The 144179-nt window shown below is 43.6% G+C and overlaps 1 protein-coding gene across 1 annotated transcript; it reads left to right on the top strand.

The window, feature by feature from the left end:
• Nucleotides 1-40123: 40123 nt before the first annotated feature.
• On the top strand, nt 40124-122400 carry KLF3 (Kruppel like factor 3). Its single transcript, XM_040335135.1, has 6 exons — nt 40124-40223; nt 95885-95972; nt 110844-111342; nt 114789-114936; nt 117469-117629; nt 121426-122400. Exons 2-6 carry the CDS (start codon nt 95916-95918, stop codon nt 121605-121607), a joined length of 1047 nt encoding a protein of 348 aa, XP_040191069.1. The 5' UTR covers nt 40124-40223; nt 95885-95915; the 3' UTR covers nt 121608-122400.
• Nucleotides 122401-144179: the final 21779 nt, after the last annotated feature.

Below are 144179 nucleotides of genomic sequence, written 5' to 3'. Positions count from 1 at the left end.
AACACACCGAAAAGGGATAACAACCTTTTATAACCTACTTGGCTCCAAGACCACATTTACTAGCTGCACCGCATTAACCAACTGGGAGAGAGATCTGGGGCGAGAATTCACCCTGACTCAATGGGAAAGGGCTGGCCATTCCACCTATAAGGCTACATCTTGCTCCACTCTGTGGGAATTAGCATTTAAGATAACTTACCGTTGGTACCTAACCCCAGATAAGATCTCCAAATTTGACACCTCACTTACCGACGCCTGCTGGAGGAACTGTGGCCAGAAAGGTGACCTGTTCCATACGCTTTGGGGATGCCCAAAACTTACTCAGTACTGGACTTCAGTGTTTCAACTCCTTCACGACGTCACAAAGGTGACTATAGACAAACAACCGTCCTTGGCACTACTATCTCTCACTATTGACCGCTTCCCTAACCCTGCGAGAACGATTATTGTTCACGTTCTCCTAGCCGCACGTCTTAGTATCACTAGAAAATGGAAGGACCCTGACCCTCCTACCCTCCGGGACGTAGTACACACCACACATACCCACTTTATCTATGAATCCACCCTGACACTACGCCATAGCAACAAGACACAACTCCTCAGGAAATGGCAACTATGGACTGAATGGATAGACTCACCAGAACTGACAGATACACTCTCCTCTTCTCTCTGACTTTCTTTAGAGGCTCACGGAATAGCACTAGGTGATACCCTCGCCCTATAGGGGCTTAGCTAGGGATCGGAGACGGCAGAGGGAGGGGAGATGGAGTTCCCTACCTGGGCACAGCATAGTACCCGCAAGGGGTGCTCAGGGGGAGGGAGCCCTCTCCCATACCCTGAGAAACATCAGTAATAGGCTATTACCCTCCGATCCGTCTCTACTAGTCTGTTTAGATATGTGTTAATACATGTTAATATGTTTTACTATGATGTTGATCAGATTGCCAACTTCAGGGCTAAGGCCCTCCATATGTCATGCTGTATGCTTCAGTATATCTCTGTAAAGTAAAAGAAATATGAAGATATGTACTTGCGATAATACCTATGTATGCCTTATCACTTCTTAATAAAAACCTATTGAGTAAAAAAAAAAAAATATATACATCATTTTCCTTGACGAGTTCCTTGTTAGGCTTGTCGAGAATCTTGACAAGCTTTCTTTGCGTACACACTGTCAAGACAAAATCTCGTTGTTCTCAAACGCGGTGACGTACAACACGTACAACGGCACTATAAAGGGGAAGTTTGATTCCACTGGCGCCACCCTTGGGGCTGCTTTTGCTAATCTCATGTTACTGCGTGTTAAGTAAAAGTTTGGTAAGAGATGATTCACGCTTTTCAGTCTGTTACAGCGTGAAAAATGTGTTATCTCCATTACAAACGCTACTTTTACCGAAGGCACGCTCCCATCTCATACATTATTCTGAGCATGTGCGGGTTTCTAAGCATACACACGAACGTGTTTCTCGTCGTAAACCAGCCCGACGGGAAACACGACGAGGAAATTGAAACTCCCGACGAGGAAAAAGAGAACTTGTTCTCTTTTTTTCTCGTTGAGTTCCACAACAGTTTTCTTGACAAAAAACGTACACACAACCGTTTTCCTCTGCAAAAAAGCTCTGCCACCAAGTTTCTTGATGGAAACGGTCGTGTGTACGAGGCCTCACTTCCAAAAAGTGCATACCCAAACAAATAGCATACATAGATAAAACGCTTTGCATTTTGTATGAATATTTTAGGTCTTTTTCCTATGCGTTATGCAATATTTGCTGTGGATAAGCTATCCTTTGATATCAAATGATGTCGGAGACTGGGAGTGCCCACTGTGGCTGCTAAATTGGTAAGAGAGGGCAGAAGTTGATGACAGGGGTTGGAATATTCAGCCTCTCCTATCTACAGATTTATTCAGTGTCATATTTATTTCCCTGGAAATGGGTGGAGTGGTGTTTCTGCAGCCTGCGGGGTCACACATAAACCAGCATGTTATAAGCAGCAGATAGATTGAGAGTATACCCTGAATTCTCCCATTGTCCATATTTTATAAGAAAAAAACTAAATAAAATAAATAATAAATATAAATATTTATAATAAAATAACTAAAGTCTGAACTTGCCCATACCGATCAATCCAGAACTCACAAAGTAATGCAATTCTCTATTAAATAATATATCAATAAATGTATATTTTTTAATGCAAGAAATGTAATTACTTGAATGTGCCAGCCGCTTGCAACTCCGGTGGATGGAGGAGTCTATTAAATTTCTGGGCCCAGATTCACATAGGAGAGCGCATCTTTGTGCGGGCGTAACGTATCCTATTTACGTTACGCCTCCGCAACTTTGACAGGCAAGTGCAGTATTCTCAAAGCAAAGTTGCGGCGGCGTAGCGTAAATAGGCTGGCGTAAGCTCGCCTAATTCAAATGTGGAAGATGTGGGCGTGTATTATGTAAATGTATTGTGACCCCACGTAAATGACGCTTTCTCCGAACGGCGCATGCGCCATCCGTGAAAGTATCCCAGTGCGCATGCTCCAAATTAACCCGCAAAAAGCCAATACATCGACGTGAACGTAAATGACGCCCAGCCCTATTCGCAAACGACTTACGCAAACGACGTAAAATGTGAAAAATTGGACGCTGTTCCGACGTCCATACCTAACACTGGTACGCCTCATCTACGCCTCATAGAGCATGGGTAACTTTACGCCGGAAAAAGCCTAACGTAAACGGCGTATCTGTACTGCGTCGGCCGGGCGTACGTTCGTAAATAGGCGTATCTAGCTGATTTACATATTTATAGGCGTAAATCTGCGTAGACACCCCTAGCGGCCAGCGTAAATATGAAGTTAAGATACGACGGCGTAGGAGACTTACGCTGGTCGTATCTTAGAGAAATGTTGGCGTATCTGATTTTTTTAATCAGGCGCCATGATACGACGCCTCAGACTCAGAGATACGACGGCGTATCTGGAGATACGCCGTCGTATCTCCTACGTGAATCTGGGCCCTGTTGTTCAGTCAATATATGGTTAGCTTAAATGTAAATGAACTAAAGAAAAGAAAAATCAGACCTCCTGCACTGCCAGACAGGGCTATGCTGTGGGTCAATTCTGTGTAAATCCCAGGAATGGATAGACAAAATTACAAATACTTTGGCGTATGTATTTTGTATGTGTAGTTAGTTGTTTACCTGGAGTGCAGCTTTAAAGATGAACTCCAGAAAAAACGAGGCTTCTCCCTTGCAGTGGGGCTGAACCTGCACTGCAAGGAGTACCTACTTGTTTAAAAAAAAAGATTTTCATACCGCTCTTCCGCGCTTCTGCACACAGCGCCTTCCCCTCCCTGCTCCCAGAAATCAAAAGTACTCACGTCTTGCATTGGATGTGATGTCAGGGGGCAGTCCACCCCCAGAGAATGGAGGAGTGCCATCTGCCAGGGAAGAGTAAGTTGGAGTAACCACTTTAAGACCGGACCTATTTTTTTTTAACCTGTTGTTTACAAGTTAAAATCATTTTTTTTTTTTGCTAGACAATTACTTAGACATTATGGGCCAGATTCACAGAAGAAGTACGCCGGCGTATCTACTGATACACCGGCGTACTTTCAAATTTGCCGCGTCGCATCTTTAGTTTGAATCCTCAAACCAAGATACGACGGCTTCTGGCTTCGATCCGACAGGCGTGCGGCTTCGTACGCCTTCTGATCGTAGGTGCAATACTCCGGCGCCCGCTGGGTGGAGTTTGCGTCGTTTTCCGCGTCGGGTATGCAAATTAGCTTTTTCCGGCGATCCACGAAGGTACGTGCGGCCGTCGCATTCTCTTACATCGTCGCTAGTCGGCTTTTCCCGGCGTATAGTTAAAGCTGCTATTATGTGGCGTATAGATAGACTTGCCATGTCAAAGTATGGCCGTCGTTCCCGCGTCGAATTAAAAAAATTTTTTTTGCGTAAATCGTCCGTGAATAGGAAAGGACGTAACTCACGTCGAAGTTCAAAACATGACGTCGGTGCGACGTCATTTCGCGCAAAGCACGACGGAAAATTTCAAAACTGAGCATGCGCAGTACGTTCGGCGCGGGAACGCGCCTAATTTAAATGATCCACGCCCCCTACCCGGATCATTTGAATTAGGCGGGCTTGCGCCGGAGGGATTTACGCTACGCTGCCGCAACTTTACAGGCAAGTGCTTTGTGAATCAAGCCGCCGCAGATCTACCTGAATCTGGCCCTATATTTTTTTTTTTCGAACACCCTATAGAATAAAATGGCAGTCATTGCAATACTTTTTGTCACACCGTATTTGCGCAGATATCATATTTACACTAAAATGCAATAAAAAAAAACAATACAAAAATGTTGTTGAAAAAAATGTAAATAAAAAAAATTCTCTTTAAGAGCTATAAGCTATAATGAGGCACTGATAGAAGTCACAAAACTGATATATACTGCTGATGAGAAAAGGTATTTATTTAGAAGTTTATATTTACTAAAATAATTGCATTCCCATGTTCTGTGTACTGTGGCAGATATAGTGAATGTAGAATCTAGAACTAAACAAGCAGGCATCTCTGAAAAAGACAGGTAAGCTGTGGTCACTACAGAACGTACATTATAACACGCAGTATTATATTTCGATCATTAAACCCTCAAAAATATATATTCTCTCAAAATATGGATCAGGTAATAAATAATTACGTGCTCAGAAAAAAAGTCCCACACTTTAGAATAAAGCTTATCAGCAGTATGTAGGGCACTACTAAGGTGTGGCTGTACAGAACAATAAAGATTTCGCAGGTTGTCACTGATCATTATAACTATCCTCCTTTATACTAAAGTTCATTGAGGTGGCTCTAATTAACCATAAAGTTGAACTACACCCTCCTATCCTTTAAAGCCAAGGAAGCTGCCATCTTATCCTTTGCTTGATCAGCAATTGCCACGGTGCTCCACATTTGATCAGTTATGACATCACCCATTTGATGGCTTGACAGTTCGGACGAGAGCACAAACAGCTGTGAGGCCTCGTACACACGACCGAGAATCTCGTCGTAAATGAAACGTCGTTTTCCTCGACGAGTTTCTTGTCAGGCTTGTCGAGAATCTTGTCAAGCTTTCTAAGCATACACACTGTCAAGACAAAATCTCGTTGTTCTCAAACGCAGTGACGTACAACATGTACGACGACACTATAAAGGGGAAATTCGATTCCACTGGCGCCACCCTTGGGGCTGCTTTTACTAATCTCATGTTATTGAGTGTTAAGTAAAAGTTTGGTGAGAGACGATTCGTGCTTTTCAGTCTGTTACAGCGTGACGAATGTGCTATATCCATTATAAACGATACTTTTACCGAAGGTGCGCTCCTGTCTCATACTTTATTATGAGCATGCGCGGGTTTCTAAGCATACACACAAACGTGTTTCTCGTCGTAAACCAGCCCGACAAGAAACATGACGAGGAAATTGAGTCTCCCTACGAGAAAAAAGAGAGCATGTTCTCTTTTTTTCTCGTCGGCATCCACAACAGTTTTCTCGACGAAAAACATACACACGTTTTTCTCGTCAAAAATGCTCTGCCAGCAATTTTCTTGATGGATTTTGCCGAGGAAAACGGTCGTTTGTACGAGGCTTCACAGTTATCATTCATGACGTGTATCATTTATGAATGTAACAGTGTTGGGAAAAAGTGATGGGTTTGTAGGCAAGTTTAGTCTGCTTTCTTCACTGCAAGTTCCTTTGCGGCACTGTAGTTGGAGAGGAAGTCAGGAGGAACAGGGTTCCCTGTATGGTTTCCTGGGTCACTAGTTCTTGTGGAGAGTAGTGTGGTGGAATTCGCACATATGTGAACCATCAATGCGATCCTAGAATGATTTACATTGATGTCTATGGAGATTAAATTCACAATGCAACGCTGTAAACTCGCACAAGACCCTTTTTTCATCACATCACACTCGTAGAGGAATCACAACCCATGTATGTGAACGACCGTCATTGAAAACAATGACTTTATGGATGACATGCGAATTTAGAATGTTTTTGACGCATCACATTCGTTATGAACTCGCATCAGTGTGAACCGGGCCTTAATGCACTGTGCAGCAGCCCACCTACACTTGGCGTAGTCGGCAGGATATGTCCCTTGCAGTGGGTGTAGAAAGAGGTTTGGGCTCCAACATGGCTCTGCTAGGATCGGCCTTAGCTTTAACACTCAAGTTCAATGGCTCTAACATTCCCTTGGCAGAGTGCAAGGAGAGATTGGAGAATGTTGTGTGCCTGGTGCCGGAGGTGGCTATTATTTCAATACAAGTTCTTTCATTGCACGGGACTCCAGGCCATTTCATGTGGCCCTCGCACCTCCAGCCCTACTCCAGACCATTACCTTCTACTTTTAAGCAATGCATCCAGCGTCTTCCCAGCGGCAGCATAAGGAAAGGGGGGTGCACTGTGATGTAAGGGAGGGTGGGGGACCCAACTTCTGATGGTGGCGTGGCTCTTGACATCTAATGTAAGGGGAGGGGATGCGCTGGACATCTAATCTTACAAATTCAACTGGCCCTTTTAAGGGCAATCATAATGCTGATGTTTCCCACGATAAAATTGAGTTTGACAACCCTGCCATAGAGGTACCTGCACAAAGATGTGTAGCCTATCTCAGGGGCAAGTAGGGTGGCTACATCCACAAACACAAGGAAGGCATGGAGAACAAACATAGCCACCCTAGACCAGGAAGCCTGAGAACAGTAGAACAAAAACTTGCAATTGAGAAATGAAACAAAGGTAAAGAGAGGTAGAAGGTACATGGGAAAGCAGGCTACTATAATAACACAGACACCATTGAGTTGGAAAAAGTTTTGGCCACAGCACGTTTATTGGTGTAAATAAATTATCCACGAATAACAACATCATATTGATGATCATTTATTAATCATTAGACTTTATAACTTTATTAACTGCAAAATACAACTTTGCACAGTCATAAAGGACTCGAGCACCAATATCATAAATCATAACTATAAATCCCCCCTTTCAATAAAAAAGGGTGAAGAACCACAAAAACATGCCTTGCGACAAGGGAAAGGGGGTGGGGAGCTTGTTGCGCTGTCACAGACCCACTGGCAATTACCTCACAGAGGGGCTCCTTTATATAATGAGTCCCGCTTTCCAGAACGTTACACAGCATCATGTGACCTTCCAGAATATTCACAAGGGTCTCCTTACTGCCTAAATCATGATTTTCCCGCCTAAGTCCTTTTTTAAATATTTAAAGGGGTAGCCTCTTTTAAACCTTGAGAAATTTTTTGTTTTCGTTTTTTTTTTTTTAACAATGCAGGGAGGGGCGACCGCATGCCCATGCTGTCATGCCCAAATGCTTGTGTCCTCTATCTCATTCTACTTATGATTTGATATATTGCGTTTTTTTGTAAAAAAAAAATACTTTTTCTCATAACAGTTACATTCAAGACATGCTAACTGTCATAGTTGCTTGTGCTCTCAACTGAACTGTCAAACCATCAAATAGCCGTTGTCATAACTGATCACATGTGCAGCACCATGGCAACTGCAGATCAAACTGAGATTAAGATGGCAGCTTCATCAGCTGTAAATAATAGGAGGGTGTAGTTTGGCTATAAAGGGTTGAGTTTTAGTCATTACATATTGTGACAGTAGGAGCTACTGTCACGGTAAAATGGACAGTTTGCTGGACATAGGATATGCCAGGGCTGGACTGGGACAGAAATTTGGCCCTGGACTTCATCCAGACTGGCCCACTTTGACAGGTCTCTCCCACGGCGGCCGGACAACTCCCGCACCCCCCTGGCCACCCAAGCCCCCTCTCCACTTCACTAGCCACTAGCCGTTTTACTTTATTAGAGTAGAATGGCTGGTACTCTTATAGGCGGTACCAGTGGGGAAGCTAGACATTATTTCACCCGGGGCAAAGAATACGTTTGGTGCCCCCCCTTATGGGACAGGATTAGGCAGAAGTGAGAAACTGTCAGGCCATAGCTGTTGAGTCAGCTGTCTGTCCCCTCCCCCATGCTCCTCTGTCGTCCCCCCTGCTCCTCTGGTCCTCACCCTGCTCCTTTGTTCCCCCCAGGTGAGCGCTGTGGGCAGGGAGAGGAGGTGAGCACTGCGGGAAGGGAGAGACAGAGGAGCAGTGGGGGGCGGCGGTCCACTGTCACTGAAGCCGGCCCACTGAGCCATCGGCCCACCGGGAAACTCCCTGTAGTCCCAATGGCCAGTCCATCCCTGGGATATGCACATTTGCGAGGTGCAAGACTACAGAGCGTAGATGTGGATTGGAGAAGACTGCTTTTGCAGCTTTCTTCAGGTTTTGGTATTTTGACATGGGGCTCTGTAGTTTGGAGATTCCACAATGTCTGGGGTGGGACGGGATCTCCAACCCTGTATGCAGATTTTGTGGATGATCAGTAGGGTGTGTGCTCAGGTGAGCACAGCCCTTTATAATGAGAGTGTGGGAAGACCTCATGGCTCCCAGTTGGAGACAGCTCCACACTAAGAGACAGGAGGTCTCCAGAAGTCAGAGAGGCTGTAGGAGGCAGCCAGAACGTTGGTGTAACGGTCACCACCGTTTACGACCTTCCATCAACCCATGACAGCTTATCTGACACTCCAACAATCCAACAGACATCAGACATCCCATTTCCCAGAATAACGAGACTTGCTCTGTTACTGGTTTAAAATGTATGAACACTTTTAATGATTAGCTCTCAAGTTTATATACAGTTCAAGCATGAAAGGAACAATCAAACTCTCCACCCACACATCACACACTGGGGGGGGGGGGCTTCAATACACCTTCAGATGGCTAATTACTAAACATTCCAGATATGTTGGCGCTGGTCTATAATTAACATGACCTAATCACTACACCTGAGAAGTCGCATTCCTTTATTAATAGAATTCAAACAAAACACCATCACACAATGATTTCCCCTCAATCCACATCATTAGACAGACAGTCTGTCTCCGACAGAAAGGTATTCACACCTGATCATCAATAGGCTTTAAACAGTGTTATCACACAATGAAAGGTCTTTCAGAAGCAGACTCAATTAGCATGTCAACAGTCTACACAGAGAAATTAGTCACTATTGACCGGTTGGGTCAACATTAACCAACAACTTGCAATATCTCAAGATCCTGCAATATGAGCTATCAGTAATGTCCCCTGTCCTGTAATTTAGGATATAATTTCTCAGTCACCCTATGGCTCTATTGGACATAAGGTGACCCTAGACATAAGACTCCTTGGTGACGCTGGTACAGGAGTACCCCTCATCCTTCCAAAGTCTCTGTTTGTCACGGGTCATTCCGTTACATCTGGTGACTGCACGAGGCAGCCAGAACGTTGGTGACTGCAAGAGGCAGCCAGAACATTGGTGACTGCAAGAGGCAGCCAGAACATTGGTGACTGCAAGAGGCAGAGCTGTAGATGCTAAAGGGAAGCTGTCTACTTTGACGAGTTTGCTGGTCTGGGTGACCAGGATAAAGTGCAGAAGTACTGCTACAGATACTGCTACTGAGAGCCAGGTGGGCTAGCATTTTCTGTTCTATGTATTTGATGAAGAAGAACCCTCTGCATGGGAAACCTTTGTTTGGACTTTTATTTTGTTTCCTTTTAATAAAAATGGGCTACCATGCCCTTAAATATAGTTCCTGACTGGTTTGAATCGCTGGAAAAACGCATCTACCACGAGTGCATGAACACCCATCATGCAATATTTATTCTCTTCCTAAATGCCCATTTTGACGGTCGTTTACTTATAAAAGGGTATGGCACAGGGAGATATGAAACGGCAAATGCTCTCTTTGACAAAAGAGTTCCAATAATATAAGGATGAGATGCATTAGAAATGGTGAGCTTCAGTTCAGCTCCATATATATATAAAAAGACCCTGTTTGCAAAAAAAAAAAAAAAAAAAAAACTGCTATAGGTAAAAAATGCAGTCATCTAGAGCAGTGGTCATCAACCTTGTCCTGCAGGGCCCACTAACAGGCCAGGTTTGCAAGATAACTGAAATACATCACAGCTGATATCATTTGCTCCTCAGTGATTGCAGTATTCTAGTCTGCATCTCCCCAAGGTAATACATAAAACCTGGCCTGTTAGTGGGCCCTGCAGGACAGGGTTGATGACCACTGATCTAGAGCAGCGGTCATCAACCCTGTCCTCAGGGCCCACTAACAGGCCAGGTTTTATGTATTACCTTGGGGAGATGCAGACTAGAATACTGCAATCACTGAGCAGCAAATGATATCACCTGTGATGTATTTCAGTTATCTTGCAAACCTGGCCTGTTAGTGGGCCCTGAGGACAGGGTTGATGACCACTGATCTAGAGGGTGCACTTACATACCTCCAGCAGCCTCCAAAAACCTGGCCCATATTCCCAGACAAAAACAGGGGATCCGGGCATCAGGAAATATTTTTGTTCAGCCCGCAGGCTTAATTAAAAAAAAAAAAAAAAAACGAACCTTGTTTACACAGGCTAAGCCTCTGGCCTGTACTCCAAGCAATGGATTTTACAAGTAAGTAAAAACTATTATGGAAGCAGTTTGTGGCTTTATAATACACATGTAGGCAGGAATACCAATTTTCACCATTCATGGGGCAGTGGTGGAGCTTCCTGAATCTCTTTACTGTGCAGGACTACCACCTATTATATCATATTTCTTTATGCTGGGGAGTCTAGGTCTACTGCAACTACTAGGGGCTTCCACAGAGGTGCAGTACATGGGCACTGCCATGTACAGTATAAAGAATAACACCATGCTGCAAAAGACAGAAGGACGAACACATTTCTGGATTTTGTAACACATACACTAACCAGCCACTTTATTAGGTGTATCTGTTCAATTGGCTGGTAACACACATTGCTAATCAGCCAATTACATGGTAGCAACTCAATGCATTAAGGTATCTACATGTGTTGAAGACAACTTGCTGAAGTTCAAACCGAGCATCAGAATGGAGAAAGTTTGAAGAAGCACTGAGGTCACGCGTCACCTCCTGGGTTCAGGCACTCTGTCTTGTTAGCTGTTTTGGAATAAATACGTTGGAACTGTCCTTTGGTGTGCAGGCGTTTTTTTCTTCTCATTAGAATGGGAAAGAAAGGGGATTAAAGTGACTTTGAACATGGCATGGTTGTTGGTCCTGGGATCTTCAGGCATAACCATCTCTAGGGTTTACAGAGATTGGTCAGACCAAGAGAAAATATGCAGCGAGGGGCAGTTGTGTGGACGAAAATGCCTTATTCAGGTCAGAGGAGAATGGCAGACTGGTTTGAGATGATAGAAAGGCAACAGTAACTCAAATAACCACTCGTTACAACCAAGGTTGAGTGAAATACCATCTCTGAACACACAAAAGATCGAACCTTGAAGCAGATGGGCTACAGCAGCAAACAATCACACCAGGTGCCACTTCTGTCAGCTAAGAACAGGAAACTGAGGCTACAACTTACACAGGCTCACCACAATTGAAAAATAGAAGATTGTAAAAATATTGCTTGGTCTGATGAGTCTCGATTTCAGCTGCGACATTCAGATGGTAGGGTCAGAATTTGAAGTAAACAACATGAAAGCATGGATCCATCCTTCCTTGTATCAATGGTTCAGGCTGGTGGTGGTGGTGTATTGGTGTGTGGGATATTTTCTTGGTACACTTTGGGCCCCTTAGTACCAACTGAGCATTGTTTAAACACCATGGCCTACATGAGTATTGTTGCTGACCATGTCCATCTTCCATGTCTTCTGTTGGCTTCTTCCAAAAGTATAATGCACCATATCACAAAGCTCAAATCATCTCACCACTGGTTTCTTGAACATGACAATGAGGTCACTGTACTCCAATGGCCTCCACAGTCACCAGATCTCAATCCAATACCGCACTTTTGGGATGTGGTGGAACAGGAAATTCGCCTCATGGATGTGCAGCATATGTTTTTGGCGATATTGTTGTGTTAGGGAGTCTAGCATCAAATTAATTTACTGTAAACCATGCAACACTTTCAGAGATATAACAAACTCATAAATATACAGTGTACTATACATAACATAATAGTACAACAAAAATAAAAGTTCCTAGTGCAAAATGTTCCCATTCAAAATTATCAAAGTGACTGCTGCTACACAAATTAACAAAATTGCAAATGTTTCATCTCAGTTCTATTTAAAGTGCTCAGCACTGCACTCCGCAGAAATAACAGTCCATTGCATTGCCGATTTGTCCCTCTTTTGAGTGATCCTCTTCAAATTGTGCCACCCAATGTACCATCTGTGAATCCAACTCCAACCTCACATAAAACTCCAAACTAGATATTCTTACCCTACAATATGGGTAAAATTGTGCTTGATTCTTTATTCTCTATTTACACAAGGGGTTTCTACTACATCTCAACTGTTCCTCTATAGACCTCTCATAATATGCAGACAAAAGCAAAAAAAAAAAAAAAAAAGGGTGCCATGGTATAAAGTTCTTTTTTATTTAAAAAAAAAGTTTACAAACAATTGCACACTCAAATAAATACATGCTGCCCCCCCAAGCACCAATGTGTAGCATGTAGTATTTATGTGGCTGCTGGCTCCACCCTTTAGCTCATTGCAAATGCATTCCGTGTGCGGGATGACGTTGTTGTCCTTAGCTATATCCTGACGTGTTTCGCCACTTGACGTCTTCAGGGATTAATACTTCTCAGGGATGTTACTGATGAGTGCCACAGATACAAGTAGTTCTTATTGTGACACGTTTATAATGTGTCTGTATGGCAGCAACAAATTCAATAAGAAATACGACCATTTAGGAGTTAGGGAAACTGTCAGTAATTTGGGTCGGTTCTGGAGCATCTATTAGCCAAATTCCCTTTCCAGGTACATGAATCTGTTGCATTCACCAATATTTGTTCCATAGAGGTATGACACTCTTTCAAAGTGTAGCTTTGCCACTCTTTATGAATTCCAGGGTGAGTGCATTGAATACCAGGTTCAAAGACTCAACACCTTTATACAGGAGGTATGTATTATCTTGTAGCATTCCATGTTGCTCTAATTAAAGATTGGGTGTGGGACACTTATACATGATTTTGCACCAGCCCCATATAAATATATGTGTGTACGTGTGTGTTTGTGTGTTTTTAAATCACTATATACAGAGGAAAACACAGGGCAATGTCAGGAAAAAAGGAAGAAAAAGAGAAAATTCCTCACCCTCTAAACCTGTAGCTGAATCACAACTCTCTGGGCCTGGACGATAAACAATAATGGTTAATATTGGGTAACACTCTCCTCCCAATCCTCTGTTCACACATACATTCAGCATTTATCATTCACTGCCCACACATCAAACCATGGTGTTATTTTTTACAGCACTAATCATGCTCAACACCACTTTTATCACCTCTGCATCATATTTGATTCTACTACCGTATTTTCCGGCGTATAAACCGACTTTTTGGATGCAAAAAAATGCATCCAAAGTCGGGGGTCGTCTTATACGCCGGGTACGGTCTCCGTGCAGCTGCGATCGTTCATAATTTCAAAGCCGCGCCGTCTTCTCAGCTTGTCCTGTGATTGGCGGGAACACAAAACTTCCCAGCAGCGCCTCTGTTCTGTGTGCCGCCTATCACGGATGCCTTCTCCTCCTCGGACGAGATGAGAAGGCATCCGTGATTGGCGGAACACAGAACAGAGGCGCTACTGGGAAAATTTGTGTTACGCCAATCACAGGACACGCTGAGAAGACGGAGCGGCTTTGAAATCATGGACGCTCGCAGCAGACGGAGACTGTCACCGACCTGCAAAACGTGAGTGATGGCACAGTGGGGGGGGGAAAGTGGGGGCAAGTGATGGCACTGTGTGGGCAAGTGATGGCACTGTGTGGGCAAGTGATGGCACTGTGGGGGCAAGTAATGTGATGGCACTGTGGGGGCAAGTAATGTGATGGCACTGTGGGGGCATGTAATGTGATGGCACTGTGGGGGCATGTAATGTGATGGCACTGTGGGGGCATGTAATGTGATGGCACTGTGGGGGCAAGTAATGGCACAGTGGGGGCATGTAATGGCACAGTGGGGGCATGTAATGGCACAGTGGGGCATGTAATGGCACAGTGGGGCATGTAATGGCATAGTGGGGCATGTAATGGCATAGTGAGGCTTGAAAAAAGCCTGTTTCTGTCAGCAGTTGTTTCTGTCAGCGGTTGTTCTGGCTACCCCTCAGCTTCCAGAAAGACTAGTAGGAAGGGGGTAGTCTTATATGGCGAGTATATCCCAAAACCAAAATTTTTCCTGGAAAATTAGGGGGTCGTCTTATACGCCGAGTCGTCTTATACGCCGGAAAATACGGTATATTTTTTCATTCTTGCATTTATCTATTGGCTAGTTTTTATACGGGACGCCAATATGTTTGCCTTCAATATCTCTTTATAACACTTCTTTGGCTATTTTACTTAATTTGCTGCTGGTCCTCTTTCTCATCCCATATGCCCAAATACCCACATTTTACTATCTCAGCATTACTTTTCTGCTGATAATACTTTTGTTTTCATACATGATACATTTTTGGGTGCTCTTTGCAGGCATCGGCTCCCCTGCCCCCTGGGAGGGCATGGTTTTGTGTGATTCCTTGCAAGCCCCTTCGGGCGGATCCTCCCCCCTCGGTTGCTAGTACAGCACTTTCGAGGCCCCTCTCTGGACTCTTTACGGCTTGCCCTATTTGTTGGTCATTACAAACATTCACTAATTTCTCTAATGGTAAATATTGCTTTTTCTTGGTATATTAATGCTGTACACAATGATATGCTTAATTCTAAATATATATTATATGTATCTTTTAGAATTTATCCCCCTGAAGAGACCATACACAGGTCGAAACGCGTCGGGAACACACACCGTGTGAAAATGTTGTGCATTACTGTTCATATCTATATATTCATTGTGTAATTTATTGACCAACTTAAAGCGGTTCTCCCACGCAAAAACTTTTTTTTTTTAAAGGGCTATTTAAATTGCTAATGCCAGTTATTCTTTAAACTCACTGTTTTTTTTTTTTCGCGCCCGCTCCGCTGCCATTCGGTGCGAAATATGTAGTTATATTCCCCGCATAAGCCCACAAGCAGGCACTTCCTGGTTCGTGTGGATGCTGATGTCCCAGCATAATAATCTGTAGCTTGCATAAGAAATCCCGCGATATTTGATATCACGGCTGCAAAGTGAAGACAGGGAGCTATGCAGAGAAGCTCCCAGAGTACACTGCTTCAAACGGGAAGTGTCGGAATGCCCGTATTATTCCCGCAACGTTACAGACCGGAAGCCTCATCAATATTACAGGTACTGTACAGATTTAGAAAATGAAAACATCGGTTTTTAGCGTTTTTGATCGAGAAAATGTAATAGAGGCAATGTTGTAATTAGGGTGGAGAACTGCTTTAATTATGTTTTTATAACATCAATTTTATTAAAACTTTGACCATATCTATTAACCGTTTATTCCATTATGTCTATGACTACTACTGATCGTATTTTACTCTTGATTTTGGAATATTTTCGCTGCCCAAAGCCCCATGGGGAAATGTTCCTTTTCTTCCATATATATATATGTGTGTGTGTTTGTGTGTTTTTAAATCACTATATACAGAGGAAAACACAGGGCAATGTCAGGAAAAAAGGAAGAAAAAGAGAAAATTCCTCACCCTCTAATCCTGTAGCTGAATCACAACTCTCTGGGCCTGGACGATAAACAATAATGGTTGATATTGGGTAACACTCTCCTCCCAATCCTCTGGGAGCTCTTATAATTTTGCTGAAGCGAAACAAGGCATATCATAGCTTTGAACCTCGTGCATGATTTGTTCCCAGGGTGATCGGCAGTTCACGGGGGTTAAATGAGTCTCTGGCCGGGCTCTCAGATAGAAAAGTATGTAATTCCTCAACCACACTCTTTCTGATCTTATGACATAAAATGAGAGTTTTCTTACCAAATGTGTCAGCAGAGATATATCCCATATGCTGGAGCCAATCTCACAGGAATATAAATCAAGGGAGTAACTGCTACAAGCCGTATCAGGAATGGAAGGCATTGTTCATCCAGAATATGAACTAATGCAATTTGGTCAGGCACCATAACTAATGTCAGCGGGACCAAACTTGCGTTTTGGGAGTCTGAAGGCACAGAGAATCGAGCGTCCCCAATCACTCCAACACCATCAAGATGTTGCAGGGTAAACAGAAGGTGCTGGCTACAAAACAAAAGAGCAAAACATAATAACTCTGAAAAAATGTTATAATCTCATTAAACATATTTAGCAAACACACACATGATAAAAAAAAAGTATTAAAGCGGAGGTCCACCCGAAAAAAAAAAAAACATAAAATGAAACAGATATATTACAAAGGATATCACATATCACATGAAATTACAACCTACTCTTTGGGGGGTTATGAGAAATGGTCCTCCCCAAACAGGATATTGCGCTAAACCTGTAGGCAGTGCCGGCCCAAGACATTGTGCTGCCTGCTACCAGGATTGAAATGCTGCCCCCCCCCCCCACAAAAAAAAATCAAGCCCACCAAAATGCCCCCACATTCATTATTTGATATCATGATAACTAAAGTGGACCTGTCATCGCTCTATACATGTAAAGTAGTATAAAGAGGACCTGTCATCGCTCTATACATGTAAAGGAGTATAAAGAGGACCTGTCATCACTCTATACATGTATGTAGGAGTATAAAGAGGACCTGTCATCGCTCTATAGATGTATGCAGGAGTATAAAGAGGACCTGTCATCGCTCTATACATGTATGTAGGAGTGTAAAAGGACCTGTCACGGCTCAATACATGTATGTAGGAATATAAAGAGGACCTGTCATGGCTCTATACATATATGTAGGAGTATAAAGAGGACCTGTCATAACTCTATACATGTATGTTGGAGTATAAAGAGGACCTGTCATCGCTCTATACATGTATGTAGGAGTATAAAGAGGACCTGTCATCGCTCTATAGATGTATGCAGGAGTATAAAGAGGACCTGTCATCGCTCTATACATGTATTGAGCAGTATAAATTGGACCTGTCATCACTCTATACATATATATAGGAGTATAAAGAGGACCTGTCATCGCTCTATACATGTATGTAGCAGTATAAATTGGACCTGTCATAACTCTATACATGTACAGTGGGGATCGAAAGTTTGGGCACCCCAGGTAAAGATTTGTATTAATGTGCATAACGAAGCCAAGGAAAGATGGAAAGATCTCCAAAAGGCATCAAATTACAGATTAGACATTCTTATAATATGTAAAAAAAATTGATTTTATTTCCATCATTTACACTTTCAAAATTACAGAAAACAAAAAAATGGCGCCTGCGAGGATCTCAAGTTAGGACTGCAGATAATACTGGGGTGCCGTGAAGTGGTCCTGCAGCTTATGCATGTATCTGCAAATGTGTGCAAACTAAACCCCTGTTTTTAATGCATACGGTTAGACTGGATAATTTGGTTGTTTGGAGGCTGGTCGGTAAGTTGAGCTGGGGATGCGTCTTCCTTCCATGTGCTCCTTGCTGTAAAGGCCAGTTATAGGTGTAGGCAGTGGCCTTTGTTTGTCCTGTTGGAATACTGGTGAGGGGACGCACTGGACATGTTTGCTGCCATTGTGCTATATACTGGGTGTCCAGAGCACCCTGTGCCTTTAAGGAGGGGTGGACTCCCTCCAGGCTCACTTCCCTTTACCTATCCATTATAATACATGTGCTTCTACAATGGAGGATCTCAACATTTACAGTAAGAACTACAGATAACACTGGGGTGCAGTGAAGTGGCTCTGCAGCCTACGCATGTATTTGCAAATGTGTGCAAACCAAAGCCCTGTTTTTAATGCATACGGTTAGACAGTAATTCGGTTGGTTGCAGGTTGGTTGGTAAATTGAGCTGGGAATTTTCTTTGTTTGACATACTGCATGTCAGTTGTAAAAAGTGGATCCAGGCTGCGCATGTGCAATTTTTCCAAATGGACTTTGCTACAACATACATCTGCAGGTATCTATTAATAACTGAAAGCAGGAGAGGTAAGGTGCTATGGTGGAGGTGGATGGCTGGTCTAGGGTGATGATGGAGAGATGGCACTTCAGGCAGTGCTTTTGAGGAGAAGAAGCAACTCTGGTGAAATCAATTTGTCTTCTTTTCTTTCTTCTACATCTATTAATAACTAAATATACCTGGGTATAGGTGACAATTCCACCAGGACTCCTATCAGGCCCTACTGATAATAACTGTTTGTACATTGAATTTTGTCAACTGTTATTAATCTCTACTTGTGTAAAGCTTGTATTATTTCTATACTGGTGTGCTATATATGTTTATACATATATGATTTTATATGATTATAGTTAATGTTACATGCTGGTTGCAGTAGTTTTCATCCCAATTACTTTGTTTAGATTACTGGGTAATTTCCCAGGAAGGGAATCTCCCTATGTCCTTTGTGGAGGCACTGCCAACTTTATTATAAACAGCACAAACAAATGGCCACAGCCCACATCTGTAACTTCTCTTTACAGCAAGGAAGGACAATGTATGTCTTCAGGTTCCCAGCCCCCATGGAACCTTGACTGCCCCCCCCCCCCAGATGGGGGCACAGACCAACAGAGTAACAGCCTACATCTTGGCAGTGCTTCCTAGCAGCTCCCGCAGGGAATTTTAGTGAGCCCTTTAGTTAAACAAGTAGTAGTGAGTCTTTTTTGTGTAGTTCTCTGGAAAATCTAGCCAATCAATTGCTCAGATCCACCACACATCTACATTGTAACAATTTACACCTGGCTGACTCAGTAAACTTGCAGACATGAGCACAGACAGGAGAAACAGCACAACTTGAGACAGATAGCTGTAGAACATAACCCTTGTAGGCACCATAATTTGTTGTCCTTGTACGCACAGCCTATAGTAGCGTAAATCTTCACATTCCTGTGTCAGAGATTTCTGTTTGTGTTTAAACATGAGGCATGCAGCATGGCACTGCATAGGTTAATGCATGACTGCAGTCTGTAGAGTGAGACCTGACACTTCCTGTGAAGAAACTACTAATCCCACAATTCCCTGGTCTTTCGTTCTAGTGTTCTACAGGTGAGAGCCAAACAGTAATAAGATCTGAAACAGACACAAACAGGCAGAGCAATCAACAGAGAGCTCACATTTCAGTCTTTCATTACATTAGCACTCTTACATTTGTGATGCAACACAGAGGAAATGGCAAGGCATGGATTTGATGCTGTATGACCCAGAACAAAAAGTCACCTGTTCCTTTGCCAACTAGGGAGGTGCTAAGTGTTAATTTATGGACATAGGAGAATCAATCAGTAATGACACTACAAACTGCAGTCCATCTTTACCAGGTAAGTCAAGAAACAACACAGGGAAAATTACTACACTACTGCTATAATCTTCCAGGGTTGTGAGGGTTAATAGAACTGAAGATCTGTTACAGGCTCCCAAGAGTCCTTGACTATGCCCACCCTTTTGGCCCAACTCCTCCATTTATAGAAGCTACAGCTTATTTGAATAATAATGTGATCCATAAATGTACGGGACAGACCAATTAAACATCCAACTGTCCTCCATTCATAGAACACGTTCATTTATTGAAGCTGTAGTATGGCTTCTACAAATCGAAGAGCTGGACAGAGGGGTTCTCAGTTCTATAATCAGAGGATTGAAGATTTCTTTTGAACTAGAAGTCAGAAGCACGAGGGACACACGATACTGATGGTAAGTAATGCCCCATTTTGTTTACTTTGTAGGCAAACTTAGGCTTTAAAACAACAAAAACATTTGAAAGTGTAGATTGGCTTTTATGGATCCTAGAAAATCACAGGTTTTTCCAATGTCAGCCTATTTTATTTCCTTCAAAGGTTTTGGATAGAGTGTGGAAGGTTAATGCCACGTACACACGATTGGTTTGTCTGATGAAAATGAACCGATCGTGTGTGTGCCCCATCGTTTTTTTTCCCATCGGTGAAAAAACTTAAAACCTGTTTTAAAATTATCTGATGGTTAAAAAACGATAGAAAAAAAAACCGATCGTCTGTGGGCAAGTCCATCGGTTAAAAATCCACGCATGCTCAGAATCAAGTCGACGCATGCTTGGAAGCATTGAACTTCATTTTTCTCAGCACGTCGTAGTGTTTGCACCGTGTTCTGACACAAAAGGATTTTTAACTGATGGTGTGTAGGCAAGACTGATGAAAGTCAGCTTCATCGGATATCTGATGAAAAAATCCATCGGTCCGTTTTCATCGGATGAACCGATCGTGTGTACGTGGCATTAGAGTCTTATTGTGGCCCAGGGGACACATATAGCCTTTTGGCACTTGGTGTGTGGCCCTCAGTGCCCCTGCAGACTCTAATATGTTTTTCCCTAATGCCCGTTTATAGCAATGATGTTTATGGTCGTGGCCCTCTGACCCAGAGAGATGTGGATCACATAAACACGCAACAAGACTTACAACATAAATAGACCTGAAGTGTGCCTTGGTGGTCTGGTCAGTATGCCAAGAAAAGGGGGCATACCCAAGGTAAGTAATGGGTAGTTAATTGAATAAGGATATGCTGAGAAGTGCCCTGAAATAGGGAAGGGCGGCAGGGTGTTGAATGCGATTAAATGCGCAGGCTCACGAACATGAGGTTAGCTGGGAAGAGTCGGTCCAGTGACGTGTAGTACCGCACACTGAACCGACAAAGAGCATGGGTGAGTGGGCTGCTTAAATACCCTCCGGGCTCCTCCCATAAACTCAGGCCACCATATTGGCTTTCTTATTTATCACTCTCATGTGTTAGTTCTTCAATCTATGACTGTCTCCTGAAGCATGTTCCCAGTCTTCAACAACACCTATAGCATGTTCACAGTCTCTGAAGGTCTTCTGCAGCAATGTTTACTGTCTCTGACCATCAAATTAAGCCTTCAGTCTCTGACTATCTCATCTACCATGTCTGCAGTCTCTGACCATCTCTTCTGTTATGGTTACAGTCTATAACCATCTTTTTGATCATGTCCATAGTAACTGACCCTCGGTTGTATTATGTCCACAGTCTCTGACCAACTCTTGTATCATCTTCTAGATTAGTAGGGCCCTCTGATTCCTCCTGTATTGAATTGTTTCTAACTGTACTGTCTGCCCTCATGTTGTAAAGTGCTGTTCAAACTGTTGGCGCTATATAAATCCTCTATTATAATAATAATAATAATAATAATAATAATAATGTTTGCAATCTCAGACCATCTCCTGTATTATATCCACATTCTCTTATCATCTCTTGAATCATGTCTGTATTCTCAGACCATCTCCTGTATTACAGTTGTGCTCATAAGTTTACATATCCTGGCAGAAATTACGATTTCTTGGCCATTTTTCAGACAATATAAATGATAACACAAAAACTTTTCTTTCACTGATGGTTAATGTTTGTCTGAAGCCATTTATTATCAATAAACTGTGTTTACTCTTTTTAAATCATAATGGTAACAGAAACTACCCAAATGACCCTGATCAAAAGTTTACATATCCCAGTTCTTAATATTGTGTATTGCCCCCTTTAACATCAATGACAGCTTGAAGTATTTTGTGGTATTTGTGGATAAGGCTCTTTATCTTCTCAGATGGTAAAACTGCCCATTCCTCTTGGCAAAAAGCCTCCAGTTCCTGTAAATTCTTGGGCTGTCTTGCATGAACTGCATGTTTGAGATCTCCTCAGAGTGGCTCAATGATATTGAGGTCAGGAGACTGAGCTGGCCACTCCAGAACCTTCACTTTATTATGCTGTAGCCAATGACAGGTCGACTTGGCCTTGTGTTTTGGATCATTGTCATGTTAGAATGTCCAAGTACATCCCATATGCAGCTTCCTGGCTGATGAAGGTAAATGTTCCTCCAGTATTTTTTGATAACATGCTGCATTCATCTTGCCATGAATTTTGACCAAATTTCCTGTGCCTTTGTAGCTCACACATCCCCAAAACATCAGCAATCCACCTCCATGTTTCACAGTAGGAATGGTGTACTTTTCATCATAGGCCTTGTTGACTCATCTCCAAATGTAGCGTTTATGGTTGTGGTCAAAAAGCTACATTTTGGTCTCATAACTCCAAATTAATTTGTGCCAGACGGTTTGAGCCTTGTCTCTGTGCTGTTTGGCGTATTGTAAGCGGGATACTTTGTAATGGCTTTCTTCTGGCGACTCGACCATGCAGCCCATCTTACTTCAATATCCTACTTATTGTGCATATTGAAACAGCCACACCACATGTTTTCAGAGAGTCCTGTATTTCACCTGAAGTTATTTGTGGGTTTTTCTTTGCATCCCAAACAATTTTCCTGGCAGTTGTGGCTGAAATTTTAGTTGGTCTACCTGACCATGGTTTGGTTTCAACATCCACTTCTTGATTAGAGTTTGAACACTGCTGTTTGGCATTCTCAATTCTTTGGATATCTTTTTATATCCCTTTCTTGTTTTATACAGTTTAACTACCTTTTCCCGCAGATCCTTTGACAATTATTTTGCTTTCCCCATGACTCAGACTCCAGAAACGTCAGTGCAGCACTGGAAGAAAGATACAAGGGTCTGTCAGGAGTCCAGAAACTCATTGACCTATTATACACACACACTAATTACAAGCAAACAGATCACAGGTGAGGATGGTTACCTTTAACCACTTCATTACTGGGCACTTAAACCCCTTCGTGCCCAGACCAATTTTCAGCTTTCAGCGCTGACGCATTTTGAATGACAATTGCGCGGTCATACAACAATGTACCCAAATTATATTTTTATAATTTTTTTTCCCACAAATAGAGCTTTCTTTTGGCGGTATTTGATCATCTCTGCGATTTTTAATTTTTTGCGCTATAAACAAAAAAAGACAGAACATTTAGAAAAAAAACACAATATTTTTTACTTTTTGTTATAATAATATCCCAATTAAAAAAAAAAAAAATTTCCTCGGTTTATGCCGATACGTATTCTTCTACATATTTTTTTTTTTTTTTAAATCGCAATAAGCAAATATTGATTGGTTTGCGCAAAAGTTATAGCGCCTACAAAATAGGGGATAGATTTATGATTTTATTTTTTTAATTTTTTACTAGTAAAACATTTTTTTGTCAGGCCTGCGATATTGCGGCGGACGTATCGGACACTTTTGACACAATTTTGGGACCATTCACATTTATACAGCGATCAGTGCTATAAAAATGCAGTAATTACTGTATAAATGTGACTGGCAGGGAAGGGGTTAACACTAGGGGGTGAGGAAGGGGTTAAATGTATTCCCTGGGTGTGTTCTAACTGTGTGGGGGGAGAGGCTGACTGGGGGAGGTGACCAATTCTGTGTCCCTATGTACAAGGGACACAGCATCGGTCTCCTCTCTCCCTGACAGGACGTGGAGCTCTGTGTTTACACACAGAGCTCAACGTCCCTGCTGGCACCGCCGATCGCGGGTACCTGGCGGACATCGCGGCTGCCAGGCACGCGCATCGGCTTCCCAGTGATGCGCCGGGCACAGTGTTTCCCCGATGCGCGCCCCCAGCGGCGCGCGCACGGGGAATGTAAACAACAGGACGTCCAGGGAGGTCCACCCGGCACTTGAGAGCCGCGCTGTGGATGTCTTTCGTCTATAGCGCGGCCCTCTAGTGGTTAATAGCCATTCAAGCCCCTTTGTGTCAACTTGTGTGCATGTTATTAGGCCAAAATCACCAGGGTATGTAAACTTTTGATCAGGGTCATTTGGGTAGTTTCTGTTGCCATTGTGATTTAAAAAGAGTAAACACGGTTGATTGATAATAAATGGCTTCAGCCAAACAATAACCATGAGTGAAAAAAAAACGTTTCTGTTATCCTTCCTATACTCTGAAACATGGCCAAGAAATCATAAATTCTGCCAGGGTATGTAAAACTTATGAGCACAACTGTATGTCTACAGTCTCTGACAATCATTTGTTTAATGCCTGTAGCCTTTGACCATATCCTGTGGTGTGTCTGCTGTCTCTGAAATGGAGTTTTATGTACAGCCCTTTGGTGATGTTGAGGGCTGCACTTGACTACCACTGTTTTTTTACTGGACTATGAAAAAGTTTAGAAGCACTTTGGCCAACCTGGGAGGGTGGAGCCATGAGCAGTGGCCAGATGAGTGTTTTAATTACATATGTTTGTGAGTAGATATTTATTGTGCTTTACTTTCCATAAAATTTGTGTTGGATAATGCACTAGGCCAGTGCCCCTCTGTTTTTATCTATCTTACTGTGAGGCCTCGTACACACGACCGAGGAACTCGACGGGCGAAACACATCGTTTTCCTCGTCGAGTTCCTTGTTAGGCTTGTCGAGGAACTCGACAAGCTTGCTTTGCGTACACACTGTCAAGCCAAAATCTCCTCGTTCTCAAACGCGGTGACATACAACACATACAACAGCAGGGGAAGTTCGATTCCACTGGCTAAACTCTTGGGGCTGCTTTTGCTAATTTCATGTGTTTGCGTGTTAAATAAAAGTTTGGTAAGAGACCATTTGCACTTCTCAGTCTGTTACAGCTTTAAAAATGTGTTATCTCCATTACAAATGCTACTTTTACTCCCGTCTCGTACTTTAATCTGAGCAAGCGCGGGTTTCTTAGCATACAGACATCCGAGTTTTTCGTCGAAAACCAGCCCGTCGAGGAACTCGACGAGCCAATTTGGACTCCCGTCGAGGAAATAGAGAACTTGCTCTCTTTTTGGCTCGTCTAGGGTCTCGAAAGTTTCCTCGACGAAAATGTACACATGACCGGTTTCCTCGGCAAAAAAATATCTCCCAGCAAGGTTCTTGCTGGTTTTTGCAGAGAAACTCGTCGTGTGTACGAGGCCTAACAGTGATTCTGAGAACAACCCCAGTCCTAGAGAGCAGCAAGACTTCAAGGGGATTATTCATTTCTGCAACTTTTCCTGTTGGGCTATCACATTTATGCGCAGGGGATTATCATTGTAGAATTGTACTGCTGTGGGATTTACCTTCTCTTCTTGTAGAGGTATTCTCTCCATCCGTGACAGAGGCAGCATTTACCATCTGATTATCATAAAGAGCTGCGTTGGTTTGTGTATTTTATATCTGCCTGGGGTGGGCCTTCAGTTACCCTGTAATCAAAATTCCATCATGTAACCCCCAGAAAATGTTGAGCAACAGTAAGAAAGTGAGCAAAGAACATAAGATCATATCTATATCCTTCACTGACTTTGCTGACACGGAGGATCCATTTACTTTACAGCGGCAATAAAATAGTTACTCGATAAATTTGCCATTCCTTTTTTAGCTCAGCCTGGAACTCCGCTGATCTGTGTTGTCTTCATGAAACTGCATCTTCCCTCTTCATGTGAGACTCCAAGCAAGAAATTCATCTTTTGGTGATGACATCACCTGGCAATCCACACTGTGACCAGACGCATCCTCCCAACTTTCTATTTTTTACCATGTTCTCTCCTATGTTTTCCAACCCCACCCACACCCACTCGCCCTATTTCTATGAATCTCTGTTACTATTTTAAAATTAATGGCTTCAATCCTATAATTCATTCAATGTGCGTTGGAAATAATGTAATAAATATTTTGCTATCAGAACAAAGCACAAACAAATATATGGAAGACACTACTTTATAATAAAAAAAATCATTTGACTTATCTCCTCTTGTAACAAATCTTTCCACTGTGTCCTCATTTTATACCATTTTACTGGAACAAGACTTGGCAGACATTACAGCCCATCTTTGAAATATATAGCGGTACATAGTGGTAAAACAATACAGCCGAGTCCTTTGGGTTGGATTTCAAAAAGCATTCAGACACTAAAGCATTGCAGTGGAATGACACAATACTGTGCACTAGAAGTGCACTTGCGGATGCACTTGCAGTGCACAGACTATTTACCTTTAGTAAATCAACCCCTATATTTGTCTTTAGTAAATCAACCCCATAATGTTATGTAGCGCCTGTGTACTTCCAAGTACCGGTGCTGTTAAAAGTTAAGGGATAATCAGAGTGTAGTTGACTCTGATTGCAATTCTACAGAGGGTCTCTGTTTCAGCTGGGCTGTGGGTCCATTCTGTTGTTGCTGGGGTGCTATACCACCCCGGGGAGACAGGTGGCACCAGTGGAGTTCAGGCTGGGGTGCCTCTTGCTAGCAGCCAATCGGGAGGGAGTTTCTCTCGTGGGGCTTGCTGGGGGAGGGTACTTCTGAAGCAGACGCCATTGAGGCGGGGTTCTTTCCCGGAGTGGCGCCCACCTTTAGGGTGACCACACATCACGGCCCCTAGCGAGATGGCCTACCAGGCCGGGGTGCGCGTGCCACACCGTGTTACTGGTTCCGGGACCATGTTGGCCCGGAACATTTAAAGCTGTGGCGGGGCCCCAGTATTCGACTGCTTCCCCAATTCTGAGAAGATCCCAAGCAAGATAGCTGTTCGTGGGGAGTCTGCCTGAGGGGAGCCAGGAGAGGCTGGCGACCCAACAGGGCCTCGACAATCCATCGGGGATCAAGGTAACCGGACACTGAAAGGTTGGAGGTTAGCCACCTGTCAGTCGGTGACCTAACTGAAAACTACCTGAGGGAGATTCAGGCGCAAATTCTACCAAGGAGGATTGTCTCCATGATCTAAGTTCTAGGGAGGGTCTGTGGCAGAGATCCTTTCCCTTAAAGTTCCGAGTGATATTCTGGCTGCCAGGTCGGTGTGAGAGGCCTGTCCAAGTACACTATACCCACTCCGGCTGGAGTGGCGACGAAAGCAAAGTGTCATTGGAAACAGGACTGTTTCCATATTGTGAAGCTTGAATCTGCTATTTCTTCTCCTCATCCATCTTTACTATCTACCTCAAGTTTTACTGTTTACAGTGTTGGGTAAAATAAAAGCACAAGAAAAGACACCTGCTGTGTGGACATTCCATTGCTTTGGCTCTCATCAACTACCCTAGACGGCGGAATCACAGAGGTAACATGCCACCCAATCTATAACCAGCGGCTCCTTCGGGGGTGAGCGCTACAGTTATTTATTTTTTTTTCACTTTTATCAATTGTTGCTTTTTAGCCCTCGTTCACATTGGAGCAACTTGTCATGCGATTTGACAGAACACATCACATGACAAGTCTCACCCTATTGCCAACTTTAAATCGGTGCGTCACAGACTTTGCAGCGCTGCATCGATTGGAAAGAGTAGTTCACTACTTTTGGGGATTTTGGGTGCGACTTGCATAGACATCTGTGCATGAAGCTGCAAAGACGTACTCCAAGTTGCACCTGAAGTAGCACTGACATGCGGCTTTGAAATTGTGCGATTTCAGATGAAGTCACGCAATTTCAAAGGAGCAGTCAATGTGAACGTGGGCTAAGCCACCGTTTGTATGTTTAATAAAATACTATATACAAATTGGGATGTGGACACTGTTTTCTTACTGAAGTGTCCTATACGGTATGTAATAATATCACCCATAATCTTGAAATGTTAATTGTCTCTAAGCATTACCCTGCCTTTTGTGCTAAATTCTTCCTGAGAAGTACCAGTGCACTTCCTGGCACCTCTGTTCTGTAGCTTCATAGCTGTATATCTAAATTATTATATCATCTAAGGCCCTGCTGCCTCTGATTGCTAGTCTAAGGAGATTTACGTGATGTTTGGTGATATCACTACTGTGCTATCCACCGTTCTCCTTCCTGGAGAAGAAGCTGTACCTGAAAACCTGCAGTGGAAGGATTCCTCTGCTTTTGCTTCATACGTGTTATGGATCTCTGACCTTTCCTGGTGCTTCTTGAATATTTCCTCCACCATTCATCAGCTCACCCATTATCAGGGGGGCAGCTCTGACATGAAGAAGAAACGCCTCAACCATGATGGGCACCTCCACGTGAGGACACAAAGCAGAACACAGCATGGTCAATCAGCAATGGGAAAATGATCATCTGCAAGGAGACCACAAGCAATCATGCTGACTCAGGGCAAAGGACAACTTCCACAATAAAGGTCCTCTTAAGCGCCATAATATCACTTTTATCCATAATCACTGGTCATCACTAGGTCACCTTCTACTTTAATTAATCTCTCCCCTTTTACATTGTTGTTAGTCATTTCATAAACATGTTCTTCATGTCTTATTAGAATGTAGTATATGATAGTGCGTGCACTTTAAATCATGAAGATGGGCACCATAATAATGTTTTTACAGAAGCCAGTTCTAAACATAGAATTATTAAAAATTTAACTACGCAAATCATGTCTTTACTTGAATTTTTTCCCCGCTCTGCAATGGAAAATTATTATCTTTGATATCATCTTTGTTAAATTTGTTTGTTTGTTTGATCTCCTACCTACACTGACCACCAATGCAAGTAGACACTACATCGCATGTATGTTAGGGGACACCACATTTCTTTTTATTGTTTTTTTGTTTAATTTTTATTAAATTTATTATTATTTTTGTTCGTTATTAATATTATTATTCATTTAATTTCAAGAATACTAAAATTGTATTGTATGAAGCGATAGAGTGCCCAGGGTGTCCAATAGGCTAGGTAGGCCATAATATTTATTGATATATTTACGTTCTACAATTTACTGATCACACAAATGTTCTGTGAACTGTGGGTATAATTATTTTTAACAGGGGTTCCCTAAAAAAATGCAAGGGTTCCTTCCGGGTAAAAAGGTTGAGGAATGTTGAGGTTGGTTAATGTTTTCTTATTTTTTCATTTTAGTTTGAATTTGTAATTTTAATAAGTTTTAAACAAGTTATTGCAGCTTACCAATCTTTAGATGTGGTAGGTAAATTTGTTTTCTTCTTTTAGGCTTATGTTATCTTGTCAGTACATGTACACAGGGTTGTTTACAGTTGTTTCTGGGCAGTTCAGTTTAGAAGCATTTTTTTGGAAAGCAATAAAATGCGTTCAGGACCGATGTTCCAAGGCATTTGAAATGCCAAACGCCTGTAACAGCTTGTAAACGTGTGTAAACGCAGTAACTTGCATTTAGCCACGTTTCGTTGTAAAATTTTTACTATTTAAAAAAAAAAAGCTTCTAAATGCAAACGCGGCACAGCGGAAGTTTTATAGATAGATAGATCGATAGATAGACAGACAGACAGACAGACAGGTAGATAGATAGATAGATAGATAGATAGATAGATAGATAGATAGATAGATAGATAGACTATTTTTTTATATTGTACCATCTAATTTGTTATATTTAGATAGATAGATAGATAGATAGATAGATAGATAGATAGATAGATAGATAGATAGATAGATAGATAGATAGATAGATAGATAGACGGACGGACGGACGGACGGACGGACGGACAGACAATTTTTTTATATTGTTCCATCTGATTTGTTATATTTAGATAGATAGATAGATAGATAGATAGATAGATAGATAGATAGATAGATAGACAATTTTTTTATATTGTTCCATCTGATTTGTTAAATTTAGATAGATAGATAGATAGATAGATAGATAGATAGATAGATAGATAGATAGATAGATAGATAGATAGATAGACAGACAATTTGTTTCTATTGTTCCATCTGATTTGTTATATTTAGATAGATAGATAGATAGATAGATAGATAGATAGATAGATAGATAGATAGATAGATAGATAGACAGACAGACAGATAGATAGATAGATAGATAGATAGATAGATAGATAGATAGATAGATAGATAGATAGATAGATAGATAGACAGACTATTTTTTTTATATTGTTCCATCTAATCTGTTATATTTAGATAGATAGATATATAGATAGATAGATAGATAGATAGATAGACAGACAGATAGATAGATAGATAGATAGATAGATAGATAGATAGACAGACTATTTTTTATATTGTTCCATCTAATTTGTTATATTTCATAATAAATTAGTGGAAAAATTATTTAGCAAGGCCACCAAGGTCGCGTTGTTTCGTACTATTTATTGTATCGTGTGTGCTGCAAAAATACCCTGAGCCTTATCTGTGTTTAGTAAGAAAACACGCCTGATACCTGTGCTTTAATAATCATTAACTAAACAAGAAAATGACACAATCACTCTGAGGTATGATGCAAACAGTACTGAAAGTAACGACCAGGCCTCTTTTACCCACAGAGCTAATAGTCATTTCATTTGATTGGGAGTACAACTAAACGGACAATTCTCCAGAACTATTACATTGGAATGATGAAATATTCAGTGTATGGCAGAGCACGTTGCATTATGAATACCCAGGGAACATGTATAACCGGACGGACGGGGACGATGGACAGTAGTAATTAAGGGGTTAAGAGGCCAGTGATATGAGTGTGTTAGAGATGTATTTGAAGACTCGCAATGCTGGGTTTCAGAGCACCTCCCTTCCTTCCCCTTCAGCCCTGGGTGTTGCTGCGTGTTGTTTTTGTTGCATTTTTGAAGGTGGAGTACTTTATAGCAGCTGTGCCAGATGCACACCTCTCCCTCCCTCCCAGAAACCCCAAAACAAGAATGTGGTCCCTCCCAGGCCTCCTCTCTCCTGTGGTTAGCTTGTATCTGTGCCCATCTGTGTGCTCAGGACGTAGGAGAACCGCTCTACAGACTGGAGAGCACAAATAACTTCTTCATGCCCAAATTCAATGATGGGAAGTCTGCTTACTACTGGAGTACTGACTTCATTCATGGCAATCCCAATGTGACAGACACATAGATGGAAAAATAGATAGATAGATAGATAGATAGATAGATAGATAGATAGATAGATAGATAGATAGATAGATAGATAGATAGATAGATAGATAATTTTAATTTTTGTGGTAACACATTTTAATAGTATAGGATAATATAGGAAAATACAGTTCAATGTTTGATTCTTCACTTCTTTATTAAAGCTGCAGTCACACTTGAGCGTAGCGGAAATGCAGGCAGAAACGCAAATTATTTTTTTCCTAGAGGCAGCACCGTGTTTTTTTTCACAAAAATGAAAAACGTGCTTGGCTCAATGGCAAAAAAATTGTACTTGAGCTACTTTGGCGCATTTTTCTTCCTGCAGAAGGCAGCCTAACCAAGTGAAGCGGGAGAAACGACCCAAAAACGTGTTAAAAACAGCACAATGCAGCACGTCGCTGAGGTGGGAGTACATCCTCAGTGTGTAATCCATCTGTTATTTACTGTACACTGAGCTGCTCAAAAGAATTAGGAATTGCAAAGCTTTATGCACAAGGACACATTTAGGACATTACATCTGTGCGGGTGCACTAATTTATGCTAATATCGGCGCATAGCTGTGTACAGCCGGGTAGCACCAGGACATCCCGGGCATTAGAAAATACACTGCGTATTTACAGGTATGGGCATATGCCCCCATGTACATGTAGCCTAATGTCTGAAGGACCGTTTTCATCGGTTAACCGATGAAGCTGACTGATGGTCAGTCGTGCCTACACACCATCGGTTAAAAAACGATCGTGTCAGAACGCGGTGACGTAAAACACAACGACGTGCTGAAAAAAAAACGAACTTCAATGCTTCCAAGCATGCGTCGACTTGATTCCGAGCATGCCTGGATTTTTAACCAATGGTCAAGCCTACTAACGATCGTTTTTTTCCTATCGGTTAGGTATCCATCAGTTAAATTTAAAACAAGATTGCTTTTTTTTAACCTATGAATAAATAACCGATGGGGCCCACACACGATTGGTTTGGTCCGATGAAAACGGTCCATCAGACCGTTCTCATCAGTTTGACCGATCGTGTGTACGCGGCATAAGGCAGATGCGACAGAGCGTGCAATATTTTTTGCGCATTCTCATTCGCAGCATTCAGGGCAACCGATTAATTATAATAGGCTTTGCTATGTGTGGGAAACACGCAAAATAAGTCTAAAATGTGTGCGTGTCAGCAAAATGCGTGGGGTTTGCTACTAAGAATAAAGGGCACATCAGCAAAGACGCAACAGGTGTTTGTGCGTTGTGGGAAAGCACAAGCTTTTGCACGCATTTCCACAATGCACAGGTGTGAATGAAGCCTGAGACTCTATTGACTCCTTTGCAGGTGTAGCAGTGTGCACATTTTTGAATTCTTTGGTGCATTGTGTTTATGTGTGAAAATTGCACAAAAGAAGTACAAGCACCTTTTTGTAAATTGCACAACACTTTGGGGGTTATTTACGAAAAGGCAAAATCCACTTTGCACTACAAATACAAACTACAAGTGCAAAGTGCACTTGAAATTGCACTGAAAGTGCACTTGGAAGTGCAGTCGCTGTAGATCCAAGGGGGACATGCAAGGAAAATAAAAAAATGCATTTTAGCTCACACATGATTGGATGATAAAATCAGCAGAGCTTCCCCTCATTTCAGATGCACCCTTCAGACAGCAACTGCATTTCCAAATGCACTTTCAGTGTAATTTCAAGTCTACTTTGCACTCGTAGTGCAAAGTGGATTTGCCTTTCGTAAATAACCCCCTTTATGTGTGAAGGAGGATTGTTCTCTTGCACATGATTAGTAGTGAATATAGCTTTACCCTATGTGTTAAGTTCAGGCATTCAGCCAGCTGCACTTTAGGCACGGCCGCTACTGTGCGCTGTAAAACAACAACGGTGTCAATATGCCAATCATGATGACACTGTTTTGTGTTCACAGAACTTTACTGGAGTCCTATTCACTGCAGCAGTATTGCAAAATATTGGTTTGCATCTCAACTCACCATGCTGGAAAAAATAAGAACTGCATACACTACAGCAACGCTGTGGAAATAAGGCATTTTGCCTTGTCTATGTGTTGGGGCTGCGCTGGAAATAGCTGCCAACACAGATCTTCTGTAAACTGAACTTTGCTAACTAAATTAACCCACCATTACCCACACACATATATACTGATACCCCTCCACCACCACCCACACATTCACAGTGATAATTCCACCACCCACATACATACTGATAAGCACCACCACACATACACTATATTGTCAAAAGTATTGGGACACCTGCCTTTACATGCACATGAACTTTAGTAGCATCCCAGTCTGTGGACAAGAAGGTCTGACTCGCAGTCTCCACTCCGATTCATCCCAAAGGTGTTCTATGTTGTTAAGGTCTGGACTGTGTGCAGGCCAGTCAAGTTCCTCCACCCCAAACTCGCTCATCCATGTCTTTATGGACCTTGCTGTGTGCACTGGTACAAATCATTTGGTGGGGGATTATGGTGTGGGGTTGTTTTTCAGGGGTTGGACTTGACCCCCTTAGTTCCAGTCAGGGCTGGACTGGGACAAAAATTTGGCCCTGGACTTCATCCAGACTGGCCCACATTGACAGGTCTCTCCCACAGAGGCTGGACAACTCCCACCCCCCCCCCCTCCCGGCCACCCAAGCCCCCTCTCCCCCTCTCCCCCTTCACTAGTAACTAGCCGTTTTACTTTATTAGAGTAGAACGGCTGGTACTGGTACTCTTATAGGCAGTACCAGTTGGGAAGCTAGACATTATTTCTCCCGGGGCAAAGAATCAGTTTGGTGCCCCCCCCTTATGGGACAAGATTAGGCAGAAGTAAGAAACTCCCAGGCCGCTGTCACTGAAGCCAGCCCACTGAGCCATCGGCCCACCGGGAAACTCCCTGTAGTGCCAATGGCCAGTCCATCCCTGGTTCCAGTGAAGGGAACTCTTAATATGTTAGCATACCAGGACATTTTGGACAATTTCATGCTCCCAACTTTGTGGGAAAAGTTTGGGAATGGCCCCTTCCTTTTCCAAATGACTGTACATCCCCATGACTAAGCTCCGAGGGGGCAGAGTAAATTGTGTTGGGGGTGTGGCCTGGCAGGAGCCCAAGCTGAGGTTGTCTCTCTCATATCACTATAGGATGCCATGGATGTGCGGCACCAGGGATCTTATCTCTCTTCCAGTGACTACAGGAGCTGGGATGAGCTCCATCCCTTACTGGCACTCCTGCAGTGGTTGTAGCATTACCCACACTATTCTCCATAGTGATCGAGACTAAACAAACCATGGGTCACATATATAGTGGAGGAGCCTGTATGCGCTATAAATGAAAAAAGATCGAACATTTAAATTAAAAATTATTTTTTCTTCGTTTTGTTTATAAAATTTAGCATTTTTTCTTTATACATTTTGGTCAAAAGTTATACTGCTACATATCTTTGGTAAAAAATAACCCAAATCAGTGTATATTATTCTACAAGCTATGGTGGTAATCATTAAAAAATGATCACACTGATGTACCGATGATGGCCTATCTCATTTCTTGAGGCACTAACAAGCCAGGAAAATACAAATACCCCTTAATGACCCCTTTTTGTAAAGTAGATCTTACAAGGTATTTAGTAAGAGGCATGGTCAGTATTTTAAAGTTGTAATTTTTTCCCACAATTCTTTGCAAAATTTCAATTTTTTTCCACAAAATTGTCATATTAACAGGTTTTTTTTTCTCAGGCCTCGTACACACGACCAAGGAACTCGACGGACGAAACACATCGTTTTGCTCGTCGAGTTCCTTGTTAGGCTGTCGAGTAACTCGGCGAGCCAATTTGCTCCATTCCCGTAGAGGAAAAAGAGAACATGCTCTCTTTTTGGCTCGATGAGTTCCTCGACAGTTTCCTCGGCGAAAAATGTACACACGACCGGTTTCCTCTGCAAAAAAAAAAAAACCCAGCAAGTTTCTTGCTGGTTTTTGCCGAGAAACTCGGTCGTGTGTACGAGGCCTCACATGGCATGTATATGCTTACAACTACACCCCAAAACACATTCTGATACATTCTGATACAAAACACATTCTACACCCCAAAACACATTCTGAGTATGGCGATACCACATATGTGAGACTTTTACACAACCTGGCCACATACAAGTAGCACCTCCAGGTGTTCTAGGAGCATAAATTACACATCTCATTTCCTGACAACCTATTACACTTTTGAAGACCCTGAAGCACCAGGCCAATGATAACGCCCACAAAATGACCCCATTTTGGAAAACAAACACCCCCAACGTTTATTCTATGAGTCTTTTGAACATGTCATTTTTTTCACAAGTTTATGGAAAATGTGAAAATAAAATGAAAACACATTTTTTTAACACAGAGTTGGCCATTTATAAGATATTTCTAACACATAGCATGTACATAGCAAAAATGACACCCCAAAATACATTCTGCTACTCCTCCTGAGTATGGTGATACCACATGTGTGAGACTTTTACACAGCATGGCCCAACATTCAAGGAGCACCGTTAGGTGCTCTAGGGACATACAATTACAAATTTAATTTCCTGACTACCTACTACAACTTTGTGAGGCATGGATGTGGCATGGATGGGCATGGATAAGGCATGGATGAGCACTGATGTGGCACGGATTAGGCATTAATGTGGCAGGGATGAGGCAGAGGTGAGGCATGGATGAGGCACAGATGGGCATAAATGAGGCACAGATAGGCATGAATGAGGCATGGATGAGGCACAGAATGGCGCATGGATGAGGTACTGATGGGCATGACGAAGGCACAGGTGACCCCATTGTGGAAAGCAAACACCCCAACGTATATTCTATAAGGCATTATGAAAATGTAATTTTTTTTCCATAAGTTTTTGGAAAATGTGAAAAGAAAATTAAAACACATTTTTTTTTACACAAATTGGCCCATTTATAAGATTTTTCTAACACATATCATGTATATACAAATTGCACCCCAAAGTGCATCCTGCTACTCCTCCTGAGTGTGGCCATACCACATGTGTGAGACTTTTTTGTCCCAACATTCAGGGAGTACCGTCAGGTGCTCTAGGGACATAAAATGACAAATTATGTTTCCTGACTACCTATTACAGTTTTGTGAGGCACTGTAGGACACTAATAAGCACTGTTGTGGCACGAATGAGCACAGAGGAGGCATGAATATGGCCAGATGAGGACCAGATGAGGCATGGATGATGCACGGATGAGCACTGATGTGGCACAGCTGAGGCATTAATGCCGCACGGATGAGGCTTAGATGTGGCATTGAAGAGGCATGGATGAGGCACAGATGGGCATTAATGAGGCACAGATGGGCAGGAATGAGGAACAGATGGGCATGAATGAGGCATAAATGAGGCCGACCGTGCTGCAGTCTTCATTCGGCTATGACCCGGTTGGCAAGTGGATAATGGCATCCCAGTCTTAGCCCATAGGGTTCAATATTAGGTTGGCCCACCTTTTGCAGCTATACCAGCTTCGACTGTTCTGGGAAGGGTGCCCACAATGTTTAGGAGTGTGTCTTTGGGAATGTTTGACCATTCTTCCAGAATAGGGATGAGCCGAACACCCCTCGGTTCGGTTCGCACCAGAACATGCGAACAGGCACAAAATTTGTTCGAACACGCGAACACCATTAACCTCCCTGGCGGTATGATTAATTCAGACTTTAGGTGCTGCAAGTGGTACCATTATTTTGCATGGAAATTTGGCGTATTATATTGCAGGCCTGTAATTCTTAGAAATAACTCACTTAAATCTGTCCAAACAAGAGTCTAGTAGACATCCCGGGCATAAAAAAATTTGAAACACAAAATCATACACACTGATCCCACCACCACCCACATTTATACTGATCCCACCACCACCCACATATATACTGATCCCACCAACACCCACACACACATATATACTGATACCACACACACCGAACCCACCACCATCACCACACACACTGATCCCACCACCACCCACATTTATACTGATACCACCACTACCCTCATATATACTGATCCCACCACCACCCACATATATACTGATGCCACCACCACCCACATATATACTGATACCACCACCGCACACACTGATACCACCACCACCCACATATAGATGATACCACCACACACACTGAACCCACCACCACCACACACACTGATCCCACCACCACTCACATTTATACTGATACTACCACCACCCACATATATACTTATACCACCACCACAACAAACACTAAGCCCACCACCACCGCACACACTGATCCCACCACCACCCACATATATACTGATCCCACCACCACCACACACACTGATCCCACCAACACCCACATATATACTGATCCCACCACCACCCACATATATACTGATCCCACCAACACCCACACACACTGATCCCACCACCACCCACATATATACTGATACCACCACCGCACACACTGATCCCACCACCACCCACATATATACTGATACCACCACACACACTGAACCCACCACCACCACCACACACACACTGATCCCACCCACATTTATACTGATACTACCACCACCCACATATATACTTATACCACCACCACAACACACACTAAGCCCACCACCACCACCACCACCACACACATTGATCCCACCACCACCCACATATATACTGATCCCACCACCACACACACACTGATCCCACCACCATCCACATGTATACTGACACCACCACCACCCACACACACTGATCCCACCACCATCCACATATATACTAATACCACCACCACCCACACACACTGATTTCACCATCACACACACTGAACCCACCACCACCACACACACTGATCCCACCACCATCCACATGTATACTGAAACCACCACCACACACACTGATCCCACCACCATCCACATATATACTAATACCACCACCACCCACACACACTGATTTCACCATCACACACACTGAACCCACCACCACCCACACACACTGATCCCACCACCATCCACATATATACTGATACCACCACCACCCACATATATACTGATCCCACCACCACACACATAAACACAGACACACACCTTGCTCCAACACTGATGATGGTCACAGCTCTTGTCACGTCCTATATTGTAAAAAAAAAATAAAAAAAATAACAAAGCACTCAATGCCAAAAGTAAAACTCAAAATAAAACTTTGACCTAAAATAAAAGACTCTGCACTTCAAATGCCAGGATATTACACATAGAACATGGTATACATTATTGAGTGTGCTGCCCCAAAGCAGCTGGTGGTGGCACAACCAAGTGACCGTGGGGATGTGATCTATCTATCTTTTCTGAGGGTCCGGTAAGCACTTATAGTGGGTTGGTGAAGGATCACAAGGAGTTGCACTAAGGATTGCTGGCACTTGTTGTCCACCTTTATAGAACTTTTTGTACTTTACAGGTATGAAGTGGACTATTTCACATGGACTTATTCGTATGTGCATAAGTTTATATAGTATTAACACATTGTACACTGGTGTTGTATTTGAGGACAATACTTTTTAAAGAAACAGCGCACTCATTTATGTATACCATGTCCCCTATTAGTGCTGCTCACTTCTACTGTTTCCTAATAAAATTACTGCTTCCAGGAGGGAGGTAAAAAGTAGAGCATTGCGTACTGGTATTGGGGGATGTTGCTGGGATCTGTAGTCCCCCCTGGTTGCACAGTATGTAGAGCAGTGTGTACTGGTATTGGGGGATGTTGCTGGGATCTGTAGTCCCCACTGGTTGCACAGTATGTAGAGCAGTGTGTACTGGTATTGGGGGATGTTGCTGGGATCTGTAGTCCCCCCTGGTTGCACAGTATGTAGAGCAGTGTGTACTGGTATTGGGGGATGTTGCTGGGATTTGTAGTCCCCCCTGGTTGCACAGTATGTAGAGCAGTGTGTACTGGTATTGGGGATGTTGCTGGGATCTGTAGTCCCCACTGGTTGCACAGTATGTAGAGCAGTGTGTACTGGTATTGGGGGATGTTGCTGGGATCTGTAGTCCCCCCTGGTTGCACAGTATGTAGGGCAGTGTGTACTGGTATTGGGGGATGTTGCTGGGATCTGTAGTCCCCCTGGTTGTACAGCATGTAGAGCAGTGTGTACTGGTATTGGGGGATGTTGCTGGGATCTATAGCCCCCCCTAGTTGTACAGTGTGTAGAGCAGTGTGTACTGGTATTGGGGGTGTTGCTGGGATCTATAGCCCCCCTAGTTGTACAGTGTGTAGAGCAGTGTGTACTGGTATTGGGGGATGTTGCTGGGATCTGTAGTCCCCCCTGGTTGCACAGTATGTAGGGCAGTGTGTACTGGTATTGGGGGATGTTGCTGGGATCTGTAGTCCCCCCTGGTTGCACAGTATGTAGAGCATTGCGTACTGGTATTGGGGGATGTTGCTGGGATCTGTAGCCCCCCCCCCCCTCCGGTTGTACAGTGTGTAGAGCAGTGTGTACTGGTATTGTCGGATGTTGCTGGGATCTGTAGCCCCCCCCTGGTTGTATAGTATGTAGAGCAGTGTGTACTGGTATTGGGGGATGTTGCTGGGATCTGTAGCCCCCCCTGGTTGTACAGTGTGTAGAGCAGTGTGTACTGGTATTGGGGGGTTTGCTGGGATCTGTAGTCCCCCCTGGTTGTACAGTGTGTAGAGCAGTGTGTACTGGTATTGTCGGATGTTGCTGGGATCTGTAGCCCCCCCCTGGTTGTATAGTATGTAGAGCAGTGTGTACTGGTATTGGGGGATGTTGCTGGGATCTGTAGCCCCCCCCCCCCCTGGTTGTACAGTGTGTACTGGTATTGGGGGATGTTGCTGGGATCTGTAGCCCCCCCTGGTTGTACAGTGTGTAGGGCAGTGTGTACTGGTATTGGGGGGTTTGCTGGGATCTGTAGTCCCCCCTGGTTGTACAGTGTGTAGGGCAGTGTGTACTGGTATTGGGGGGTTTGCTGGGATCTGTAGTCCCCCCCTGGCTGTACAGTGTGTAGAGCAGTGTGTACTGGTATTGGGGGGTTTGCTGGGATTTGTAGTCCCCCTGGTTGTACAGTGTGTAGATAAGTGTGTACTGGAATTGGGGAGGGGGGTTGTTGGGATTTTTAGTCCCCCTGGTTGTACAGTATGTAGAGCAGTGTGTACTGGATGTTGCTGGGATCTGTAGTCCCCTCCCCGGTTGTGGAGTGCAGTGTATACTGGAGAGGACAGATCGTCGGAGGAGGGGGAGGGGATTGGCCGGCGGCGTTGTGTAAATATATATTTATAAAGTGTCAATGTTGACTGGTCCCAGCCTCCACCCAGATCCATCCTCCACCCAATGGGCGTGCCCGGCCCTGCCCCACCCTACCGGCTGAGTGCCGCTGCTCAGACCTCCCATCCTGTCCTTGCAATGAGCCCCGACCGTCTCCGCAATCACACCGCTCCGGGATCAGCGCGTTCTCACCCAGGAGGAGTTTACAACAGTAAGTCCCGTACCTACCGTACTCCCGTACCTACCCCCCGTTCCCCGCTCTGCTGGACTCTCAGAGGATCTCTCTGCTATGGATGGAGTTATATTGGCACCGATCCGGTCCCGGGACTGAGCTCTCTACACCCGGCACAGAGTACTGAGGAGAACACACCGGACCCCACTGACACCTACCATCACTTACCTACCTCTACTACTACCATCACTTACCTACCTCTACTACTACCATCACTTACCTACCTCTACTACTACCATCACTTACCTCTACTACTACCATCACTTACCTACCTCTACTATTACCATCACTTACTTTCCTCTACTACTACTATTATTATTTTACTTACCTCTACTACTACCATCACTTACCTACCTCTACTACTACCATCACTTACCTACCTCTACTACTACTACCATCACTTTCCTACCTCTACTATTACCATCACTTTCCTACCTCTACTATTACCATCACTTACTTTCCTCTACTACTACTATTATTATTATTATTTTACTTACCTCTACTACTATCATCACTTACCTCTACTACTACCATCACTTACCCATCTCTACTACTACTACCATCACTTACCTATCTCTACTACTACTATTATTATTTACGTACCTCTACTACTATCATCACTTACCTCTACTACTACTACCATCACTTTCCTATCTCTAATATTACCATCACTTACCTCTACTACTACCATAACGTACCTACCTCTACTACTACTATTATCATTTACTTACCTCTACTACTATCATCACTTACCTCTACTACTATCACTTACCTACCTCAACCATCACCCACCTACCACTACCTACTTCTACCATCATCACCCACCTCTACTATCACCTACCTAACTCTTCTACCTGCCTTTACTGCCATCTACCTTCATCACCTACCTCTGCCAGTGGTCCTGATTACTTTGTACAATGTTTTCTAAACCCTCCACACATAGGGTGATGATACTTTGTATCGGGATGTCCTGTGTGATCAGCTTCACCACCATCTTTATATCATTCCTAACCCCATACCACATCATTACTATATACTGTATTATTATATCATGCACCAAACCATCAATGTATATATATATATATTATATCACACATCACTTCACTAGAATTGGATGTTATTGGACGGAGTAGCAGAACAGATGTGGACACCATGGTGGGGTCTTCCCAGGGCTGCTTTATATTCCATTTACATTTCTTCATCACCTTTCTATCCTGACATCCAGGACCGCCGAGAGGGGGAGGGGAGGGGGGGGCATGTATGAAAAGTTCCTCTATCCCTGACCATGTGATGTCATTATATATTTTTTTCTTCTCTATTACTTACCGTCCTCTGACCTCACTTCTGAGATGTCACTTCTGCAAAAATAATATTATCATAGTTTTGTTTATTATTTTTGTTATTATTATTTGTGTTATTTTGTTATGTCATTTTTATTTGTGTTTTTAAGCTAATTAAAACAAATATATATTTATTATTATTACTACTACTACTACAGATAATATATCTTTCAAAAATGAGAATTACAATGATGCATTATATAAATAAATAGTAGTAGTAGTAGTAGTAGTAGTAGTAGTAGTAATAATAATAATAATAATAATAATAATAATAATAATAATAATAATAATATCATCTCTATAATGCATTATTGCTATTCTCCTTTGTGAATATATTATTATTCTTATTATCTGTAGTAGTAGTAATAATAATAATAATAATAATAATAATATCATCTCTATAATGCATTATTGCTATTCTCCTTTGTGAATATATTATTATTTTTATTATCTGTAGTAGTAATAATAATAATAATAATAATAATAATAATAATAATAATATCATCTCTATAATGCATTATTGCTATTCTCCTTTGCGAAAAAAATATATATTATTATTCTTATTATGTGTAGTAGTAGTAATAATATTACAATATATTATTTTTTCACAATTGAAACGAACAATAATGCATTACAGTGCATACATACATAATAATATATTTTATATTATGTGTACAATGCATTATTCTCATTTGTGGGGAAAATATAATATTGTAGTAATAATAATAGTATCATTTAGAAAGTGTTAGTGTGTCAGAGTGTAAGGACTATCCTGGTGACAGTGTGGAATGTTCCCATGTACAGGCTGATATGGGGACACTCCGGTGAGTACAGTTGTGTAGGACCTTTAATTCTGGGGAGAGGAGATTATTTCTATCCTATGTATAGGTAGTGACACCTCCGGGACTCCTGGATAGTGGAGGATACGGTGGTGTGTGGCAGTCCACGGTGACCAATAACAATTGGATTTCTGGCTGTTGGGGGTGAAGACAGCTGATTTCTGATTGGTTGCTGTGAGTTACGGCATGTTTCTTCTGAGTCAGTACCTGTCATCTTCAGTGTGGATCTCTTTGCACACACCGGTCTGGTTGGGCACCCATGATGAACTCATAGAAGGGACACTTTGTCCTCAGTGTTTCAGTTCTCACCAATGTGCTGGGATATGGGATAATGATAGAAAGTGGAGTCAGTAATATTTCTGTGCAGAACATTGCAGTGTATGGAGTTGGATGACATACAAATCCCAGTGTGATCGTTTGTATCCATCCTTCACACCACCTCTACATCACACAGCAGTCAGTGTGTATTATACAGAATGTTTAGGTTTGTCCTCATATTACATCGTTTGGTAAATCTAAAGCCCCACATAGTACAATCTCTGTACATTCTCCTTTTAGGTTTACCAAAACGATGCAATATTATATGTATAACAGTTTTTGATGTAAGATTTTGTGGTTCTGTAGAGCTCACACCTTTATAAGTCACAGCATACTAGGGAGATTCAATGGACCAATCAGAATTGATCTTCTACTGCTTGGACTGCTCCATACTGTTTTAGTTGGGCTGTGATGGGTTACATGACTTGTACATTAGTGTTGCTGTTTTCCCTTATTTATTAATCATTGCCCTGGTTCTGCTGATCACTTTACCGTTGTGGGACTGTTGTCATGACTAAAATAAGCAGACTTTGTCCTCAGCCTGCCCTTCACTCTGCCATGAGCGGGCAGCGGTGGGAGCAAATGTGGCCATGGCACTGCTACAAGGAGCACAGAGCCTGCAATGTACAGACCACACTGATCGCAGTGATTGGAGTGTGGTCCCAGTGATTGGAGCGTGGTCCCAGTGATTGGAGCGTGGTCCCAGTGATTGGAGCGTAGTCCCAGTGATTGGAGTGTGGTCCCAGTGATTGGAGCGTGGTCCCAGTGATTGGAGTGTGGTCCCAGTGATTGGAGTGTGGTCCCAGTGATTGGAGTGTGGTCCCAGTGATTGGAGCGTGGTCCCAGTGATTGGAGTGTGGTCCCAGTGATTGGAGCGTAGTCCCAGTGATTGGAGTGTGGTCCCAGTGATTGGAGCGTGGTCCCAGTTATTGGAGCGTAGTCCCAGTGATTGGAGTGTAGTCCCAGTGATTGGAGCGTGGTCCCAGTGATTGGAGCGTAGTCCCAGTGATTGGAGCGTGGTCCCAGTGATTGGAGCATGGTCCCAGTGATTTGAGCGTCGTCCCAGTGATTGGAGTGTGGTCCCAGTGATTTGAGCGTGGTCCCAGTGATTGGAGCGTGGTCCCAGTGATTGGAGCGTGGTCCCAGTGATTGGAGTGTGGTCCCAGTCCTTTTTATTGTCCTTTTTATTGCCCCTAGAACAGAAGCAGTAAATCATTTACCTTTCACACATACAGGAGATGGGAGTACAAGCATCTGGGGTATTGAAAGCTGATCTCTGGATTAGTACATACCATTGCTCACTGAGCTCTGGGTTAGTACATACCACGGAGCTCTGGGTTAGTGTGTGCCACTGAGCTCTGGGTTAGTACATACCACTGATCTCTGAGTTAGTACATACCACTGATCTCTGGGTTAGGGTGTACCACTGATCTCTGGGTTAGTGCGTACCACTGATCTCTGGGTTAGTACATACCACTGATCTCTGGGTTAGTACATACCACTGATCTCTGGGTTAGTACATACCACTGAGCGCTGGGTTAGTACATACCACTGAGCTCTGGGTTAGTACATACCACGGAGCTCTGGGTTAGTGCATACCACAGAGCTCTGGGTTAGTGCATACCACAGAGCTCTGGGTTAGTACATACCACAGAGCTCTGGGTTAGTACATACCACTGATCTCTGGGTTAGTACATACCACTGAGCTCTGGGTTAGTGCGTACCACTGATCTCTGGGTTAGTACATACCACGGAGCTCTGGGTTAGTGCATACCACGGAGCTCTGGGTTAGTACATACCACAGAGCTCTGGGTTAGTACATACCACGGAGCTCTAGGTTAGTACATACCACGGAGCTCTGGGTTAGTACATACCACGGAGCTCTGGGTTAGTACATACCACGGAGCTCTGGGTTAGTGCGTACCACTGCTTACTAATCTCTGGAATAGTACATACCACTGAGCTCTGGGTTAGTACTTACCACTGCTTACTAATCTCTGGAATAGTACATGCCACTGCTCATCGCTCTGTACTACTATTTAAAGCCCAGGACTTTTTAAAGGGTGGTTCCATCCTCAGCTATGATCAAGAAAATGCCCTACCGTGGACTGGAAGGGGTTAAACAAACTTTCTTTCTTCCTCTTGTGAGTTGCAGCGAGACGATTTTGGATTGTTGTCTCGCGGTGTTGCTCTGAAAGTTGAGAAAATGCTTCCTGCCTGGCTAGCTGTGGCTTTCCAAATATAGTGAATTTAGAACGGATTGCAAGGCCTTCAAGAAAAAATGTTGTGCCAGGATTAGCATGGCAGCCAGGTACTAGCAGAGATCAGCAATGGCAGCTTCTGTATTTGTCTCAGGATAGGTTTATCATCAGGATCAGAAGCAATGGAGGAATCTCAGCACCTGGCTGCACTTTCTGGCACTTGCACCTATTTATCCCGGTTTACCATTGCTCACCGGTGTTCAGTCCTCTTTATTCATCTTGGACTGGACGTTACATGTGAGATCAGTCACTGAGGCCTCCATAGTGATGTGCTTTACACTGGCAGTTGATTGTTCAGGCTGAACTCTGTATATGCTTTTGTTGTGTGGAATGTCCTGTATCCTTTCATATGTATGTGCGTCCATTCTTCCTAGCATGCAAAGAAGGTGGCTTTGTGAAATAAGCAATTAGGCTGATTCTGTATTTACCATTTCCACTGCTCTACTCCATCCTGATTAGATAAGCTGGCTGTAAAACGCATCAATTACCGTCGAATCAGCTAAAATTCCTTCTGTGGGTGGCCCCCGTCGGTACCACCTGACTCGACAAAAGTCAATTTTTAAATACATTTTTGTTGAAGGGGCCGGTTGGAAAATCGTCACCCAATCAAGATGCAGGCAATGTTCAGGTATTCTGACAGCTGCAGGGTGCAGTGGCTCTCAGAATACAATATTGTAGTGCCACACCACTGCCCAGATTTTTCTTTATTCCAAAAAAAATAAAAAGTTAGGGGGGAACTAAAAATATGGATTGTCCCCTTGAATTTGATTGGAATAAAGTCATATCTGGACATTTTACCAGTAGTATGGCGCTTCAGTCTGCAAAAATGGATCAAGTGAATGAGGCTCTACCACAACAGTCCTGCCATTCCAATTGTGGTGCAGACTTTTTAAAGAGGCAGAGAGACGGCGATATATATCGCCTCCCAGCTGCCTATCAACCACCCTCTGAAAGGAGATTCACCACGGGTCACTTTTCACAGGGGGCAGCAGGGGCTGTAAACGAGCCCTTAGCCCTGGTTCACACCGAATCCGACTTTGAAATTGCCCGACTTCACTTGGAATCTCATGATGTAAGTGTGACTTCAGGTGCGACTTTACTGAAACCTGTGCGACTTTATGCACAGATGTCTATCCAAGTCGCACCTGAAATTGCCAAAAGTGGTGCAGGAACTACTTTTTTCAAATCGGTGCTGCACCGCAAACTCACCGTCTCAATCATTTGAACAGTTCAATTGCCAGCCATTGCAATTTGGACATGGAAAGTCGCACCGGTGTGAATGGGGGCTTGGGGCTCTTTCAGATGGGCGACAAAAACAGATTGCTGAGCTGTATTTTTTACTGCCTTCCAGCTGCCCACCTGAATTGTAACAATTCAGCCAGACAGGGCTGTACACATACCGCGGCCGCAATGCTATGTGTCTCAGCTGTGGCATGGCCTGTCAAACTCACCCATTGAGTTCAATGGGGGCGCACCAAAAGTGTGAGCGAATGCTCAGCTTATGTTGCATCGCGATCCTGCGTAAATTTGCCTTTGGATAATTAAAAAATTAAAAGTGGGGGGAAAAAACAGACGTTCAGACAGTAGTGCCTCCTGAATGCCTGTCAGCCGCTGCTGTACTGCCCTCTAAAAAGAGATCCACCGAGGATCACTTTTCAGAAGGTGGTAAGCTTATCACTAGGAATGCACCGACCTATCGCCGAAAATAGTGTTATCGGCGTGTTTTTTAAGGGATATAATAAATTCATTTAAATTCATGATATTAATTAAAAAGTCAAACACAATATAATTTTTTTGTTTTGTGTTGTGTTTTTTTGTTTTGTGTTGTTTTTTTTTGTGTTGTGTTGTGTTTTTTTGTGTTTGTGTTTTTTTTTTGTTTTGTGTTTGTTTGCTTTGTTTTTGGCTTGTTTGTTTTTTCCTCCCGAATTGCAATTTTGGTTGTTGACAAAAAAATGAAATGGTTTGAGGTTTTAATTGAGGCGGTTGTAGCATGTTTTGCTACATTTAGTGTATCGGTATTATTATGATGACTTTTATAATTTTGCGACAATTAGGCAATCCAGGTTAATAGGACTGGGCGCCCATAATTGGTTTTAATAAAGAAATGAATGGTTCCCGGTGTGATGGGGACCTTAGTCACACCATCCAGGACTGGCAGCTTTCATGTATTTGTAAACAGGGCTGTTCCTGCTTCTAAAGCTGTTGTTATTATTCACACCCATAGAGCAAACACCTCCACCCGCCCGGGCTGTAGAATGCGAGTGCAGCTGCTCATGAATATGGCTCAGTGAGGGCTGTGTGTGCTCTGGGCTGCTCAGCCAGGAGACTTGTTTCCTTTTCTTTGTTTCAAGGCTGGAGTTTGCGTCATACATTCCAAATGGCATATGTGTGCTCTTTCCTGTTTCAGGCTGTTCCAGATCACGGGTCCGACCAAACCCCTGTCACTGCCCCAGCTACTCCCATACCCCACCCAGGGAGGTGACACCTCTGATCACCCAGGCTTAACCCTTCGTCCCTGACAATCAGAGGTGTGACACACCACGGTGCATAGCATAGACAAGTACCAAGAACTGTAAAACATCAGATGACGACATGTTTACAAGATTCCATTAACATATCTAAAGCTGAAACCTTTTATTTTTTATTTTATTTTTTGTGGTGTGGGGTTAGAACCTCTGTAGGTGGCCTATTGCTGCCCATTAAGGAGATTATTCACTATCTCTATATGTCCTGGGGACTTCTGTCACTGAGGCTGAAAGTAAAGGAGAATCCAAACTATTTGAGTTGTCACCAGGACAGGAATAGAAGGAAAATTGTTGCATGTGGTCACCTCTTCTAGTAACAGGCTCATTCAGACGGGCAATTTAGAGGTGACAGCTGAATTCAGATGTAGCTAATCTTCACACCTGGACACAGCCGCAATCTAGTGTTGTGTTTTTTGGTCTGACGGGTAGCCGTAATCTGATAGAAGAACACCGGCATATTCACTAAGCCTTGTGGCTTCACAGCCTGTGTCCTACCGCGCAAGGCGCGAGTCACACTGCACTTTCTGAATGGTCCCACTGTCTTCTGAGACCTGTGTGAGAGGGGGGGGGGGGTGGAGGAGGGGCCGGAAGTCTGAGTCTGTAATGAGTGTAGGGAAATTAATTGGCAATAAAAAAACAAAATTAATCTTAAAGCGGAGGTCCATCCCAATTTTTTATTTTTTTTTAAAGGCCAGCAGCTAAAAATACTGCAAAAATACTTTTAATAAATGGACACTTACCTGTCCAGCGCGTTCGCAATGTTGGCAGCCGAGGGCAAGCAATCGCTTGTCTCTCAGCTGCCCCCGCCGCCATCCTTGGTTAGGGAATCAGGAAGTGAAGCGTTGTGGCTTCACTTGCCGGTTCCCTACTGCGCAAGCCGCGCGGTGCGCCCTCACTGGTCCTTCGCTGTCTCCTGAGACCAGTGTGTTTCCCAGGAGACAGCGGGGGGTGACGAGAAGGGGCGTGAGTCTATTCATGGAAGTGGGTGCAAATACCTGTATTATACAGGTATCTGCACCCCCCTCCCCCTGAAAGGTGCCAAATGTGACACCGGAGGGGGGGTTCCGAAAAGTGGAGGTTCACTTTTTGTGTGGACCTCCCGCTTTGGACAGCTGCATTCATATATATCTGAATACAAAACATATACTGTAGATATTAATTAATAGTGGTGCGCTGGCCCTTTAAATAAACAAAACCATGACTCATATGAATTGATATATAATCACACCAATAAAAGTAAATGAAGGCAATGAATCGTCCACTAGACGACAAATCAATACTTAAATGTCCATGATGTAATATAAAGTATGTGTGTCAAAAGAATTGTGCAGCAGTGCCATCCGAACGTGATGACCTCCGTGTTCCACCACCTGTGTGTACACCAACGCATTCGCAAATATATCTGACCTAATTAAGGCTCCATTCACATCTCGGGGTGTTTCTGTCCACGTTTCCGCAAACGTGAGAAAAACGCACCCAAATGTGGGTATCAGTCAGGAATCTTGGCGTCAAAAACGTGCATTGCAAAACGCACTTGGCTAAGTGCCAAAATCTGAGCCTTTTTGGCGCATTTTTTGAGTGGATGCTACAAAAAACATGCAAAAAAAGCGCCATGGAAGCATCACTCTTGTGTGAGCGGACCCTAAAGCCTCGTACACACGACCGAGAAACTCGACGGGCAAAACACATTGTTTTGCTCGTCGAGTTCCTTGTTAGGCTGTCGAGGATCTCGGCGAGCCAAATTTCCCCATTCCCGTCGAGGGAAAAGAAGACATGCACTCTTTTTGGCTCGACGAGATCCTCGACAGTTTCCTTGTCGAAAAGTGTACACACGACCGGTTTCCTCGGCAAAAAAAAAAAAACAGCAAGTTTCTTGCTGGTTTTTGCCGAGAAACTCGGTCGTGTGTACGAGGCTTAAGAGATCTACAGCTCTCCCGTAAGATGTCAAATGGGATCAACTCAGGGCACAGCCTGTTCAATCACTGAATCCGTGTCAGTCTTGGTCAGTATATAAAAAGGAACCAAGCACAAGGAGGAAAAAAAGGAACTACACAACGAGGGACCTATTCACACTATCAAGTTGCGGTTAGGCACAGCAATGCATGGTACGTGTGTTGGTTCAATGCGGTGCCATTTATTCTGAATAGCACCGGAATTGACAGCACAGCACAACACGCTAATGTGCATGAACCGTTTTTAGTTTGTTGGCAGCCTTTTCATTTAATTGGGCTGCACTAATGCAATGTACATTAACACGTGCATGTTGATATGCTTTATGCCGTGCGTTAACGCACTGCACTGGTGTGAATAGGCCTTGATACTAACCTGACAGAGGTTGCGACCTTGTCACGGGGTTTGTCCCCACTTCAGGGATCCCTTATCACTGCCAGGACATCGGGGGAAGAATTTCCCTATAGGGGCACAGAACGCAAATAAAAACCGTCACGATTTATCCTTTCCTCATTCCAAAACCAAGTAAACAAAAGTTTTGACTGTAGTGGGTTTGTGACATTCTTTTGTGCTGATCGCATTTTTTGACATTGCTGTCTGCAGAGAGCGGTGCGAGGTGGCAAATCGTTTCATCAGATATTTGCCATTTCTAACTGTCATCAACCATTTCTGTACCTGGATCATTGAGATTGGTATTTGTGTCATTGAATGGTGAATTTTGGCTGACCCAGTCACCCAGTTCGACAAAAATGGAAAATGATTGTATCGTAATTCCAGTAAGGGCTCATTCCCATGTGTGCTTAAAGCGGAGTTCCATCCAAAAGGGGAACTTCCACTTTAAGCACTCCTCGCCCCCTTACATGCCACATTTGGCATGTAATTTTTTGGGGGGGAGTGGGGGCTTCGGTAGGAGTGGAACTTCCTGTCCCACTTCCACCTTCTGCCCAGGGACCGCCAATGTGACTTCTCCTCTCGCCTTAGGAGGCCCCTCGGTCTAGGCGATCTGGGACACGTGACAGGTCCCAGGAGATCACCTGTCCACTCCTAGTCGCAGCGTGTAACGCGCATTCAGTGCGTACCTGGTCGTGAAGCCGATAGCTGTCACAGCTGGGTGCCCACAGTCTGAATGGAGGCGCCAGTGGAGAGGGGGGGGAGAAGACTGGGTCGCATTTGACGGTAGTACTGCTGGCTAAAGACGACCTGCTATTTAATTTTTGCCGCAGCATGTGTACAGTCCTGAGCAACTGCATGCTCTTGCTCAGGTGGGCAGTTGAAGAGGTAAAACCATAGCTTAAGCACCTGATTTTACTGCCCCCTGGCCACTCGAGTCAATGAGCCCTAATTGCATCCAATCAGATGCAGTAACTGTTCTGGCACTTGGGCAGCCGCGAGTGATGCTTCTGTGTGAACACAATTGCCGTCCTTAACGATTTTTCAATGCATGCTGTTTAACGTCAATAGGGGAATCAATGTATTGAAGGAGAGAGTTGATGGAGCCAGAAAACATCAAGCTGTGGATGGCTGGCTTTAGACTTTGAAGAAAAAAGCAGACGCCTGGAAAAAGCGTCCTCTGCCAGTGTAAACAGGGACTCAACTAGGGAACTTCGTTTCCAGTAAAAAAATCTCTAAACCTGGGACTATCCCTGAAAATAATGTGTAGAATCTGCATTTAGCAAGTCGAAATTTGTCACAAATCGTCTCCTGTAGCTGTCGTTTTATTTTCTTACATGCAAATGTTACTCCAGACAAATGTATTTTTTTTTTTTTTTTTTTTATCTTTTTAGAATTGCCTTTAGGCCCGGTTCACACTGATGCGAGTTCATAATGAATGTGATGCGTCAAAAACATTCTAAATTCGCATGTCATCCATGAAGTCATTGTTTTCAATGACACTCGTTCACATACATGCGTTGCGATTCCTCTACGAATGTGATGCGATAAAAAAAAGGGTCTTGTGCAAGTTTACAGCATTGCATTGCGAATTTAGTCTCCATAGACATCAATGTAAATCGTTCTGGAATCACATTGATGGTTCACATATGTGCGAATTCCACCACAATACTCTTCACAAAAAACAGGAAATACACAGGACGCCTTTTTTTTACATTATGATTCATTTGGCTAGAACATCAATCGCAGAATGTCCAACACCTGAAATTCGCTGTAAAATCGCAGTAAATTTGCGGTAACATCGCAGTAAATTCGTACCTCACACAGGACAAAAAACGGCACAATATCGCAGCACAGCAGTGTGAACCGAGCCTTACTAAATCGTTGCATTCATGCAAATCTTGTTTATTATTTTTTTTGGTCCTGCCCCTGGCTTCAAGTAACTATTTCCTAAAAAGGGCTGACAACACTGCAGTAATATTGGTAAAATTCTAACGGCGTTGTCAGCTTCTCCCTGCATCATCCCCCCCCCCCCAGCATTAAAATTGGTCCTGGTTGTGTCAATGCTTTCTATGAGGTATGACATTGCTGGGACATGAGAGGAAGTGACATGCAGGCACATATGAGTATATACTACCAGCCACCGCTGCATTAAATAAAAATAAAAAAATGGAAGGATATATAGTTTTACAAATACATTGTTGCAAGCTGTGGGCCTGATTTACTAAAATGATGTAAATTGTTCATTTCAAACCTCCAGTCACGTGCAGGGAATTAGAGAAATAGCGCAAGGCCGGATGTTAAAAATAAACACCTTTCATGTCCTGTCTCTATACTTCCCTCCAATTCACCTCACTGACTTTACACTTTAGTAAAGCAGCCAAATGTCCAAATTTTGATACTTTTGAATAATGGCAACACGCTTTCCCAAAACATTTTGGAGAACTTTCTATACCGCAATCATACAGTCACACTTCCACCACCGCCAAACTGTGAGCTTTTGGATTGTGTGAGGAAACCTGAGCAGCGCGGGTAAACCAATGTAAAAACAGGCGGCCATCCGATCGGTCTACAGGCCTGCTTGATATGTGTGTACCGAGCCCAGTAATCAGTGTGGAATTCACAATTTCTGTGTTGGTTTAGGCAACAAAATATGATTATGTGTGGGAAATTGTCCACCTCCTCAATGAAAAGGTTATTAGGTGTCATTGAATAGTGTCATTAACATAAATATCATGGTGTATTTATAAAGGTTATTAAACTCTGGGACGCCTCCTTTACACCTCAGGCAAAAACACTTCAAGCAGAGTACCAGTTTTACCCCACATGATATGAAAAATGCAGTTTACTAAGGCTTCAGCATCTTTGGTCATTGTTTTGCATTTGTACATGTGTTTTTCTGCACTTTCGTAGGTGTCTGAGGCTTGAGAACTTTTTTATTTTTAGCCAATAGAAAGCCAGATACTAGTGGGGGAAAAAATGCATGTGTGTGTTTTCTCACGTGTTTGCATGTTTTTCAGGAGCTACATTGTTTTCTAATTAAATGGGGGGAGGGCCTGCTGTGGTGTGCTGTGGTACCTTATGGATTATAGATACAGCTCTCTACAATGACTTTACATGGCTGATGTATTTTTTCGAGCTATAAGCATCCATCGACACTCCATGCAGGTGTGAACTGGCATAACTGAAAACCATGGGATTTTGGATGTTAAGCATTTTGGCGCTTCAGGCGTTGGGGCGAATGGGGCCTATGCCTGGCAGGCTGAACGAGAGAGATCCATAGATATCTAAGCTATATAGCATGAATGGACGAATCTCCTACTGTCGGCTATTGGATTCTGACCGCTGTCCCCAGCAACTGTCAGAATACCTGAACAGTGACTGCATCTGACTACGGTCACTGTTCACCCAACTGTTTTCCAATTTGCTCCTTTTATTGTCAAGCCGGGTGATGTCAGCAGAGCCAAACATGGCTTGAGACTCGAGGCCTGCATGTCCAGTTTTAAGCTAGCCATACAGAGAAAAGCAACCCATCCCCTATCCATGCTATGCAGCTATTGTATTCAGCAGCCCTGATACTCAAGGTTGCCTGAATATATTTACACTTCTGAACAGTAATTTTTAAATCAACTTGTGTTGCAGAGTGGTACTTGCAGGGCAACCCACAGCTCGCATTTTAGCTAATTTAGCATGAATCAGCAGAAATACCATTGGTCTATGGCCAGCGTTGCCTAAAATGCAGGTTTCTTCCAGCTGGACATCATAAATCTTTTATTGCCTTCCCTGGTGGTCCCTACTTATGTACAGAACAGTGCTCACTGGGTGACGCACTGCCAGGGAATGTGACATTGACAGCCTGGGCTCACAGGAAGAGGGCTGGATGATGCCTCCATCATTCAGCTCTCAAGAGGTGATGTGCGGTCAGAGGGAATAACCAATGAGCACTTCAGGTGACTCCTGTAGGTGTCAGATTCTCAGTGGAGTTTGGGTAACATAGTCTAGTGATTCTTTAAAACAAATTCAAGTATGGCACAACCAAAAATTCAGTGACCACTACCTCTAGCTGGAATGTCTGCTCACTTCCAAGAATTGACCCCACTACAGAGTCATCCACATCTGTTGTTATATCACTAAGAATGCCATGGGGGAAAAACTCCTAGCGTTCCTGGGCTACACCGACCTCCTCCTCAACTCTCCGAATGTAGACCCCCCTACAGAGTCGCACATGCCTGATGACCTCTCTCTTGGGACACCCCGGGAACATAAGTCCTCCTCCTAGTATCTCTGGGAAGCACAGACCTCCCCCTGTGATCTCAATCAGTCATGTGTGGCCATATAATGACAAAGGCAAACCATATTGCTCTCTGCTATCGGCATTTATTAAAACTTAACATAGGGATTAGAAATACTCACATAAATATGTAACAAACAAGCATATCATCAACTTTGATGTGAACGGAAAAAAACTCTCAAATGGCGGCACCTCGCACCTATTCTAGTGATAAGAGCAGAGTATAGAAGCAGGATAGATTTTTATTGACTTATTTTTCATGTACATTTTTGCGCTTTAACTGTAGTGTGCTGCAGGACCTGGTAAAACCTGGTTGTGCAGTATGGCTGGGGTGCCCATATCCCCAAATTGGCTGAACAGAATTAACCAACTGTAAATCAGATAAACTTTGTATTTAGCTCTTTGCCTAGAGGGCTCCTGTGATTATTGCTTATTAAAATGTAAAGGCTAACAGATTGAATTCATATTTCCCATCTGAGAACCTAGCTCTGTGTCAATCTAAATCTAATCCCAGGAAGTATGGTTTATAGCTGGCTTTCCCTGCCCTTGATTGATTACAAATCTCCCTTCATCCTCCAGCATGCCAAGTCATTTTACTTAAATCAATAACAGGATTATCACCTGCTGTACTAAATAAACTTCAAGCACATTGTTGTGTTTTTTATACCGTAGAGCTGACAACGTTGATTCTGGTTCCATATCACATCCTCTGGAATATTAAACAATGCATGGGTTCCTGTGTGTGTCTGTTAAAGCCTTCTACCCTAGCATTTACTTCATGACAATATGAAGCCCCGTACACACGACCAGTTTCCTCGGCAGAATTCAGCTTCCGACCGAGTTTCTGGCTGAATTCTGCCGAGAAACCCGGCCGTGTGTACAATTTCGCCGAGGAAGCCGACGAGGAAATAGAGAACATGTTCTCTATTTCCTCGTTGTTCTATGGGAGCTCTCGGCCCGCCGAGCTCCTCGGCGGCTTCAGGGCTGAACTGGCCGAGGAACTCGATGTGTTTGGCACGTCGAGTTCCTCGGCCGTGTGTACGGGGCCTAAGAGATAAATCTATTTTAAAAATATTAATGGTATGGTATATGGAATACTAGAGTACCTGTGGTAGGTAACGTTCCCATGAGTTCACCAATCATTTTGTAATCAGTGATGATATATTAAAACAGTCATTGGACTGACGGTTCATTCATTCAGCCATCAGTATTTTTGTAGAAAACCTTACAATCTATTGGTGCCCAATAAAAATAAATAAAAAATCATGTGTATATGTTTAAATTAGAGTCCACAATCGAAGAATGAGAACTGTTTGGGGGGTGCATATGGTATAAGCAAAACTTTTTTTGAAGGTCGTCTGACCTATACCTAGCATTAGGTCCCATGACCCTTCAATCTACACCTCCTCCCTGGGTCAGCTGATAGCCTCCCATGGCTTCCAATACCATCTCTACGATGCTGACGCCAAAATCTATTTCCCTACCTCTCAGCTCACTCCTGCAGTCTCCCCGCGTATCACTAATAGATACAGTATATCAGTCTGGATGTCACACCACTTCCTCAAACTCAATCTATCCAAAACCGAACATATAAGGCCTCGTACACACGATAGGTTAAACAGAGGACAACGGTCTGATGGACCGTTTTTATCGGTCAAAACTGATCGTGTGTGGGCCCCATAGGTTATTTAACCATCGGTTAAAAAAAGCCAACTTGTTTTAAATTCAACTGATGGATTCCTAACCGATGGGAAAAAAATGATCGTTAGTAGGCACAACCATCGGTTAAAAATCCACGCATGCTCAGAATCAAGTCGACGCATGCTTGGAAGCATTGAACGGATCAGTCCATCCGTTCTCATTGGATAGACTGATCGTGTGTACGCGGCATAAGTCTTCCTCCCCCTGATTTCTCTGTCAAAATCGTTGGCACAACTGTAAGCCCATCCCCACATGCCAAGGTCCTCGGTGTAGTCCTGGACTCTGAACTTTCCTTTAAGCACCAAGTCCAATCACTGTCCAAATCTTGCCGCCTTAACCTCCAAAACATTTCCAAAATACGCCCCTTTCTAACCAATGACACAACAAAGCTCTTAATTTACTCCCTGGTCATCTCTCGACTACTGAAACTCTCTTCTCACTGGCTTACCTCCTACATAGTCTATCCCCCCCTTTAATCTATCAGACTCGTCCACCTTACCAATCGCTCTCTGTCTGCTATTCCTCTCTGTCAATCCCTCCACTGGCTTACACTCACCCAACAAACTGAATTCAAAATACTAACTACTTACAAAGCCATCCACAACTTAGCCCCCAGCTACATCATTAGCATAGTCTCAAAATTCCAACCTAATTGTTCTTTTCCTTCCTCTCAAGACCTCCTGCTCTCTAGTTTCCTCATCATCTCCTCCCATGCTCGCCTCCAGGACTTTTCCAGAGCCATTCCAATCCTATGGAACTCCTTACCCCTACTCTATTAGCTTTCAGACGATTCCTGAAAACTCTCCTCACGCTGACAGCAGGAATAAAACTGTGCGAGATCAGCTGAACTAGCACAATTTAAAGCGGGGGTTCACCCTTAGAGGGCACTTTTCCCCCTTAGATTCCTGCTCGTTTTGTCTAGGGGAATCGGCTATTTATTTTAAAATATGTGCAGTACTTACCCGTTTACGAGATGCATCCTCTCCGTCGCTTCCGGGTATGGGCTTCGGGAATGGGCGTTCCTTCTTGATTGACAGTCTTCCGAGAGGCTTCCGACGGTCGCATCCATCGCGTCACGATTTTCCGAAAGAAGCCGAACGTCGGTGCGCAGGCGCAGTATAGAGCCGCACCGACGTTCGGCTTCTTTCGGCTACGAGTGACGCGATGGATGCGACCGTCGGAAGCCTCTCGGAAGGCTGTCAATCAAGAAGGAACGCCCGCTCCCGAAGACCCATACCCGGAAGCGACGGAAGAAGATGCAGCTCGAAAACGGGTAAGTACTGCTCATATTTTAATACAAATAGCCGATTCCCCTAGACCGAACGAGCAGGAAGCTAAGGGGAGATTTTTTTTTTTTTTCAAATGGGTGAACTCCCGCTTTAATTCCCGCATGTCAGTCCTGACTTTGGGGTCGATTTCAGAGACATCTGTGCGGGTTGCTGCACAGATGACTATACAAATCACACCCTGAAGTCGCCAAAAGTAGTACAATAACTACTTTTGGGAAACGGTGCGACCCTGCAAATGCGGACAGTGCAATTGCCGGCGATTTGGCATGTGATTTAAATTGTGAAATGGCATGCCAAATCGCTCCAATGTGAACCTAGGCTCAAGGTCTCATTCGTACAAATTCGTACACCTATGTAAAGAGCTGTCTTTACCCACGATGGATGCACAGGTGGTCCGATCAGCCCCATGCAGACAGCCAGTTCAGATCAATAACAGGAAGCAAGCTTCACGGATCTCCAAGCACATCCCTGAGTGTACATGGTTCCAATGCACGGATCAGTCTCCCTAAAAATCAAATTAAATCATTACTCCTCTTAAGAGTCATCAGCCCTGGTACAAGCAGTGTGCTGGGTGTTGAAGGATTTATGCACATAACAAAATCTCTTAATTCGTGGATGTTAAGCCTGTTACAGTAAGTGGTCGCTGTACTAGCTATGCAATGTTAGTACAGCGATCTCCCTGCTGACAGGGGGTCTACACCTGCCCAGTCATTGGCTGCAAGCGCTGATCATTTCAGTACAGGAGAGAAGCCTGTAGAACGTTGCTTATTGTAGACTACAGCTTTAATATTTACTTTTTAATGAAGTTCTTTTTAAACATCTAGTGTGTGTGTGTATATATGGTATATAAGGGTAAAATAGGTTATTACTGCTCCTTTGCTGTTCACTGTTAGGCTTCTCAAGTGGGCAGTCCAAGATTCCAGTATACACCATAATAGGGCCCCACAGTCCGTAGAAGCATTGTGTCTCCGTTATCTCTCGGAGTACGGATGTCTCAAATGAGGTTTCTTGTTTCTAGAGGTTTAACTATTTTTAATAATGCATGTGACTCTTGGTGTTTCTCTCCAAACCGGTCTTCAAGTCCTAAGTTGACTTTTGCCCCAGGGGTGAAAGTGTTAAAAGCCTTTGTCTCTTCCATGATGTGACCCTGCAGCAGCATGGTGGGACAGGAAAGGTAACTGTGTAAGCGAGCAGGAAGGGAAAAATCCTGCCCGGATTCCTCAGGAAATGTCTCATTCTCCCTGCTGTTAAGGCTCCACGTTTGTTTTCCTAACCAGGGTGAGGCTCCTAGAGAGCTGCCCCTTCACCTCGCCGGGAGTTGGCGGCCATGAAGTGGAGTGGCCATGAGGAAGTACTCTGGGAAAAGAGGAACAATCTAGATTTAAGAAAGCTGACTTTTGCAGTACGGTGCTCTATTTTTTCTCTCTCTCAAGTGTTTTAACACTTGTTGCAGACGTGGCAAACTTGGTTTCTGCCAGTAATTTTTTGACTAATGTTCGATTTAAAGTGTATTTAAGGCTAAAAACAAAAATCTAGTATGCAATGTGGCTTTGAATTCTCATCTTTTCTAGCATAGTTGACAATGCAAGTGGATCAACTTCCTTCATTGCGCTGACACAAAATCCTTATGGCGTCCAATACTGAGTGATCTGTGATGGAACTACAGTTGGAAGGTCTGGATGTTTTATGTATTCAGGATGATAAGTGGTGACATCTCTGGTAATTCCACCATTTGCACAGTTCTTATTTGTCTGCACTGGAGCAGCGCTGAACATGAAAGAGGGTGTTCCAAAATCAATGTCCTTGGAAATATTGCTAATGCCACCTTGTATAACATCGCCATTATTGGGCACAAAGAAACACAGGAACTGTAGTCCTCACAAGGCATGCATATGTCCTATGCAGTGTGCCGGAAATTGGAGAAACCAACAAGGGATGATGGGCAGCTACGTCTACTTGAAAAGTCATGTATTACAAGAAGGCATTTTTTGGTTAATAATTGGCAAAATGTTTGGAGAGGTAATATGGTGCTGATTTTATACCAGTTAAGACTTTAGATCTCCTTTGGCTATACTCGAAGGCATAAGTTTGTAGACCCTCAGAAGATTGACACTGTTTTAGTCGACATGCACATCTGCTATTTTATCCATGTTGGGCAATCTATTCTTGAGGCTGAAGCCCCATACACACTATCAGTTTTCCTGCAGGTTTTCTCTTCAGGTTTACCAAAACCATCTAATATGAGGTCAAACCTCAAGAGTTTCAATTTGTATGCAATCAGGCAGGCCCTTGCACTACATGGTTTTGTTAAACCTGAAGAGAAAACCTGCAGGAAAACTGATAGTGTGTATGGGGCTTTACAGTGACATCATCATTATAGCAGCACCAAGATCTGTGAACAGTAGGGAACTGGCTGAAATCTGCCTACCTGTTGGACAACTGTGGTATAGATTTTTGGTCTTCTTAAGTGATTGTTGAAAAGTAGTGCGAAAATGTGTTGTACAAAAATATGTATGCGTATATATGTGTGTGGGCCAGCCTAGGGCTCTTGTATCTCTACATTATGGTAGGACTACGGCGCTACTGAGAACCTTAAATAACAAGCAGGAAATGGTCAGAGAAAGGGCAGAATAGTTAAACAGTTGGATGGTGGTTACTCCCCTAAACAGATTCTGAGTACCTAATATGCATATAAAAACAAACAAGAGAGGATGCCTCCATCTAAATGTAAATCGGTTTTAATTTAGATGGAGGCACCCTCTTCTTTGTTTTTATCTCCTACCTATACAGCCTTATTTGTCCCCATGTTTCTTTTTTGTAAATAGCAGGACACATGAGTAAGGCCCGGCCATGCATGGGTTGAATTGTAAGAATTTTCGTTCGATTTACGCACCATTAGTGTGCGGGAGCAACGGACAATTTTTATGCGGCCATCAAATTTGAGTGATCGAGCACGTTGGAAATTTTTTGAAGAAGAAACAATTTTCTAAACAATGATGGGAGAATTATTTGAGAAATATAATCGAAGAAGAAAATTCCTGGAAAGAAAAGAAGATTCCCAGCCACCAAAATTATTTTCTGTAGCAGGTGAAATTGAAGGCTTAGTTTTGTCGAAGTGCAAACATTGATTTTGAAATATCAGATCACAAAACTCACAAAATTTCTGATTTTTTTGAAAGAAAATTTGTTATGGATTCAACCCATATATGACCTGTATAAGACTATCTTCCACCCCTTGAGCTTGCAAGGTTTGTGCTTCAGTGAAGGAGGAGGCACTGCCTACACCACCTATCTCTAAGGAGGACAGTAGTGATCATGACACATTTTCTAACTTGCCCAATTGATACCCCCTGGTGTATGCTAGCTTGCTCCTAAAGATATTAGGTTGTCACTCAAACAACTGTAATCTCGTACCTGTGAACAATTTAAAGGACAGCTTCAGATTTTGGGTCCTCCATGGACCTCCCATAGTGGATTTCTTTTGGGTAAATTGAGCCAACTGTTGATTGTTGCTGTGCCACTGTATTAAACAAAAAATCTCCTTATTCTTTTTATCCACATATCAAGTTTTATGTTTGTGTCTTCAGGCCCTGGTGAAGAGAGTGGAATATAGCCCCTGAAGCACATAGGCTTTTTCCAAACAAACTATAAATTAAAACCAATCTTTTGGACTTGAATATTAGACACATCAATTCTAGATTTACATATCCCTGTCGGTAAATAACTGCATCCCAAATGGGACCATAGGTGCTGGTGGGCCTTGACATTAGAGGAATGTGTGGAGATTTGCAGGATTCAGGTACTCTGGGGACTCAGAAATTACATTTAAAGACCTCAGTTTATTGATGTAGCCACTTTAGAACTTTTCAAGACCTGACAGCTGAGGAAACTCATGATGTTGTGTATGCTAGACTGGAGACGTAACGTTTACATTGGTGAAATAATCATACCTAAGGCCAGTACAATGGCTGAGATTTATCAGGCTGACAGGAAATCTCCTGAAATCCCTCGTCCCTACGCCAAGGTTGCGAGTAAGCTTACTTCACACCATGTGCTTTGTTTGCACAACATGTGGAATTAAGGCTTTAGGGAAAAAATAAAGAGCAGAATTGGGAAAATAGAATGTGAATTGACAGGAAGAGAGGCATTCCAGCTGAATGGAGAAACAATGCACTGTATACACAACGTTTATATGTAGCTTTATTGTCCACGCTGCAGGCTCTGAGCTCTCAACTTTCTGTCTTTTGGAAGGATGGTCCCTCTTCTGGAACCAATTCTTTGTCCCTCTTTCTTCCACAAACATTTTTGGTCTATATACCTTTTTCTAAATCTACATCAAAGTGATGTATTTTAACTATGCTTTTTATCTAACCTCTACACTAGTGGTCTTGAAACGTTCCAAACAAAGAGCCAGTTTAATGTCCTTCAGACTTTAGAGGGGCCAGACTGTGGCTTGTGGGAGTAGAAACTGTCCTGGCATCAGTAAACCATGCCCCATCTTTGGGATTAGGGGAAGGAAGAGTGCCCAGTCGTTGGTGTCAGTGGGAGAAATAGTGCTCCATTGTTGATGTCAGTAGCATAAATTATGCCCCCTCTGTGTCAATATGGATCAAGGCCTGGATAAAGGCAGGCAAAGGGCCACAGTTTGGAGACCACTTCTCTACACTATTGTTCATGCATTACAGTATGTTAACCCCCCCAATAAATTGGTTTCTGAGAAGTTTCCCATGACCTTAAATGTCAAAGATTGCGCTTGAGACCAGCCTTTCTCAACCTGAGTTCCTTCAGAGGATGCTGGGGTTCTTGAGCTTTGCTTGATTGACCTCCTATCTGATACTGTCTGTATAGTTCCATGGTGAACCCCACTTAGCTGAGCCAGCTGTGGGGCATCAATGATCTTTTTTTTAGCTATCTGTTAGGGTGGCATTGGTGAACAACACTGTAAGGGGAGCAGTATTTCCACTAACCATCATTTTTTTTTGTTCAAAGGTTCCTCCAGAGATAGCTTGAACAATGAGCAATTTCTGCCATTAAGCCAGCCATAGACTGAGCAATTTTCTTTCCTGTAACTAGGAAAGAAAATCGCTTGATTCCCCCATCAACACAGTCATTGTTGATGGGGGAATCCATCCCACAAAGCCATTGTGTTGTGGCAGGGGAAGCCATGCCAGCCGGAAGAACACAGTAATTACTGGTAGCAGCTACTAGCATGTACAATCTGATAAGCTCATACCTCCCAACTTTTTGAGAACGAGGGACATCTATTCGCAAAATTATGTAGGCATAGGACACAGGCAGGGAATTATATATTAAAAAAAGATTAGTTAAACCCACAAGTGCTTTTTTTAACCACTACTATTACTTTATCCTGGCTCTTGAAATTTACAAATGCAGCCATTCAGAAATTGGATGAAAGGTTTAGTACTGGGAAACCTTTTTTGATAAGTAGTGCATTTTATATACAATATATAGATCAGACCAAACTGAGGGACAAATGAGGAGGAAAGAGGGACAGAGGGACTTCCAAATCAGGGACAGTTGGCATTTATGCTGGCTGGTTGTACCCAAGTTTATTGATCAGCCTTCCCATACATGGTTGGAATCTCATCTGATCCCTGTTGAATCGGATTAAGATTCAAATTGTCTAATGCCGCGTGCACACGATCCGAAATTCCGACAAGAAAAGTTTGATGTGATCTTTTGGTCGGAAATTCCAACCATGTGTAGGCTCCATCAAATTTTTTCTGTCGGAATTTCCGCTAAGAAAATTTTGAGAGCTTTTGGAGGAAATTCCGATCATCTGTATGCAATTCCGACGCACCAAAAACCACACATGCTCTGAATCAATTCGATGCATGCTTGGAATCATTGAACTTAATCTTTCTCGGCTCGTTGTAGTGTTGTACGTCACTGCGTTCTTGACGGTCGGAATTTGTGCAACACAAATTTGACCCGACATTCAGTCGGAAAAAAATCTACGATTTTCTTGTTGGATTTTCCGATCATGTGTACGCGGCATAAGGCTGGATTCACACCTATGCATTTTTAGTTTCCCTTTTGCATTTAAGAGATTTGCACTACAGAACGTGTTTCATAGAAAACCAAGTGAAATGGAATCCAACCTGGGCCCGGCTTAATTAACCACTGTCAACTATTTTTTTAAAGTCATCTTTAAGAGGTTTACAGTGACCACACATGTAAAGAGTATTCTCCCCAGTTAACTAATGTGCTGTGAGGTGTAAATACAATCATTATTAAGCAGAGGCTTCCTGAAACTGAGTTATTTCAAGGGTTCCTCCTTGTTGACAAGGCTAAGGAAGGTTGCTCCAGGGTAAAAAAGTTGGGAAAACTGGACTTTGCCGTGCAGTGATTGCACAACTGTCATGTACAGACACACTGGGGTCAGAGATATTGCAGCTGCATAGTAATATTTACATTAAATGTAATGCATACAATATACATTAAGACTACATTCTGATATCCGAGAACAAATATTTCTAAAACAACATGATCTGATACTCTTTTGCAACATCAGTCATTTCCTTTATTTTAATGGATTTATTCTACCATTAGGTAGGATTAACTAATCACGTGTAGTTTAGCTCTTTAACGCTTTTTCCCAATGGAAGGATTGTGCAATACTTTTGAGGGGAGGGGGTTGTTGAACATTAACCAGCGATACAGAGGCTTCAGGTCATGTTGACTAACATTGGAAGTGAGTAAGAAATCCTTCAGCAGCCTCACTGTCTCTGAACATCTGGGAAGATTAGCATGGAGATTTTTTCTCTTCTCTACAAAATAGCACAAAGAAGAAAAAAAAATTCTTCATGGAAATGTGTACACAGCATGTGTTCACATTGGAATACTGTCCCCCTTGAGTCATTAGCGGATGAAGGCCTGCCTAGTACAGCACTGGCAAAATAGACAGACATTATATGCCCGCACCTCCTCTGCTTCACAAAGTGTGCTTCAAGTGTTTAACCAGTTTAGTCAGTTAACTTACAGACCAAAAGGGAGCAAGTAAGAAAGATTTATTGTTTTGTTTTACATCTAAACTGCATGTAAATTTGCTCTGTGCAAAGGGGCAGAATCGAATGTTCTCAGACTACATTTACTGCAGATTGAATGTTTAAATGGGGAAAATATAACATTATGGCCAATAGATGGAGTTGAGGAGCATTCATATTTATTTTCATAGTCTGTGCCATCTAGTGGCCATAATGCAGTATTTCCCTCATTCACACATTCAATCTTTGGGAGGGAATATAGCCTAAGAACATTTGCACAAACAAAGATGCATGTATTTTAGATGGATGAACAGCTATACAATTTTTTTTAATTTTTTTTTAAGTATAGGTCAGCTTCAAGACTATGGGGCAGATCCACAAAGAAGTTACACTGGCGTATCTATTGATACGCCGCGTAACTTCTAGTTTGCTCTGGCATATCTTTGTTCTGTATCCACAAAACAAGATACGCCTGAAGCTGTGCTAGATCCGACTGGCGTACGTCTTAGTACGCCGTCGGATCTAAGGTGCATATTTACGCTGGCCGCTAGGTGGCGTTTCCGTCGATTTCCGCGTCGAGTATGCAAATTAGCTAGATACGGCGATCCACGAACGTACGTGCGGCCGGCGCATTTTTTTTACGTCGTTTCCGTAAGGCTTTTTTCGGCATATAGTTACCCCTGCTATATGAGGCGTATCCTATGTTAAAGCGGGGGTTCACCCTTAGAGGGCACTTTTCCCCCTTAGATTCCTGCTCGTTATTACTAGGGGAATCGGCTATTTATTTTAAAATATGTGCAGTACTTACCCGTTTACGAGACGCATCCTCTCCGTCGCTTCCGGGTATGGGCTTCGGGAATGGGCGTTCCTTCTTGATTGACAGGTTTCCGAGAGGCTTCCGACGGTCGCATCCATCGCGTCACGATTTTCCGAAAGAAGCCGAACGTCGGTGCGCAGGCGCAGTATAGAGCCGCACCGACGTTCGGCTTCTTTCGGCTACGAGTGACGCGATGGATGCGACCGTCGGAAGCCTCTCGGAAGAATGTCAATCAAGAAGGAACGCCCGCTCCCGAAGACCCATACCCGGAAGCGACAGAAGAAGATGCAGCTCGAAAACGGGTAAGTACTGCACATATTTTAATATAAATAGCCGATTCCCCTAGACCGAACGAGCAGGAAGCTAAGGGGAGATTTTTTTTTTTTTTTTAAATGGGTGAACTCCCGCTTTAAGTATGGCCGTCCTTCCCGCGTCGAATTTTGAATTTTTTACGTCGTTTGCGTAAGTCGTTTGCGAATAGGGCTTTGCGTCGTAAGCATTGGCTTGTTGCGGGTTAATTTCGAGCATGCGCACTGGGATACCCCTACGGACGGCGCATGCGTCGTTGGAAAAAAAACGTCATTTACGTCGGGTCATGAAGTATTTACATAAAACCCGCCCCCATCACATCCATTTGAATTGTGCGCCCTTACGCCACCAAAGTTACACTACGCCGCCGTAACTTACGGCGCAAATTCTTTCAGGATAAGGAAAATACACTGTAAGTTACGGCGGCGTAGTGTATCAGAGATACGCTACGCCAGACGCAACAATACGCCAGGCTACGTGGATCTGCCCCTATGTTTTTAAGTCCATTTAAGATGCATAATAGGACATGTTTTGGTCAGTTTGAAGAGGTTGAGCACCATGAATGGTGAGAACCGCTGGGCTAGTTTCTAAAATAAAAAATAGAGAAGAATTGTTTCCTATTAAGACCAATGGGATTCCATAAAAATATATTTTCTGAAAACTGACTGGTGAGCAGCTAATGTTTGTTTCTCCCATATGGCCTTATTCCCATAGGTGTACTGTTCTGGACGCCCATATGCAATGGGCCATGTTTACCTGCAGGGGCGTTACAGGTGTTCAATGCAAGCAGCTTGTTCAAATAAATGAAAGCTGGGCAGCTGCATGGATCTCCATGTGCATCCCTGAGTGTACATCTGTGCAAGACTGATGCATGTATCACAATGCAGTCTGTCTGCGTTCTGATCTATGTATCCATTATTTGGGATTGGTTTAGACCTGAATCTATCCGCAATGGAAATTGAGAAGAAAGAGATTACAGCACAAAAACTGCAATGACAGCAAAGCTTCAACTGGGAAACAAACAAGTCAGCATTTTCTCCAGAAAGGCGGTGTATTCTTATCCTGTCCGTACAGTTTTGTTAATGATTATTAAAAAAGGATAGACAATAGACAGATTTGACATGACCCTTGAAATTTCTATGAAGAGGCTTTGTTTTTTACTGGTAAAGAGCAGCCTGGGGTTGTCTTCACATCTTTTCCCTTATGCTTGTGGAGAACCCTGGACAGGGCTGTATGTATCATTTCCCTTGTACCTGGGGAGAACCCTGGATCCTAGGCCTGGCATGTATCATTTCACTTGTACCTGGCGAAAACCCTGGACCCTAGGCCTGGGATGTATGTATCATTTCCCTTGTACTTGGGGGGAACCCTGGATCCTAGGCCTGGGATGTATGTATCATTTCCCTTGTACTTGGGGAGAACCCTGAATCTTAGGCCTGGCATGTATCATTTCACTTGTACCTGGCGAAAACCCTGGATCCTAGGCCTGGGATGTATGTATCATTTCCCTTGTACTTGGGGGGAACCCTGGATCCTAGGCCTGGGATGTATAATTTCCCTTGTACCTGGGGAGAACCCTGGATCCTAGGCCTGGGATGTATCATTTCCCTTGTACCTGGGGAGAACCCTGGATCCTAGGCCTGGGATGTATGTATCATTTCACTTGTACCTGGGGAAAACCCTGGACCCTAGGCCTGTGATATATGTATTATTTCCCTTGTACCTGGGGAGAACCCTGGATCCTAGGCCTGTGATATATGTATTATTTCCCTTGTACCTGGGGAGAACCCTGGATCATAGGCCTGGGTTGTATGTATCATTTCCCTTGTACTTGGGGGGAACCCTGGATCCTAGGCCTGGGATGTATGTATCATTTCCCTTGTACTTGGGGGGAACTCTGGATCCTAGGCCTGGGATGTATGTATCATTTCACTTGTACTTGGGGGGAACCCTGGATCCTAGGCCTGGGATGTATGTATCATTTTACTTGTACCTGGGGAGAACCCTGGATCCTAGGCCTGTGATATATGTATAATTTCCCTTGTACTTGGGGGGAACCCTGGATCCTAGGCCTGGGATGTATGTATCATTTCACTTGTACCTGGGGAGAACCCTGGATCCTAGGCCTGGGATGTATGTATCATTCACTTGTACCTTGGGGGAACCCTGGATCCTAGGCCTGGGGTGTATGTATCATTCACTTGTACCTTGGGGAAACCCTGGATCCTAGGCCTGGGATGTATGTATCATTCACTTGTACCTGGTGAGAACCCTGGATCCTAGGCCTGGGGTGTATGTATCATTCACTTGTACCTTGGGGAAACCCTGGATCCTAGACCTGGGTTGTATGTATCATTTCCCTTGTACTTGGGGGGAACCCTGGATCCTAGGCCTATTAATCCTCAATGGCAACTCCCTCAATGATAATGCAGTTGCCATTGAGGGAGTAATGCCTCGCTCATCCAGCCAGCATAGGAAGCAGCGCATGCAAGCAGGTGAGTATTGTGTGGCCCAGCCGTATTCTCAATGATGGTAAATACTGTTGTTATTTGTATCCTTATGAATATAATTTAATGAACGACAGCTGTCGTCCCTACTGTCATCCTATGCATACCAGCTGGGTGCTGAAGCCAGACAGGCCCGGATTTACTCCCTTTGCCGCCCCAAGGCCGGGTCCTTCCACCCACCGAGCCTCCCAGCAGGCAGCTTCCTGTCTCTCTCACCCGCCCGCCGAGCCGCCTCCGCTCGCACAGTCAGTGCGACTGTGCGAGCGCCGAGCGGATGGGCAGCTCACTCACCACCCCAACCGCACAGTCACTTGTACGTCGAGCCACCCGCCAGCTCAACCACTATGCCGCCCCTGCACCCACTGCCACCCCGAAGCCTTGCCTCGGTGGCCTTGTCAGGAATCCGGCCCTGAAGCCAGAGTCCGAGTTTTTCAAAGAAGCAACCACATACTAAGGACGTCTTACTCCAAATGAATTTTTTCCACTGATGGCACACTCCAAAGCCTCCCCCTGGAGGCCACACCACTAACATGCTTCATCTCTCCTGTAGCCTCTTTGCACTTGATGGTGACAATAGTGGACCATACCTTCTTAATGTGTGTTGAAACAGCACTTTTTTGGAGGCCCAGGTGACAAGTTGACAAAGCTGGAGCGCAAATGAGAACAGTGTCATAACATTTTAATTGCGTGCATATGGACCTCCATGGCAGAGTCACCAGCTGGTATTCTATTTACAACTGCAGGTTTTCAGGAACTGAAAATTACTTTCAAAATGACATTACCATGCTAAAGCTTATGTGACATTTTTCTGATTGGATGTACATTTACTGCATTGCATATAGATTGCTCACATATCAACCAGAATAAAATGACAGTCCGTTTTTATATAGGCAAAGGAAATGTGGACTGCGTACACAAGCCCACTTTACTGTGCACTGCATTAAGATGGTCTGTTCTTTAGAATTGACATGTCAGAACAGACTGGAATTGTTTCTTCTTTTTTGCTGATGCAGTGCTCCTGACCGCAGCACATTCAACGCAAGTGGTATTGCAATGCACTGACGGTTGTAGCATGCCTAGCTGCAAAGTATAGGTGCACAGAGGCCCATCCACATGCCTTTTTGTTGCAAATCGAGTGACCAAAAGCTCTGACCTTTGCCCTATTCAGATTATTTCTTTTAATCCAGTCACTGCTCTCCATGTCTCCAGGGCCCTTCATTTCTTGCAGGACACGTACTTTGATGTGCTCAGGAGCATTTTCCAGCACTATCCCTGCAGACAAGAGAGCCTCTTGTATAGTTTGCCTTGGAGGAGGGACCTTGTCTGCATACTTTCTGCACTGGGATCTGATATCGACTTTGTTCCCCTAATGAGCCTACCCTGTTTCACTTGTCCAAAACGGTAATGCAGAAGCTTGAGACAGGAAACCAGACAGCAGTCTGCTGTGATAAGAGATGGTATTGTCTCAGGGAGGGAACCGGGTTATTTTCTCTTACCAGCCCTGCCTTTTCCCTGACAGCATTTAGAAGCAAAAGCAAAAAGACTTAACTTGCGTTAACCAGTTTGGCATAGGATGGCTTCCATGTTTGTGCTCAGCATGACGCCCTGACCGTGCATCCGGCATAGCAGAAATGTAAGCACATTTCCATTTTTCCCATCAAATTTGAGAAACTTCCACTATGTTTGTGTTCCCCTTCACCGCTTCAATACAGGGCATTTTCACCCCCTTCCTGCCCAGACCAATTTTTAGTTTTCAGCGCTGTCACAATTTGAATGACAATTGCGCAGTCATGTAACACTGTACCCAAATGAAATCTTTATGTTTTTTTTCCCCCACAAATAGAGCTTTCGTTTGGTGGTATTTGATCATCTCTGCGTTTTTTTTTTTTTTGCGCTATAAACAAAAGAAGAGCGACAATTTTGAAAAAACACAATATTTTTTACTTTTTGATTTAATAAATATCACAATTTAAAATATATATATATGTTTTCCTCAGTTTAGGCCGATAAGTATTCTTCTACATATTTTTGGTAAAAAAAAAAATCGCAATAAGCGTTTATTGGTTTATTGATTTTATATTGGTTTATTTGTTTGCGCAAAAGTTTATATAGGCAGGTTCACAAAGACTTACGACGGCGTATCAGTAGATACGCCTTCGTAAGTCCGAATCCGCGCCGGCGTATCTTTAAGCGTATGCTCAAATTGAGATACGCTTCTCTGTTGCTAAGATACGACCGGCGTAAGTCTCCTAAGCCGTCGTATCTTAGCTGCATATTTACGCTGGCCGCTAGGGGCGTGTACGTCTATTTACGCAGAGAATATGTAAATGAGCAAGATACGCCTATTCACAAACGTACGTACGCCCGTCGCAGTAAGCTACGCCGTTTACGTAAGGTGTTTTGCAGGCGTAAAGATAAACCACCAAAAAGATGGTGCAGCCAATGTTAAGTATGGACGTTGGAACAGCCGTCGAATTTCACCTCGTTTACGTCGTTTGCGTAAGCCGATTCAGAATGGAGCTGGGCGTATGTTACGTTCACGTCGAAAGCATTGACTATTTGCGACGTCATTTTGAGCATGCGCACCGTCCATGGACAGCGCATGCGCCGCTCGTTAGGTGCGTTATTTACGTGGGGTCACGATTCATTACCATACAACACGCCCACTACAGCCTACTTTGAATTACGCGCGCTTACACTACGCCGCCGTAACTTAGGACGCAATTTCTTTGTGAATACTGTACTTGCCTCTCTAACTTACGGCGGCGTATTGTATATGAGATGCGCTACGCCCGCCTAAAGTTAGGCACATCTACCTGAATCTGGCTAATAGCGTCTACAAAATAGGGGATAGAATTATGGCATTTTTTTTTTTTACTAGTAATGGCGGCGATCTGCGATTTTTATTGTGACATTGCGACGGACACATCAACACTTTTGATACCTGTTTGGGACCATTCACATTTATACAGTGATTAGTGCTATAACACTTCACTGATTACTGTGTAAATATGACTGGCAGGGAAGGGGTTAACACTAGGGGGCGCTGAAGGGGTTAATATGTTCCCTAGTGAGTGATACTAACTGTAGGTGGAGGGGACTCACGAGGGGAGGAGACCGATGTGTGTTCCTCTTTACTGGGAACACACCATCGGTCTCACCGCTGACAGGACATGGATCTGTGTGTTTACACACACATATCTACCGGTATGTTCCTGCCGTAATTGTGGGCAATCGTGTGTCCCCAAGGGACATCGCTGCCGCCGGGCACACGCATCAGGGCCAGAGCGATGCGGCGTGCACGCGTCCCCCTAGCCGCCCGGGAAGCCCAGGACGTCATGTGACGTTCACCCGGAGGGAGGGTTCCCGCCAACGTCATTTAACAATGACTCGGTAGGGAAAGGGTTAAAGCATCCAAAATAAAAATGTAAACATTTTTTTTACAGCAGTTGTAAAGCTATTTTTTTATTTTTTTATTTGTTAAATAATAAATATATTCTACTTACACGCTCTTTGCAATGTTATTGCACACAGCGACACAATCCTCCTTCTTGGGTCCCCTGCCTCTTCTCTGAGTGGCAATATAGTAAGCTGTGTGCTGTTAGGGCACTCGTGTGGGCTCACTCCCCAACCAGGCTGTGTGTGTCTATAGACAGATAAGTACAATGTACCACCCAAGCCTTGGGAGCTTTTAACTTTCTTAGAGCAGACAGTGTCCATATGTAGCTTTCAACCAATAATGAAAGTGGAACTTCAGTAATTTTTTCATCTTTCCATCTATTAAATCTTCTGCCCTTGTTGTTTTAACTTTGGATAGTAAAACATTTTTTTTCTGCCAGTAAATGCCTTAAATAGCCCACTTCCTCTTTCTTGTCTGGTAAAAAGCCTAGGCTTATGACATCCTGCACAGCTCTCTCTCACTCTTGTGGGGGTTTGCCAGGAAGGGAGGGGGTGAGTCATAAGAGGGCCAATGAGAGCTGCAGAGCCGTAGGTGTGTGTCTGTGTAAATCCAGGAAGTGAACAAGCAGCAGCTTTAGCTGCCCACAGTTAAAATGGATGCAGCCAGACTCAGTGGAGGGAGATTTCTGCAGTATATTTGACAAGTACTGAATCACAGTATATAGAAAATAATATGCAAAGTGGTTGGAGGGAAGCTTCAGAATGGCAAAGATGTTTTTATTACAACTTATGTGAGCAGACTGCAGTTCCTCTTGAAGATTTGTTAGCACAGCATGGACAGGTTCATTTTATTCTAAACATAACTCAACAGCCACCTCCTTTTAAAAAGTGATGCTAAATAATGTTTTTGTTAAAGTGATTGTAAGCCCCTACATATGCCCATTGAAGTGACTGACCTCAGGTGATACACAGAGATAAAACAAATCAATACATCAATTGTACCTGTTTATCTACAGCCATCTTTCCCTTACATCCATGGGCGTCCGCTCCATAGGGCAAGGGGGGTCGCTTGACCCCCCCTGGGATCGTGTAAGAGTGTCACTGCAATGATTATTTTAGTCTGCAGTCTGTCAGTGTATTAACTCCGCTCCCGCGGCCCGCCCCTGTTTGCCGACACCAGGCTCCAGCCTGGCCAATATGATCATCGTGTGATCGTGCTGCCGAGCTGCTAACCTTAATTTACACCCCCGCCCGGCGCCCGTCCTGGCGGCGTGATGTCACTCACGGCGGGCGGGGATTATCATTCAGGGCTGACTGGGACGGCACTGATGAGAGGAGTGTAGAGAGGATGAGCCAGCGCCGCCGACGAGGAACAAACCAGGCAAGCACCAACAACATCTATTTTCATCACAAAATGTCCTAAATGTCCTGCACAGTTGCACTGGTCATAGTAATAACACATGTATTAATGTCATGCACTGTGCAGGACATTAATACATGAGTTACCATGACCAGTGCAGGACATTTACCCCCCCCCACCCCCCACCATGCTGCATATAAAAAAAAAAAAATCACATTCACAGTTCATAATCTTCAGACTGCATTCCGTATGGCATTATTAACTGTGATGACTTTCTGTGATTTTTTTTTTTTACTATGCAGCAGGGGGGGGGGGGGGTAAATGTCCTGCACTGGTCATGGAAAGTCATGTATTAATGCCCTGCACAGTGCATGGTGCTGTGTAATGTAAAGGGGTCCAGTGATGCAGTGTTCCATGTAATGTAAAGGGTTTCCGTGTAATGTAAAGGGTTCCAGAGGTGCAGGGTGCTGTGTAATGTAAAGGGTTCCATGTAATGTAAAGGGTTCCAGAGGTGGAGGGTGCTGTGTAATGTAAAGGGTTTCAGTGATGCAGGGTGCTGTGTAATGTAAAGGGGTCCAGAGCTGTGGGGTGCTGTGTAATGTAAAGGGGTCCAGAGGTGCAGGGTGCTGTGTAATGTAAAGGGGTCCAGAGGTGCAGGGTGCTGTGTAATGTAAAGGGGTCCAGTGATGCAGTGTGCTGTGTAATGTAAAGGGGGCCAGTGATGCAGTGTGCTGTGTAATGTAAAGGGGTCCAGTGATGCAGTGTGCTGTGTAATGTAAAGGGGTCCAGTGATGCAGGGTGCCGTGTAATGTAAAGGGTTCCGTGTAATGTAAAGGGTTCCAGTGATGCAGGGTGCTGTGTAATGTAAAGGGGTCCAGTGTGCTGTGTAATGTAAAGGGGTCCAGAGGTGCAGGGTGCTGTGTAATGTAAAGGGGTCAAGTGGTGCAGGGTGCTGTGTAATGTAAAGGGGTCCAGTGATGCAGGGTGCCGTGTAATGTAAAGAGTTCCGTGTAATGTAAAGGGTTCCAGTGATGCAGGGTGCTGTGTAATGTAAAGGGGTCCAGTGATGCAGTGTGCTGTGTAATGTAAAGGGGTCCAGTGATGCAGTGTGCTGTGTAATGTAAAGGGGTCCAGTGATGCAGGGTGCCGTGTAATGTATAGGGTTCCGTGTAATGTAAAGGGTTCCAGTGATGCAGGGTGCTGTGTAATGTAAAGGGGTCCCGAGCTGTGGGGTGCTGTGTAATGTAAAGGGGTCCAGAGGTGCAGGGTAATGTAAAGGGGTCCAGTGATGCAGGGTGCTGTGTAATGTAAAGGGGTCCAGAGCTGTGGGGTGCTGTGTAATGTAAAGGGGTCCAGTGATGCAGGGTGCTGTGTAATGTAAAGGGATCCAGAGGTGCAGTGCTATGTAATGTAAAGGGGCCCAGAGGTGCAGGGTGCTGTGTAATGTGAAGGGGTCCAGAGGTGCAGGGTGCTGTGTAATGTAAAGGGATCCAGAGGTGCAGTGCTATGTAATGTAAAGGGTCCAGAGGTGCAGGGTGCTGTGTAATGTGAAGGGGTCCAGAGGTGCAGGGTGCTGTGTAATGTAAAGGGTTCCAGTGATGCAGGGTGCTGTGTAATGTAAAGGGGTCCCGAGCTGTGGGGTGCTGTGTAATGTAAAGGGGTCCAGAGGTGCAGGGTGCTGTGTAATGTAAAGGGGTGCAGGGTGCTGTGTAATGTAAAGGGATCCAGTGGTGCAGGGTGCTGTGTAATGTAAAGGGATCCAGTGATGCAGGGTGCTGTGTAATGTAAAGGGATCCAGTGATGCAGGGTGCTGTGTAATGTAAAGGGATCCAGTGATGTAGGGTGCTGTGTAATTTAAAGGGGTCCAGAGCTGTGGGGTGCTGTGTAATGTAAAGGTGTCCAGTGGTGCAGTTGTGGAGAGGGGATACACAGTAGTGACAAAGAGAAATTGAAAGATGCAGGGGGCCCAGTGGGGCGTTTTTACATTTTAACGTGGGGGGGCACTTTTAACCTCCGCTAGCGGTCGAAGAAAGGGTTAAATGTGACTGTGTGTCACCGCTGCCGAAGCGCCCCCCCCTGAAAAAATTTCAGCGGACGCCCATGCTTACATCCATTTTAAAGTGCAGAATTTACACAGCATCTCAGCTCTGAAATGCAGGGGGTGGGGAGCCGAAGTTACATCAGTGGGCAGAGCTCTGAGAGCTGATTGGAGGAAATTGACACACCCCATTTACACAGCAAACGGGAACAGAACTGAGGCTGTCAATCGGCTGGAGATCCCTCCCTGTTGGAGCTGCACAGTTAATCGTTAAAAAATCATGATCTCAATTCAACCCCTCTGACGATCTCCATTGCAGAGTTTGCCGATTTTTTTCATATAACAAGTGGAGAGACTTATCTGCTCACTCAGCTGTCAAAAGAAAATATCCGGGCAGGCTGTCAAGTTTTTTACAGGAACATTGTAACTAATGCTTCCCTCTTAGATCAAAGGGATAAACTTCTGTGTGTGTGTGTGTGTGTGTGTGTGTGTGTGTGTGTGTGTGTGTGTGTGTGTGTGTGTGTAAAGAAAAAATCCCAAGTTTGTAACAACATGAAACATTGTAACTAACTTCCTTCTTAGAGCAAACTTCTGTGTATAAATACAGGAAGATTAACCACTTAAAGTCCAAATCTTTTTCTGACACCCTCTTCCTGGTGCCTCCTTAGCAAGCTGGGTGCTGAGGAAGGATGGCACCCAAGCAAGTTCACTGCCCAGTGCCAAAGCTAACACAATAAGACCACCTGCCAAACCACACATGCACGTCCTATGTATGGTGAGAAAATACACACAGAATAAGACGTGGGCCAAGAGTGTGCACATCAGGGTGGCTCCTGGGAAAGGCTGGAAGCGGAAGTTATGGACACCAAACTTTACAAAGCCAATTTTCCTGCAAATAATGGTTGTAAATAAATGAAGAAGGAAGGAAGCAAAAAAAATATATGAGGTATGTTAGCGCATTTCTTTATAAGGTTTAGTAAAAATAAATTGTCCTAACTCGTACATAGCACAGGTCTAACTGCTGAAAGCCTCATTTTTATTGATTTCTGTAGCACCATCACTTCCTATGGCGCAGTACAAAGTAAGATGAAAACAAAGGTCAGCAATATAAATTCTCAAAAGGTAGCCAAGTTACAAATTGAACCGCAGGAATGTACTGCATGCTGGAAAACTCTCGCCTAATGAATATGCGTTGGCCATTCATTACAATAATCTCTTCATGTATAGGTAATCAGTTCTTCAGCCTTTTGTTTTATCAGATGAAACCTGTTGTTGGTAATGGCAGGAATTTTGGATGCTCTCAGTAGTCCTAGGACAACACGGGTGCAAGTCTTTATTGCACAGAAGGTTGTATTTTATATACAGTATATTACAAGAGAAACTCTGAAGATGAAAAGGGATTTTTTTTTCTCTGAACCACAAATTTAGTACTGAAATGACAGTGACCTCCCACCCTATATGTGAAACAGGTTCTGTGATCGCTCACATCATGTAATACAAGCAACACTTCTAATCATACTGATATGGGACTTAGAGATATTTTAGATACAGTTGGTGCATCTAAATTTGCTGCTTAACGTCCCTGGTGGTATAGGGCCAGATTCAGATACATTTACGTTGCTCCACGGCAGCGTAACGTATCCCATTTACGTTACACCGCCGCAGGTTTACAGCGTAAGTGCCTGATTCACAAAGCTCTTACCTGTAAACTTGCGGCGGTGTAACGTAAATCCGCTCGGCGCAAGCCCGCCTAATTCAAATGGGGCGGGCACCATTTAAATTAGTCGCGTTCCCGCGCCAACGTACTGCGCATGCTCCGTCGGGAAAATTACCCGACGTGCATTGCGCTAAATGACGTCGCACGGACGTCATTTGTTTAGACGTTAACGTAAATGGCGTCCAGCGCCATTCACGGACGACTTACGCAAACGACGTGATTTTTTAAATTTCGACGCGGGAACGACGGCCATACTTAACATGGCTTAGAACACCTAGGGCTCAGCCCTAATTTTACGCGGCGTATCTCGACGGAAACAACGTAAAGTTAGATCGGCGGGCAGCGCGGACGTTCGGGAATCGCCGTAACTAGTCATTTGCATATTCTACGCCGACCGCAATGGCCTCGCCATCTAGCGGCCGGCCTAGAATTGCATCCTTAAGATCCAACAGTGTAAGTCAATTACACCTGTCGGATCTTAGGGCTATCTATGCGTAACTGATTCTATGAATCAGCCGCATAGTTAGGACGGGTGGATCACAGAGATACGACGGCGTATCAGGAGATACGCCGTCGTATCTCTTTTGTGAATCTGGCCCCTAATTCTTTCCGATTTTTGATGCTGAAGGCGGTACCATTATTTTGCATGGAAATTTGGCGCTTTATATTGTAGGCCTGCAATTCTTAGGAATAACTTAAATCTGTCCGAACAAGAGTCTAGTAGACATCCCGGTATGATAAAGTTTGAAACACAAAATCATAAATTATAATATAATAAATAACTATAAATAATTATAACAAATAATAATGTAATTATAATAAAAATTATTCAATAATGTAATCAAATCAAAAACACTGAAAATTGTCGCTGTCATTACTTTTATTGTTTGATGACGAATTTCCCCACAAATTTGCTATCGCTCAATTCTGCAAGTGATTATAATTTATTATCGCTGTTTTCTAGCTGGTCTAAAACCACTTTTGACATAAAGGGACACTCTTTGGTTGCTATGGACAATCTACAGTTTGCAGGCAGAAAGAACAGTATTTATAATATAAAACTGCATGCAGGACACTGGGCAGACCACTAGGGACAAAGGGGATGTGTAATTATTTGATACAGTACTGTAATTCAAAAAATGAATTGATACAGTACTCTGTATCTATACTGTGTTTTTCATTTTTTGAATTTGGCGCCGAACTCTGCCCCCGTGCGTCGCGCTGCTCGCAGGGAACGGAGCTTGGCACTCGGTTGTCCCCAGTGTGAATCGAGCGAGATGACAGGTTGCACACACAGCAGGGAGACGTTGCAAGATCCAGGGACAAGGTAAGTAACTTCCCCTGTATCCTGGAATGCGATCGCGAGTCTGGCTCGGGGTTACCGCTTTTGTTATGTACAATTCACCCCGAGCCAGGCTCGGGAATACTGCCAGGGAGGTTAACTAGCAATTCGATAAGCCTATTTCATGATGTGCACCGGACAGAGCCCCAAAGCAGCCAATCAGATTACGTTACATCAGTAAATGTTGGTGTAAATAAGTTATTCCGAGTTACTGTGCTCTTCTCATCAACTTTTCACTGCACTTCCAGATTCCTTGTGCGTACACTGTATCCTATGTCTACCTGATGGGAAGCAATTTAATAATATAGTGTTATTTTTTCATATATATTCTAGTTGGCTGCTAGGGACATTCTCTTTTGTTGTTCTCGGGAACCTTTTTGTCTGACAAGGCTACTAACCTCAACTGGAAATGGCCATCTTCCAATTCCCAGGCTGCATACTAGATCTGGAGCAGATCAATCACTTGCTGAAGATTGACACGTGCTTGACCGTGGCAGAGCAAGTATTTGTTGCTGGAGTCTGAGCTTGCAGTGCATATTTTGTCCAATCTCTGACAAATTTGAAGGGTGGTGATGGATTCCCTTAAGGCTTCATGTACACAGGACGTTGTTTAACCTCTCCTGAACGATTTAACTTGACTTTTTTCGTGGGACCTCCGCTTTAACTAAACACCGAAGTGCTCATATCATAAGGCTGCATTCACACTTCAGCTTTTTGAAAGTGCTAATGAAAGTGCAAATCGTGGCGAGTGTGTCCCGTGCAATAAATTGCACTGCAATCGTGGCAGCACACATCTCAGGAAGCATTTCGCCTAAGCGTAGCTCCTGAACTTTTGTTTTTTTGGCGACACAGTTCCTGAAATGCAATTTATCGCACGACAATCAAGGCAGACCCGCACCAAGATTTGAGGTGTCATTCAAATGAGTCCCGGGATTTGCCATTCACATATCGGCACTTTCAAATCGTGGACAGATTTGCGGCAAATCTGCCCGCGTTTCGAACCGCTGCAATGTGAATGCAGCCTAACTGCTGCCTCAAAGTATATGAGACTTTATGTTATGAATAGTGTAATTTTCATAGTTGAAAAATGCCTGTTTAATAAGGCACTACAAAGGGTGTTGAACTACAGTTGTGGTTGAACTGTTGTGGTTGAACTGGATGGACTTTTTTCAACCTGACTAACTATGTAACTATAAAACAACCAATTAGTTTTAACCTTTCATTGGCATGGATCCAATAATGAGGAAGTTTCTTGTTTGGTGAGTTGGTTGGTTATTATGGGTTACTTTTCATATTCCTCGTCTTTTGAAATAAACACTGAAGTGCTCATATCATAACTACTGCCTTAAAAAAAAAAAACCCATGCAATTAATTTTTTTAGGCAATTAAAGTTTAACACGAGCTTGGTTACAAACCTACGCAACTCTTAAAATAATAAGTAAGGAAGTGCTTGCAAGGCATTGAACTTATAGCTGCATAGGATAAGCATCAGGATTTGAAAACACTGCAGAGGCGTATGGTGGGAGGTGTAATGTCTATTGGATTTTTTTTCTCCCATATCTCAAATCCAGAAGCAAAACCATTTTTTATTTAAAATGGTTATGTAAAGCTGTATTTTACTTAGGCATTCATTTCAGTGCAGTAAACTTAGATTGTACTTTGGAATGTACACTTTGCTTAGTGGTGATTATAGATAAACCATATTGTCAAAAGTATCGGGACACCTGCCTTTACACGCATATACATTTTAATGGCATCCCAGTCTTATTCCGTAGGGTTCAATATTGAGTGGGCACACCCTTTGAAGCTGTAACAGCTTCAAATCTTCTGGGAAGGCTGTCCACAAGGTTTAGGAGTGTCTATGGGAATGTTTTACCATTCTTCCAGAATCGCATTTGTGAGGTCAGGCACCAATGTTGGACTCGAAGGACTGGCTCGCAGTCTCCACTCTAATTATTTCCACAGGTGTTCTATCGGGTTGAGATCTGTGCAGGTCAGTCAAGTTCCTCCAACCCTGAACTTGCTCGTTCATGTCTTTGTAGGCCTTGCTTTGTGCACTGGTCCAAATCAGAGAGATTATGGTGTGTTGTGGTTTTTCAGGGGTTGGGCTTGGCCCTTCAGTTCCAGTGAAGGGAACTCTTAAAGCGTCAGCAAACCAAGATATTTTATACAATTTCATGCTCCCAACTTTGCGGGAGGAGTTTGGGGATGGCCCCTTCCTGGTCCAACATGACTGCGCACCATTGCACAAAGCAAGGTCCATAAAGACATGGATGAGTGAGTTTGGGGTGGTCCTGACCTTAACACGATAGAACACATTTGGGATGAATTAGACACACTCCTAAACCTTGTGGACAGCCTTTCTAGAGGAGTTTAAGCTGTTATAGTTGCAAAAGGTAGGCTAACTCAATACTGAACCCTAGGGACTAAAGCCTCGTACACACGACCGAGGAAGTCGACGGGCGAAACACATCGTTTTCCTCGTCGAGTTCCTTGTTAGGCTGTCGAGGAACTCGACAAGCCAATTTTCTCCATTCCCGTCAAGGAAATAGAGAACATGCTCTCTTTTTGGCTCGTCGAGTTTCTTGACAGTTTCCTCGATGAAAATGTACACATGACCGGTTTCCTCGCAAAAAAATATCTCCCAGCAAGTTTTTGCAGAGAAACTCGGTCGTGTGTACGAGGCCCCAGACTGGGATGCCAATAAAGTTCATGTGCGTTTAAAGGCAGGCGTTACCATTATTTTGACAATAAAGTGCATACTGTTTATACATTTTAGCCTAAATATTTCCAGTAGTAAATATGGTAGTATACATACTTTATATAAAGAGTCTTGTAGATGTAAAAAATACAGGCCGAACTATGCAATTTTCAATCATTAAGAGGATGACCTCTTAGCCAACCTGAAATGAGTGCAGTTATGTACATTGCAATCGCTCTTTTTGAACGGGATTGTAAATTGTCCAGAACTGCAGACCAGCTGGTGGGTTGAACCAGCAAGTCTTGATAGCCACTTATCTGTGGCAACAATACATTTCCACCATGGACTTGTGTTAGTTCCTTGGTTAAGGGCTTTAGCTATTGATGACTGTGAGGCACCAACATCCATTATTTGCCTTTGGAAAGTAGCCATGTACTAAATTCTTTAACCCAAAGCAACCAAGCAGAACTTTTTTTGTTGCCCTCAAAATACTGTTTTGGCTTTAGTATATGTAGACACATGGGCAACCAGACACAGTAATACTCCAAGACCAGGCTGCCCCAGGAACAGGTAAATGAAATGAAGTAGTGGCGGTTGCACGCCCAACTGAGTTGTATTTAATGCTGAGTTCTGCCACAAAAATGTACCATTATTTGTCCAAATGTAAACCCATATCTTGTGTGTCGTCTTTTCTGGTGCTCCTCTTTTTACTTTTTTACTCTAGCTGTTGGCCCATGAGTGCCATATAGTATGTACAGTCCATTGTGCAGGTTCCTTGCTTCCATTTTAGTGGATGTTACCCTTTTTTGTATTGTATAATATTTTCAAAACTGAAAAGATATATCATTGGTTCTGAATGAAAGATAGTTACCACAAAGATAAAATCTTTGCTAGCTTTTGTAAATCAGCATGACCTTGCTTACTCAGCCATTGTTGAAATGCACCTTGAGGTCACCAGCTGCTGAAGGCACATACCTAATTCACAAGTGTTGATAGCTGCTAATGTACAGTGATGCTATTATAACAATCTTTCCTCTACAAAGTATGTATCTTAAAGCATATGTCATAGTGAAATGGGGGGGGGGAAAAAAGTTTTAGCAAATTTCTGGAATACATGCCTGTTTCCCCATGTTTTATCCCTTTATACACACTTCAAGTACAGAAAAATAACCGTTGATGTGCTAGACATATAGTAGGTTCCTGACTTTGACGTGGCGCAAACCTAAATTGACAGGCACAAGGTGTCAGCCCTGTCTACTTTATTTCTGATGGATTACAAAAACAGACTTCTAAACTCCTCCCCCTCATCTACATAACCCCTCCTTGTGTACAGACATGGAGCACAGGAAGTTCTCAGATTGCAAGATTTCTGGCAAAATGAATGGGTACTTTGTTGCACTTTTTGAACAGCACTTAAGCAAGGGTGATCATCAGCATGACCAGTGGTTTTCGTTTATCCTTCTTTAATTCATCTACAAGACTGCCTAAGCTGCAAGAGCCGGCACCATGCTTGCCAGCATACACTGCTACATAAGTGGTAGGTTGCACAGACCCATCCATAAGCAATGTGAACAGCATCAGTTTGAATGCAAGCAATTATATAAGGATGTCATTTTACTGGATGACAATGGCATTAAATCCAGAACCCTTGCTTCTTGGTGCCGTTTCATTTTACTCAGATCGATTTATGATCCTTCAAAGATTAGGATTCTTGTTTTTGAACTTTTCCCCCATTTCTGCTGACAAGTGTTAGGTTCACTTGCAATTCCAGTCATCATTGTGCATTTGAGGCCAATTATGCCTAGGTATTGCCCTAAATTTACCCCACAACCTCCCTTTCCCCTCTTCGTCATGACCCAATTTTTTTCCTTTATTACTCTTACTATTGTCATCACCTGGCTTTTAAAATTATTGCAGGAGTAGCTGCTGGGAGCTCAGTTTCTGACAACATAGACATGCCCCCAGAGCTACATATACCAAGAGCCCTTTTCCTAAATAGTGTTTGGGCAGGCTTCAGGAGTCAAGGTTACAATCTTTTTTTTTTTATAGAAAAGAAATGTATTCATGTGGAGTGGGAGAGAGAAGGATGGCAGGTAGTTCAGCTAGCAAGGCTGCCAACACTGGTTTTGATTTTATTGCAGCAAAAGAACTGTGTTAGCACAAACATGGAGATGGTGCACACTGGATTTTTGACAGATCAATGGCTATGTTTCCATACTTGCCCTGTTTTTGGAAGTTGTAAAACCTAGGGAAATGTGTATGTACTACAGAGATGTATTGATTTAATTTATTTTGTCTATAATTTTTAAAGGAGTCCTTTTTAGTTTTCAGGTTTGTTCGCATTTGATGTGAACAGGAATGCAGTGCGATTCCTATTCAAAATCACACTTTCGATTCCCCACACCACAAAGTGTGAACCAGGGCTAACCCTGAATATTTGAAATAAGTAGATTTGAGTATGGGAAGTGTTCTTTTATTAAGTGATTCAGTGATCATTATGTGCATGTGGTGTTTGCTTTAGCTGGTAGCACCTGCAGGAAAGACGTTATAAAAATAAGTTAGTGGGAAGTTGCTAATTTGAGGAGATACTTTGTACGTTCTTCACTAAAAATATCCAAGATTTTTTTTTTTTTAGCAAAGTTTGCACTGCAGTAACAAAAAAGATACACAAACATTTTGATTTTCACACCGTTTTTTAGTTAGAAAAATTCATTCCTTTAAATTCTGTGGAACTCTCAGGCCCCGTACACACGACCGAGGAACTCGACGTGCCAAACACATCGAGTTCCTCGTCGAGTTCAGTGTGGAAGCCGCCGAGGAACTTGGCGGGCCGACGTTTGCCATTGAACAACGAGGAAATAGAGAACATGTTCTCTATTTCCTCGCCGAGGTCCTCGTCGGCTTCCTTGGCCGAAAGTGTACACACGGCCGGGTTTCTCGGCAGAATTCAGCTCTGAACCGAGTTTCTGGCTGAATTCTGCCGAGAAACTCGGTCGTGTGTACGGGGCCTCAAAGTGGTTGTAAACCCAGGCAGAAAATAAAAATAAAAAACTAAGACCTGCAAGACAAAGGCATAATGAGCATAGCATGCTAGCTCATTATGTAATCCTGGGATCAAAGCCCCGCTGCGGTGCCCATACACAGCACCGCCGGCAACATCGCTCCCGGAGTTACTTCCGGGTATCGCATCTACGACGCTGTGATTGGCCAAAGCCGCAATGACGTCACCTGTAACGGCACACTCACTGAAGCAACGGTATGTACGTGCCATCGCTTCGAGCCGATGACTTTGGCACATGCAGATACTGGTAGCTTACAGGTAAGCCTTATTATATTATAAGCCTTATTATATAAAGTGGATTGTAAAGCCACGTACACACAATCAGTTTTCTCATCGTCATTAGGTGTGTAGGCTCTCCAGCAGTTTTCCCGACGAGAAAACCGCAGAGAATCACGACGAGAAAATTAAGAACATGCTCTAAATTTTTCTCGTCTGGGATCGCGTATTTTTGCTCGCAGTTTTCCCATAGGGAAACACTGCTAGGGAGCCTACACACGGACGGTTTTCTCGACCAAGAGAAAACCTGTTGGGAAAACCATTCATGTGTACACGGGGAAAAGGGACCAAGCCGGGCCTCGGTTTTCCCGTTGTGTTTCTCAGCGGTGTTTTCACCGCCGAGAAACTCATTTGTGTGTACAGGGCATAAGGGTTTACAACCACTTTAACACCAGTCAGTTGGGTTTCAGTTGCATTTTTGGCTGCTTTAATGCTGCTCTGTTGCAAAAACTTGGTAATAACGCATATCGCCCACTTTGAAAAACTGATGAGTGTGAACAGACCCTAAAATGCACCAAACACACACCAAAAAAGCAGCAAACATAACTTTACAAAAAACTTTACAAAAAATGCAATTAATTGGTGTAGAGAGTTCCATAGGAATTAAAGGTATGCATTTTTCGTCCACATTTTGTAACAAAAAAAAAATGATCAAAAACTGATCAGTGTGAAAGGTCCCTATGTTAAAAATTAACTTTCAGAACTACAAAAAACAGAGCAAAGTTCACTTTCGGCCCCTCTCCCCTCTCAAAATTTCACTTCTTTATGACCACTGTGAACAAACCACAAATAATTACATGTTGTTTCAAAAGCAAACCTAGAAATCAAGGTTTTCATTCTTGAAATAAAGCATAAAAGCTACATTTAGGTATTCAGGTCAATCCCTGTATCACTGTCAGTCTGTAAGGGTACCCCTCAGTGGAGGCCCGTCCATTGGGAGCACATGAGCAAAAGATGCTGTAGCCTTTAATCAATTGGATTTTTTCAGTGATTAATGCCATTTACTATGCCCCAACTCTCCTTTTGTACTGTACATTGGTTTTGATTCTATTAACGTCTAATATTCTTCACTGGTTAAAGAGTAGAACACCAAATTCAGAAACAGAAGTCCTAGTGTACTATATGTGCCCTCGCTGACACCAATGGCAGTTGATTGCTTGATAAGGCTACAGAACATTTCTATGTCCCTGCCCATTATCGAGCAGTATCTGCTATCTAGCTGTTCTTTATGGTGTTGCTAACAGTGAGTCAGCTATGTCCCTCCCCCCGTGTCCATTATACATTGGATAAAGTGAAACTCCAAACAAAACTTTCTTAGTTTCAGAGAACATTGGAAAGAGTTACGCAGGATATACACCCCCGAAATTCAGCATGTTCAGCAGAAACTGGACAAATATTGGTACATATGGACTGCTTTCTGTTTAACAGAAGCCAATCTAATGACCGGCTTCTGTTGAGTGGTCCTGCTGAAAAACCAGCATTTGATCAGCGCTTGCAGCCAATGACTGCAGTGCTGATCTGTGTATTCTGACCGGGGAGGCAATTGTCCCCACTTGTGGGCTCTGTTAGTTTATTTTTGTTCACCCTGCTGGTTGAACAGAAAAGAAAATATGCATGTACTGTATACCCAGCTTTGTAAACTCAGCTGCTGTCTGTGTTATCTCTAAGGAGGTTCGGAGTTATATTTACATAATTAGCTAGTGCCTGTGGAGATATTAAAATTGTGTTTTAAAAGTTCAGTTCTCCTCCTTTAAATCACTTTGCAGAAAATACAAGTAGCGGAATTCTGATGTTGTCAGCCATAAAGGGTGAATTATATTACTATATCCCTCAAGTTCACGGCTACGTTGTAAAGTGTAATTCCAGACTTTTCGCCCTTCTGGCAAATGCCATACTGTTATGCTGGGCAATTTATCACATGCCCTGTTCTTTTATGCTTCTGTACGCTCCTCCAGATGGATCCATGGTTGTTGGTTTACTAGGCTGTTCACATTGCAAGGGATTTTCTGTTTAGCTTAGTGAACGTGGTGAAACTCTGCTGATTTCCATCATCCAATAGTGTGCAAGCAAACATCTTCTTTTTTTTTTTGTGTGTTTCTCACATGTAATTAGGTATTTTGCAAAGTGAACTTTGACCTCATTTATTAAAGCGGTAGTTCACCCTCCTTCACCCCATTATTCCATTACTTCCGGCATCGTAGCGCGAGCTACGGTATGCCGGTCTTAAATTTTTAAACCCCGTACTCACTGTGCTATTGTTGATTGAAGAATCCGACTCCCGCGGGGAATGGGCGTGCCTATGGAGAGGGAGGATGATTGACGGCCGGCTCTGGCACGTCACGCTCCCCGAAGACAGCCGGAGTAGGTCTCGGCTATTCACAGCGCCTGCGCACAGGCTATGCGCAGGCGCCGTGAATAGCCAAGCCTATTTCGGCTATTTCCGGAGAAGCGTGACGTGCCAGGGCCGGCCGTCAATCACCTTCTCTCACCATAGGAACGCCCATTCCCCGGATTCTTCAATCAACGATAGCACAGTGAGTACGGGGATAAAAAATGTAAGACCGGCATACCGTAGCTCGCGCTACGATGCCGAATTTAATTGTCTAATAAAAAAAAACTTTTTTTTTTTTTTTAACAGGGCGAACCCCCGCTTTAAGCTACGGGAAAATTCCCATTTGAAATGAAAATTCCCTTGCAACGTAAGCGGCCCATTTGCCTTTGGTAAATCAATACCAATGAATTGAGGAACAAATAGTCGGGTACTTCCAGTTATGTGGAATCTGTGTTAGCATTCCACAGACATCTATGAAAAGAACTTCATAAAGAGAAGCAAAGTTCGGACATTCGCAAATGAGTAGAATGAACATTTCCCATACATGAACATGTCCCACAATTCACAATGGCATTATAAGACAAAATAAGTAGTACTCTATGTACAGTACAGTGTGTTTTCATGTGTCTATTTTTAAATAAAAAAAATGGCTCCATTCACATCTGTGCATGTACGGGCACGTTTAGGTGTGTACCGTTCTGGGAACCCCATTAATTTTTGTGATCTGCCTTCTGCATGAATGACAATCACACAAAAGAAGCGTGGACACATTTTTCTGTAATCACATCACACTACAACACATGTCAACAAGTTAATATTTGTTGCAGTGTAGTTTAGCTCAGGGCTCGACAAATCCCAGGCGCCAGGTCGCCAGAACCAGTGGGAATTGCTTCCTGGCGCCTGGGCTATACTGCAGCAGCGGTCTTGATTCTCCTCATGTGTCATCGTCACCACCCGTGGGTATGCAGACTAAGGCTGGTGGGTAATTAAGACCCTGGGTTTGCGGCCTGCTGGAGTGGGATACTCGCTCCTTTTTTGGGAGCCGGCATTGTCTTCTGGTGGGTGGGGCTGTGATAAGCATGGCTGAGGGCTTCCCTTGCTTGCTCTCACTGCCACCCGCCCACCTCCAACATCTCCTTCCCAGTTTAACAGCTTGGTTTGCGGGCTTGATCTGTCGCCCTTTCCTTACTGCCAGTGAGTGGGCGGGGAGTGCATATCAGTGCCACCTCATCAGTGCAGCTTATCAGTGCCACCCATCAGTGCCAGATCATCAGTGCAACCTCATCAGCGCACATCAGTGAAGGTGAAATTACTTATTTGAAAAACAAACAAAATCAACTTTTTTTTCCCATTTGGCATTAGTCGTGAGCAATTACTATTGCCCGATGCTCCGGAGATGCAGTTCTGGGCAGCTAATTTAGAAAACTGCTTCCTAACTTTTATTTAGCTGGCTCCTAGATTCAGAGCAAATTTGTCAATCTCTGGTTTATTACACGTGCATTTCTGGTGCATTTGGGGTGCCATTATCTTTTGTGCATTGCAGTAACATGTACGATATCGGACACGTTCTTGCGTTGCATAAGTGTGGATGGGGCCTAACTAATCTAATCTAAAATAACGAAACCAATGACAAACAGAATCAAGAAAGGCCAGTGATAAGTAAACACTTATATATATTTATTCTTAATACAAATATATATATGTGTGTGTGTATGTATGTGTGCGTGTATACATATACAATATATTGAAATAGCTGTATTTGTGGGAACATGTACACATTTAAATGGATAAATCCGAGTTTTTGGATGCCGTCCTTTAATGGGATGTTTTGGAGTAGCCTTCCTTACTGGCTACTTTTCCTACATAGTTTCAGTCAGCCTTAAACCCTCCAGCACCCGTGGTGCCTGCAGTGCTTTTGTAATGATTTACAGGCCTGCCTTAGTCAGAGGTGGTTAAAGCCCAATATGTCTACAACACATCAGAGGAAGTGCTGGGGAAAAGGTCAGAACCGGGACTGTGTGGCCCCCCTCGTCTTCCCTTCTCATTGTTGATCTCCAAGGTCCGCACTCCACAGCAGACAATTCCACACAGCCCCCACACGGCAACATCTGGCAATCCCCTGCACAGACTTTCTTTTTTTTTTTTTCTTTTTTTTAAGCCAGAGGAAGAGAGCGAATTACAGAAAATGAAGGATTTTTCGGATATCCTATGCAGAGATGTCTGATTACCAACACAGATGTGTTATGAGATTTTATGAACATGTCTGTAGAGGTTCATGTTCAGGATTCTGCAAGGGGGTGCTTATCCCTTTACATGAGCAGACAGCTGTACAGTATGTGGAATTAAACACAACAGCTATTCCATCCACAGTGAAATTTCAACCAATATACATGGAGTATTATATAGTATAATATACTAGTATTCGGAGAGAAAATAGAGGGTTTGCAGTACCAACAGACAGTTTAAAGGGCCACTAAATGTATATTCCATGCTGTATAAATTTACTTATGGGTGGCTTTAAAGTGTATGGTAATCCCTGCAATTGACTTATTTTCTCCCTTTTGGCGTGTTAAATATATAAATGAAAGTGTTTTGGCATAACTTAAAAATTTGCTGTTGGTCATTGTGTGTCTTGTGCTATTTTATCTCAAAGAGTTTGATTAGCTGTACTGGTTATTATCTTAGGGCTGCAGAATAATTTGTGCCTATGTTGTAGAAAATAGAATAAGGAGTGATTTTAGTGGTTCTAGCAAAAGACAATGGGCAGGGCTGACACCACTCCTCCAAACAGATGTGTGTTGTCAGCCCACAAGAGGTCTTAGGAGCTGGGTGAATTCCTGGCAGATAAACAGGTATTTTTCTTTCTTCCAGGGCCTTTGGAGGGATAAAACAGAGAGAAATGTGCATGTATTTTTATTTCTATTTTCCCGCTGGGATTCCCGGCAGTTTTCCTGTTGGGAAAACTGCGAGGAAGCTTACACACCGCCAGTTTTTCCTGGCCAAAAGCTCTCCCCGCAGTTTTTCTGGCAGGAAAACCGGTCGTGTGTACGAGGCTTAAAGGAACACTAAAGGTTCGTTTTTTTATTAGATCAATTGATTGCTGTAAGCTAGAGCATTTAAATATCACTTACCTCGTTTTTCCTTTTGACCTCCAAAATACAGTAATCCAGGTTTGAAAATGCCATTTCCTGTCACTCCTCTTCTTGCTTTCCACCAGCATCTGAGCCGTTTTGCATGGTGGAAAGCAGAATGTGCTCACCCCCTCCCTATGACTACAGCCCTGCGTGAAGATGCTCTCTTATCCCTCAAAGGCATGGAGGCTAAGCCTAATGGGAACTGTAGTTCCCATTAGGCCGTGATGTAGCAAGAATGAATGCGCAACGCAAACCAGGAAGTCAGTGAGAATAACGATTCAGGAGTGCTGGAGGTGAATAAAACAGCTTGATTTCAACAGGTATCAAACTAGTTATAATGCAAAACATTACTTTTTACTTTATCAGCTACTGTCAGACTTTAATTTAAGAGGAAAATATGTTTGTCTTTACAACACCTTAAGGCTGATTTCAGATGGGTGACTCTACCGCTGGGAGTTACCCCAAATTGTCAACGGCAGGATTGTTAAAAGGATTCCTGTTTGTCCTTATGGAATCAATCTCTCTGTAGCTAAGGCAGCAAGATGTCTCTCTTTATCGCAAGCATTTGAGATTCAGCAAATCTTGCTGCGTCTGACCTAAAGAGTAAGTGATTCCATAGGGACAGCCAGGCAGCCTCTTTGGTGATCCTGTCCCTGGCGATTTATCTCCAACGGCAGAATCGCCCCTCTGACATATGGCTTAGTTCCCAAATACGTAGAGGCTGTCCCTCCAAAAGGGAAGCCTTATCCCATCTAGTGGAACTCAAAGAGTTAATCCTATAAAGTGACCTTGTGTGTGCCCGTGACTGATAAGACTGCAAAATTATTAACACAGAGTTATTGGAAACCCTGAAACATGAATGATTAATAGTGTAGCTTATTAAAATGCAAAATTTACAAAACAACTAGGTTACAGTATTGAGTATTGTCCAAGATCTGTATCTGCTTCTCTCTCGCCTAACACGGGTCAACGCAGCTACAGCTAAGACACTTTTCATGCTTGATCGGGAAATTACCGGCAACCCCGGAAAAATAATTTGTTCAAATATAGAGCCAAAGTATTGTGCTCACCATGATAGGGCATCAAAACAGCCATGTATTAAAAAACACACACTGATGTCATATGACCTTTCACCATCACACTTATCAACAGTAACAAGAACATAGAAAGCATAGCCCTGCCTGTCTGCACCGTAGAAATAGACTGTGTGAAAAGATTTACGGAGGTCTATAAGGAAACTTACAGTAGCAGTGCAATGATATGGACCACTTGATTCTAGGAATGCAGCAGCTATGGAGAGTTTTATGCAAATCTGAGCAAAGGTCATACAGACTACCCAAGAATATTATGATCATTGCCGTGTCAGCAGTCCTTCCTTGTTTATTTTATCTCCTGTCTTTTTACGGCTGTGGTGGCTCCTGTTTCCTTATAAATGTTTATAACTTGTTTAGTCCCAAAAAGAGAGCTGTCTGATGTTTAGTATGGGAATTAAAACGCGTAGCTGGCTTTTCTAGACACATTTCGTTTGTGAAGACCCACTGAACATGACTACCAGGTCCAGCCAAAACATAACCCGTGATATTTCATCTGTAGCTTGTGTAATGTTGCTGTATATTAGGTTAGTCATTCTCAATGACTCTATATTATTATTATTATTATACAGGATTTATATAGCGCCAACAGTTTGCTCAGCCCTGCTTGTTAGAGCTTTCTACCTTATGGTTCCTCCAGAGGTTGGAGGAATACAGCATATTCATCTCTCATTTGATGGTACCTTCATATTTTGTCAGGACCAACACAACTTGGCCAAGCCAAAGACATACCTCCGTGTTTTTTATTTTTTTATGCTATTCTTATATCAAAAATGAAGAGGTTACTAAAGTTACGAAAACTCTAATACAGCAGAATATAACTTCAGAAGTGATGTAATGTATTCTGTAATTTTTGAGGTTGCTACAGCTTATTCATCTCCCATTTGATGATACCTTCATATTTTTCCAGGACCAACACCACTTGGTCAAGCCAAAGACATACCTCCATGTTTTTGTTTTTTTTCATGCTATTCTTATATAAAAAGTTACTAAAGTTACGAAAACTCTCATACAACAGAATACAACTTCAGTAGTGATGTAATGTATTCTGTTGTTTTTGAGCATGTGTCGTCTTCTGGTATCGTACAAGAAACAATTTTGTTCAGGTAATTTTGCATGAACTGTCGTGATTGGCTCTTAAAAGCTGTGTGCGAACGATCAGATTACCGTACAATCGATTCGAAAGTGGTATTTTTTGTCTAATTTTCTTTACGCGTGTACTAAGCAATAGGGTTGAATTCTTTCTATTGACCATCAATCTAAGAGGCATGTTTGTCATTGAGCCCCCAATGAATTGAGAAACCTCACATTTGATGGTTCCTGCATAGTTCCAGGACCAACACCACTTGGCCAAGCGAGCGCCATGACACTAATGATCTTTTTTAGTAAGGGTGGCATTCTTGCTTTCTGTCCACCAATGTAAAAGGCTTTTCGTCATGGACCCCACCCAATGTAAGGGTTTCCTGAGATCTGAAAATTATTTCAGGGGTAAAATGGTTGAGAAAGGCTCTTATAGGTCATGACACATTGGCCTGCAAAGGATACAGGTTATCTGTAGTGTCTCACCATGGGACTGCAGGAAGCTATCACCTCCCTTGTGTGACCTATCTGAAATATCTTTGACTCCTGAACCTCTAAGCAGTGGTTCTCAACCTGGGGGTCGGGACCCCCTCGGGGGTCGAATGATGATTTGCCAGGGGTCACCGAATCCTGGGATGTTCCTGAAGCCCGCACCACTCTTCCAGCCTTTTCGTGGCCGCCCAGCTGGGCTGTTCTTGGACCCCGCGGCCGCCGACTCAGCCTTTTCACAGCCGCCCATTTAGTTCACGACATGCGTTTGGGGCAGAGACTAGAGGTCAGCTGACTGGTGAGGAATGTGAAGTGGGAGGGGCTGGAGGAGAACCTATCTGCTGATTTCAGCATAGGTGTCACCGCTACGTGACACCACAAAGCTGGAGACAGAGAGTAACACTGCCTGTGATTAGAGTTGCCATTAAAAGTCCCCACTACAGTTCTCAGATCAGCAGATGACCTTGATCAAGAGCACCTAAGTTGGCCTATCAGAACTCTCCCCAGCATTGCCACTCATCCCAACTACTGTTAGGGGTCCCCACAACTTGGGAAATTTTATCAAAGGGTCACGGCACTATAGGGTTGAGAATCACTGCTCTAATGCCTCGTACACGCAACCAGTTTCCCCGTCGGGAAAACTGCCAAGACAGCTTTTGGCCTGGAAAACTGGTCGTGTGTATGCTCCATGGCAGTTTTTTCCGACAGGAAAACCGCCGGGAATCGCAGCAGGAAAAATGAAAACATGTTCTCTTTTTTCCTGCCACGATTCCCGGCGGTCTTTTTCCGGGTAGTTTCCCTATGGGAAACACTGCGGTGAAGCATACACACGGCCGGGATTCCCGGCCAAAGCTCTCACCGCAGTTTTCCCGACGGGGAAACCTCTGGTGTGTACAGGGGGAAAGTTACAAAGCAGGTTCTCGGTTTTCCCCCCAGGAGTCCCAGCGGATTTTTTACCAACGGGAATCCCGATCGTGTGTATGGGGCATTACATGTGTATATCTGCAGATGTCATTTGCCCTTTATATAAGCCAACGGGTGTTTTGGGATTGCTATGTTTTGAGATTGCTGTGTTTTGGGATTGCTGTGGCTGATGATGAGGATGAAAAAGCATAGCAAATAGTGAAAATAATTTTATGATTAGAATAGCCAGAATTTTGCCTTTAAATAAAATGTATCTGCGAGTGGAGATCAACAGAGCATCTTTATGGGTTGTCTTTATAAAAAAAAAAAACATTTTGGATTAATAGATGGTCACCCCTAGTGCAGTCATATTGTAGGCTTCTCCCAACTGCCTGTAATGTGATCTAATACTAAGGCAAAACTGCATTAAATGTATTGACATTTCACAAATTGATTTGATTTTGAGTAACATAGCACACAAAATCTGTTATTTTCACAGTACAAGAGACCTACATAGGAGTATAACATACAGAGGTGTCTTTTATCTCACTACTTCTGCTAGGTGGCATCTTGTCATGGCACAACAAACCAATGCCACCTACTGGCCATTTAAAGGTATGAGTAGGTGAGCAAAATTAAATTCTGTCTAAAGGCAAAATTCGTCTTTTATTGCATTAGTAACAAATAATTCACCCCCTTTTTTTGTCACCTTGACCCAGTTGTCAAAGTACATTTTATCGGAGCAGATCTTGTATCAAAAGAACATTAATTTCCTGTTCTACTTTCATATAGTAATAAGCAGATTTGTTACCTCCTGTATAATTCTGTGTCAAAGCAAAAAACGCTTGAGGAAGTAAAATTCTGTTTTGTAGCAACGACACAAAAACTATTCTCAGATGACCTCGGTCAGCTTTTTTCTGTAGACCATGCAGCATATATTCCTTTGTGCAATAGAATTCTCTCTATAATCCCAATCAACGCCACACTATACTATCATACTAAATGCCTAGAGCACACAGGTGCCTTATGTAAATGAGGGTTTATCCATTGTAAGTTTCAGGCAACACCTTTCTTTTTATATTAACGACAAAGGGACAGTGTCATGCAATCAATGTTAGTATCAGAGCATGTTGGATATATTAAAAGCACTCTAGCTTAGGAAGTAAAATGCACTCTACAGCAGAGCTCAAACTAGGAAAAGTAGAAACAGCATAAGAAAGCCGGTCAGTTGAGCAGCAGTGAAAGGCGGATTCTATAAGGAGAGAGCAGAGTCACAGGAACTCTTTAGTCTTATTACTGATCTTTTCACTGTGCAAGCAAACATCTCACCAAGCATGTGCTTGTCTGGTAAGTCCTACAATAACAATTGGTTGTATATATATATATATACAACCAATTGTTAGTGTAGGACTTGCCAGACAAGCACATATATAAAAATGTATATATATATTAAAATGTATATATTTTATACATTTTATATTTAAACATATATTAATTTATATATATATATATATATATATATATATATATATATATATATATATATATATATATATATATATATATATATATAAAAAAAACATATATATATATATATATATATATATATATATATATATATATATATATATATATATATATATATATATATATATATATAAATAAATAAATGTAGGGCTTACTGGACGAGAGTGTTTTAACCTGAAAAAATATTAGGGTTTGGACGGTCTGCTCTTTTTAGAATAATAATATTTTTTTTTTTAACAAAAACCTTTTACTATAAATGGCTGGTGTATTTTTACTGCATTTTATGATCTATTAGCTGGAGGTCCATGGTAGGGTTAACTGGTTCTCATCACTCATGGTGAAGCAAGTGTATGTGAATTGTGTTCATTATATCATTTTAAACAGAGCACGTTGATCTTATTTTTCCACTGGTACATATTGATTGTCTCAGGCCGCGTACACATGGCCTAAAAACTCGACGGGCAAAACACATCGTTTTGCTCGTCGAGTTTCTTGTGAAGCCGCGGAGGATCTCAGCGAGACAAATTTTCCCATTGCCGTCAAGGAAATAGAGAACATGTTCTCTTTTTGGCCCGACGAGATCTTCGTCGGTTTCCTCGTCGAAAAGTGTACACACGACCAGTTTCCACGGCAAAAAAAAAAACAGCAAGCGTCTTGCTGGTTTGTGCCGAGAAACTCGGCCGTGTGTAGGAGCCCTCAGAATATAAGAAAACATCCGATCTGTCTGTATTAGAATATTCATACATGATTGTTTATACAAGCCTCTGTTCTACACCAATTGTTAAGCCCAAAATTTGTGAGCTAGTCTGCCGTTGGGTGTCTCGGCGTGGATTTACATCATTCTCGGTTTATACGGAGTATTGACAGAAGGCTTACAGTTTATTTATTTTTTTCAGAATGTGAAACACCGAAGATGGCAATGCTGACATTCTCACTAGGAAGTTCATTACTAAAACTGGAGAGTGAAAATCTGGTGCAGCTCTGCATGGTAGCCAATCAGCTTCTAACGTCAGCTTGCTCAGTTAAACTTTGCCAAAAAATCATGGAAGCTGATTGGTTTCTATGAAGAGCTGCACCTGATTTTGCACTCTCCAGCTTTACTTTTCTACCCCTAAGGCCCCGCTCACACCTGAGCGATTTTCTGCTTGAAGCTTCTAGCTCTAAAACGCTCAACAGGCCAAATCCCATTCATTTCAATGGCCCCCGTTCCCTGAGCGTTCTGTCGCCTGAAACAAAATGCCTGTCACTCAAAAATGTACATGAGCTTCTTTTTGGCAGAGTACAAGCATTTTTGGCCCCATAGACTTCAATAGAAATGGCTGAGCGTTTGAGCATTTTACGCGTGTTTTCTCCTTAAATAGCAGCTCTACACCACCTAATTTACTCGCCCTATTCTCACCCTAGTCTAGTGCTTTCTATTTGCTAAACAAAAACGGCTGAAGCTATAAAACGCTTCTAATGCACTTCTAAAATGCTTGTAAAAAGCAGCAAAACACTTTAAAGAAAATGGCCAAATAACGCCAGTAAATTGCTACGCTCAGGTGTGAATGACGCCTTAGTGCTTCATTTGTTTCTGTATCTAATCTGCTGCAAAACAATGTTTTGGACTGCAAAGTTGTAACAATGTTTCATCTTCTATTTTTCAGATAAGAACACAAAAGTGGTATTGATGTCATAATGCTGATGTTTGATCCAGTACCCATTAAGCAGGAGGCCATGGAGCCCATGCAAATGGTATGTCGTTTATTATATCTGTTTCCTAGCATAGCTATAGTAGAGCATTGTATCATGTTGGCCATTGATTATGTGATATCCTTTATTGGCTAACCTAAAGCTGAACTCTTGGTATGATCTTCATTGCTTACTTGCAATAGTCCAGCTTGTACCAATGCACAGTGATGGCCGCAATTTTCGAGGTCCTGTGCGAGCAGCATATGTATCATACAAGATGACCCCCCCATGGTCAGTGTGTATTGGGGAAGCCGCTCAGCACAGAACCTGGAAGGTCGTGGCTATCACTCCAGTAGCGCTGACTAATACAGTGATTGTCAACTTCCTCAGTGGCCTCTCATGCAATGTAGGTCCTACCTGGAGTTCAGCTTTAGGTTAGTACACCTTGTTTGTTTGGATGGAGGAGTCTGTTTTTCTTTGGCCACTTTAGGCAAGAAAACATTTCTCTAAGGCCAGCCATACACAATTAGAACCATTAATGGGCAGTCTGAATGTACCAAGTCGATTGATCACCTTGGGTACAACCAGCCTGCCGGATTTGCTTGCGATTATCACTAGCGGCTGCTATAGCTGCGAGCAATAATTACTGTCTTCTCCCAGCGGGTGGCTTCCCCCTCCCACCCTTCCCCCCCCGTTCATTTCCAGGAACAGACAATGGCTTGGCAGGAGGGATTCCCCTGTCAACACTGGCCTAGATTCAAGAAGCAATTGCGTCTGCGTAACCATAGTTACGCAGCGCAATTGCTTACTTGCGCCGGCGTTAAGAATGCTCCTGATTCAGGAACCTCGTTACGCAGACGGCAGCCTAAGATATGAATGGCATAAGGCTTCTTATGCCATCGTATCGTAGGCTGCATTCTTACGATAGCCGCTAGGGGGCGTTCCCGTAGTGGTCAGCGTATAATATGCAAATTGCATACTAACGCCGATTCACAACGTTGCGCGAGCCCTGCGTACGCAGTTTACGTCGTTTACGTCCGTCGGGTTTCGCGTAAGGCTGCTCCTGCTAGTTTACCCGTCGTTCCCGCGTCGCGAAATTTGAAATTTACGTAGTTTGCGTAAGTGAATCGCGAATGGCGATGGACGCCATTCACGTTCACTTTAAAGCAAATGACGTCCTTGCGACGTCATTTACCGCAATGCACGTCGGGAAAGTTTCCCGACGGAGCATGTGCACTACGCTCTGCGCGGGAACGCGCCTAATTTAAATGATCCACGCCCCCTATGGGATCATTTAAATTACGCGCGCTTACGCCGGGCAGTTTTCCGGTGCGCACACGCAATTTACGGAGCTACTGCTCTGTGAATTGAGCGTAGCGCAGTTAATTTGCGGAGGCGCAGCCGCAAAACGGTGCGATGCGCCTCCGTAAAAAAAAAGCAAATGTAGCTGAATCTACCCCAATGTCTGTAATGATGGGGGAATCATGCAAATTTCTTTCCTGCACCGTGTATTGCCGGCCTAAAGCTGACCATAAACTCTAAGTTCATATTATACAATCTCCTTTAGACCTACCATAAAGTGCAGTGTAGTGCAGAGGCCTGCCTGATTTGGTACTGACTGAATGGATTGTTTAGGTTTAGCCTCCTATTATATAGTTAATGGTAAATCTAAATATGATTTATACAGATATTGTACAATCAAATTGTAAAGTGTGCGACCAGCTAAACAGGGTTACAGGAAGCAAAAAGCTTTGTTAGAGAAAGAAATGGTTAGAACGGTATTGCTGTTAAGGACTTTTTCAGCTTCCAATTACTACTTTCCCCAAAGCAGCAATTTGGGTGAAACACAAAACCTTTCTTTTTTTTTGTGTCACTTCCGCAACCAAAAGAATGTTGGGGTTGGGGTTCCACTTAAAAAGCTCTGTTGTCAGGCCACACATGATTTCATTGGTAACACATCTGCTTGTGTACTTGTCTACTCCCAGTACAGAAATTCATACACATTGAATGTTCTCCTTTCCCCAAGGCATTTGTGCACTGTTATATAACATAGTTTTTCAGAAGTACTCTGATCTATGTATTAGACAGTGTCCAGCGACTGTTATTACATACTGGGGCTCCAGGAATTGGATTTATGTATAGCTGTGTAGCAGAAAACAGAAGCCAGTCTGCTGTTAATGTTCTGAATCTTTCCTGCAGTTCCTGCCAATGCTGGCAGCAGGTTCCCGGCTCACACTAGTGTCCTACAAGTTAGCTGCTAATGAAGAACCGGTCCGGAGTCTGAGCCAGCCTAAGACTCCCAACAGTCACATCACCTTGTCTGCTTTTCTCACTGACTTTTCAGAAGACTTGTGTCTCACGGAGCGGATGTAATTGCCCCGCAGGCAGGATGTCGATACTTAGACAGCAGTAATTGTTTTAGCAGGACGTGAATAAAATAGGTTTTCCCTCCGCTGTAGTTTTAAGTCTACTTCAGAACTACAACTCAAAAAAGTAGCTGTAACGATCTTCATCCATGTTTCTGCATGTCAGCAGAATGTTTTTATTTTGGAGCCCATTTAGACTGTTTACACTTTAACACACCCATTGCAATGCACTAAGACATGTGTGCAATTGTCCCTTAATAAAAATAGGGTCGGTTCCCATCTCAGGGGAGCAGTGCTTTTTGAAAAATACAACATCTCAGTTTTTTCTGCATTTTAGCACACTGGGAGGCCTATATAAGTCAATGGCAGAGTATCAAAAACACCTAGAACATGTTTGATGCTTTGGCAACATGTATTAAAGCGTTTGTTAATCCAAAATAGATAAAGATCCTGTTCCTTTAAAGCATGTTATACAGCACAGTGCCTTTGTTATGTCATTTGGCCCCCTGTATCACCTGAAATACCTGGCTGATCCTGCCAATTTCTACCTTTCCCCTGTACTTTGACCACAATATATCAGGGCTGCTGAGCCCTGACACCGTTGTCAATGTACAGGTCTCTGTCATATGCTCCTCTGTCCTCCTCCTCCCCCCTCCCCTCCCTGCCTGTTATCCCTCACTATTGCGGATCTGCTCCTCTCCCCACTGCTTCAAAACGAACTGATCTGTATATCATCCCCTCTGTCAGATAAAAAGCCTAGTCCTAGTGTCTGTTATATATATATATATATATATATACATATATATATATATATCTATATATATATAGATAGATATATATAAAGATTTCTACCTGTTTTAACAGTGTCTTCCAGTGATCACATGACTCCAGGCTCTCAGCTCCTCTCCTCCCTTGGTGACGTTAGCAGGGGAATCTCGGCCCCGCCCACTGGAGATATCAGACGGGGAGAGTTGAGAGCTTGGAGTCATCTTATCGCTGGGAGATGCTGTTAAAACAGGTAGAAGTTGTTTATTGTTTTTAATAAAGTACAGGCACTAGAATTCAGCTTTTTATCTGACAAAGGGGATGATATAAAGATGAGATAGTGGCTTAACAACCACTTTAAGAATTCTTTGTCAATGGTTGCTAAACCTATCTATTCTAAATTAATATATACATTGAAAACACACATCGAAATGCATGTAAACACGCAATGAAACTATGTTGACTTATGACAACACACCTGCCGAGCCTTTCAAAAAAATTCCACCTCTTTGCACATGCATAGATCTAAATAGGTTGTGCAACAGTTTTTTTTTATTAAAATACAATTTGGGGTTTTCTATTGGCTTGTGGGGATAAAAAAGAGAAGCTGCAAATTTGAGGGTCGTTAAACTAAAAGAGGAGACCACTTACCTACAATTATCCTGTTGCAAAAGAAGTTTGATGACCTCCAGAAAATAGGTTTCGGGCCACTGGCTTTATAGCCCAACTACAGAATAATTTTATTTTTAAATGTCAAAATTTAAATCCTACAATACACTCCTTCAGTCCAGAACTGTTGACAGAAGTAATTTCCTTTTCACAACTAGATATCCTCAGTTTCCTGGTTTGAATGATGCCCAGCATACCTTTTACTGGTAAAAATGGGAATCTGGCAATGGCATTGGTCACATGGTCTCTGCTAAGGGATGATGTGGGACAGATGAGCTAGCTAGTCAGAGCATGTTCTTTAGCAATCTTCTGATATCAGTCCTCCAAGGTCCTCTTCACTGCAGAAGACCACATGACCAATTCCCGAACACAGGTAACCTGTTTTGGTGGGAGCCCAAGTTTTAGCCCAACAAATGGAAAGTATTTTAGCCCCTATATTTCTATTTCTTTATATCCTGCCGATTGAATTACAAAATGCTGCTTTTTAAAGTGTGTGCATTAATGAGACGAGGAAGCAAATTGGCAACCGATGGACTGTTCACAGCAGTCTGCATTTACTTTGGAACCAATGCCTTGTTCTGGCCAAATGATAATTCCATTATTCCTAATAAATGTAACCTGCGAGGTGAGGGATATGGAGCCAAATGCTGTCACTGTGCTTCTGTACGGAAGGAAAATGCTTTCAGAAAGCCATTTGGTTTCCATCTTAAGTCAAGAGCGCTTATGCTATTAGATCATTTCTATAAATCGGCTGCTGATCCTCCTACCCTGTGTTTGTGAAAGGAATCGGGTTGTCATGGAGATCAGTATTTGCAGCATGCGAGAAATCCTTGAAGAAATTCTGAGGCTAATTCTGCTGACATGTTAGAAATGAAATAAAAATATATCCATTGGAAAGAAAACATTTCTATGTTCTGCTGCTAAAAGCCTCTGATCCAATTTGGATCCTTTACTCTAGCTGTGGTCTGGAGACCATCTCCATCTTTTGGCTTGATGATAAAATGTTCTGGCATCTTGAGAGTGATAGAATTCTTTGTCCAACAACTGATTTAAGTTATGTGGGGTTTCAGCTACTGTGGATATACTAGTTCCAATATGTCTAATAGTCACTGGGACTTGTAGTTCTCCAGCAGTAAAAGACGCTACAGATGGCTTTGTTAAATGATAACGCGTGACGAACAGCGGGGATGTTTTGGTAGGACAAAAGGTGACTATAAGTTATCAATGCAATTACAGTTGTTATAGAACCTTTCTCAAACGTTTTACTCCCAAGGAACTCTTGAACTTTTCAGGTCCTTGGGGAATTCCGATTAAAAAGACAATAAAATTGTGGTGTCCTCTAATTTTGGTGGACAATATAGACATAGCATTGGAGGCCAGTATAGGTGGGGATCAATGCACTTTTTCTCACTTCTCAGGGAACTCCTAGCAATCTCAGTAGGAACCCTGGTTGAGAAAAACTGTTCTAGAAGATGCATCCGTGTTCCAAAGTGTATTGAAATGTATACATTATATTTTCCTTGTCAAATAAAGAGAGCATAATCATGCTTAAAGCTCCCTAAGTTGAACTCCAGGAATTGCGTATTGCATACTTACATTGGTTCAGTTTGGCACAATGTAAGTATGCATTATGCATATCTGATGGATGACTGGGGAAGCTGGAAATCACTGTAGTAGTCAGCATTACTACAGTGATAGCCATAATGTTCTGGGTCCTGCTCAAGTTCAATGTGAGTGGCTGACCCACTGCACACAAGGTTACTCACTCAACACTACCACCATGGAATGTTTTCTATTATTTTTTTTCCAATATATACATGGTGTTCCTGATTGGACAAGGTGGAGAGGAAGAGTGGTGACCTCATGATCTCCACATTGTCCAGTCAAAGCATGCCAAAATACAAGGCATTCGGGGAATGGCAGCAGTGCTGATCAATGTATACTTTGTGCCAGGCTGGACTAATATAAGCTTTCAGCTTTAACTAATGGCTTCTGGTCATTCAATTAGGAATAATTGTGTTCCCCAACATGCCGTAGGCAGGACATTTTGAATGCCATTAGGGTTTTGGCTCTCTTTGTAAAGGGACATGTCCAGGTCCTTCATATTCTCTACATGACTAGAGTATAATAAGGTTGCACCAGAATCATCTGTTAGGCCCTGTACACAGGGGCAAGAATCTCATCAGGAAAAACCTGTTGTTTTCCCTGACTAGATTCTTGGCAAGAAACTCTTGCCGCCCAAGTGTACAGACTTTTGTTTCAAAAGAACAGCGGTTCTCTTACAGCAGGGGTGTCAAACTGGCGGCCCTCCAGCTGTTGCAAAACTACAAGTCCCATGAGGCATTGCAAGGCTAACAGTTACAAGCATGACTCTCACAGGCAGAGGCATGATGGGACTTGTAGTTTCGGAACAGCTGGAGGGCCGCCAGTTTGACACCCCTGTCTTACAGGGAAGGAACGAGGTGACGTCATTGTGTACAACGAGCATGTGCTCGTCACATTCAACGCCGTCGCCGCCATCTTGCTTCACCCTACCTATGCCGTGGAAGCTACCGCGCATGCGTCAAAGTCATTTTGAGCATGCACGGGTTTCCAGGGCGACAGGTAAGTATACACACTCTCGGGTTTCTCGTCGGGAAACAGGCTGACAAGAATCTTGACGAGAAAAAAGAGAGCAGGTTCTTTTTTTTTTTTTAAATCCTAGTACACACGAAACGGGAATCTCGGCAAGAAGCAGTTTTCTTGCTGGTTTTTGACGAGAAAACCGGTCTTGTGTACGAGGCTTAACACCTAATCATTTATATTGGTTCTGTTTACCTAGTTTTAATAGTGAATGTCCTGTTTACCGGATCGTTTTCACTTTTACTTTGTGTCATTGTGGTTGGAATTGTTGCTTGGAAACATTTGTGCATTGTTACATTACACTGTCATGGATTGTACCTGTTGTCATGATGCAGTAAAGCTGTGGAACTATTTAAACATACACCATCTAGATTGAAAATAAAACTTGAGATGCATAAAGGGAGCAGAATTTAGCTGCTCAGTACTTCAGGCTTGTTCCTTTACATCCCCTTTTGTTATTAATCTTGTCATCAGAGGGTACATGGTTGCACATGGTTGGGAGTTCCCAAAAACAACATTGCCTACTCCTTGCTGTCTCTCACATACACAATGCTTGATGTAAAAATACAGTTCTAAGTTTTATAGCCACCAATCCAATTCAAACCTGCCCTGAAAGTTTAAAGAGTTAGTTCACCCGTTACCAAAAATCTGCCAATGCAGATAATGGAAGTCTGAAGATGAAAATAAGCTATGTAGCTTTGACCAAGATTGAATAATGCCCTTGCTATAGGTGTAGGCATTTATGTACATCATTAAGTCTGAGCTGAAAACTCCCATGACGTTACTAGGATGTTGCTAAGTGGGGCCCAGCTATTACTGTTCACCTTCTCTTTCTCTTATTCCTCACATGCGTTTTCTCTTCCTGATGCAGTAGCTCTGAGCTCAGAGTTCGAGAGCTCACTGCTGTAATGATGAAGGTGAACGGTAATAGCTGGGCATCCCTTAGAAACTAAATATATCCATATCAGCATACATATAAAATATACAGCTTGCCTAAGGCCCCTTCCACATAGAGTGGGTTCTGTTGGAGTCTGCCTGCTCTGTCCACTGATCCCCGCTAACAAGGTGGGTGGTTGGTCCGTGTCCAGTCCGCTGATGCAGAGCAGACACAAATACAGCCCACTCCCCACTGCCACCTGTCAATTTACACCCGACTTCCATGCCTTCCGCCATCCGTCTGTTTTTAGCGGACAGGATCAGATCGAATGTTGGAGGGTGTCACTCCATAGAGGAGAATTGGAGGTCCGATCCGTTCAGATTCTTGGAAGCAGGTGCCTGCTGAAGATTTTTTTTAAAGTGGAACACTGATAACCTGTAAAGTCTGATGCTTTTATCTAGTCAGAATTTTAGAATAAGTCTTGGATGAATATTGCTGGTTCTAGGAAACTATTAAGCTGTGCAGTCACATGCACACATTACAGATCAGATCTTTTGCTATATAATGCCATGGAGTCACAAAGCTGAAGGTGTATGGACGAGGCTGATTTGGAAATCACGTGTTTTCCTCTCTGTTAATTAACATTTGAAGCCAGACATGCTCTCAACAAGTAGAACCTATGTGAGAATGATGGCTAGATTATCTGCGTCTGAAAAGTGCAGACTTCTCAGCTGGCACCAAGCACACATATCTACTCCTGCCAAACCTCCAGCCGGTTACTTGCAATGACCTCATCTTCTTCCAGCCTCCTTAAAGGCGCTCTGGACACTCTCTTGCCTTTTCTTCTAAACAGACTCCTTGATAAAATCACTCCGATTCTACTTGTATTAGGTCATTTTGGCTGACACTTGAGAGAGATAATCCCCTTTACTTATATTTCAGTCCGTTTCCTTAAATATGTCAGACTGCGTTTCCTGTCAATTTAAAGATGTGTTTAAAACTGATCTTTGGGAACACCGAATGTTCCCCTTTGTAGTGGGGCTGTGCCTAGATTGAGAGGGTTAACTGTTAAAGCCTAGAGAACCAGGAAAATAAGTTTTACTTACCTGATCCTCTGCTCCTGAAGATATCTCTGCACTGCTAGACCAGTCCCTACAGCCTCTTTTTCTGTATTCTGGTGGTCTAAGGTCCTCTAATGCAGGGACCAAAGCCATGCAATGGACATGAGGACACCAAGGGACAGTCCATTAACATGGGGGAGCACTGTTTGTCGGGGGAGCAGAGGTTTTGGTAAGTAAAAGTGCTCTGAAGACTCGTACACACGACCGAGGAACTCGACAGGCGAAACACATCCTTTTCCTCGTCAAGTTCTTTGTTAGGCTGTCAAAGAACTCGACAAGGCAAGTTTCTCCATTCCCGTCGAGGAAATAGAGAACTTGCTCTCTTTTTGGCTCGTCGAGTTTCTCGACAGTTTCCTCGACGAAAATGTACACACGACCGGTTTCCTCTGCAAAAAAATATCTCCCAGCTGGTTTTTGCCGAGAAACTCGGTCGTGTATACGAAGCCTCACTGTTCCCTAGACTAAATAAACAGTTAACTTGCTGTGCAGGTGCTCCCCCCCAAAAGGAGAACTTTTACATTTTCCCGTATTTCAACTGATTAAAAAGTGGGTTAGGTCTCTTTTACACGGGGCAGACTCCACCAGTGGATCTGCCTGCTCAGGGGGGTATCTGTCTGCTGATCCCCATTGAGCAGGCAGATGGCAGGTCAGTGTCCACCCTGCCTGTCCATATACATCCGACTGTCATCCGATCCGCCAGACGGATGGGGAACAAATACCCTATCCGCCTTTTTTTAGCAGGATCGTTGTTGGCGGGTGTAAATAGACACATGTCCGTTTACATCCACCGCTCCATAGAGGGCAATGGATGGTCCTAAAAAACTGACAGGCAGAACTGATCAGTCCGCTTGTGTGAAAGGAGCCTTATGTTTTAAAAGCGGATGATGGTAATATCGCTAATTATAACCAATTAACACTTTTACTTTAATCTGAAAAGTAAAATGGTTAAGGTTTAATATATAAATGAGCTCATGGTGGCTGGCATGCTCCTAGGCTCATGCAGGAATAGAATGGGTAAAAGTTTTACTGCAGGGAACAGAGGTTTTTACCCTGTTTTTCAAACCCTCTAAGTTATATCATGCTGAAGAAAAATGGAAGAAAACCCTTACTATCACTATTCCTAGAAATGTTCCCTCCCCCTTATTCTGCCTATCCTGTATAAAAAAAAGATCTGTGTACCTACCTATTTTCAATCCACTGCGGTCACGTGATCCTCCAGCTCTGTTTAAGAGAGCGCTTGTCAATGACTGGAAGCCTGGAATTTTGGAAGCCGTGACATCACCCATAAGCTCCCATAGCCCAGCCACACTCCTCCTCTTCTGCTGCAGCACCTGCTTACTGACACAGGGAAGCTGGAGCTGCAGGATCACATGACCTGATTAAAAATAGGTAGGTCACATGTCTGTTTTTTTATACAGGTTAGGTAGGAGAAGAAAGGGGGGCGAGATGTTTAAGAGTAGTTCAAGTTAGATTTTTCTTCCACTTTAAAAGCATGGGGCATCCTAAGTGTAACTCAAGCCAAAACAAATTATTTTACTTTGGTAGATAAAATCTATGTTAAGTCTTTTTTTCTGTTACCTTTGGAAAGATTTCACTTGACTTCCTGTACCAGAGAAGTTAGATGCAATCATCCATAAAATAAGGGGAAATCCAATCTTCATTGGAAATTCAGGTTTAGCATAAAGATATTGCATCTGTGACCTATAGCAGCCAGTCACATTTCAGTGTTCTGTAAACAGATGATGAAATGCTTTGGCTTTGCTCAGTATGGGTTTCAGCCCTCCTGCACATTATCATTGTTCCTTGTAATGCTTATGGCATGGGTGCTCAAACTGTGGCTCTCCAGCTGTTGCAAAACTACAAGCCCCATCATGCCTCTGCCTTTGGAAATCATGCTTGTACCTGTCAGCCTTGCAATGCATCATGGGACTTGTAGTTCCTCAACAGCTAGAGGGCCACAGGTTGAGTCCCCATGCTTTATGAAATTATCCTGGCAATAATTGGTGGGCTGCTTCTTCAATATTACAATAAACAAGACACTTGGAATACTGTATATGCCACAAAGTGATATCAGCTTCCTGATTCAGATTTTGTAGAAGAGAAGATATCCAACACTTTTAGGAATGCCTCATTGTATATGTGAAAATGACGGCGCTCGGCTTCCTGTGAATGCTGTGTTCATGACTTCAGAATCTTGTGTGCCCTGTTTATTACTTGTGTAAACTCTCCTCTGGAAAGGGAAACCATAGCTCAGAATGGGAATCGGTCTGACATCAGACAGATGAGGAAATCTCAGTCAACAGATGAGTTGCTGATTAATGAGTATAAGGAAATAAATGGGAATTCACTAAAACTATGGATGGTTGTGCTGACTTAAAGGGTCACTAAAGGATTTTTTTTTTTAATAACAAACAAGTTATACTTACCTCCACTGTGCAGTTTGTTTTGCACAGAGTGCCCCCGATCCACGTCTTCTGGGGTCCCTCGGCGTATGTCTCTGGTCCTCCCCGCAATTAGTCACCACAGTCATGCGAGAGCTCACATGGTGGTCACTAATTGCGGGCACGCTCCTGTGACACAGCGAGCGGCCATAGCCCCTGGATGTGATTGCGTCAATGGCTGCGCTGCTCTCAATCCATCTGCTCTAGCCAATCAGCCGCCAGGCTGAGCGGCAAAAGAGGATACCGGGACCGCGCCGGATTTTCGAGGGGTCAGGTAAGTATAACGGGGGCTCAGGGGGGGGGGGGGGGGTGCGGCAGCTTTAGATGTTTTTTCACCTTAATGCATAGATTGCATTAAGGTGAAAAAACATTTTCCTTTACAACGCCTTTAAAGGGGTTGTAAAGGTAAAAAAATGTTTTCCTAAATAGCTTCCTTTACCTTAGTGCAGTCTTCCTTCACTTACCTCATCCTTCGATTTTGCTTTTAAATGTCCTTATTTCTTCTGTTCTTCTGTCTGTAACTCAACACAGTAATGCAAGGCTTTCTCTCTGGTGTGGAATGTCGTGCTCACCCCCTCCCCTGAAATACAGGAGAGTCAGGACGCCCATTAAAAAAAAGCTCCTTTCTCGATCTGCAACGTAGAGAGCGTCCTGACTCTCCTGTATTCCAGGGGAAGGGGCGAGCACAACACAGAGAAAAGGGAGAAGAGCAGACTGGCTGCTTGAGCACTGACAGGCCGGGCTGCTTGAGCACTGACAGGCCGGGCTGCGTGGGCACTGACAGGCCGGGCTGCGTGGGCACTGACAGGCTGGGCTGCGTGGGCACTGACAGGCTGGGCTGCGTGGGCACTGACAGGCTGGGCTGCGTGGGCACTGGCAGGCCTGGCTGCATGGGCACTGACAGCTCAGCGTCCCTGGAAATAAGTACAGCAGGGACTAAGGGGGCTGGGGAGGGTGTAAAAAGTGTACACACGACCGGGTTTCTCGGCAGAATACGGCTCCGATCGAGTTTCTGGCTGAATTCTGCTGAGAAACTCGGTCGTGTGTACGGGGCCTCACGCATTCGTGTTTCAAAAGAATTTACAACATGCTGAACACTCAAATCCGATGGCTGCAGGATAATCGGCAATTGTTGCGGCCCACTAATGGTGCGAAGTTTGAACGAAAATTCTTAGTTACGATTTTCGCAAGAAAATTCTTTCGGAATTCGACCCATGTATATACCCATGGCTTTATACATCATTCAATTTTTTATTTTTTGCAATAAGCCTGTATCCCGATTGAAAAAAAATCTAAAAGATTTCTTGATCGATGCTAAGTGTGGATGGACAAATCCCCCTGCTGGGCTACTATATTCCAGAGGCTGGTAGCGGCTGTCAGAAGATCCGACCAGTGGCTACACCTGATTGGATGCGGCCATTGTTCATTAAACAGTTCTTTAAAATTATCAATCACAGGAGTTCAAAGTTCTTCTTTAATTTATCAATCACAGGATGTGATTCTGGACTAAAAAAAAAAAAAACAATTACTGATTTTACAATTTATGCAATGCTGATCTCCTGCTGCAGCTTTTGTATTCTGAAAGCCAACTCCAACGGCTGTTAGCATACCCAAACAGCAGCAGCATCTTATTGATGTGGTTGTCCTTCAGCCAACAGTTTTCTGCCCAGTTCTTTTGATTTTTCAATCGCAAGATGAGGTTCTGGTGGTTGGATCAACAGGGCCACTTAATAAACAAACTTTGTCCAGTTCCTGAAGAATGTGATGACTTTCAAATGGTGTATGGCCAGTTTTAGAGTCTCTGTTGTGATATTTAAGGTTCTTTGAGGATGAATTACTACACGGTACATGTAGCTACATAGGTACAGTCTTGTTTTAAAGCTTTTACTTCTTGTTAAGAATATGTAAAACTGTTCCTAGTCTGCTCATGGGTGTACTTTATATGTTTTGATCTCCATTTATATATATTTATGTTAGGAATTGTTTGTTGGGCAGTTGCAGACATTTACCTGTGCACTTTTATTACTTTTTTCCTGCGTTGTCCCATGAAATACAATGTCGCAGCAGTTCAAGGAGAGGTGACATGTGCACAGCAAACTTATTGCCAAAGCCTTTTTGGAGGTGTGGGGTCAACACAGTTGTTAAAAAACATGTTCCAATACCTCCCAAAAGTCTGATTCCAAGTCTGTTTGGCATGGAAATGCAAATTCCTGCAAATCAGCTCTATTTTATAGTTCTTTTAAGCAGACTCTGCAGTTTTAAACTGTGAAGTCACCATATTTTCCCTGCTGCCAATTTTCTTTTTAACTCTGCAAATGGCACATCTAACGGCAAAATATAGAGAACTGTGATGATTACAACACTTTAAAGGGAGAGGGGATTTTTTTCTTTTCTTTGTAGGCTACCTCCCTGCTGTAAATCGAAACTTTTAATATTACAGTAGATATTTCCATGGCAATATAGTTAGTGTGATGCAGTAATTGCTTTAATACGGGATGAAACCTAGTCATATAAAGCTCCATGCCAAGAACCACACCATAGGTTTGGCAGGCTTTTTTGGTCATACAGAACATAGTCTTCTACTTTCTCTCTTTTGATTATGAAGGGTGTCTCTGGCTGGCCAAACTGAATGTTAACTTTGTCTGCCATCTGTTTCCTCTATCATCTCATTCTTTACATCCATATCGTTGAATAACAAAACTACACCAACCATGCCAGTGCTTTGAATATTGTGGACTATAGGAAGCTAACACCTTTTATGACCATGCTGCATATATGTCCTCAAAGATGAGTAGCATGCAATGATCATGAGATTACCCTAAATTGTCCTCTGGACTTGGGGTCACTAGAAAAGTGAAGGTTGTTATAGAACTATAAAACTTTACAATGCTTCTTCACAGCTTCCACTTGGCTTGAGTAAACAAATTATGAAATATGAAAATGTCTGCATACAGGTTTAATATATAAAACTTTTATGGTATGTATAGCTTTAAATATATAACAGACAAGGGGGTTAATTTACTAAATGTCAAATAGACCCTGCAAGTGCAGTTGCTCCAGAGCTTGGTAAATCAGGAAAAGGTTCAGTTTGCAAAGAATACCCAATCACGTGCAAGGAAAATAATAATAACAATTTTTTGGGTTGGATGATGGAAGTCAGCAGGGCTCCCCCTCATTTACTAAGCTCCGGAGCAATTGCACTTTGCAAAATGCACAGTCTAATTTCCTTAAGAGCCGGTTCACACAGGGGAAACACGACTTCCAGCACGACTTTGGGAGGCAACTTGGACACGACTTGAGTATGAATCATCAGGCAACTTACAAGGCAACTTCAAGTTGCCTCCAGGACAATACAAGGCAACTTTAAGTCGCCTCCAGGACAGGAGGCTTTCCAGTAGACGTACTAACCAGCGGACATGTCCGACGGACAGGTTTACAGCGGACACCTTGGAAACTTTTGTCCGCTCAAAACCTGTCCGCTAGGCCGGAAAAATGTCCGCTAGGCCCTACACACGGTCGGACATGTCCGCGGAAACTGGTCCGCAGACCAGTTTCAGCGGACATGTTCGGTCGTGTGTACAAGGCCTAAGATTCACACTGTTGTGGCACTTGAACACACTTTGGGTTAAGTGAGCCCCATAATTTTGCATTCTGCAGTTGCATTCTTTTATTCAAACTTGCCTATTAATGCAATTTGTGCCTAGACGAACTGTTATGCAACCAAATATTTCTGGAGCCCTGTGCTACTGTCCCTATAGCAGTTGTAGGGTAGTCATAGCTGTAGTAAGGTACCTGCTAAAACTGTGGAAGATGAAAAAAATAGGGGCATCATGGTGAGTGTATGTTAAACACTACACCTCCACATGGCATCATTGAGTGAACTTCCACAAGGTTTGCCACAGAACAACCATGTATCAATTACGCACGGTGCGTCTGGAAAAGCTGCATGTACTGTGTCTGTCTGCCGGCATTTACTAATTTAAACAATCGTTTTATATGTGTACACATTCTCTACTGTTTGAATTTTGTGTTTGAAGGTGTTTCTGACTTGTTTTATTTTCTCTCTCCCGTAGTCATATCAAGCCAGCTACTTAGAGTCACTGAAGACAAACAATAAATACAGCGTCATTTATCCAACCCCAGGCATGCTGCACAGTAAGCTCTACCCATGCCACGAAGCATTTCCTGGTTTCCAAATGGAGCCAGTGGATCTCACTACCAACAAAAGGAATTCACCGCCCTCCAGTGGAAGCTCCCCGTCTCCTGCCAAATACCAGTCACCCAAGAGAAGCTCTCCAATATTATTTATGCCCTCATCCAGTCCGCCAATGAAAAAATTAACCCCATCGCCACCTGCTGTGTCACATTACCAAATGCCATTGGCTATTAACCCTTTATTATCTGCCTTCCCGAGACAGACTTACAGGAATCCAGGACTCCTACCCCTCTTACAGCCAGTGGTTGTACAACCAGTTCATGTACAGTCATTAATGTATGCACCTCATCTACAACAGCAAATCATGGTGTCCACAGTTCTAGCGGAAGAGATGGAAAGTCAAAGCAACAAGCACAGTAAGTAATGAATGTATAACCACTTTACAAATGCTGAGAGATGGCATCACTTTCTTGGTATCTAGAAGAGATATTATACCATGAGGAAAGCTGTTTTACTACAGGCAGCGAGCTGTAGCTTTTAACAGAGGTCCATTTTATCCCCCTGCTGCTTTTTACTCATTGACCACAAACGTGAAGAAAGGTCATTTGATGTCTTGGTCAACATGCACTGTTGGTGAGACTTGAGTTAAGGGTTTTGGAAAGCCTGCTGTAAACCACTGTGCAATGTTTTCTATATAAAACTTTAAATAATAGAAGAGTCAACTTGGAAGTGGACAAATACTTGACTGTAATTTTGTAATACCCTGTTTTCCCGAAAATAAGCCCTACCCCGAAAATAAGACCTAGCGTTATTTTTGGGGATGGCTGCAATATAAGCCCTACCCCGAAAATAAACCCTAGTTAAAGTCATCGTAAAAACATGTAATCCGTTTTGTAAACTGATTATATAATGTGCAGTGTGTCGCCTTTTTGTAACTTTGTTTTGGAAAATACCTTACTTACAGTGCCGCTGGGCGCTCACGTGACCGTCTGGAGATCTTCTCCTCTCCAACGTCAGCGGTCCCTTCCTCTGCAGTGCTCAGAGTGGAGAAAAGTGGTACAGCGGGTCACTGTGCTGGCTATCATGCTTTAAAGGATCAGGATATATTTTTTTCTTTTTGGGGTTACAACCACTCTAAGATCGTCATGATAACATGACTGTATTTGAATAAATGTAGATTGTTGTACATACCGTAAATAAATAAGACATCCCCTGAAAATAAGCCCTAGTGTGATTTTTGTAGCCAAAATTAATATAAGACACGGTCTTATTTTCGGGGAAACACGGTAAGTGTTTCCTAAATATGACCAAACATCGACCCCATCAACAAATGATAGGACTGTATTTGCAGTCCTTACCCACAGGTTTTGTATTTTTTGTTACAAATTAGTATTTTCCTGCTAATTAGCACATACAATGCCTTTCTATTTACTACCAAAGAAAACCATTTACAGTTTGGAGCCTTTAAAGACTGTGGGCTTGATTTACTAAAGCCGTAGAGTGTAAAATCTGGTGCAGCGCTGCATAGAAACCAGCTTCCAGATTGTTTTTTTTTTTTTACAAAGCTTAATTGAATAAGCTGAAATGAGAAACTGATTGGCTACCATGCACAACTGCACCAGAGTTTGCACTCTCTAAGCTTTAGTAAATCAACCCCTATTTTTCACATAAATCTATAACTGGCTGTGACAATTTATTATGCAATCAATTGAATTTCTACGCAGTTCCTGCTGTCTTCCTCTCTTGATCTTTAGAAGGTATTCTTTCTCTTCCACGTACGTTAAAAAATCCCTGCAATAAATTAAAATTCAGTGAGCTACATAAATCAGTCTAAAGGTGGGAGCAATTCTGTGGAAATTGGGCCAAACAAGGTGGATTGCACATACATGCATACTATTGATGTCTAAAAGAGAAGTGTGGTATTCCCAAAAAACAAACATTTATACTCACCTAGGTGGATGCAATGCTGTACCTGTTCCCCAGCAGCACTGTAGTTAGAACTGAGCGATCAAACCCCCTCTGTCAGTCAGCGGCTCTCCTGTCCAGTGCTCACTGGAGAGCTGGGCTGTGGAGGGAGCGGGAGAGGCTGGCTTAGGCTCTCGCTAGATCGCTGAGAGGCTGAGCCGGGTGACAATCCAGGCTTCTGGATCAGGATCTTTCCAGAGCCTGGACCAGCTCTCTGACGTCAGCTGACAGCAGGCTTAGACACGCTGTCGGCTCAAAACCGATCACAGTGCAGAACGAAAAAATCTTTGGCTATACTTCTCCTTCAACCTCTAATTTATAATGGAAAAAGAGTTTGATAAGTGTTCGATAAAATTTGAATGTGAACTTATTTTTTATTCTGGTATTTGCAATTTCTTGTAATCATATTTTTGTGGTTAGAATCTTGCTAGATCATTGATCCATTCAATTTATTGCAGCGGCTGTAACCAGTTTTATTAAGGACAAGGGTGAATAGGAAGCTGTATAATAAATACTTAGGTGGCAAGAATTTTTTGATTTGACCATGTTGTCATGCTTTTCAATAGGTTTTAGGGATCTGCAGTGGTGAGACATGTATACATTTTGAACATGTGCTGTGTATGTACTTTTGAGTACAATGTGTCTCATTTTGTAAGGTTTTAAAAACATGCTGAATTGAAACCCACCTTATGTAGTGAGATGGGCTTATCTATCAATTGCATAAAATAATTCAGGTTTTCAGTTTTCCCTCTTTTTTATTTGTTTTTATTATTTTGGTGATCATGAAATCACCACTCAGTTGACCGATATTTTTCTTTTAAAATAGAGCTGTAGGCAAAACGTTTTCTTTACGTATAAAACAATATAACCCCTTCAATGATTTTTGGATATAGAGCGCTATAACCCCTTCCAGGCTTTTTTTTGCCATCTGTGTCCCATTGGGGAGATTTTCTTTTCACTTCCTGTCCTGTAGCCACATCTGAAAATGAGAGAAAAACCCTGGTGGTCACCAATGGAAGATTTCAGCTGTATTCCTGTTATGGTGTCCACTAAAATGTGTCCACTCAAATTTGGGATTTTCTATCACCTTCAGGGATAATGGTCATTAGGACAAATACAGTGGTTAAAGGGGTTGTAAAGGTACAATTTTTTTTTCCTAAATAGCTTCCTTTACCATAGTGCAGTCCTCCTTCACTTACCTCATCCTTCGATTTTGCTTTTGAATGTCCTTATTTCTTCTGAGAAATCCTCACTTCCTGTTCTTCTGTCTGTAACTCCACACAGTAATGCAAGGCTTTCTCCCTGGTGTGGAGTGTCGTGCTCGCTTCCTCCAATGGACTACAGGAGAGTCAGGACGCCCACTAACACACAACTCCTTTCTCTATCTGCAATGAAGAGAGCGTCCTGACTCTCCCGTAGTCCAAGGGAGGGGGCAAGCATGACACTCCACACCAGGGAGAAAGCTTTGCATTACTGTGTGTAGTTACAGACAGAAGAACAGGAAGTGAGTATTTCTCAGAAGAAATAAGGATATTTAAAAGCAAAATCTAGGGATGAGGTAAGTGAAGGAGGACTGCACTAAGGTAAAGGAAGCTATTTAGGGAAAAAAAATTGTACCTTTACAACCCCTTTAAATCTCCTTAGTGGGAATAACTTACTTCAACAGACAGCAATAAAACCCTGACAGGTGCTCTTCCATCTACCTACCGAGTTTGCCAGTGATTTACCTATGTCCTACCTATAATGCAAATGTCAAATACTCATTTGGAATAGTGTATAATGACATCGTAATATTGATATTAATAATATTAATATTATAAAATGCTGTTTCTGCATAGACAGGGATAACAGAACTTTTTGGTATAATACAATGTTTTTTTTTTTTTTCCTTTTGCAGTACCTATGACAGTCTCTGACTTTTATGAACACTCTCCTCTATTAAAAAATATAAAAGTGGAGCCTGGTCTGGAACAAACAATAACAGAAGCTTACCCAGAACAAATGTCACCTGGTAATAGTACGCCCCCTAAAGGAATGTTCCATGAGTAAGTGATGCTTTCTCAATACAACATCTAAATGTAGTTTATATACCACTTCTACGTGGAGGTGCTGAACTGTATAATAACCAGTTGATTACACGGGAACACAGTTCTTCAGGATTCTAAAGGAGTAGGCGCTATATTCCAGTACATATTCTTAGATGAGAGCTACAATTTGTATGGATAAACAAGGGAGAATGGGGGAGTAGGTAGGCTTCTGTAGGCCCAACGTTGGTTCGCTTCTGCATAACGGTAAAGGGTTGTTGCCCGGTGACTACAAATGCTCAGTCGCTTCAGACTCAAAACTGATTTTTATCCTATTGATACTCAGTTTTAACTCACTAATGGCAATGTGACTTAACCACAAAGAACAAGTTCCAATCATAATCGCCTATTATGCGCTTCACAGCTTACATGTGTAATCATAGTTGCTCATGGGAAATAGATCTAACTATATACTTTTCTCAAAATTTGGTTTGCAATCCACAACAAAATACCAGGACAGGTTAGTGATCTCTATTTGGTCCTCTTTTGTATGAATTATACGATTGTCTCTTTTGTCTGAGCTGGTTTTATGATTGATTAGCTTGTTTTATTATTTTAAATATATGAACTTAACTTGGATGGAGTGGGGAGAGTTGGACCCACTGTCAAGTTTTTATTGCTGTCTGAGTCCCCGGTGGGGAAATTCAGATTCCCATTTGTCCTAATGACCATTTTCATAGAGTGGTGATAATCCGAAATGTTATAGTTGTCACCAAAGCAAGTTATGAAAATAAGTCATTCAATGGTGACAAATGTTAAGCTGATTACTGTCCTAGTTGGCAGTTCCCCTGATTTTGTAGAGATTTCCTCCCGTTTCAAGTTTATCCAGTACAGGACGTAAAAGGAAATCTCCCCAGCTATACTGTAGTACAGTTTGACGTTGGTGAGAATAAAAGGACTTTGTTCTAATGTAATACTTATACCAGCTAAAATGTTATACTTAAATTTATCATAATTATAGCTTAACAAATTACGAAACCGTTTTCAGAAACTATGGAACAACCTTAATTCAAAAATATCTAATTTGAACATAAGTTTACATGTAAAATTTAAAGAGAAAACTTTTTTAAAGATGCCTTTACAGGATGTATTTTCTTTAGACATGTTAATGAGTGAAAATGAAAAGCAGTCTCTTCCTGTAGATGAAACTGGGTTAAAATGAGGAAAAACTAGACTAGGTGCTCTGGAATGTAGACGTAGTCATTGCTTTATTCAACCTGTGGTGTGGCAATATGTTTTTAATGCAAGGAGCCAATTTTAAGACTTCCCATGGGTGGGGCAGCCAGGCTGAACACTACTTTTAGGAATTGACGTCATTTACAAAGAAGGGACCGCACCCTCCTGTTGGCAATGAGCAACAGGAAATTCTTAATTGCCCTGAAAGGAGTGACTGAGACAATAACAAATATTTCTTCCAATGAATAGGGATTTTCAGAGCTTCACTGTGTAAAACAGATTATTTTTTTAAAGTTAGGGGGAGAGCTGTTTCAGATTACTTTTGTAGGAAATAGCACATATAAACAAGCGTACAAAGAGCAAACTGGAACGTAACAGGGTTTTGCAATCCTGAAGTTGTTTGCGTGAGAAATGAGAACATGACCTTGTTAATTATTACAAAATAATACACTCCCACATGGTCACTGGATGGACTGTTCTGTATCCTGAGCCTGATGTTGCCAAGGCTTCCTCGCATAGGAAGTCAACTCCAACTAAGAACTCTCTGCTGAAGGACCGGCTCAGACCCACATAGTTAGAACAGTCAGAAAAATCTTTATTGTGACAATTGCTGTTTAAAGCAATTGCAAAGTAAGAATATATTGACATTCAATAGAAATTGAATTTAAATAATAATAATAAAAAAAAAAAACAGTCATTGAAAAATGGAATAGGATTCAGAAGAGCTGCGTTCACCAAATAACACCAAATAACATAAGAGAAAGATACAGATTTTTTTTTCTATAGACACTATGGAATCTTTTTTTTGTTAACCAGTGTTTAATTTAAAGAAGTAGTTGTACTGCAAATAAAAATAAAAAAATATTATATTCTAGAATTTGTCCTATTTAAAATAACATTAAAATAATGTTTCTGGAACAAAGCAGAGCAAATGAAAAAGGAGGCTTTTTTTCAGTTTTCTACATTTATTTGTTATGCAGCACTGTAAAAAAAAAGTAATGAAAACAGGGGGAACAAATATATAAATAGTAAGAAAAATTGCAAATTAGAAAAAAAATTGCTGAAAGCAGAAAAATTCTCATTGAATATGGTCAACTATGAGTTAATAGGGCTAAATAGGAATATAACTTGTAGGCCCCTTGCACACAGGGCATTTGCCTTCCTAAATGCCTGCTTCCCCAATATGCTGGCTGTGGTTTACATCTGATTTTCTCCCTGTGCTCTATACTATGATTAATTATCCGATGTTTGCACTTCATTACCTATATATTGTTATATAACATAGTAATCCTTTATTTTTTCTGTCTTTTTGTGTAGACATCACCCATCAGTTATAGTACATCCAGGAAAGAGGCCACTACCAGTGGATTCTCCAGAGACACAGAGGAAGAGAAGGATACACAGATGTGATTATGATGGCTGCAACAAAGTTTACACAAAAAGTTCCCATTTAAAAGCACACCGGAGGACACATACAGGTCAGCATTCACCACCAACTTTGGAGATTTGACTAGGTGTAATGGGTTGTATGTAGCCATCTACTGATCCTCCCCAGGTTTGTAGTGTTATAATAGACAACTGAGGGGTTAGATAGGCAAGTGGTCAGTGCTTCCTGACCCCCTTTTTATTTACAGCTAAGAGCTAGGGTTGCACCGATACCATTGTTTTTTATATTGGTGAGTACTAGTACTGATCCTTTCAGTCAAGTTCTCGCCGACACCAGTTACTTTGCTAGGCGATTTGCATCAATACAAAATGAATAGGTGCAAATCACACTGCAAAGAATCACATGCAGTGCGATTCCTGTCTGAATCACATTAGTTTCCCCCCCTGCTCGTGTGTGTGTGTATGTGTAGACAGAGAAAGGCGCAATCTAGTTGTTAATTTATTAAAAATGTCAGAACTCACATTAAGTACATATCTGGTCAATTGCAAAATCTGCATAGGTGTCCTGGAGAAGAAGTTTCGGGACCTCGTGAGTATAGGGCGGAAGTAATGTCAGCTTGGGGAGGACCACCTATACATCTCCTCCAGCCCTGTGAGCACCTCCAGCTACCGTGATTTTCTATTATCGGCGGGACCAGGATGTTGCATTTGAGCTGTACTTAAAGTGGAGGTTCACCCTAAAAACAAGTATATACCATTCAATCCAGCATACTGCCAACATGTACAGTATGCTGGGTTTTTTTTCAGTTTACATACCGTAGTATAGGTATTTCCCCCCGGCTTCCAGGTAGTGAATCCCGCGGGAGTGGGCATTCCTATTCAGAGACTAGTGATTGACGTATGACAAAAGCTTCACCCCCCGCGCATAATGCAGGTCACCAGTTTCTGAAAAAAGCCGAACGTTGGTGCGCAGGCGCCGTATAGAGCCGACTCGCAGTTCGGCTTCTTTCGGAAACTGGTGACGTTTATTATGCGCCGGGGGTGAAGCTTTTGTCATACGTCAATCACTAGTCTCTGAATAGGAACGCCCACTCCCGCGGGATTCACTACCCGGAAGCCGGGGGGGGGGGGGGGGAATACCTATACTACGTTATGTAAACCGAAAAAAAAACCAGCATACTGTACATGTCGGCAGTATGCTGGATTGAATGGTATATACTTGTTTTTAGAGTGAACCTCCACTTTAATATGAGTTCTAACATGTTTTATTAAACTGCACACTAGATGAGGCTTTTCCATTTCTTTACACACACACGAGCGGTGGGGGGGACACATGCAATTCTTTGCAGTTCAATTTGCGCCCATTCATTCGGTATTGATGCCATTCGGTTTCGGTATCTGGAGCATTTTCACGATTACTCATAAAAACGCTCAGTATCAGCACCGATATCATTATCAGTGCATCCCTACTGAGAGCCATCGGTGAGGGATTTGGAGGGCCTTGAAGATAACCTGTGTGTAAAATGGACATACACAAAAATTTCACAACATTGTGATGTGCAAAAGCTAACGCCACTTGATGGAAATGTCTGAAACAATCCTACGGTGCATTGTCCAGTGCCTTGGTAACCTATTAGCTGGCACAGGCATTATCACATTAGGGAATAGGACTCACCTGATAGCTGCTTCTTGTGGAATGATAGCATCCTGGAGGCTGGGTTCACACTACTACACTACTTTGATCCTACTTTGCTCTGCTACATTGGTCCTACATTGGTCCTACATTGGTCCTACATCCATCCTACTTTCATGAACAGGATACTACTTTGGTCCGACTTCAATGATATTCAATGGGCCTGAAGTAGGATCAATGTAGGACCAAAAGTAGTACAGGGAGCATTTTCAAAGTCGGACCGACTTGTGTAGGACACTACAAGACGCTCTCATAGGGAAACATTGAACACAGAGCAAAGTAGGATGAAAGTAGTGTAGTAGTGTGAACCCAGCCTGAGGATCCAGTTGATATCCCTGGCAAGCAGGATGGCAGTCTTCAACCTTGTATTATACAGGGGAATGTCTTCCTCCCAGTCCGCAGCAAATAGTAATTTGTGGGGTGGTTACTCTAGGTCATGGGAGAAGACAGAGGAGAAACACAGAGCAGACTAGAACATGCACATATAATATTCAGTATAAAGAAACAGATGAGGGAGGAGGTGTGGAGAAAAGTAGGACATATACTTTAACCACTTCCCGACCTCCTCATGTACATATACGTCAGCAGAATGGCACGGACAGGCACATCCACGTACCTGTACGTCCTCTGCTAGACGTGGGTGGGGGGTCCGATCGGGACCCCCCCCGGTACATGCGGAGGTCGGGTCCGCTCGGGGAGCGATCCGGGACGACGGCGTGGCTATTTGTTTTTAGCCGCGCCGTCGCGATCGCTCCCCGGAGCTGAAGAACGGGGAGAGCCGTGTGTAAACACGGCTTCCCCGTGCTTCACTGTGTCGGCGCATCGATCGCGTCATTCCCTTTATAGGGAAGACACGATCGATGACGTCATTCCTACAGCCACACCCCCCTACACTAGTAAACACACACAAAGTAAACCCTAACTCCTACAGCGCCCCCTGTGGTTAACTCCCAAACTGCAACTGTCATTTTCACAATAAACAATGCAATTTAAATGCATTTTTTGCTGTGAAAATGACAATTGTCCCAAAAATGTGTCAAAATTGTCCGAAGTGTCCGCCATAATGTCGCAGTCACGAAAAAAAATCGCTGATCGCCGCCATTAGTAGTAAAAAAAATAAAAAAAATAAAAATGCAAAAAAACTATCCCCTATTTTGTAAACGCTATAAATTTTGCGCAAACCAACCGATAAACGATTATTGCGATTTTTTTTACCAAAAATAGGTAGAAGAATACGTATCGGCCTAAACTGAGGAAAAAAAAAAATTTTATATATGTTTTTGGGGGATATTTATTACAGCAAAAAGTAAAAAATATTGCATTTTTTTCAAAATTGTCGCTCTATTTTTGTTTATAGCGCAAAAAATAAAAACCGCAGAGGTGATCAAATACCACCAAAAGAAAGCTCTATTTGTGGGGAAAAAAGGACGCCAATTTTGTTTGGGAGCCACGTCGCACGACCGCGCAATTGTCTGTTAAAGCGACGCAGTCCCGAACTGTAAAAACCCCTTGGGTCTTTAGGCAGCAATATGGTCCGGGGCTTAAGTGGTTAACATCCGTCCCTGTCTGGCAGCTATGGGTCCCGGATGTGCACTGTTGCATAAATTACCATCTGTTGTGCCCTGTCCTGCATCCCTCATCTTCCGTTCCCTGGATTTATTGAAAGTAGAACCCCCCCCCCCCCTTTCATCCTTGAAAATAGTTGCTCATAAATATAGGTTTTGCCGAAAACTGATGGCACGAATAAGGTGTAATTGTGATGAGTGGGAGATTTTTCTTCAGGTAATATGACACTTATAAAAGTCCAGTAAAGAGACACTGTCAAATTTTTCTTTGGCCGCAAGTGTTCGCTTAGTGTAAACACATTTTTACAAAACATTTCCCAAAAAATAAACACCTTTATCATTCATAGTTTTATGGGGGCCACAGGGTGACCAAACAAAAATGTAGCGTTTGTAGACTTGCTCTATACTTTGGATCTATTTGTTGTTGCTTAAACTTTTTAAAATATTGCTTGCATCATCTGTACTAATATGTCTGTCTCAGGTTAACAAAAACCGCCATAAAGAGCTCATGTTTCTGAGCAATGTTTACTCATTGATCTGATTTCTCAGTTTTATTGCAGCAGACATTAGCTATTTGTGCTTATTCTACTCCTCTGTGCACTTACATGATCTTCCTGTTCTCTCTTTTAGGGGAAAAGCCTTATCAGTGTACTTGGGAAGGATGCACATGGAAGTTTGCCCGCTCTGACGAACTGACTCGGCATTTCCGTAAACACACTGGAATCAAACCATTTCAGTGCCCAGACTGTGACCGCAGCTTTTCCCGCTCGGACCACCTCGCCCTGCACAGAAAGAGACACATGCTTGTCTGAACGGCTTTTGTAATTTTTTTATATTCAGCAAAATCTGGATTCAGCTGGTCTGAATCACAAGCCTACAATTCCATAGGGTCAGTGGATGATGTTCTCTTAACCTCATTGTACTTGCCACGGGTCAGACCTAAGAATGTGAACTTTTTATTTTGTGTTTTTTTTTTTTTTTGGTTGGTTTTTGTTTTTATATGGAGGATAAGCAGTAACTTCCTGCCCTTTATGACACCTCAGGAAATGGAAAACAAACATGGACAATGTACTGCTTCACGTGTACTTGCAAGCCATATATCTATATGAAATAACTTATACCTGTATTTAATTATCAACACAATGCCTAGTCTGCTTCATCTTGCCACATTCCTCACACTTGTTAGTGCTCAATTTTTATTCTTTTTTTTATTGTCCACAATTAAAGAATTACATTGTTGAAAAGTACTTTGAATGGCGTAGGATTTCTTGTCCCTTGTTTCTGTTTTATGTTGTAATGCCTGAATACAAGAAACGCACTTTGGAAAGAGAAAAAAAAATGGACACCAAATGTATGCAGTTCTCACAAATGCTTTTATTTGTTTGATGTTTCTGTCATGGACTGATGGTTTTTAATGCCTTAATCAAGAAGAAATTTGACGCTACACTTTATTATTATTTTTTTAAATAGCCCATTGTATTCTACATATGTATCTACCTATTCATTAGATTTACAGTTTGTCTATGCCATGTATTATGATGTGCAATGTACTTGAATAATATTAAAAGTATATATTTTTAAAATAAATAATTTGTACAGAAGGTTCAGATGGACTTTTGGTTTTGGGAAGTGGTCCATTTTTGCAGTTCCACTGCAGAGCAAATTTATATGTGTATCTGAGGGTATCCATAAATTCAGATCCGGCAAAGGCAAAGTAAGGAAATCAGTTGTTGGAGTTTTCATAAGGGTTCTGCAGAAAACAGAATATTAGGAATATTATTCTAATACAGCTTGTATTGTGCAATTCTTGCATCCCTTAACCATACATGGTAATAAAAACATGATCTCCACCTAAAACTCATCTCTACTGTATAGGCACTTACAGCATATGTAAAGCCAAGAACAGACACTATGCAGGCCTTACCAAGGTGTACCATAGGAAACAACTAGTGGAATTCATAAAGAAAGTCTTAAGGAGGCGCTCTGCCCCCCCACGGAAAAAAATTTAAAGTCTGCAGCTACAAATACTGTAGCTGTTGACTTTTAACCACTTAAGCCCCCGGACCAAAATGCAGGTAAAGGACCAGGCCCCTTTTTGCGATTCGGGACTGCGTCGCTTTAACTGACAATTGCGCAGTCGTGCGACGTGGCTCCCAAACAAAATTGGCGTCCTTTTTTCCCCACAAATAGAGCTTTCTTTTGGTGGTATTTGATCACCTCTGCGGTTTTTATTTTTTGTGCTATAAACAAAAATAGAGCCACAATTTTGAAAAAAATTCAATATTTTTTACTTTTTGCTATAATAAATATCCCCCAAAAATATATCTAAAAAAAAAAAATGTTTTCCTCAGTTTAGGCCGATACGTATTCTTCTACATATTTTTGGTAAAAAAAAATCGCAATAAGCGTTTATTGGTTGGTTTGCGCAAAATTTATAGCGTTTACAAAATAGGGGATAGTTTTATTGCATTTTCATTATTTTTTTTTTTTTTTACTACTAATGGCGGCGATCAGCGATTTTTTTTCGTGACTGCAACATTATGGCGGACACTTCGCACAATTTTGACACATTTTTGGGACCATTGTCATTTTCACAGCAAAAAATGCATTTAAAATGCATTCTTTATTGTGGAAATGACAGTTGCAGTTTGGGAGTTAACCACAGAGGGCGCTGAAGGGGTTATGTTTCACCTAGTGTGTGTTTACAACTGTAGGGGGGTGTGGCTGTAGGAGTGACGTCATCGGGTTCGCGGTTCTCGGTCGTTAAGTGGTTAATAATAGGACACTTACCTGTCCAGGGAGCCCGCAATGTCGGCACCCCAGCCGATTTTCATATCGACTCTCGGGTGCTGCTGCCACCATTCAGCCAGTACCCTACTGCGCATTCGCTTTCTAACTGGTCTGGTGGCTGAGGAGGGGGGGGGCGAACTTTAGAGTAACGGCGCCGCAGCACAGTCTCCCGGTAGTGGGGAACGGTACCTGTCAAAAACAGGTACCCGTTCCCCCCTCCCCTCTCAAAGGTGCCAAATGTGACACTGGGGGGGAAGCAGATAAGCGGAGGTTCCACTTTTGTGCAGCACTTGCACACCACAATTGCCAGTGCTTTATTCATGCATATGTCGGGAATATTTTTGCAAATTTGTTGCAGGTGTTGGCCATCACTGAGGCTCAGCGCTACTGGGCTCCTTTTTCAACCATGTGGAGGTGGATGGAACCTGATGAACTCTGGAAGACTAGTTCCTCATCAATTCCACCTCCCGTTTGATTGATGGCAGTGGGTAGGTTTCATAACCATCAGACAGCCCAACAGCCACAATGTAATCTGCCCACTGCTATCAGTCACAAGGAAGCCAGAACTGATGGGGAGATGGTCTATCAGTATTTTCATGGGGCTCAGCACATTTAGTGTTTTGCCCTGCGTCATTGGTTGCTAGGATGCTGGCGGTCTGCCCCCTAGCAACCAATAAAGGAAAGAAAACTCCCAATAATGGCAAGTTAACACTCAGCACTGCCCCTGGCCACTCTGGCCTGTCTCTGTACACCAACTTAAGCCTCGTACACACGACCGGTTTTCCCGGCAGGAAAACCAGACGTGTGTATGCTTCCCCAGAGTTTTCCCGTCAAGAAAACAGCCAGAAATCCTGGCGGGAAAATAGAGAACCTGCTCTCTATTTTCCCGACGGGATTCCCAAGGTTTTTTTTTCCACCAGATCTACTACTTACCTATGGGAAACACTGCGAGGCAGTGCCGATGGAGCATACATACGGCCGGGATTCCCGGCCAAAGTTCCATGGCAGTTTTCCTGCCGGGTTCTCGGCTTTCCCCTCGGTTTTCTCGGCGGACTTTTTACCGGTTGGTCTTATTTACCTCCCAGTTTTGTAGTTGTCTATGAACTGGGTAGAATTCTTTTTGACTTGGTTTTAGCTATAGCAACACAATATGAAAGATGAAAGAATGCATCAGCCATGCTTGCTTTGGTGAAGGAAGGTTCATTTTCAGGTAGAGACATTGTTGTATGCAGTCACTTTGGCAATTGATAAATACGGCAAGGGGAGCTAAGGATGTTGTGATACATTCTTTCATATTTCTGATAGAATAGAGATGGACTATAGTGGCCAGCACTTGCATGTGTACAAGAGGTGCAAGTCTAGATTTGGGTATGTTTTTGACACCGTGTGAACGCCATGCAAACCAGAACTACCCAAATCTGTCATACGTGTTGGATCTGGTATACCTGTCGCAAGGCTTTCATGATTTAGGTGCAGGACTTTCTAATGGGCCAATACAGCCGTAATAAACTCTTTATTGTCCCCAAGTTTCTGTATAAGCTGGTGTCAGTTTACTTTTTATAAAAAAATGTAACTCCTAAATATGAATGGATACCTGTTACAGGCTTTTCCCAGCCTAGAACCACAATGTCTCATAGTAAAAACACACTCTACAGCACAGAAGTAGTCAACAACTGCTGATAAACAAAAGCACAAGGATAAAATATGTGCACAAAGTATAATAAAACAACTTACAATGACAATAATACATCGTTATTGATTTTCTCTTTTGCTACTAAATTCTTTATTTCTTAAATTCTGGTAATGAAAGGTATGTTTTAGCTTGTGTGCTTTTTCTCTAAAATTCCTTTTCGTGGGTTGTAAAAAGGAATTTGACCACAAAATATCCAGTCAGCATGATTATTTACTCTTACACTTAGCAGTAATGTGCTTTACTTCAGGCTTGCCAAGTGCAGATATTTGGTCAGTGGTGGATCGTATTAGGGACAAGGTAACGGAATAAACGGAATGGCTCAACCAGGGCTCAAAGAGCAATAAAGTACTTCTTAATGGAGCAGGGAACGGTTATACACTATATAAACCAACAGTTTTGAGACGCCTGACTATATACGTACATGAACTTTAATGGCATCCCAGTCTTAGGCCCTGTACACACGAGGAGACATGTCCGATGAAAACGGTCCGCGGACCGTTTTCATCGGACATGTCTCCTGGGAGCTTTTGGTCTGATGTGTGTACACACCATCAGACCAAAATCCCTGCGGACAGAGAACGCAGTGACGTAGAAGACACCGACATTCTCACGGAAGTGCAATGCTTCCACGCATGCGTCGAATCAATTTGACGCATGCAAGGGATTTCGGTCAGGTTTCCAGCGGACAAGTTTCTAAGCATGCTAAGAAACTTTTGTCCACTTGAAACCTGTCCGCTAGGCCAGGAAACCTGTCCGATAGGCCGTACACACGACTAAACATGTCCGATGAAACTGGTTCGCGGACCAGTTTCATCGGACATGTTCGGTCGTGTGTACGGGGCCTTAGGCTGTAGGGTTCAATATTGAGTTGGCCCACCCTCTGCAGCTATAACAGCTTCAACTCTTCTGGGAAGGCTGTCCACAAAGTTTAGAAGTATGTCTATGCCAATGTTTGACCATTCTTCCAGAAGCGCATTTGTGAGGTCAGGCACTGATATTGGATGAGAAGACCTGGCTCACAGTCTCCACTCTAATTCATTCTAAAGGTGTTCTATCGGGTTGAGGTCAGGACTCTGCACAGGCCGGTCAAGTTCCTCTACCCCTAACTCGCTCATCCATGTCTTTATGGACCTTGTTTATGCACTGGTGTGCAACCATGTTGGAACAGGAATAGGCTGTTCCCACAAAGTTTGGAGCATGAAATTATCCAAAATGTCTTGATAGGCTGTTGTCTTAAAAGGTCAGGACTCTGTGCAGGTCAGTCAAGTTCCTCCACCCCAAACTCGCTCATCCATGTCTTTATGGACCATGCTTCGTGCACTGGTGCACAGTCATGTTGGAACAAGAAGGGGCCATCCCCAAACTGTTCCCACAAAGTTGGGAGCATGAAATTGTCCAAAATGTCTTGGTATGCTGACGCCTTAAGGGTTCCCTTCACTGGAACTAAGCGGCCAAACCCAACCCCTGAAAAACAACCCCACACCATAATCCCCAATCCACCAAATGATTTGGACCAGTGCACAAATCAAGGTCCATAAAGACATGGATGAGCGAGTTTGGGGTGGAGGAACTTGACTTTCCTGTACAGATTCCTGACCTCAACCAAATAGAAACACCTTTGGGATCAATTCGAGCAGAGACTGCCAGGTCTTCTCGTCCAAAATCAGTGCTTGACCTCACAAATGCGATTCTGGAAGAATGGTTAAACATTCCCATAGACACACTCCTAAACCTTGTGGAAAGCATTGCCAGAAGAGTTGAAGCTGTTATAGCTGCAAAGGGTGGGCCAGTTCAAAATTGAACCCTACGGACTAAGACTGGGATGAAATCAATGATCGTGTGTGTGTAAGGGCATGTGTCCCAATGCTTTTGGTAATCTAGTGTATCTTCTGTGCCTTTGTTGGGGAGATCCCTCACAGTCTGTGTGGTCATCAGACTCAGAAGTGAATATAGATCTCCACAACTGATAAACCATATTTAATTTAAAAATAAAAAATCTTTAACCCACTTTGTCCAAAACTAAAAAGTTTTGAACGGACGTTTTAACACCTTGTCCACCAAGTTACGTTTATAAACATCTTGGTAGTCAAGAGGCTAAAGCAAGCCCACAGCTGTGCGCTTGAGTTTGATTTTTTTCAACTGACTCTCAGCTCTCATATAGAAGCGATCTGGGTGATTGAACAACCTGTCCCCCAACTGGTGCCGCCCATGGTGTTTCCCTGACTTTTCCATCTCTCTGGGAAGCCCAGACCATGGTAAAACTGCTTTAGAATGTCAAGCATGAGGAGGTCAGGAAACATCCATTCCTTGAGCTCTGCTGCTATGAATGAACCCCTGATATCTTCATAAAGAGGACCTGTCATCTGCCCAATGCTATCAAATAGAGGGCTTGATAGCCCCTTAGTGATAGCAATACACTTAAATTGAAAAATAAAGTTTACTAAAAATATATATACCGGTAATACACACATCCACGTGCACACAGAGGAAGTGTATGTATATGTAAACAGCGGTTTATCAGAGGTATCACTGCTAACGTCAGCAATATTTCTGGAGCCATAATTTATGGTTATATTGAAAGTAATAACCTGGAAATTGCCATTTAAGAGTCGCCTAGGGATAATTTGGGGTACCATAGTTTTCCGTCATTTCCCCGCCTACCACACTGTCAATCACCTCCATCTGAGGAACATCACTAGGACCGTGTCGGATCAGCGGCACCCCTGGTCAAACGACTAGCAGGTAAAGCCCTAGGCCACTGTCATTCTTACCAAGTTGATCCAGGGCTCCAACCAATTGCCTTAAAGGGATCAGGAAGGATTTTTTTTCCCCAGCTGCAGCATATCGGCAACGCTAGGCAGGTTTTTTTTTGCCTTCCTTTGGATCAACTAGGTGTATTGATTGGGCCCCCCCCCTCATTTTTCTTTATCCTACAGGTACCACCACCATCGCCACCAGCGTTATTACCACCACCTACCCCCTAAACCCGCGACATTTTTCTGTACCACCATCAACATGAAATATTCAGCGAAAAACATCCGTGACCTAAGAGACGCCACGTCAATATTACCGGACGCCGTTCTAAAACTACGGAAAGAACAGCTTCTAAGAATTGATCAACGGGCAACCATCAAAAATAGGATGGCATCATCTCAGATAAAACATCTATCTTGCGCCCTGATTAACACAAGATCCGCAGTCAAGCATTGACAGGAAATCCACGACTTCATCATCCAACACAACATAGATTGCCTTTTTATTACAGAAATCTGGCTAACACTGGTTTGTAATACCATTCTAGGAGAACTTGTGCCAGAGAATTATGGCATTCTAACCGAGAACAGAATTGGGCAAAGAGGCCTAGCAGTAATATACAAATCTCCCCTCTCTCTCACCAAACCAGACTTACAGAGTTCATTGCCCTACATGGAAACACTCACTCTACAACTCTAAACAACACCCCAGGACATGGTACACATACTATTAAAGGGGTTGTAAAGACAAAAATATTTTCCTCTTAAATTAAAGTCTGAAGCCTCGTACACACGGCCGAGAAACTCGACTTGCCAAACACATCGAGTTCCTCGGCCAGTTCAGCCCTGAAGCCGCCGAGGAGCTCGGCGGGGCGAGAGCTCCCATTGAACAACGAGGAAATAGAGAACATGTTCTCTATTTCCTCGCCGAGCTCCTCGTCGGCTTCCTCGGCCGAAAGTGTACACACGACCAGTTTCCTCGGCAGAATTCAGCCAGAAACTCGGTCGGAAGCTGAATTCTGCCGAGGAAACTGGTCGTGTGTACGAGGCCTCACAGTAGCTGATAAAGTAAAAAGTAATGTTTTGCATTATAACTAGTTTGATACCTGTTGAAATCGAGCTGTTTTATTCACCTCTGTCACTCCTGAATCGTTATTCTCACTGACTTCCTGGTTTGCGGTGCGCATTCATTCTTGCTACATCACGGCCTAATGGGAATTACAGTTCCCTTTAGGCTTAGCCTCCATGCCTGTGAGGGATAAGAGAGCATCTTCACGCAGGGCTGTAGTCATAGGGAGGGGGTGAGCACATTCTGCTTTCCACCATGCAAAACGGCTCAGATGGTGGTGGAAAGCAAGAAGAGGAGTGACAGGAAATGGCATTTTCAAACCTGGATTACTGTATTTTGGAGGTCAAAAGGAAAAACGAGGTAAGTGATATTTAAATGCTCTAGCTTACAGCAATCAATTGATCTAATAAAAAACAAACCTTTAGTGTTCTTTTAAGCTACAGACCGCCAGACCCAAAGATGCATCTCCTCACATCGCTGACAGAATTTATCGATACTCACACTCTAAAAGCCAAACACCTCCTGCTACTCAGGGATTTCAACCTCTGGGCCAACTCCTCACAGGGCCCTATAGCCAACGCCTGCATTGACCAATTGGAAGGACTAGGTCTGCAGCAACTGATATGAGCACCCATGCATGCCTCAGGTCACATCCTCGACCTGATCTTTAAACAGGATATGGACATCAATATTTCAGAAAACAGACCCCTTTATGGAACCAATCACCCCATCCCTGAGATGCCTCCATTGGCTGCCCATAAAAGGCCGAGTCACATTCAAGGCCCTATGCCTGATGCACAAATGTGTACACAGAAGCGCTCCCCAATATTTAAGTGAGAAAATAAAACACCAAAACCCCAATCGAGTCCTTCCATCAACTAACCAAAAATTACTACAAATTCCCAAAGCCCGCTACAAGACCAAAGGAGAACGTCGATTTACAATCCAAGGACCTCGACTGTGAAACGTATTACCAACTAACATCTGAACGGAAATTGATCACCTGGCCTTCAGAAAAAAACTCAAGACCCACCTATTCTGAGGGATAAACAGAAGGAAAATGGATGCCAAGCGCCTTGAGGTGATTCAGTTCGCATTTGTAGCGCTATATGTTATTCACTTACTCACTCACGAACGAACGAGCACAATTTTAAAGTATTACTAAACCCAGGACCCTGCATTCACTATATCCGGTCTCCCACAGTGCACAGAACATGGAAATGCAATTATTTTAGTAAATATAAACTGCTAAAAACCCTTTCTCATCAGCAGTTAGAGCAGTCTTGTGACTTCCATCAGTGTCTGGTTAAAGCTTGTAGGAGGAGTTTTCATTCTCCCATGATTCTCCTATGAGAATGCGGGACCCCTGACCCTCTGTTTGGACAGTACTGATTGATCCTGTGCTGATCACATTCACTCTTCCAAGAAAACAAAAACTCTAGCAATACACACCAAACTGAGCATGTGCAGCCTGTACAATGGTTCCCGAAATATCTGATTATTTTTTGGAGACAGTGGAAGAAGGATAGGATCAGAGGAGACAGGATCACACAGCTTTTTTACACAATGCAGTGGATTAACCCCTTAGGTTTCACAGTGAGTATAGCAAGCATGCTTTACTGCATATACAGGCTGATTTTACTGTTGTGGGTTTAGTAACACTTTAAGGTTTGTCATTTGGGTTTGCTGGCCATCTATTTACGCAACACAACCACATCCTTTTTATTCTACCAAAACAAAAATAGGTTTTGTGTTTGTGTGCACTAAAACTCATGTTAGTGCATTTCTGTTAAGAATTTTTGTTAAGAATATGTTTGATAAAAAGTTGTGCAAATAGCGTACATAAATTTCTAGCAAAAAAAATGCAAGTTTTAATGTGCACAAAAAATGTAAAAACTGCCCCAGCAGACAAGTGTTTTTTGTATGCATGCCTCTCTTTTAAATGAAATGCCTTGTGCCCCCCTGTTACACCCAGTGCCTCATACAATTTTACCTAGGGTACTTCTCGCAAAAGAGAGGCATAAGGAAATGCATAGGACAGAAAGTAATGGAGAGGTATGATGCACTGTGCGATAGAGGTATTAGGCACTATGTGTGGTAGGGATGGGAAATGTTAACGTTAATTGAGAATCTTCATAAAAAATAGTGTAAATATTACCTTACAGTAGTATATTTAAATTCCTGTTTACCTTCAACTCCCAAACATGTAGACAGGTTGTCACATATTCAAATAATTAATGTAATTATTCAAACATTTTTTTGTAAAGATTCCTAATTCCTTTAGTAAGGCAGCCCAATTGTGTGAAAGGTAGGAGGTATTGTGTATAAAAGAGAGTCATGAAACACTGTATATGAAAGATTTATGGGTCATTTTAATTAATACAGACACAGTGTATAATAGAGGCATGAGGCACTGTGTGTAATAGATAGGGATGAGTTTCGTGTTCGAGTCGAACCCATGTTCGACTCGAACATCGTATGTTCGACCGTTCGTCGAAATTCGAACGTTACGGGCCGTTCGCGCCAAATTCGAGTGGCGCGTCACGGCCCATATTTCACTGCGGCATCGCAGTGCATTGCTGGCTGATGATTGGCCAAGCATGCACTATGACCCGCATGCTTGGCCAATCACAACGTGCAAAAAACAAAGAGCCATAATTGGCCAAAGCCAGGGTGGCTTTGGCCAATTATGGCTCAGGGGGTCTAGTACACGCCACACACTATAAAAGGCCGCCTGCAGGTCGGCCTTGTGTAGTGTGTTGCGGCAGTGGTTTGAGACAGAGAGAGAGAGAGAGTGTAATTTTTCCTAGGTAGATAGAGCAGGCAGGCTAGTCAGTTAAAGTTACAGTGTGTAGAGGATATACATGCATCCCAGGTGTTGTACGTATATTTATACACTGTATAGTTTAGCTAGATCAGCTATTCCTAATTTACTGGCAGGCAGGTGATTGTGCTAGCTGCAGTATTCTCACGTGGTGTATTGCACGTGTCCTCTGCAGTGTGCACCATAAAGCTACGTGGTGTGTGTACTGCCTTTGTCCTCTGTAGTTTGCACCTAAAGCTACTTGGTGTGTACTGCTCGTGTCCTCTGCAGTTTGCACCTAAAGCTACGTAGTGTGTGTACTGCCTTTGTCCTCTGCAGTTTGCACCTAAAGCTACGTAGTGTGTGTACTGCCTGTGTCCTCTGTAGTTTGCACCTAAAGCTACATAGTGTGTGTACTGCCCGTGTCCTCTGTAGTTTGCACCTAAAGCTACGTAGTGTGTGTACTGCCTTTGTCCTCTGCAGTTTGCACCAAAAGCTACTTGGTATGTACTGCCCGTGTCCTCTGCAGTTTGCACCTAAAGCTACGTAGTGTGTGTACTGCCTTTGTCTTTGGCAGTTTGCACCTAAAGCTACGTAGTGTGTGTACTGCCTGTGTCCTCTGTAGTTTGCACCTAAAGCTACATAGTGTGTGTACTGCCCGTGTCCTCTGTAGTTTGCACCTAAAGCTACGTAGTGTGTGTACTGCCTTTGTCCTCTGCAGTTTGCACCAAAAGCTACTTGGTATGTACTGCCCGTGTCCTCTGCAGTTTGCACCTAAAGCTACTTGGTGTGTACTGCCCGTGTCCTCTGCAGTTTGCACCTAAAGCTACGTAGTGTGTGTACTGCCTTTGTCCTCTGCAGTTTGCACCTAAAGCTACGTAGTGTGTGTACTGCCTGTGTCCTCTGTAGTTTGCACCTAAAGCTACATAGTGTGTGTACTGCCCGTGTCCTCTGTAGTTTGCACCTAAAGCTACGTAGTGTGTGTACTGCCTTTGTGCTCTGCAGTTTGCACCAAAAGCTACTTGGTATGTACTGCCCGTGTCCTCTGCAGTTTGCACCTAATGCTACTTGGTGTGTACTGCCCGTGTCCTCTGTAGTTTGCACCTAAAGCTACTTGGTGTGTACTGCCCGTGTCCTCTGTAGTTTGCACCTAAAGCTATGTAGTGTTAGTACTGCCTTTGTCCTCTGCAGTTTGCACCTAAAGCTACTTGGTGTGTACTGCCCGTGTCCTCTGTAGTTTGCACCTAAAGCTACTTGGTGTGTACTGCCTGTGTCCTCTGTAGTTTGCACCTAAAGCTACTTGGTGTGTACTGCCCGTGTCCTCTGCAGTTTGCACCTAAAGCTACATAGTGTGTGTACTGCCTTTGTCCTCTGCAGTTTGCACCTAAAGCTACTTGGTGTGTACTGCCCGTGTCCTCTGTAGTTTGCACCTAAAGCTACTTGGTGTGTACTGCCCGTGTCCTCTGCAGTTTGCACCTAAAGCTACATAGTGTGTGTACTGCCTTTGTCCTCTGCAGTTTGCACCTAAAGCTACTTGGTGTGTACTTCCCGTGTCCTCTGTAGTTTGCACCTAAACCTACTTGGTGTGTACTGCCGTGTCCTCTGTAGTTTGCACCTAAAGCTACTTGGTGTGTGTACTGCCCGTGTCCTCTGCAGTTTGCACCTAAAGCTACTTGGTGTGTACTGCCCGTATCCTCTGTAGTTTGCACCTAAAGCTACTTGGTGTGTGTACTGCCTGTGTCCTCTGCAGTTTGCACCTAAAGCTACTTGGTGTGTACTGCCCCGTGTCCTCTGTAGTTTGCACCTAAAGCTACTTGGTGTGTGTACTGCCCGTGTCCTCTGCAGTTTGCACCTAAAGCTACTTGGTGTGTACTGCACGTGTCCTCTGTAGTTTGCACCTAAAGCTACTTGGTGTGTGTACTGCCCGTGTCCTCTGCAGTTTGCACCTAAAGCTACATAGTGGGTGTACTACCTTTGTCCTCTGCAGTTTGCACATAAAGCTACTTGGTGTGTACTGCCCGTGTCCTCTGCAGTTTGCACCTAAAGCTACATAGTGTGTGTACTGCCTTTGTCCTCTGCAGTTTGCGCCTAAAGCTACTTGGTGTGTACTGCCCATGTCCTCTGCAGTTTGCACCTAAAGCTATGAGGTGTGTGTACTGCCTTTGTCCTCTGTAGGCCATTAGTATGTCTGGAAGGACAACAAGGATAGGCAGAGAGACTCGAGGGAAAGCAGGCTTTGCTTCTAGAGGCAACAGTGCTGGTCGTGCACACGGTGCATCCTCATCAGCACGTGGCCGTTGGACACGCTCGTCCTTGTTTTCGGCAGCTGCCCGTGTTGAGCCGCAACATGCCGAAGACTTGGTAGAGTGGATGACCAAATGGTCCTTATCCTCCTCATCCTCTCTCACCCAGGCTCAGGGTACTTTGTCTGGCAAAGCAGCTGCCAAGGCTTCCTCTTCCCTCTGCTCAATGGCATCAGTCACTCCTTCCCTAGCCCCACCATGTCCTCCTGAGGAGTCCCCCGAACTGTTTGACCACAGTGTTGGGTACATGCTGCATGATGATGCGCAGCGTTTTGAAGGCTTCGATGATGGTACACAGCTAGAGAAAGGCAGTAACGTGAGCCCAGAGAGAGGGGGTGCCAAGAAGGACAGCAATCTGGCAGTCATGTTCCCCAAGCTGCAGCATACTGCCAGGTTTTCTACAGTGATGAGGAGGGAGCGGATGATGAGGTCACTGACTCTACGTGGGTGCCTGATAGGAGAGAGGAGGAGGCACAAGCACATCCCCAACGAGGCAGGATGCCCTCCAGGGGCCAGCTTAAGGGCAGCACACCGACTGCATCACAACGCAGAGCTACGCATGTGCAGGGCGCTGCTGTGTCTCAGCGTTATTCCAAAAGTTCTTTGGTGTGGGTCTTTTTTGAGACGAGTGCATCAGATCGCACCGCTGCTATTTGCAACATATGTCTCAAACGTATCTCGTGTGGCCAAAACATCACCCACTTGGGCACCACATGCTTGACCAGACATATGTCAACCTGCCATGAAGTTCATTGGCAAGCGTACCTCAAAGACCCACACCAAAGAACAAAGCGGACCTCCCCTTGCCCCTCATCAGCTGGGATCTCCAACCCCACTATACCCTCAGTCCTCTCTGAAGCCTGCACTGATAGGCCTGAAGGTGTAGAATTAGGTGTGTCACAGCCTAGTACATGCGGGCAATCTACTATCGGTACACCGATGGCAGATTGTACCAGACACATTTCCCTGCCCCAGCTGCTGCAGCGCCGAAAGAAGTTCTCTCCCAGCCATCCACATGCCCAGCGGTTGAATGCTAGATTAGCTAAATTGCTAGCACTTCAACTGCTGCCTTTTCAGTTGGTAGATTCTGCCCCTTCCGTGAGTTTGTGGAATGTGCGGTACCTCAGTGGCAAGTTCCCAAATGCCACTTTTTCTCACGGAAGGCGATTCCGGCTCTCTACCGCCATGTGGAAGGCAATGTCCATGCCTCGCTGGACAGGGCGGTCAGTGGTAAGGTGCATATTACTGCTGACTCATGGTCCAGCAGGCATGGACAGGGACTTTACCTATCTTTCACGGCGCGACGCTGCTGGCAGCTGGGAAGGATGCAGGACAAGGTACAGTAGTGTTGGAGGTTGTTCCGCCACCACGCCTACAAAATGCTACTACCGGTTGTGACACACCTCTCTCCTCCACCCCCTCCTCTTCTTCTTCCTCTGTGGCCTCTTCCTGTGCTGATGTGTCCTCGGAACCAGCGGTGCTCCGTAGGCGTTCAAGGGGCTACGCAGGTACGCAGGCAAAGAGATGCCATGTGGTGCTTGAGCTGGTGTGCTTGGGGGATAGGAGCCACACTGGGGCAGATGTTATGTTAGCTCTGCAGGGGCAGGCTCAGAGGTGGTTGATGCCACGCCAGCTTAAGCCAGGAATGGTGGTTAGAGACAATGGCACCAACCTCCTCTTCGCCCTGCGACAGGGAAAACTGACTCATGTGCCCTGTTTTGCTCATGTCCTTAATTTGGTGGTGCAGCGGTTCTTGGGCAGGTACCCGGGCTTACAGCATGTCCTGAAGCAGGCCAGGAAAGTCTGTGTGCATTTCCGATGATCATATTATGCCAGTGCTTGGCTGGCAGACCTCCAAAGGGAATACAACCTGCCCAAGAACCGCCTAATTTGTGACATGCCCACCAAGTGGAACTCTACGTTGGCTATGCTGCAGCAGCTGCACACGCAGCAGAGGGCCATCAATGAGTATCTGTGCCAATATGGCAGCAGAACTGGGTCAGGGGAGCTTGTTTTTTCCCCCCACGCCAGTGGGCCATGATCAGGGATGCATGCACTGTCCTGTCACCATTTGAGGAGGCCACGAGGATGGTGAGCAGCAGTGGCAGCTGGTGAAGTTTTAGGATGGGGGGGCGCCAGACCCCGCCCTTCCTTTTTGACCCCTCCCACTTCCCATAAGCCCCACCCCTTATAGAATACTCACTCCGTCACCTGTATTCCACTTGCTTCCACCCATAGTGTCAGGAGTGTACAGCGCCAGCATCGCAGCACAGATTATACAGTCCCACCATCACAGCACAGAGTATACAGCCCCACCATCACAACACAGAGTATACAGACCAGCATCACCAGGGCCGGTGCAAGGATTTCTGCCTACACAAGCGAAGCTCCATTTTGGCGCCCCCCCCCCCCCCAACGGCCACCCACCTCCCTTGCAAAAATATTTCTTTCAATAATTACCCCCCTTCACATATCCCCCCACACAGTAATGCCCCCCCCTTCACATATCCCCCCACACAGTAATGCCCCCCCCTTCACATATCCCCCCACACAGTAATGCCCCCCCTTCACATATCCCCCCCACACAGTATTGCCCCCCCTTCACATATCCCCCCCACACAGTATTACCCCCTTCACATATCCCCCCACACAGTAATGCCCCCCCCTTCACACATCCCCCCACACAGTAATGCACCCCTTCACATATCCCCCCACACAGTAATGCACCCCCCTTCACATATCCCCCCACACATTATTGCCCCCCATCACATACCCCCCCCCACACAGTATTTCCCCATCACACATCCCCCCCCACACACACACACAGCACTACCCCCCCCCCACACACACACAGCACTGCCCCCCACACACAGCACTGTCCCCCCACAGCACTGCCCCCCCCCCACACAGCACTGCCCTCACACACACACAGCACTGTCCCCACACACAGCACTGCCCCCCCACACACAGCACAGCCCCCCCCCCCCACACACACACAGCACTGTCCCCCCACACACAGCACTGTCCCCCCACAGGACTGCCCTCACACACACAGCACTGTCCCCACACACAGCACTGCCCCCCCCACACACAGCACTACCCCCCCCACACACACACACAGCACTGCCCCCCACACACAGCACTGTCCCCCCACAGCACTGCCCCCCCCCCACACAGCACTGCCCTCACACACACAGCACTGCCCCCACACACAGCACTGCCCCCCCCACACACAGCACAGCCCCCCCCCCACACACACACAGCACTGTCCCCCCACACACAGCACTGCCCCCCCCACACACACAGCACTGCCCCCCCACACCCCATCCATCACATTTCCATATATTTTCCTCCCTTCCCTCTCCACTCCTACCTTTCACAGAGCGGAGAGCAGGAGGCGGGACAATCGTGAACCGAGAGAAGCAACATGTGACGTTCTCCCTCTCTCTGAGTGCCCTGCAGTGCAATCTGGGAGTTGTAGTCACTGCAGAGCACAGGCACCAGAGGGCCAAGTGAAGTCTGTGTGCCTGTGCTCTGTTGGAGAACTACAACTCCCGCCATGCTCTGGGGCTGCCGTCGCCTTCTTTAGGGGAAAGGCTAGGAGGACGGCGCCGCAGCGGTGGAGCCTGCTATTGGACGCAGGCAGCCTGAGCCGTGCCTACCACCACTATAGATCGCCGCCGCCGCGGACCGGACTCTGCGGCTGTGTGCAGCGCGCCCGCCGCTTGCGAGTCTGCGGGAGTCCGGACAATAAAAAAAAAAATCATCTTTCCGCCCCATCCCAGGCTGCGGACCTGCCCGCCCCAAGCGGCCGCTTGGTCCGCCTGGTGGTTGCGCCGGCCCTGAGCATCACAGCACAGAGTATACAGCCCCAGCGTCACAGCACAGAGTATACAGCCCCAGCGTCACAGCACAGAGTATACAGCCCAGCATCACAGCACAGAGTATACAGCCCCACCATTGCAGCACAGAGTATACAGCCCCACCATCGCAGCACAGAGTATACAGCCCCACCATCACAGCACAGAGTATACAGCCCCACCGTCACAGCACAGAGTATACAGCCCCACCATCACAGCACAGAGTATACAGCCCCAGCATCACAGCACAGAGTATACAGCCCCAGCGTCACAGCACAGAGTATACAGCCCCAGCGTCAAAGCACAGAGTATACAGCCCCAGCATCACAGCACAGAGTATACAGCCCCAGTGTCACAGCACAGAGTATACAGCCCAGCATCACAGCACAGAGTATACAGCCCCAGCATCACAGCACAGAGTATACAGCCCCAGCGTCACAGCACAGAGTATACAGCCCCAGCGTCACAGCACAGAGTATACAGCCCAGCATCACAGCACAGAGTATACAGCCCCAGCGTCACAGCAGAGTATACAGCCCCAGCGTCACAGCACAGGGTATACAGCCCCAGAGTCACAGCACAGAGTATACAGCCCCAGAGTCACAGCACAGAGTATACAGCCCCAGAGTCACAGCACAGAGTATACAGCCCCAGCATCACAGCACAGTACATATTACCCTCCTCCCTGTACATATTACACCCACCTGTACATATTACTCTCCTCCATGTACATATTACCCCCTGCAAATGTTACCCCCCCTCCCTGTACAAATTACACCCACCTGTACATAATTCTCTCCTCCCTGTACATATTACCCCCCCTGTACATATTACCCCCTCCTTTACATATTAACCCCCCTCCCTGTACATATTACATCCTCCTGTACATACCCCCCCTCTTACCTGTACATATTAACCCCTCCTGTACATATTTTCCCCCTCCTTGTACATAGTACACCCACCTATACATATTACCCTCTCCTGTACATATTACACCCACCTGTACATATTTCTCCATCCCCCTGTACATATTACCCCCTCCTGTACATATTACCCCCTCCTGTACATATTACCCCCCATACATATTTCCCCATCCCCCCCTGTACATATTACACCCACCTGTACATATTTCCCCATCCCCCTGTACATATTACCCCCTGCTGTACATATTACCCCCTGTACATATTTCCCCATCCCCCCTGTACATATTACCCCCCCTCCATGTACATATTACACCCTCCTGTGCATATTAACCCCCCCTGTACATATTCACCCTCCTGTACATATTACCCCGTCCCCCCTGTACATATTACCCCCTCTATGTACATATTACACCCTCCTGTGCATATTAACCCCCCTTTGCATATTAAAGGGGGGTGTACATATTGCCCCCCCCCCCCATCCCCCTACACGTTGCCTTCTTGTCCACCATCTCCAAAAATACACCTGGTAGGGGTTAAAGCTGATGCTGTGGCTGACTCACATAGATGAGAGCCCACGGCTTCCTGCAGCAACGGAATCGGCACATTGAGGTGGAGGGGGGAACTTAAAGCAGTGCACACTGCTGCTCTGGAGTGCTGTGGCGGCAGGACTCGGAGTGAACTGCAGGGGGGGGGGGATCGCTGCTGGATTCCAACACAGGTATGCTGTGTATATATGCTGGTGGTGGCGGAGCTGACTGGCCGGCAGTACTAGCGGCATCGGGGGTGCTGCAGTGCTGGTGCGGGGGATGGAGCCAGGAAAACTTACCTTCAATGGTTGGCGCCGCTCCTCTATGACGCCCCCACACGCGCTACAGAGAGATGTGATGATACCGGAAGTCATGTACTGTCACTGCCCACTGACCTCTGCTCCGGTCCCGCTGCGCCAATCCCATGACAGCTAGTGGGCATGCTAGCAAATCAAAGGAAGTGGGAGTGTGTGTGGGCGCACAGCCTGCGCCCTGCACACACCCTAAACATGGGCAAGTCAGCATCCCAGCCTGCAATCAGCTGATTGCAGGCTGTGAAGCTTCCCATAGACCGCCGCATGTCCGGTGCCTGGTCACTCGTGAAGTGACATTTAAAAAAAAATTCAATTTTTTTTCTTTTCACAGCTTGGGGGGGCGGCGCCCGAGCGCCCCCTATGGGCGGGCCGCCACTGGTGAGCAGTGACAGTGCATGCATCAGTGAGACTGTCCCTCTTATTCACATGTTGGAGCACACGCTGCATGGAATAATGGACATGCCCTTGAGGCAGAACAGAGGGAGGAAGAGGAGGACTTCCTTACCTCTCAAGGCCCCCTTTATCCAGACAGTATTCCTGCTTGACCGTCTATCACATAGGAAGAGGACGAGGAGGAGGAGGATTGTGTCAGCATGGAGGTGGAGCCTAGCACTCAGCATCAGCATCAGTCTTGGACTTGTACATGGCTGGGATGAGGTGGCTGCAGATCATGTCGTCCTCAGTGACCCAGAGGACTTCACACCGAATGCCTCATCAAACCTACGTTGTATGGCCTCCCTGATCCTGCAAAGCCTGCGGAAGGATCTTTGTATTCTTGCTATCAAGGAGAGGGATCATTACTGGCTGGCAACTCTCCTTGATCCACGGTACAAGAATAAGGTTGCGGACCTTATCTTGCCGGCGCAGAGGGAGCAGAAGTTGAAGCATTTCGGGAGGCCTTGCAGAAAGGTCTGTGCAACACGTTCCCAGAGACTGGGGGTTTACAAAACCCAGGTCCTGGACAACGTGTTGCTGAGGCTTCGGTCAGTCACAGAAGGAGCGGTGGAGAAGGTGGCCGTCTGACCGATGCGTTCAGGCGATTTTTTAGTCCGCAGTCCCAAGGTATGACCGGTTCCAGCATTTATCGCCAGCGTCTGTTTTACATGGTGCGGGAATACCTAGGGGCAAGATCAGACTTGGACACCTTTCCCACCGAAAATCCTCTGGCTTACTGGGTCTTGAGGATGGATCACTGGCCAGAGCTTGCACAGTATGCAATTGAGCTACTGGCTTGTCCTGCATCCAGCTGGCTTGTCATGCATCCTGCACACCAAAGCACATTCAGTGCTGCTGGAGGCTTTGTAACCGATCACAGGGTATGCCTCTCCACCGACTCGGTCGATCGACTGACCTTCATAAAAATGAATCAGGCTTGGATCACCACCAGCTACCAAGCACCTGATGCTGATGTAACTGAATAATTTTTTTTGAAATGTCAGATCCCTTCAAGACTGCCTATGCTGATGCTTAGTGACTATCCTTTTTCCTCCTCAATGATCATGCTGATAGCTTTTAAGAACGTTTTTGGTTCTGGGGACCGCCACCAGTGGCTAAGGCCCAATTTTTCTGCCCCTGTTTAACAGGGGCGTGTAATTAAAATTGTTGATGCAATACTTTGCATTGGGCTCATTCCTGCGCTCCAACTAGAGTATCTGTGAGGGGTTGCAGTGTTGTGGCACCAGCACCAGTGCCTAAGACCCAATTTTTCTGCCCCTGTTCAACAGGGGCGTGTAATTACAATTTTTGAAGCAATACTTTGCAGCATGCTCATTCCTGCGCTCCAACTAGAGTATCTGTGAGGGGTTGCAGTGTTGTAGCACCAGCACCAGTCCCTAAGGCCCAATTTTTCTGCCCCTGTTTAACAGGGGCGTGAAATTACAATTTTTGATGCAATACTTTGCAGCGGGCTCATTCCTGCGCTCCAACTAGAATATCTGTGAGGGGTTGCAGTGTTGTGGCACCAGCACAAGTGGCTAAGGCCTAATTTTTCTGCCCCTGTTTAGCAGGGGCATGTAATTACAATTTGTGATGCAATACTTTGCAGCGGGCTCATTCCTGTGCTCCAACTAGTGTATCTGTGAGGGGTTGCAGTGTTGTGGCACCAGCACCGGTCCCTAAGGCCCAATTTTTCTGCCCCTGTTTAACAGGGGCGTTTAATTACAATTTTTGATGCAATACTTTGCAGCGGGCTCATTCCTGCGCTCCAACTAAAGTATCTGTGAGGGGCTTCAGTGTTGTGGAACCAGTGCCTAAGACCCAAATTGTTTTTTCTGCCCCTGTTTAACAGGGGCGTGTAATTACAATTTTTGATGCAATACTTTGCAGAGTGCTCACTCCTGCGCTCCAACTAGAGTATCTGTGAGGGGTTGCAGTGTTGTGGCACCAGCACCACCACCACCACCAACAAAGGCCCAATTTTTCAGCCCCTGTTCAACAGGGGCATGTAATTACAATTCTTGATCTAATATTTCACAGCAGGGCCCATTGCTGTGCCCACCAAGAGTAACTGTGAGGGATTACAGAGTTGTGGCACCAGCGCCAGCACCAAAGGCCCAATTTTTCTACCACTGTTCAACAATGGTATGTAATTACAATTCTTGATATAATAGTTCACACAGCAGGGCGTTCCAGCGCCCACCAAGACTAACTGTCAGGGCTTACAGTGTTGTGGCAACACCAACACCTAGGGCCCAAATTTATGCAGAGAATATACGGCAGGCCCCTACTTTCAAACATCCAACTTACAAACAACTCCTACTTGCAAACGGAAGGAGACAACAGGAAGTCAGAGGAAATCTACCCCTAGGAAGGGAAATTCTCTTCTGTAAGAGGTGTCTCCTGTCCACTGATGCTTTATCACCAATCCTTGTTTCACTAAAAAACCCACATTTTCAAAAAATCATTTGTCATTGGGACAGAAAGTGAATTGCAATCTTCTGAACAGATGCACACAGACAGCAAAACAAATGTTTACAGGGGTGATAATCCTTCTCTATGTTTTCAGAAAAGCTTAAAAATAGATTTTATTGGCTGGAGCTACACTTTAAAAAAGTACCAGTTCAAAATTACAAACAGATTTTACTTAACAACAAACCTACAGTGCCTCTCTTGTTTGCACTGCCTGTATAATGCTGTTCAAAGTATATAGGGCCAAAGGGGCTTGTAATGACCTGGGGGGAGTGGGGGGAAACCCATGCTATTTTTATCAATGATTTCTATCCATATTGCAGGGACCAGACATTACATTAAAGCCGCAAGCAGTTTTAAATGACTTTTTTCTTATAATAATCTTATTTTGTGCAGGGACAGTTCTAAACACGTGCCACCTCACAGGCATACTATAGACACCCAGCAGGTACGATATTTAAAGAAATTTTTCATTTTTTTCTTTCACTTTAAGCATCATTAAATCACTGCTCCAGAAAAACGCCCGTTTTTAAAACTTTTTTTTTCCATTGATACATGTTCCCTGGGGCAAGACCCGGGTTCTCAAACCCGTTTTCCAACAATAACTTGCATATTAGGCTTTAAAATTAGCACTTATGAATTCGAACGTTCGAGTCCCATTGACGTCAATGGGGTTCTAAATGTTCGCGCGAATGTTAGGTCCGTTCAAAGGTTATGGTGCGAACCGAACGGGGGGGTGTTCAGCTCATCCCTAGTAATAGAGAAGGATGAGGCACTGCAATGTAAGAGGTACAAAGTGTAACAGAAATGTTTAACCTCCCTGGCGGTATGATCATTTCAGATTTTAGGTGCTGAAAGCGGTACCATTATTTTGCAAGGAAATTTGGCGTTTTACATTGTAGGCCTGTAATTCTTAGGAATAACTCACTTAAATCTGACCAAACAAGAGTCTAGTAGGCCTCCCCGGGTATGAAAAAGTTTGAAAAACAAAATTATAAAATAATAATTAATTATAACAAATAATAATGTAATTATAATAAAAATTATTCAATAATGTAATCAACAGCTGTCATTACTTTTATTTTTTTTATGACGAATTTCCCCACAAATCGCTATCGCTCGATTCTGCAAGTGAATATAATTTATTATCGCTGTTTTCTAGCTGCTTTAAAACCACTTTTGACATAAAGGGACACTTTTGGTTGCTATGGACAATCTACAGTTTGCAGGCAGAAAGAACAGTTTTTATTATACAAAAGTACATGTAGGGCACTGGGCAGACGACTAGGGACAAGGGGGGTGTGTATTTTTTACATACAGTACTGTAATCTATAAGATTACAGTATACTGTATGTAATGTGTTTGTTTACTTTTTTGAATTTGGCGCCGTTCTCCGCCCCCGTGCGTCGTAACGTCGCAGGGAACGGCGGCACACGGGGACA

This window comes from Rana temporaria, chromosome 1 (genome assembly GCF_905171775.1).
Source record: "Rana temporaria chromosome 1, aRanTem1.1, whole genome shotgun sequence".
NCBI lineage: Eukaryota > Metazoa > Chordata > Amphibia > Anura > Ranidae > Rana > Rana temporaria.
The sequence above is the reverse complement of the archived record's forward strand: the minus strand, read 5'-3'. Positions and strand labels throughout refer to the sequence as shown.

Excerpts from the sequence above, each read along its gene's own strand:
- KLF3 (XM_040335135.1), top strand. The coding sequence starts at position 95,916 with ATGCTGATGTTTGATCCAGTACCCATTAAGCAGGAGGCCATGGAGCCC. Across the intron at positions 111,343-114,788 it reads AAGTCAAAGCAACAAGCACA|TACCTATGACAGTCTCTGAC; the intron begins GTAAGTAATGAA and ends TTCCTTTTGCAG. Across the intron at positions 114,937-117,468 it reads CCTAAAGGAATGTTCCATGA|ACATCACCCATCAGTTATAG; the intron begins GTAAGTGATGCT and ends CTTTTTGTGTAG.